General features: G+C 47.9%; 5 protein-coding genes and 2 pseudogenes across 22 annotated transcripts; 4 read left to right on the forward strand and 3 right to left on the reverse strand.

The window, feature by feature from the left end:
- Nucleotides 1–13578: 13578 nt before the first annotated feature.
- On the reverse strand, nucleotides 13579–16313 carry LOC129397339 (nucleolar complex protein 2 homolog). Its single transcript, XM_055109401.2, is given in 2 exon segments — nucleotides 13579–15941; nucleotides 15944–16313. Coding segments are annotated over 2 exon segments (2226 nt in total). The 3' UTR covers nucleotides 13579–14085.
- Nucleotides 16314–32309: 15996 nt separating this feature from the next.
- LOC117979362 (rho-related GTP-binding protein RhoQ-like) lies at nucleotides 32310–34663 on the forward strand (annotated as a pseudogene).
- Nucleotides 34664–41629: 6966 nt separating this feature from the next.
- Nucleotides 41630–64156, reverse strand: LOC129397341 (mitotic-spindle organizing protein 2B-like). Of its 7 annotated transcripts, none has more exons than XR_008624648.2 (7): nucleotides 63992–64144; nucleotides 63146–63242; nucleotides 61988–62145; nucleotides 55244–55498; nucleotides 44083–44294; nucleotides 43377–43491; nucleotides 41630–41663 (listed from the first exon to the last, which is right to left on the reverse strand). XR_008624648.2 is itself a non-coding variant. In XM_055109410.2 (4 exons), exons 1-4 carry the CDS (start codon nucleotides 63800–63802, stop codon nucleotides 55341–55343), a joined length of 810 nt encoding a protein of 269 aa, XP_054965385.1. In that variant the 5' UTR covers nucleotides 63803–63991; the 3' UTR covers nucleotides 55254–55340. The 7 variants fall into 7 exon arrangements, 2 of the variants coding, with proteins under 2 accessions (XP_054965385.1, XP_054965386.1); XR_008624647.1 differs by lacking the exon at nucleotides 63992–64144 and adding an exon at nucleotides 63480–63991; XR_008624650.2 differs by lacking the exon at nucleotides 55244–55498 and having other exon boundaries at nucleotides 63146–63991; nucleotides 64142–64156.
- On the forward strand, nucleotides 47364–55237 carry LOC100973193 (tubulin alpha-3 chain). 2 transcript variants are annotated; one of them, XM_034954137.3, is made up of 5 exons: nucleotides 47364–47503; nucleotides 49452–49674; nucleotides 50596–50744; nucleotides 51356–52036; nucleotides 53830–55237. In XM_034954137.3, the coding sequence occupies exons 1-5, from the start codon at nucleotides 47501–47503 to the stop codon at nucleotides 54124–54126; spliced, it is 1353 nt and encodes a 450-aa protein (XP_034810028.1). In that variant the 5' UTR covers nucleotides 47364–47500; the 3' UTR covers nucleotides 54127–55237. The 2 variants fall into 2 exon arrangements, with proteins under 2 accessions (XP_034810028.1, XP_054965383.1); XM_055109408.2 differs by lacking the exons at nucleotides 47364–47503; nucleotides 49452–49674 and adding an exon at nucleotides 50383–50480.
- Nucleotides 64157–64256: 100 nt separating the features above from the next.
- On the forward strand, nucleotides 64257–92824 carry LOC129392897 (sphingomyelin phosphodiesterase 4-like). 7 transcript variants are annotated; one of them, XM_055109406.2, is made up of 18 exons: nucleotides 68161–68262; nucleotides 69837–69923; nucleotides 71174–71316; nucleotides 71476–71551; nucleotides 71932–72040; nucleotides 72150–72202; nucleotides 72327–72478; nucleotides 77601–77731; nucleotides 79826–79914; nucleotides 86937–87082; nucleotides 87649–87739; nucleotides 88188–88288; nucleotides 89047–89210; nucleotides 89698–89903; nucleotides 90301–90534; nucleotides 90786–90917; nucleotides 91065–91193; nucleotides 91352–92824. In XM_055109406.2, exons 1-18 carry the CDS (start codon nucleotides 68224–68226, stop codon nucleotides 91679–91681), a joined length of 2412 nt encoding a protein of 803 aa, XP_054965381.1. In that variant the 5' UTR covers nucleotides 68161–68223; the 3' UTR covers nucleotides 91682–92824. The 7 variants fall into 7 exon arrangements, with proteins under 7 accessions (XP_063451441.1, XP_054965377.1, XP_063451442.1 ...); XM_063595371.1 differs by lacking the exons at nucleotides 72327–72478; nucleotides 77601–77731 and adding an exon at nucleotides 64257–64412 and having other exon boundaries at nucleotides 68179–68262; nucleotides 79843–79914; nucleotides 87511–87739; XM_055109402.2 differs by lacking the exons at nucleotides 72327–72478; nucleotides 77601–77731 and adding an exon at nucleotides 64258–64412 and having other exon boundaries at nucleotides 68179–68262; nucleotides 79843–79914.
- A 5034-nt stretch (nucleotides 92825–97858) lies between these two features.
- On the forward strand, nucleotides 97859–104891 carry LOC100977660 (coiled-coil domain-containing protein 74A). 5 transcript variants are annotated; one of them, XM_034954153.3, is made up of 8 exons: nucleotides 97870–99455; nucleotides 100880–100924; nucleotides 101946–102058; nucleotides 102957–103033; nucleotides 103815–104007; nucleotides 104090–104163; nucleotides 104238–104294; nucleotides 104494–104891. In XM_034954153.3, the coding sequence occupies exons 1-8, from the start codon at nucleotides 99206–99208 to the stop codon at nucleotides 104621–104623; spliced, it is 939 nt and encodes a 312-aa protein (XP_034810044.2). In that variant the 5' UTR covers nucleotides 97870–99205; the 3' UTR covers nucleotides 104624–104891. The 5 variants fall into 5 exon arrangements, with proteins under 5 accessions (XP_063451252.1, XP_063451251.1, XP_034810044.2 ...); XM_034954151.3 differs by having other exon boundaries at nucleotides 97886–99455; nucleotides 101810–102058; nucleotides 102895–103033; XM_034954152.3 differs by having other exon boundaries at nucleotides 97888–99455; nucleotides 102008–102058; nucleotides 102895–103033.
- A 1518-nt stretch (nucleotides 104892–106409) lies between these two features.
- LOC134728676 (mediator of RNA polymerase II transcription subunit 15-like) lies at nucleotides 106410–113422 on the reverse strand (annotated as a pseudogene).
- Nucleotides 113423–140553: the final 27131 nt, after the last annotated feature.

Below are 140553 nucleotides of genomic sequence, written 5' to 3' on the forward strand. Positions count from 1 at the left end.
CCATACAAAGTTAAACTGAAAGAGTCCTTTGAGGTTCAATTTCTACACACTTGAATATACCACAATGCAGAACTTCAGTTGTTATGAGTAGACAAAATAAAACTCATTTTAAATTTATTTAACTGAAAAGCAGAGAAATTATTCCCCAAACCAGCAGGCTTTCTCTTTAAGGCTATTTTTCTTTCTCACTGAACGGCAGCATCTACTGTGAGATGCACAGGCGGGGAACAGCTCTAAGTTTCTGATAGGAGGGGCCAATGGTTCATGGTTCAGGAAAGAACGGTTAGTCCGGAAATTCTCTAATTTAGAGAAACATAAAGGGGAGGCATCTGAACTGAAATTCTCTAAAGTGCTGCTTCCTTGTGGCTTACACCGTTCTCGTGTTTATTCATCAGTATGTATCAACAGCCCTTTGGACTGAGAGTTTATGCTGATAAATGCTTTCTCCTCCTCCCCTACATTCTTCCTTTTTTCTTCTTCCACTCCTCCTCCTTCTCTTTCTTCCTCTTGTTTTTCTCCTCCTCCTCCTTCTCTTTCTTCCTCTTGTTTTCATCCTCCTCCTCCCCTTCTTTCTCCGCCTCTTTTTGCTGCTTGGGATATAGTTAGACCATTTGAGCTAGATACGGTTATAGGATTGCTATCACCATGGTATGTGTTGGTATTAAAGATAAGACATATATGGATCTAAGTAATGTCTTCAGTGCCAAGATATTAGAAGCTTTGAAATCCATCTTAAACATCTTTGCAGCACTATTAGTTATTTTTTATGTGACAACAGTTATGGTGATAGGAACGTGTGCTTTCTGGGAGGAAATTATGAAAGGTGTTAAGTACAGGGAGGTTTAAGTTATAAGAAACAACATAAAAGCACACTTTTTTTTTTTTTTTTGAGAGGGAGTCTCAGTCTTTCACCCAGGCTGGAGTGCAGTGGCACTATCTTGGCTCACTGCAACCTCTGCCTCCTGGGTTCAAGCGCTTCTCCTGTCTCAGCCTCCCAAGTAGCTGGGACTACAGGCACACGCCACCACCCCCAGCTAATTTTTGTATTTTTAGTAGAGGTGGGGTTTTGCTATGTTGGTCAGGCCGGTCTTGAATTGCTGACCTCAGGTGATCCACCTGTCTTGGCCTCCCAAAGTGCTGGGATTACAGCATGAGCCACCGCGCCAGCCAAAAGCATACGCTTATGCTGGGCTTGAGATGTCACACTTTGCCTACTCCCATTATTCTAATGTCCACTTTAAGGTTATTAAAATGTCCTAAGATCATTCAAGACAGACCAGTCTACATCTTCACTTTATTATCCCCAAGCCCTCAGAGATGCCACAGCTACTGAGAAAAGGTCACCTAACACTTCAGAATCAGAAAGTTCTGCAAAAGCCAAGGGCTCTTCTAAAAAGAGACCACATTGCAACTGCTTCCCGTACATGCCCGTCAACTAATGTGATCACAGAAGTGTTTTAGAAACAGCTTTTATCTTACTTGGTTTTCTCCTCATCAAAGGTTTTCAATTTAGTTTTTAGACATTTTAATTTTTCTTGAAAAAGAATCCCCCATTTTATAATTGAATCCTGGCTCTGTCATTTGCCAGTTCTGTGGTCTTCTGCAAATAACCTGTGTGCTTGTTTCTTGCCCCTGCCAATGGTGCCTACAAGACTTTTGTTTCAATGAAATGAACGTATGTGAAAGCTTCATCACAGGGTTGCCGGGCGGGCGGGGAACCGGGTCTGCGCGCCAGCCGGGCGGTGGGCGCGGACAGGGCCGAGGGCGCCCGGGAGCCGTGTCAGGCGGCGGCGAGGAGCGGGCGCGGGGAGCCTTCGGCGGCCGCTCGCTGCGGGGACACCCCGGTGGATGAGCTCTCGCTGCCAGGGGCACGGCGTAGGGGGCCTCGGCAGGCAGTCACTGAGAGGTTCCAGGGCATGCAGGAGTAAGGTAGAAAAATGTTGCCACCCACTTCTGCCAAAAGTCTGGCCCATCAATCAGAAAGCCAGCAGTCATCTCCTTTACTGAGAGAGAGTTGTATTCGTGGCAGCTGAAGCCACCCCTTTATCCTCAATTTTCACCCCACTCCTCTTCAACAGCACCTCTTTCCCTGAATCAGTGTCAGATAATACAAATTGTAGCAGCATCCAAGAGTGGAATAGGATAGGTAATGGGGCCATTGTTAACATTTCATGAAGTCTGCAAAAGAGAGAAAAAGATCTGAGGATTGTAGTTTTCAGGCTAAAGAAGTATCACTGGCTCCAAATGATTAGGAACCGTTTGTTTTTTATAATACTATGGATCTATTTTTCTTCTTTAAAAACTAAAAGTAGCTTACATTTTACACAAATCTGATAATTAATGACATTAATGAGTAAAATATCTGATTGCTAATTAGATAACCCATTGTATTCATTCAGATTTGTTGAGCATTCATTTATTGAGCATTATTACTGAGGCCCTCCTACAGGCACTGGGGATACAGTCAAGGAGACAGTCGAAATCTTCCCTTCAGGGAGCCTGCATTCTGCTGAGGGGGAGACAGACAACACACAGACAATTTAAAAAACCAGAGAGTGAAAAGAACTACCCAGAGTGGATGGAATGGAGTGAATAAATAGTTCCTTATGATGAGAGTAGTCAGGGAAGGCCTTTTTGAGGAGGTGCCTTTTAATTTGAGGTTCCAATATCGGGAAGAAGCTGGTCAGGAGAAGTTCCAATGGGTCACATTTCTAGGTAGAGGGAATAGTTGAAGCAAAGGCTGTGGCTGCAAGGAGTTCATTTCGTTTGAGGAACTGTACAGGCCAAGTAGATGGAGCTTGGTGGCTGAGACCTTCAAAGAGAGCGGATCCAGATGAGGCAAAAGAGACCAGGGAGGGCCAGACCTCACATGCTGGAGTGGCCACAGCGAGTCTGATCTTTTTCTAAGGCCAATGGGAAGTCATTGGAAGGTTTTCAGTGATGACTCACAAGATCGGATTTATATTTTACAAGATCTTCCTGCCTGTTTTGTGGAAATGGATGGTAGGGGTGTGAGAGAGAAAGTGAGAGGTCAGGGTATGTTTGGAAGAAGAGTCGGTGGGACTTGTTGATGGATTAACTGTGGAAGGTGAGGGAGGAAGGAGTTGACGAAATCCAGCCTAGTGTTGGTCATGATGAAATTTACATAATATTCAGAAAACTAGATAACAGTGGCAGGAGGAAACCTCTCAATCTAGTATCTAGTGGACTAATGTGTGTGTGTGCTATTAGAACTATGGAGAAAATTTTATTAATTATGAAATAATGTGTATATGTTCATGCTTGTGTCTGTCTGTGATGCTATGTAATAGAATATCAAATAGATTTTTTTCCGTTTTCATGGCTCAAAGCCAAGGAGACCAGCCACATCTTGCTTTTACTGAAAGGCATTAATGAAGATTTGGCTCTACCACTAACTCCTGCATATATCTCCTCCCCCTTCCTATAAGCCAAGGTCCGTGAAGGGAGAAGTCTCACTGGGTGTGCACAGCTTCCAAACAGCAGATCTGCCATCCCTGGCCCACTTTACTCATGAAACTGAGTATGTTTGTCTGTCCTCTGGCGAGACTAGCATCTTGCTACTCACTTGAGCATCTGCTTAGACAGAAAAAAATTTGAAGATAAATATTTTAAAAATCAATAGTTTCCTAAATACGAGAAATAATTAGAAATAAAACCAAAAAATTCTATTTACACCATCATTAGGAAAACAGAATGTTAGGAATAATCCTTACAAGACATTTGTGAAACCTCTACTTAAAAAAATACATACACTTTATAAATGCACAGCAATATGTAATGATTTTTAACCAATTTTTAAATCTATCTACTAGTTTACAGAAATATGGTTTTTTCAATTGAGTATAAGGGTTAAAAGTATCTAATTCCAATCCCAAAAGGATTTTCTTTGCAATTTGACAAAATAATTTCAAAGTTCATCTGGAGAAAGGAACAGTTGAGATTAGTGGGAAAAAAGGAAGCAGAGCTGTGGATACTCCCTGTGAAATGCTATGTACGAAACAAAGTGTTCATAGAAAGCTGCACAGACTCTACAATTCACAGATAAACCACTGAGCACAATGATCTTAAAACAGAAACATGAATTTAACATTTCATAGCGAAGCATCCTAAAGCCATGTAAGGGATAGGCTTTCTTACCAAAGAGTATGTGGAAAGTCATCTATTTCATTCAGGAAAGAAGTCTAATTGGAGACTTAACTCATACCACACACTGGAATAAGTTGTCATACATTAAACAGATAGATGTGAAAACAATATGAAACCACTCCAGAATTTTTTTAAGGCTGCTAAAATAAAAAGTAGGCAAACATAACCTAATCTTGGTTTGAAAAAATTTAAGAAAAAAGAAAGCATTGAATGAAACCACACAGGAAAAAAGAGAACTGACAATATAAACCTGTCTATATGTACATATACATATAAAAATAAAGGAGATTAAAAACAACTGGAGAAAAATCTTATAATGTATTTCCTACATAACATGACATTTTACTAAGCAATTGAAATATAGCTTATTAAAAAAATAGGTAAAAGATACAAGGAGACATCCATAAAAGAAGACAAAAAGCTAATAAATGGCCAGATGCGGTGGCTCACACCTGTAATCCCAGCACTTTGGGAGGCCGAGGTGGGTGGATCACGACATCAGGAGATTGAGACCATCCTGGCTAACACAGTGAAACCCCGTCTCTACTAAAAATACAAAAAATTAGCCGAGTGTGGTGGCAGGAGCCTGTAGTCCCAGCTACTCGGGAGGCTGAGGCAGGAGAATGGCATGAACCTGGAAGGCGGAGCTTGCAGTGAGCTGGGATCATGCCACTGTACTCCAGCCTGGGCGACACAGTGAGACTCCGTCTCACAAAAAAAAAAAAGAATCTGATGGATGCTTTTAGATGAATCTGAATAAAGCACCTCGGTAAATGAGAGAGAAAGCAAGTAACTTTTTACAGGGTCATAATAGGATTTGAGTTGGGAAGGAGTTTGCTGGGCAGAGAACCAAGTTCATGATAATCTAGGAGGAAGAACCAGTGAGTAAATATTCAACCGTATGGAAAAGCTCTGCCCTGTTTGAAATGGCTAACATTTAAGTTCAAACACTGGCAGAGGCATAGGTTGAGGCTAAAATTTTGACTGCGACTGGGTTTTGAAGGGCAGTCCAGTTAATGCTGCTGAGTTTGGCCTTCCTCATGTATGCAACAACAGGATAATAAAGATTTCTAGAGAGGAATTTTTTTTTTTGATTTTTTGGAAGGTAATTGTTGCAAGCAATGTACAGAAAAGACTGGAGGGTGGAGAGAACAGTTTCAGGGAGATCAGTTAAGAGGTGGTTGCACTTTTCCAGTAAGAAAAGTTGCAGCCTGAGGAAAGTAGACTCTGCTAAAAATACTGATACTAATAGAACAGCTGTGGCTCTTTCCACTGTCCTGGCTCAAAGTGAAGTTTTGAACTGTTTTTGTTTTTGTTTTTTGTTTTTCTGAAACCACCCAAGTTGAGCTGCTGGTTCTCTCTGCACTACCCAGTCCCGTCGGGCATCCACGGTTCTACCCTTTCTTTTAGGGGCCTTAAAAAGTGCTGGGTTATTGAAAAATATTTATAGTAGAGTCGAGATGGGCTGACTGAAACATCAGGATGTATACGGGTCACATTTCTCCTGGGTGCTCATGGAGTGAGGTGCAAGCAGCGATCAGAGGAAGACCTTCACGGGGGGCAATGAAGGCAATGCTAGCAGTTCTCCTGGCGGGACGGGGAACAGCACTCCCCTGAACGGTGGTGGACAGACTTCAGCGTGGCTTGGTTCCATCACCTGCCCGACTGCCCTTGGTTTGGCTGTATTGGTCTTCTTTAGGGCAGAAACTGAGTTCTTTCCAAGTATGATCTCTACTCTTCTCTGTGTGATCCCTGGAAGCCATGCAGGTCACCCTGACCTCGTTCTTGTCAGGTTCTCTGTCATCCTATTGACTCCCTGGAAAACCGCAACCTTAATTGTTTATTTGTAGGCTAATGTTATACCTTTATCTTTGAAATCTTTGCCTTTTGATTTTCAAAAATTGTTCTTTCAAAAATCTTGGTTCTTATAAACTAACAGCTTTCCAAACTATCATCTTTTATGTGGACTTCAAAAAATTCACTCTCTTTGTTTTTCTTTACTTTTTTTTTTGAGACGGAGTTTTGCTCTCATTGCCCAGGCTGGAGTGCAATGGTACGATCTCTGCTCACTGCAACCTCTGCCTCCCAGGTTCAAGCGATTCTCCTGCCTCAGCCTCTCAAGTAGCTGGGATTATAGGCGTGAGCCACCATGCCGGCTAATTTTTGTATTTTTAGTAGAGACGGGGTTTCACTATGTTGGTCAGGCTGGTCTGGAACTTCTCACCTAGTTATCCACCCACCTCGCCTCCCAAAGTGCTGGGATTACAGGCGTGAGCCACTGCGCCCGGCCGACTCTCTTTTTCTTTGTGTTTGACTAAATAAGTTTTAAACCTCTGTTCTCACATTCCCCTTAAAAATCTCTCTTAACAGTTTGCATTCTCTTTGCGTTTGAGCTAAATAAATTTTAAACTTCTTTTCTTTCATTTCTCTTAAACTAAAGATATCACTAGCAGTTTGTATCCCTCTATAGGGACATACATGATCAGACAGATATGGAAAAGAAAAGCATACTAAATTATTTTCTAAATATAATTTATTACAATAATTCTTTTAAAAGCTAACTAAAATTATGATATCCTAGGAGGATAAAAATTACTGAAATGGACTCAAGAAGAAACAGAAAAAAGAAAAGGCTAATTCAAATGATAGAAAAAAAAGCTGAAAAGGATGTCAAAGTCCTCAACTATTTCATAATAGAGATGCCCAGTTTTATGCATGTAGCCTTTGAGGATTATATATAATGCCTATGATTATTTTTTAAATTGCTCTGAAGCATTGGTTTTCAAAATATTGGCTGGGCATGGTGGCTCACTCCTGTAATCCCAGCATTTTGGGGGAGGCCAAGGTAGGCAGATTACTTGAGGTCAGGAGTTCGAGACCAACCTGGCCAACGTGGTGAAAACCCATCTCTACTAAAAATACAAAATTCAGCTGGGTGTGTAGCTGGGTCTGTAGTCTCAGCTACTTGGGGCGCTGAGGCACAAGAATTGCTTGAATCTGGAAAGTGCACGTTGCAGTGAGCTGAGATTGCGCCACTGCACTCCAGCCTGGGCAACAGAGCAAGACTCTGTCTCAAATAAATAAATATATATCTGCACAATAATCACTTGGGGAGTTTATTAAACATGTGAATTCCTTTCTCCTCTCTCCCCATCTTCTCTTTGGGACTTTGATATAGTAGTTATGGGATGGGATCTGGGAATCTGAATTTTAAACAAACAGATGCTTAGAGAACCATACTGTCCTTAGAGAAACCTGTTCTAAAGCCATAGTCTTTTTAAATACGAAGTTTGCACAAACAATTCATTAGAATGGATTAAAGAAATAGAACTTTAGTTATTTTTCCTAATAAAATAATAAATTTCAGTTTCACTTTAATAGCATTTAACTGCTTGAGCTGGCCCCCTCTCTGAGTTCTTATGTCAAATGGCCAATTCACATGCATGGTCCAACAGATATTCTTTTTTTTTTTATACTTTAAGTTTTAGGGTACATGTGCACAATGTGCAGGTTAGTTACATATGTATATATGTGCCATGCTGGTGTGCTGCACCCATTAACTCATCATTTAACATTAGGTATATCTCCTAATGCTATCCCTCCCCCCTCCCCCCACCCCGCAACAGGCCCTAGTGTGTGATGTTCCCCTTCCTGTATCCATGGGTTCTTATTGTTCAGTTCCCATCTATGAGTGAGAACATGCAGTATTTGGTTTTTTGTCCTTGCGATAGTTTGCTGAGAATGATGGTTTCCAGCTTCATCCATGTCCCTACGAAGGACATGAACTCATCATTTTTTATGGCTGCATAGTATTCCATGGTGTATATGTGCCATATTTTCTTAATCCAGTCTATCATTGTTGGACATTTGGCTTGGTTCCAAGTCTTTGCTATTGTGAATAGTGCCACAATAAATATACTTGTGCATGTGTCTTTATAGCAGCATGATTTATAATCCTTTGGGTATATACCCAGTAATGGGATGGCTGGGTCAAATGGTATTTCTAGTTCAAGATCCCTGAGGAATCACCACACTGACTTCCACAATGGTTGAACTAGTTTACAGTCCCACCAAGAGTGTAAAAATGTTCCTGTTTCTCCACATCCTCTCCAGCACCTGTTGTTTCCAGACTTTTTAATGATCGCCGTTCTAACTGGTGTGAGATGGTATCTCATTGTGGTTTTGATTTGCATTTCTCTGATGGCCAGTGATGATGAGCATTTTTTCATGTGTTTTTTGCCTGCATAAATGTCTTCTTTTGAGAAGTGTCTGTTCATATCCTTCGTCCACTTTTTGATGGGGCTGTTTGTTTTTTTCTTGTAAATTTGTTTGAGTTCATTGTAGATTCTGGATATTAGCCCTTTATCAGATGAGTTGATTGCAAAAATTTTCTCCCATTCTGTAGGTTGCCTCCAACAGATATTCTTGAAAGAAAGCGTAGGTGCCACCTGGTCCCCTCACCAGTGTGTTTGCTCTTTAAACGCTGCATGGCAATTTCTAATTATGTGGGTTATACAATATAGTTGTCACTAAAGGAATCCTCACAAAATGAACAAGTGGCATGATTATATTCCTGAAGAGAAGCCACAGATTGAAGACAGAGCACTACTGGATGATGCTTTTCCTATTTGTAGTTCAAGGAAAAGATTTCATCAATCACATTATGAGTCAAACACAAGGATGATCTAATCAGATATGAAAAGCATTGGCTCAGTAATTTTAAGTGATCAGAAATGTTACCGGAAAATAGAGATCCATACACAGTATCAGCAATAGCAAACCTTATCTTAATTGGATATTGTACCTGCAAATTAACTAATAAAAGGATGAGGTTGGCTGGGCGCGGTGGCTCAGGCCTGTAATCCCAGCACTTTGGGATGCTGAAGCGGGCGGATCACGAGGTCAGGAGATCAAGACCATCCTGGCTAACACGGTGAAACTCCATCTCTGCTGAAAATACAAAAAATTAGCCGGGCGTGGTGGCAGGCACCTGTAGTCCCAGCTATTCAGGAGGCTGAGGCAGGAGAATGGCGTGAACCCGGGAGGCGGAGCTTGCAGTGAGCGGAGATCAGGCCACTGCACTCCAGCCTGGGCGACAGAGCGAGACGCAAGACTCCGTCACAAAAAAAAAAAAAAAAAAAAAAAGATGAGGTCTTTAATATGCTGAGTACTTAAAATCTAAGCATCCAGAATATTATTAAAATAAATTTAATTAGAGATATCATTTGTAAATAAATGAACATTCACATATTGTGGTAATATTTCAACAGCATTGTTTTTGCTGATAAATGTGCATCATTAAACATATTAAGCGTCTTCTTTCAAGCAGCACTATTCAAAGTGTGGTCCATGGGCTTCTGGTGGTCATGAACTATTTGTTACAAGTTCATGATAAATATGGCAATAAGAGTCAGCATTTAGAGACTTTTACAGCAATTTGGTAGAGTAATTTAGTGTCTATTGAAGGTAATCATAAAGAAATTAAACTTTTATTTCGATTGTTTGTGGCTTCTTATTTTACTTTTCTACTAATTTCTTTTTGTTTTGTTTTAACCAAAATAGCAGTACATGATGGATGGGAAACTGAAAAAAAGGATTTCACACAGATAATTTGAAAAACATTGTTTTAAAGCATAGAAAACAATCCTAATTTATGTATAACGTATAATATCCTAATTTATTTTATAAATTAGCTTAGTCCTGAAATAAAAACCTGACAAATACCCCACAATAAGAAACCTACAATTACATTATGAGTAAAATATTAGCAAATCCATCCAGTCTCAAATTAAAATACTAATACGCTATGACCAAATTGAATTTTGTTTTTTCTTCTTTAACTTTTAAACTGCAGTGATGGTTTAATTTTTAATAATGTGTTATTTATGTTATAGTATTGGCTTAAAAGAGACAACAATATAATTACACTGCTAAATATTCATGAAAAATTATTTCATCAACAAAACAGGATATTAAGCAGTAATGAGTACAACTTTTCATAATCATATATTTACTTAGTAGAAAAAATCTGAAATATTATAAACTAAAACATTTACAGTGGCTGTTTTTGTTTTGATTTATATTTTCTTCTTTTGTTTATTGCTAAGTTGCTATGTTCTAAACTTTTAATAACACTTTTTTTTTTTTTTTTTGAGATGGAGTCTCACTCTGTCGCCAGGCTGGAGTGCAACGGTGTGATCTCGGCTCACTGCAACCTCCACCTTCCAGGTTCAAGCGATTCTCCTGCCTCAGCCTCCCGAGTAGCTGGGACTACAGGCGTGTGTCACCACGCCCACCTAATTTTTGTATTTTTAATAGAGACGGGGTTTCACCATGTTGAAGAGGTCAAGAGATCATGAGGTCTCCCAAAGTGCTGGGATTACAGGCTTGAGCCATTGCGCCCAACCAGTACTTTTTTTTTTTTTTTTTTTAAGAGACAGGATCTTGCCCTGTCACCTAGGCTAGAGTACAATGGCATGATTATAGCTAACTGCAACGTTGATGTCCTGGGCTCAAGTGTTCCTCTTAGCCTCCCAAGTAGCTGGGACTACAGGTGTGTACCACCACTCCTGGCTAATTTATTTATTTATTTGTTGTAGAGATAGGGTCTTGCTATGTTGCCAAGGCTGATCTCAGACTCACAGCCTTAAGCGATCCTTCTGCCTTGACCTCCTAAAGTACTGGGACTAGAAGCGTGAGCCACTGTGCCTGGACTATAACATATATAATTTTATGTAATAAGTTAAAAAATGTATAGTCATTATCGGTATAAAACATTGTATGTGCCTGGAGTCTAAATTCCTATAAAACATGTAAGGATTTAATATTACTCACTTACAGGTTTACACGTTTTCCACCAGCTTCTTTTGGAAGTAATTTACTCAATGGCTCATTTTAGTTTCATCTTCAGGAATGAGCAATTTGTAATTGACAAAAGCAATAAAAAAACCCATTAGCCTCTCTCAAACTACTGTGCATTACATGCATTTGCATTAACAAAGACAGATTTTTTGTTCTCTGAAAAGTATCAAGCCTTTTTTTCTCCCCGCACTGTGGCCTTACTTATTTCCCAGGTAACAGGGTGGTAGGTCCAGTCTTCTTCCCTTGAAATTTCCCTCCACCTGATGGGTCTGCCTTCTAGATAGTTCCTTTCTTTGTTTATGTGATTACTCTGAACTTCCCACCCTTCTTTACTGCCTACCTGTCGAATGCTTTTTCTAATAGTTCTAGTCATCGATAATCATCCTTGGGTTTGACTCATAATGTGATTAATGAAATCTTTTTTTTGAACTACAAATGGGAAAATCATCATCTTTTTTCTTTGAACACTTAAATCACGATAGCATTATTTATTATAAAATCACTAATACTCTCTAAATGTCTTGCTGAAATAATTTAGTTCAGTAGTCCCTTTCCTTTCATGTGTATTTAGACTAGATTCCTTAAAGAAATCATAATTTCTTTTAGAAGAATACTTGTCACACACACCAAAAAACAACCCAAAGTGATTGTGTTGAGTGAAAAGAACAAGGTGAGAAATTGTGAATGTATTTAATAGTATTGCATCTTCATTCGTTCTCTCAAAAGAATATTTGCTGAATATTTACTATGTGACAGTTACTGCTGTAGGAGCTGGTGATATGACAAGGAACATACAAGATGGGGTCTTTGCCATCAAGTTGCACGCATGTATACGTACATGCATATGTGCATATGCATAGACATACAGTAAAACATCAGTCTGCAACAAAACAGATTAAGAGGACAGAGAGTGTATACTGGTTATTCTTCATCATCTATCTAGATCTATTCTCTGCCCTTTGCTGCTTGGCTCTTTGTGGCTCCTGTTTTCTATTGCTCATGAAGAGCGAATGCCCTGTTCTTTAGGAAAACATTGTTGGGCTTTTAGACGGTGGGCCAGGAGGGCAGATCCCATTCTCTGTTATGGGACATTTCATCAGAAGTGAGTGGAGACTTGGAACTAATGGGACTTTTGCAGATTACTGACAGTTCTGGGGACTCAACAAAGATGGCAGTGGTGTGGCATGGTCCACGTTCAGAAGAGGGGTGCCACCTTTTAAACAAAGGAAACAGTCAAGGGAAGCTGAGATTTATGTTCAGTATAGAAGGCTTTCTGAGGAGGTGCCATGCAAATTTCTGATTGAATTGAGAAAGTGAGTCATTCAAATATCTGAGTGAAGTGTTCCAGACAGAGAAAACCACAGTACAAAGGAAAGTGAGGAGCAGCAAGAAAGCCAATGTGGCTGATGAAGTGACTGAGGGGGTAGTGATAGGAGCTGAAGGTGGAGAGGTAGCCAGAAGCTGGCTACATAGAGTTTTTTAGGCCATATTTTGAAGACTTAACAAAAAATTATGAGTGAGGTTGGAAGGCATTCAAAGGTTTCAACTTCGCGATTTGAAAGTGACAAACTATGACTTACATTTTAAAAAGATAACTGATGACTGTGTGGCAAATAGACTGTCAAGGGCAGAAGTAAAAGCCAAGAGGCCTATGACACTAGAAGACTAGGTGACTCAGGACAGAAACTTGTACCGGGGTTGCAAGTAGTGAAGGTCGTGACTGGTCGGATTTAGGAAATATTTTGAAGGTAGAGCTTGCAGGACTTGGTGGATTGAATGTAGAATGTGAGAGAAAAGTGCGAAGTTCAGGATGGCTATAATGATTTTGGCCTGAATAACTGGAAAAATGGAGTTGATATTTATTGACATGGGGAAAACTATGGGAAGAATTTGGGTGGGAAATGAAAGTCCCATTTTGGACATATTAAGTTTGAGTGCATTTCATATATTCAGTGCACATGGAGAATAGAGGGTTGAATATTTGAATCTGAAGTAAAATGGAGAGATTGGTGTTGAAGGTAAGATGTGAAGCTTGTTGCTGAATGTGGCATCTAAAGCCAATTGGGTTGGACGAGATCATTTATAGATGAGCACTGAGCAGGTGCTTTGCTGCATTCTGAGGATGGGAACAGGGCTTCACGGACACAAGATCTTTGCAATCACGCAAGACCTCTTGTTCAGAAGGGCCCCATGCTTTGTTGAGTGCTCTGCTCTCACTATCTTGAAACTTTTAATAATTTTTGAATAAGAGCCCTGCATTTTCATTCTGCACTGCACCCTGCAAATTATGCAACGGGTTCTAGTTGGGAACATAAAGATCCAGCCAAAGAAAGAGCCAATGAAGTAGACCGAAAACCAAGCAAGTCTGAGGAGGTGTCATAAAAGCCAAGGGAGTAAATTGTGTGACATGGACAGCATGACCCACAGACTCAAAAAGATGCTGCAAGGTCAAATTACCTCAGGACTGAACATCAACCATTGGATTTAGCAACTTGGGTGTGCTTGTTGCCCATGCTGGAGTGGGTTGAAGAGAGAAGAAACGAAACAATGTTGAATGTGAACAACTTTTTTTTTTTATATATATACAATGGCCCTGCCTCCCACAGCTTTATTTCTTTCAGTTTTAGATGCAAAACAAAAAACTTTAAAGGAAAATGTGACTTCAAAGGAAAGGAACAAATTTCCAAAGACTTGGGGGAGTGAATGCAGAGCCTGGTGCGGACGGACAAGGTCTGCAGACGGAGGGCAGAGGTGGTGGAAGGGGCCAGGGACCTGCAGGCCTCCCCCTGGAACTGGGACTGGTCTCCGTCTGCTGACGTCAAGGTCAGCTCCCCCGCGGAGCTGACTTCAACAGCCCACAACTGTGGGGCTTCAGCAGCCACGCCAGCCCAGCCTAGCTCTCGGTAGGTTTGGCCGTTCATGCTGAAAAATAAATATTAAAGCCTGTCCCCTGTCTACTGCTTCCCCCAACTGCACAGACGCCAGCCTCTAGGCCTGAGAGGTGGAAACACTGGCCACCAGCCCGGCAGCCCCTATAGGCCCCCCAGATAGGCTGCCTCAGTCCTCCTCTGAGAGCTGCAGATCCTCCAGCTCATCCTCCGGCCCCTGGGCCAGCCGCTGCAGCTCCCCAGGGGCCAGCCCCGCCTCTGCGTCTGGGTCTCCATCCTCCAAGTTGCTGCTGTCCTCCTCGCCCTCCTCCTCGTCCTCTTTATCCTCTTCCACCCCATGCCGAGTGCTCAGGAGCCCCAGTATTCCTCTTTGCAAGAATCCCTCGGTGTCGTCCTCTTCAGAGCTGTTCAAGTCAAAGAGGTCTTTAAATTGCTTCCTGTCCTCATCCTTCCTGTCAGCCACCTTCCTTCGTTTGATCTCAGGGAAGTTCAGGTCTTCCAGCCGCTCTTTGCCACTGATCTCCAGCTGGATCTCCCAGTCACGCAGCTTGCGCCAGTGGCTGTAGTACAAGGTCAGGGGGGTCCCCTCTTCCAGGGTCAGCTTCTGCCAGGCTTCCACTGCCTGCTGGTCAGAGACGCCGAAGGAAACCCTCTGGCGGTGGCTGCAGATGTGTTCCGAGTTCTCCTGAACCTTCCCAAGCAGCTGCTGCACCTGCCGGCAGTAGTTGGCCACCTTGCACTCCCGGAGGAACGACTTCAGCTGCAGGACCACAGGCAGCGCCAGCTCCGGGAAGCCGATGCAGTGTGCCTGGCTGTGCAGGTACTCCAGGGTGAGGTTGTACAGCTGCTCCACCAGGCTGTCCTGGTACGCCTTCTCCTGCAGGTTGACATTGGACAGCTTCAGGATCATGGAGAAGTTGATGGGCTTGGAGCTCATGCGCCCCGGCTTCCTGCTGAAGTCGACCTGCTGGAACATCTCCAGGATGAAAGGCAGCACTGGGATGAAGGCCCTCGAGCTCCCCGAGAGCAGCGTCAGGGCACGGATGCAGTGCATTCGCAGTGGGTAGAAGCGGGCAGTGGGGATGAGCTTGATACAGCCAATGATGACCCGGGCATGGGAGTAGACCAAGGGCTGGAGGGCTTCGCTGGGGCCCACAGTGCTCAGGACCCGGCACCACAGGAAGAGGCAGTGCACGTACTGCCAGTTGTACACAGACGTTTCCTTCTTGCAGGTGGTCATGGCGTTGTGCAGGTGTATGGCGAGCTGGCGGATGTAGAGGAAGGCGTGCTGGTAGGCCACACCCGGCTCCAAGGCCAGCAGCTCCCTCAGGGTCCGCTGCATGAAACTGATGAAGGGGAGGGCACCAGGCGAGGTGAACTTGCAGTTCCTCACATACATGATGTACATTTGCTTGAGGACGGGGCCAAGGAAAGTGTCCTTCTTGTGCCGGCAGACCCTGCTGAGGACCAGGAAAGCCAGCACCCGCAGGGACTCCTCCCCTGTGCTCCATACGACCACCATTCTCTTAAGCAGCATGCGGCACTGCTTGGGGAAGGTCAAGAAGCAGGGCACCAGCACGCTGATGTGCCACAGCACGGCCGCCAACACCATCGTCTCCGACACACAGGACACCAGCTGTATGACCCAGCCCAGGTACGCCTTGATGTCCACACGGAGCTTCACCCAGAGCGGGCTGCTGGACGGCTGCAGCATCCTGCTGCTGTCCTTTGCCGCCTTTCCAAACAGCAGCTTCTGGAGACAGCCAATAAGGTCTCTGATGCAGACGGTGACCAGAGCATTGAACACAGCACTGTCCGTGACCTGGAATTTGTTGGCCTCAGCACTTTCCTGGTCCCCTTGGGTGGTGGCCACAGCTGCTCCGAATGCCTGTACCACTTCATGGAACAGCTTTGGAGTGAGGTGTTGCTTTGCTGCCTGCTTCCATCTCTCAACCATGGCGAGGGTCACAGGAACACAATTCTTCCCCTTCAGCCCTCTGGGGACTCTGTCCCCATCTTCCCCTCCTCCGCTCCATCCTCATCCTCACTGGCTTCCTCCAGCACATCTGGCAGGGAGTTGAACGGCTCCTCTTCCTCCTCAGAGCTGTCCGAGTCACTGAAGTTTAGCTGGCTCTGGTCATTCTCCTGCAGGAACTTGTAGAACTCGGGGTCTCTGTCCTTCAGCTGAGAGAGCTGATCTTTGTGCTCAGAGGCACAGCCTTTACGCCGGCTGGCCGAGGGGCTCCGGCCCGGCTCATCCGGACTCCGGGCAGCCTCGCGTGCCTCCCGCGTCTCCGCTTCTGGAGAGTATTCGGACTTAGAGTCAAAGCCCGAAGCTAGGAACTCGTCCACCGTCAGCTCCGCCAGGCGCCTCCTGCGCCGCCGCGCACCTGCCATGATACCAGCCCGCAGCTTGCGCCCCACTTCCGGCCCCAGAATGCCGCGCGGCTGCACACTTCCGTCGCCCAGGCCCCGCCCCGTTCCCCGCCCCGCCGCGCCACACCCAGCCGAGTGGCTCTACGGTTCTCCGACCGCAGCGCCCGCGGCCTCCGGGCGGGAGGGCGCGTTCGCGTGCTCGGTGCGGGCAGCCCCGGTGGGGCCCAGATGCGCCTCCCGCTCGGCACCCGGCTTCGTAGGACGCGGCGACGCCGGTGTCCGTCCTGGGGAAGAGAGACCAGGAGTCCCGCCGCGCCCGCAGCCCACCCGGCGTTCCGAGGGCACGCGCCTGCGAGAACGCAAGGCTGTGACGGCGGGGCCCCTATGCAAAGAGCTCCCACAAATCAACAATAAAAAGCAGAGGGTCCAGTAGAAAGCGCGAATGGCGGTGGGAACCGCACTGATGTTGCCAGCTCGACAGAAGACGGGCGACCCTAGAGCCAGGCTGGCTTCGCCTCCGATCCGCAGAGACCAGGCCAGCGCCACGAACACCACGCAGGGCGCTCCCTGTCCATGGCCCTCTGGGTGCGGACGGCGGCTCTTCCGCGACCCTTCCCGGGGACGCCGCATGGGGCGAAGGCGGTGGGGAGGCCAGCGCCTTCCTTCCTGCTACCAGCCTGACACCCGGGCCCCCGGGCCTGGACAGCCAGACCCCGCGACAGGGTCGCCCCGGGGCGCAGGCGTGGATCCCCCAGACCTGGCGCTGAAGGGGCGCGTGAGGCGGACGCAGGCAGAGTGGCCTCAGGGTCCCATTCGGCCTCTTGGTGCCACGGGGCCCCATGGCTCCCCAGAGGAGAGCAAGTTAGGGGGTCGGGGGAGCGGGGATGGCTTCCGGGGGAGGAGGAGGGCGAGGCCTAGGGGGCTTCTCGGAGGAGGAGGAGGGCGAGGCTTAGGGGGCTTCCCGGAGGAGGAGGAGGGCGAGGCCTGGGGGGCTTCTCGGAGGAGGAGGAGGGCGAGGCCTAGGTGGGGCTTCTCAGAGGAGAACGGCAAGGCCTGGGGGGTTCCCGGAGGAGAAGGCGAGGCCTAGGGGGGCTTCCCGGAGGAGGAGGAGGGCTAGGCCTGAGGGGGGAGCTTCCCGGAGGAGGAGGAGGGGTAGGCCTGGGGGCGGGGCTTCCCGGAGAAGGAGGATGGCGGGGCCTGGGGGGCTTCTCGGAGGAGGAGGCAGACCCGGGGCTCAGCGCTGGAAGGATCCGCGTCCAAGGTCTAGTCCCCGAAGCCTCTCGGGAGGCCGGGCGGGCGGCGCCGAGCGAATGTGAACAACTCTTGCAGTCACTTTTCTTGGAAATGGGAAGCTTAAAATTGGGTAGGAGCTGAGAAAGATACAGGTTCAAGAGAGGGCTTTTTTAAGATGGAGGTATGTGTTATAAATGAGGGATTAAGTACCCCTTGTGGAGTCCTTAAGGAACATTCCAATAGGCTGTGGAGATGACATTGGGAAGGCATATGAATAAAGGATTTACTGTACTCACAGGTTCCAAAGAGGGAGGCACGACATACCTTGTGGGGATCACCTGGGCAGAGCACCAACAAAGCGGGCTCAACCAAGCAGGTGGGGAGCCAAGGGCAAACAGGTTCCTGTGGACAGTTACCCTTATTGGGCATCAGGGTGGGGTTCACCAGCAAAGGCAGGAGGGGATATCATGGGTGTGCTTAAATGTCACTAGGCCATGGTCAGGGGAGAGCAAGAAGGGGAACTTGTGACAGGGACCAGCCTTGTCACATTGGTGTACCTGGTCATCTGGGAAAGGTGCCCACAGCTTGTTTGTGGAGATACTGAGGAATCAGGAAAATGGGAAGTTTTTAGAAGTTGCAATTCAAGATGTTACGGTACATCATTTTTCTTGGCAATGACTCATTAAAAAAGAAGAAAAAACTAATGAGGCAGGAATGGAAATAATTCCAGGAGCAAAGTCCTTTAGGAGGAGTGGGGAACAGGATCCAGTGCAAAGTGGGGGGTTGGCCCTAGGAGCCAGGGAAAGCCGAGTGCATGGAGACAGATGTCTGTGCCTGCTGCATGTTGTAGAATGATCCATTCTGATTTCTCCTGTATCAAAATTGAAGCCTTCAGCTGAGAGTGAGAAGCAGAGAGGAAATGTTGAGGTTTGAAGAAGAGAAGAATACAGAACGGTCATCTAGGAGGATGGGCAAGCAAGGAGACCAGAACTGGCAGGCAGTGCAAGGGCTGCTGAACAGCCCGAGCAGTGAAGTGGCTGAAATAAGAACATCAGGTGTCTCTGGTGATTATTTCTTTTTTGTAGTTTTCTGATTTTCCGGATGTTCCCTAATAGGCATATCTTACTTCCACAGTTATCCTTTTTTAGACTGTTACAGAGGGGTGAAAAATAGAACATATAATGTAGGAGAGAGGACTTAGGATTTGGGGAGGTGAGTGGGGAAACAGAAAGAGATAGAAGACCTCATTCTGTTTGCCTGTAAAAACAATGCCTGCAATAGATGAAAAGTCCAGTTTTCTGCAGAAATGTACAAAATGTTTTTGACCTTTTATTCAGGCCAACAGATTTACTCCATTTCTAGGTCTGAGCCACCAATTGGGTTTCTTCGTTGAGTCTGAGTGTTTGATAGGCCAAGTGGTGGAAACTGTTCCCAAGTTCTGAAACTAGGGGAGCCTCCATTCTGGGCTCTGCAGTGGTGAGGTGCACTCTCATCCCTGCCACATTTTAGTGGGAAGCCTGGTGAGGCTCATTCAGGGACTATGAAAACATCTCTTACACCAGAACCTCACTAATCTTGTAAAGTTTGCTTATTTGTTAAAATGATTAAAAGTAAACATTAGAAGTTGAGGTCCTTGATATCTGTTTTCAGAGTGTCTTAGCCACTCTCTATTTATTATGTCTTAATAGATTTGCCTGATTTTTTTAAAATTTCAAATCAAGGTCACTGTCGTGAATGGGAATTTCAGAGGTAATACATTGTTATGAAGGACCGGGCGTGGTGGCTTACACCTGTAATCCCAACACTTTGGGAGGCTGAGGTGGGTGGATCATGAGGTCAGGAGTTTGAGACCAGCCTGGCCAACATAATGAAACCCCGTCTCTACTAAAAATACAAAATTTAGCTGGGTGTGGTTGTGCACACCTATAATCCCAGCTACTCGGGAGGCTGAGGCAGGAGAATCGCTTGAACCCCGGAGGTGGAGGTTGCAGTGAGCCGGGATCATGCCACAGCACTTCAGCCTGGGCGACAAAGCCAGACTGTGTCTCAAAAATAAATAAATAAATAAATAAGTTCCTCTGAGTTATTTACCATCTTTCTGTTGAAATCTTTATTGAAATTATAAATCTCAGCTATCAGAACAAGATGTGGGAATTAAATGCTATGACTGTTAAAACACACGGAGCTCAGCTGTGTGGACGCAGAGTAACTCTGCGTGGGGTGTGAGGTAGGGTGTGTGTTTAGAACTCTGCAAGTTGAAGATTTCAGAGACAAGGGCAGCTGCAGAAGTCCTGAGTTTTACACTAGGACAAAAGAGAATAGATTTTTCTCTTATGGTGGAAAGAACATTTAACCCCGCAATATGTATTTAGATGATGTCATACTTTCTTCTTGAAATATACAAGCCCTTTGATGAATTTCTTTCATCTTTAAACTCTTTCATAAGGAATCTCTTAAATAATAAATCTTTCTAATACATTTTTCAGTCTTTGTATTCATACACCAATGTAAATTCTTTTTTTTTTTTTTTTTTTTGAGACAGAGTCTCGCCCTGTCGCCCAGGCTGGAGTGCAGTGGCACGATCTCAGCTCACTGCAAGCTCCGCCTCCCGGGTTCAAGCGATTCTCCTGCCTCAGCTTCCTGAGTAGCTGGGACTACAAGTGCCCACCACCATACCCGGATAATTTTTAGTAGAGTCGGGGTTTCACCATGTTGGCCAGGATCGTCTCCATCTTCTGACCTCGTGACCCACAGACCTTGGCCTCCCAAAGTGCTGGGAGTATAGGCTTGAGCCACCACACCCGACCGTAAATTCTTAAAAAGACAGCATATTTATTAAGTTCATGTGTTATTGCTATTGGAAACAAAGACACAGTAGATAAGGAGTATTGCATGAGCACTGGATCTGAGTTGAAAACTATGGAAGACACTAACAGAACTATCTTCAAGTCCGTTAAAGGGAATTATTTGCAGCCAGGCATTTTTTTCCCTGAAGTAATATCTATGACTTCTTAGTAGATGGTCTGAAGTGGCAAGGTAGGAACTTCAGTTATTGTAGGTGAAAACCTCAAGCTATGGCTGGGCATGGTGGCACATGCCTGTAGCCTGTACTCAGGAGGCTGAGGCGGGAGGATCTCTTGAGTTGAGGAGTTTGACACTATAATGCACTATGATCACTCCTGTGAATGGCCGTGGCACTCCAGCCAGGCCAACATAGTGAGACCCCATCTCTAAAAAAAATTGAAAATTAAAAAAGCTTTCAGATATGCTTAGAAGCAGATTTTTCAAATCCCATGGGGAAGGGCTTTAAGAAGAGTATGATCAGTAACCAGCTAAACAATGATTAAAGCATCATCTTTAGAAGATGGTGAACGAAAGGAATCTAAATCATTGCCTGAAACTCTTTGCAGTCAGGCAGCTTAATTGGGTGTCTTTGAGAAAATTATTGTCTCATTTATCATATTTGTGCAATGAAAATAATACCTACATTGTACGCTTGTGGAATTTAAATAACAAAATATTTTATGTATCTACATATCTCCTGGATATAGTACAAGTTTAAAACATTGTAGTTTATCATCAGTTTCCTGAGAGATGGCACCAATGGCAAAACGGTCACCAAAGCTATTCCTTTAGAATTAGAGGACAGTCCCCACTTCATGGACAACATGTGAGTCTATGCACCCACAGCATCCGTCAGCCTGTCCTCTCTCCTTTTTTAAAGAGCAAAACAGGAATTCTGTTGTGATTGAAGGACTTTCTGTCCGTCCCTGGAATCCTAGATGCTTTGAGATACCTGCATAGAAGTTGCAGACTTTTTTCAAACACTGATGGAATGAAATACTGTCATTGTCTCTCTTTTTTCATAGCTAGCATAGAAGACTGATCTTTTTGGGGGGGATTGGGTGGGTGGCAACCTCATCCAAGGAGGGGCTACATAAGTCATAGAAGACCTTGCCAATCCAGGTAGGTTGTAACTTTAGGTTCTGTATGGCTGGTCAGGGAGTCAGTCACTGGCTTGACTCTGACCTTCCAGGAGCCTGGCAGTTGAAGAGGATCTCAGGGTGATCAGATAGAGAACTGCAGAAGGTGAGAGTCAAGTTAGCCTCTTCCAGACTTATTACAGTCCCCTAAAGCATTAATGACCTTTTTGCCTAAAGCCGATACATGGACATTTTTAGTTCATTGACCTTCAAATAATTGCAGCTGTTTGGAAAGCTATTGGTCATAGAAACTGGTAGTACTTCCAAACTTTTCAGTGATGTTTATCATTTTTTTTTTTTTTTTGAGATGGGGTTTTGCTTTTGTTGCCCAGGCTGGAGTGCAATGGCGCGATCTTGGCTCACCACAACCTCTGCCTCCTGGGTTCAAGCAATTCTCCTGCCTCAGCCTCTGGAGTAGCTGGGATTACAGGCATGTGCCACCATGCCCGGCTAATATTGTATTTTTAGTAGAGACGGGGTTTCTCCATGTTGGTCAGATTGGTCTTGAACTCCCAACATCAGGTGATCCCTCCGCCTTGGCCTCCCAAAGTGCTGGGATTACAGGCGTGAGCCACCGCACCTGGCTGATGTTTATCATCTTAATAGCATCTGTCCTTTAACCCTGCACACACACTCCAAAAAAGTTAACTAAAAGAGACAATGATTAATTTTATATTCTGATGTTTTCTTATGAACACATTTGTGGCCACTTTAGTGTCCAGCAAAGCATTTCTTTGGCGAGTGATTTAAGGAGGGGTGGAAAGTGGAATAGAAGAAGTCTCTGGAAAGTCTTTAACAATGCGGCTTATTTTCTCCCTGTTTGACTCCAAGGAATTACCACTCATGGAATATGGCCTATTATAAAGAACTTTTTCCTTTTGTACTTGATTCAACTTAATAAATTATGTTAACCAGCTATGGTGAATGATGAGCATTCCTCAAACCACAGAACAATAGGCTTCATCGTTGAAGCTCTAAAAGAGCAGGAATCTATCTGCTCCAATTCTCTTCTGCTGGGCACCATCTTCTAGCTCTGCTGCAGTCTCTCATTCATAATTCTTCCCCTAGACCAAGTTCTTCTTTTTTACTGACCTCTAGGACACCTGACATGCATTCCTCTTCTGACTGCCTTTGTTGGCCTGAATGCTGAAATAACATCACTGAACTAACATCTCCTAAAGAAGACATTTGTCATCAGAGGCAAATCCTCAATGAAGATTAACCTGTCTTTAAAAGATCATGAGTGACTGGCATATGAGATGGCATGAGACTAAGAAGTGTTCCTTTGAGGCAGACCCACAATGGTCTGTGTGCTTGCCTCTCCAATCATATCACCAATTATCAAATCTTGGTGCACCGTCGCATCCCATTTGTCACACATCTGATTTTTCTTAAATAATTATACTGTTCCTTTGTGAGGATTAACCTGTCTTTGAAAGATCATGCGTAAATCAGCACAATCTGAAAGATTCAGAGCTTTTTTACCTTTCTCTCTGCTAGGCACAATGATTACCATCTCCAGCCTTATTCTTCACAGCCACTCAATCGTGGTCCTTGCAGTTTTGCTTCACTCCACATACACCATTTCATTTCCCTTCCCACAGTCACTTCCTAGAACAGATATAGAGGGAGGCCCTGCTTTGCATGCTAATGAGGGACCACAGAAATGACTGCAAACAGAAAATGGAACGCGATCTTGTGCATCAAAGGGGAATGTTCTGACTGTTCTGTGACTTTTAAAAATATTTTGTCAAAACATTAAAAACTATTGTAGGTTATAAATGCACAGGAACATTTTCAAAAATAGTAACACTAATATTTAGTGTAGTGTAATTTAAAACATCAGAAACACGAATCAATATTTTATTTCTTTGTAAAAATCTTAATGGAGTATAGTTTGAATGAAGCTGGCCCTCCTCTTCTTGTAGTACTTACAGTGCAGAGTGAGCTATACCTTGACAAACTGTCATTCTCCTAAGTTTGAATCAGCTTCCAACTATTTATTCTTTGTGCTTTCAATGTCATGAAATACCTCTGATAATTCCGTTAATGTGAGTTTTGTTTGTTTTGTTTTGTTTCGCCAGTGTCACTTTCTTGGGACATCTTTATCCTAAAATGAATGAACACATCTATTTTCATTTATGTTGTTAAGTCTGCCTTCCCTAAGTTCCTCCGGAATGCCTCAAACAGTGGCAAATTACCTCCAATAGCTATTTCTTCCATAACTCCATTTACACTCAATTTGAATTTCACTTTCAGAGTATATTAGTCAGCGTTCTCCAGAAAACAGTATACACACACACAGAGGCATAAATATTTATTTCATCTTATATATATGAAGATTTATAAGATATATAAAGATTTATATAGGTATACATGAAGATTTATTTTATTATGGAAATTGGCTTACACAATTAGAGAGGCTGAGAAGTTCCACCATCTGCATTCTGGAGAACCAAGAAAACCAGTGGAATAATTCAGTCCAAAGTCCAAGTCCAAGGCTGGACAACCACAGTGCCAGTGTCCAAGTGCTGGAGAAGATGGATGTCCCAGCTCAAACAGGGGGAGTACATTTGCCCTTCCTCCACCTTCTTGTTCTATCAGATGATGCCCACATTGGTGAGGGTGATCTGATCTTTACTCAGTCTACTCATTTACATGGTAATGTCTTCTGCAAACACCCTCACAGACACACCAGAACTAATGTTTTACCAGCTGTCTGGACATCCCTTAGCTTAGCCAAGTTAATGCATAAAATTAACTAGCATTCAGAGTTCTCTATTTTTGTTTATTTGCTGTGCTTTTATCTTTCTGACACTTCACTGTTGGCCAGTTTTCTCTTTTGATTAGCCATTATTGAAAATGTTATGCAGGTTTATCATTGGAAGAAAAGGAAAAAACACAGCTGCATGGTTTGCTGCCAGTGTGTGAATTGAATAAAAGATGTGGGGCCGGGCGCGGTGGCTCACACCTGTAATGCCAGCACTTTTGGAGGCTGATGCGGGCGGATCACGATGTCAAGAGATCGAGACCATCCTGGCCAACATGGTGAAACTCTGTCTCTACTAAAAATACAAAAATTAGCTGGGCATGGTGGCACCTGCCTGCAGTCCCAGCTACTTGGGAGGCTGAGGCAGGAGAATCACTTGAACCCAGGAGGCAGAGGTTGCAGTGAGCCGAGATTGCGCCACTGCACTCCAGCCTGGTGACAGAGCGAGACACAAGACTCCGTGTCAAAAAAAAAAAAAAAAAAAAAAAGATGTGTGGTGACCAATCACCAATAGATATTGAAAGAAGTGACATGATTGGTCACTGATCATAATGCGCCTCTGGTATACATGCAGCAATTTATGGGTTGAAGGTCTAGCAGTGAAGTTTCTCCTTTATGCAATTATTCATAGTTAATAGACCATAGCAACTGATATCAGAACTGTGTTGTTGGGGGACTGGTGTCATTGGACTAAACTGTGGTAACTGAAATCTGCGTAATATTGGAGCTGTGCTAAGCAAGGATGGACTGATTATTACTAGGACAACTTTCTGGCTTCTCTTTTTATTTTTAGTGCATCTAATTCATCTGACATTTAATCGATCCAGATTTTCTTCCAGGATGACTAATACCTTAGTCAAGGTATACCACTCAAGGACCTCACAATATCTTACATATAGTTTTCACCTAAACTAGGGTATAACAATTATAACCATCTTCCTGGTCATCCTCAGCATGTATACTGCAGTTATATCCTAAGATTTCATCTCTATTAAGCTCCAGGGAGTAATAGGTGTTCTTTAGCCCTCTGCAGGATTAGAGAATTGAGGCTGCTTTGTTACTGTTGTTGTTCACAATAAACTTCCACAGGAAGTGAGTTACAAGACTCTAGACCTTTGTTAATCCTGAACTTTCTGGGCATCTTGTCTGAGTGATAGATCTTCAGTAAAGTGTATCCTAAGAGCTGTCCTTTCTGTTTCCTTGGCCTTCTTCACAAGCCTGCTCTCCAAATACCCCCACTCTGGGAGACTGACTAGCTCCCAAGTTGGAACACAGAGTTCTCAAGCTTGTTGCTCTGTAGGTGACACCAACAGAGGAACTTCTGCCTGATGTTCTATCTGCTAACTCCCAAATCAGAGTCTGGAAAGAGTAATCTTGCCTTGCTTATTTAGTCAAGGATACCTCTCTTCTTAGTACTGCTATAGAGGGATGTAAATGCCTCTTCTTCACAGTTGACTTCGGTAGCTGGGAAATACAACAATATCTCTAAATTTTTATTTGTATGTAACACAAAACTCCTGCAAAAGAATAAGAGATAAACAGGCAGAGGCTGTTCTGCCTTTTTATTCTGAGCCCCCAAAGAAAAACCTGTAGTGTCATGCTGGGCAGAATTTTGTAACTATTTTGACCAATAGAGTATAATGGAAGTAATGCCATGGTGCCCTCCAAGCTAGATGGTAAGAACACCTTGCACTTCTGCCTTGCCTACTTAGGACATTTGTTCTTAGAACCCATCTGCTATACATGCTGTGAGGAGGACAGAATAACCCGTGTGCAGAGGCTGTGCAGAGGCAGTTTGGCCTGTAGTCCATCTGAGGTCCCAGCCAATAATCAGCATCAACTACCAGGTATGTGAATGAAGATACACACAGGTGATTCCTGTTCCCAGCTGCTGTCACACCTAAACTTTGAGTCTTCCAAGCAAATGCCCCAGATGTGACATAGCAGACATATAAGCAGTCTGCCCTGTGTCCAGACTAAACTCCTGACCCATAAAATCTGGGAATACAAATGTTGTTATTTTAATACAATTGTATGGCACTGAGATTGGGGTGGTTTGTTATGCAGCAATTATAACTGGAACAAGAACACTTGACCCTGTAAGACACTTGAAATTATATGAGTTATGACATCAGTAAAGTATCTTTTCTTATCTACACTTTCTGTTGTAACCACAATGCATATGGATAATTTGTGAAGTGAATAAGGACATGGTGAAGGACTGATTCCAAGTGGCTGGGAGAGGGAAGGGTGTGCTGCATAGATTTCATGTTCTTAGATACTAGTGAGAAGAGCTGTAACACATTAATCACTCCCCTTCTCTCACTCGTACAATGGTAGCACTAGGAGCACATTATCTTTTCTTGTGGAAGTGTTGCATTAAGAAATTTCTTTTGGAGTAGCCCCCAAACTGTAACAGAATGTGACGTGATAATTTCCCACCATCATCAAGTACTGCTAAGATGTAGAAGTCTCCTTACTCCTTGTAGACAAATGGTTGATCCTTGGAGGGGCCTATTTGAATTTTTTTTGTTTTGTTGGTTTTTTTTTTTTTTTTGAGACAGGGTCTCACTCTGTTGCCCAGGCTGTAGTGCAGTGATGCAACCACAGCTCACTGATGCCTCGACCTTCCAGGCTCAGATCCTCCCACCTCAGCCTCCTGGGTAGCTGAGAATACAGGCATGCACCACAAAGTCTGGCTAATTTTTTGTAGTTTTTCATAGAGATGAGGTTTCCCCATGTTGCCCAGGCTGGTCTCGAACTCCTGGGCTCAAGCTGTCCACCCACTTCAGCCTCCCAAAGTGAGCCACCTTTCATCTCCCCATCTCATCTTATGACTCTGTGCTTGAACTGGTGTATTTAAAGATTAAGGACCTTTCTGACCAATGTCAAATGAGCCATCCAGATGGTTCTGGTTCTCAGAAAGATCAGAGGCAGTCTGAATAGCAAGTAAGGATCAAGTCAACCACCAATTCACCAAACAAAGCCAAAACATTGGCGTCAAGGAATAAGCCAATGGCTGACATAAGTACCTGCTGCCCCAGAAGTTACTTGTTTCAACTATTTGAGTTCAGCACATCATCGCAATTCTAAATACTTAAGTTATCTTCAGCAAGTGAATGCAACTTATAACCTATTCTTCCATCCTTGGGTAGGTGGGGGAACCATTTGCCATTTTCAGAGTAAATTCAACTGAGTTAGAAGGAAGCCCCTATAACATCAACAGAAAGCAAATTCTATAGTCAAGTCTCTCAACCATTAAATTTTAGGATTATATTCTAGTGGTACTTCTTAGAAAAAAGAAAGAAAGTTTCACCTATGAGATAAATTAGAGGACAAAGTGTTACTTCCTGTCTTCTTGCAATCTTGGCCGGGCACCGTGGCTCACGCCTGTAATCCCAGCACTTTGGGAGGCCGAGGCGGGCGGATCACGAGGTCAGAAGATCGACACCGTCCTGGCTCACACGGTGAAACCCCGTTTCTACTAAAAATACAAAAAAATTAGCTGGGCACGGTGGCGGGCACCTGTAGTCCCAGCTACTCCGGAGGTTGAGGCAGGAGAACGGCGTGAACTCAGGAGGCGGAGCTTGCAGTGAGCCGAGATCGCGCCTCTGCACTCCAGCCTCGGCGACAGCGAGACTCCGTCTCAAAAATAATAATAATAAAATATAAAAATAAAAAAGTTGTCTTGACCATCTTGGGGTGAAACAGCTGGAGATTAAAGGAAGAAATGGCCGCCGAGCACAGTGGCTCACGCCTGTAATCCCAGCACTTTGCGAGGCCGAGGCAGACAGATCCCGAGGTCAGGAGATTGAGACCATCCTGGCCAACATGGTGAAACCCCATCTCTACTAAAAATACAAAGATTAGCTGGGCATGGTGGCGTGTGCCTGTAATCCCAGCTACTCAGGAGGCTGAGGCAGGAGAATCGCTTGAACTAGAGAGTCAGAGGTTGCCCTGAGCCGAGATCGCACCACTGCACTCCAGCCTGGTGACAGAGCGACACTCCATCTTAAAAAAAAAAAAAGCGGGGGACGGGGACGGGGGTGGGGGAAGAAATGGCAAGGCTCTGGGAGGAATAAAAAGAAAAAAAAACAAACAAAACGAAAGAAAATAACCAGAATTATATCTTTGTTAAACGAGGGGCCAAAACCAGAAAGCTTTGTACAAGGTTTTGTGTCTTGGCAGCAAGCATTGCCCTTACAACATAGAATGTCATTGCAATCATATGGTATCAGTAACCAATGAATTACGGCCAGAACACCTAGGACCTGTTCTTCTAGACTTTAGATGTGAGTTCTCCTTCTCACAAATCTCAAATGCATGTTCATTCTGAACACTGGCTGGTTTTTTGACCCTTTTTGCTGACCTGAAAGGGTTATATAGGTAGAGTAAGACTGAAACTATTGCCTGGAACATCCCTCAGAGTGGCCAAAATATTTCCTTTATGACCATAAAGCAATTCCAATTCACATTGCTTTCTGTAATAGAGCTTTCCTTTCCTTTCCTTCCTTCCTTTCTTCCTTTCTTTCTTTGTTGACAGAGTCTCACTCTGTCGACTAGGCTTGAGTACAGTGATGCTACCTCGGCTCACTGCAACCTCCGTCTCCCGGGTTCAAGTGATTCTCCTGCCTCAGCCTCCAGAGTAACTGGGATTACAGGTGCACGCTACCATGCCTGGCTTGATTTTGGGGTTTTTAGTAGAGACGGGGTTTCACCATGTTGGCAGGCTGGTCTCGAACTCCTGACCTCAGATGATCCACCTGCCTCAGCCACCCAAAGTGCTGGGGTTACAGGCATGAGCCAGGCATAAGCCAGTGCCCAGCCTGTAATAGAGCTTTCTGGACTACTGAGTTCTACAGTATTTTCCTGTATGATTATTTTCAATTTCTGTCTCAAGACTTGAGTTAGGCTCTTTCAATAAGGCCCAAACACACTACCAATTAATAGCATTATGCTGCGCTTTTGATTTCAACTTTGGTCCCAGAACCCAGAAATGGGAGCCTGTGTCTATTATCTATCTCATTTTTAGTGGTCTTTGTGGTCTGCATGGTGAAGATGTAAAAGCTTTAACTAAGATGTAGGAATGGAGAAAAGAAAACCAGGAGAGGACTTGCTTACATTCTAAAAGTGGGTTGTAGGGGAAGAGGAAGCAAAGCTGAGACTTCTGAGTAACTGGACTTACACTAAGATGCCTAACTGAGGTGGGGGATTATTTAGTTTTGGATGGTTACATGCTAAACTAAAGAAAAAAAAGTATTGAAGTAAGACAAACATCTAAAAACTTTATAATATCTTAATTTGATTTTTTAAAAATTATACTTTAAGTTCTGGGATAAATGTGCAGAATGTGCAGGTTTGTTACATAGGTATATATGTGCCATGGTGGTTTGCTGCATCCATCAACCCATCATCTACATTAGGTATTTCTCCTAATGCTATCCCTCCCCTAGCCCCCCACCCCCGACAGGCCCCAGTGTGTGATGTTCCCCTCCCTGTGTCCATGTGTTCTCATTGTTAACCTCCCACTTATGAGTGAGAACATACAGTATTTGGTTTTCTGTTCCTGTGTTAGTTTGCTGAGAATGATGGTTTCCGGCTTCATCCATGTCCCTGTAAAGGACATGAACTCATCCTTTTTAATGGCTGTGTAGTATTCCATGGTGTATATGTGCCACATTTTCTTTATCCAGTCTATCATTGATGAGCATTTGGGTTGGTTCCAAGTCTTTGCTACTGTGAATAGTGCTGCAATGAACAAACATGTGCATGTGTCTTCACAGTAAAATGATTTATAATCCTTTGGAAATTTAAATCCTTATAATCCCAGTAATGGGATTGCTGGGTCAAATGGTATTTCTTGATCTAGATCCTTGAGGAATCACCACACTGTGTTATACAATGGTTGAACTAATTTACAGCCTCACCAACAGTGTAAAAGTGTTCCTATTTCTCCACATCCTCTCCATGTGATCGCCATTCTAACTGACGTGACGTGGTATCTCATTGTGGTTTTGGTTTTTTAAAGAATTCTACATCAAACATCTTGATGAATTACTAAAGGAATTTCTGTTGGTAAGAGAAAAAGCATGACTACTTTCACTGAGAGTATTCAGTACTGTTCAGGTTTTATTCCCAGTGCAATATGACAGGAAAAATGAAATATACATATTAGAATTAAACATCAATTACACAGCCACTGATATAATTTTCAGAAAATGAAATTAAAAATTAATAAAAACAATGAGTTAAGAGGACAGATAAAAGATAAAGTGAAACTCAAAAGAATTCTCATGAATCAAACTGAATAAAATTGAATTTGTACAAGCAAAAAGTTTCTATTCACATTGAAAACTCTAAAATATCTTGATATACACTTAGAAAAAGTGAGTATTCCCTATGCGGATAAATCTACAGAATGTTACTTGGACTACAAGAGTTAATTAATGGAGAGACATCATCTGACTAGATGAGAATATCCAGCATTATTTATATCTTGATTATCTCAGCCTCCTCCAAACTAAATATGTTTTATAAAATTTTAATCAAATTATTGTTTTTTTTTTGGAACGTCAGTGCTTGACTTCAGATTTCTTTTGAAAGAAAAATGTATATGAATACCTTATATTCGATAAGAATGTGAAAAGATTTGCTCTACTATGTATCAAAAAATGTAAAGCTAATCAAAACAAAATTAAGGGAAAAGCTATATTATAAATATTGATTAAAATCATTATAAAAACCTTCTGCAATGGAATAGTAGGCAAAGCATTTCAACAGACAAGTCACAAAAAAAGAGAGAAAAGTAGGCTCTTCAAATGAAAAGCTGCTCAACTTTCTTCCCACAACAAAGATGTGAAACAGATAATTAGGGTTTGATCATTGGTTCTTTTGTTTTGTTTTGTTGGTTTCTCTTTTACATATAAGAGGTTTAACAATTTGACACCCAGTGTCTTTAAGACAGAAATGTCACTTATGTCAGTGTTAATGTAATTTTGGAGGAACAAACATTGGGCTGTATCTATAAAGTGTTCTTAGTTTTTTTGTTTGTTTGAGATGGAGTTTCACTCTTGTTGTCCAGGCTGGAGTGCAATGGCACGATCTCGGCTCACTACAACCTCCGCCTCCCGGGTTCAAGCGATTCTCCTGCCTCAGCCTCCCCAGTAGCTGGGATTATAGGCGCACACCCTGACGCCTGGCTAATTTTTGTATTTTTAGTAGAGACGGTTTCACCATGTTGGCCAGGCTGGTCTCGAACTCCTGACCTCAAGGTGATCTGCCTGCCTCAGCCTCCCAAAGTGCTGGGATTACAGGCGTGAGCCACCGTGCCTGGCCAAAAGTGTTCTTAGTTTTTGACCTAGCAATTCCACCTGTAGAATTTTTTTTTATATAAAATAGACATATAAAAAGATAAAAGATAGGCTGGGCACAGTGGCTTATGCCTGTAATCCCAGCACTTTGGGAGGCTGAGGTGGGCGGATCACCTGAGGTCAGGAGTTTGAGACCAGCCTGACCAACATGGAGAAACCCCATCTCTACTAAAAATACCAAATTAACTGGACGTGGTGGCGCATGCCTGCAATCCCAGCTACTTGGGAGGCTGAGGCAGGAGAATCGCTTGAATCCAGAAGGCGGAGGCTGCGGTGAGCCGAGATTGTGCCATTGCATTCCAGCCTGGACAACAAGAGCGAAACGCCACAAAAAAAAAAAAAAAAAAAAAAAGATGCTTATGATCCGGCGGATCCTCCTGGGTTGGCCAGGCCGGGGAGAGGGCGCGGGCGCCGAGTGGCGGGGGCAGCGGGCGGGGGCAGCGGGCGGGCGCGGCGACCGGAGCCGGGGCGGGGATCCTGGCGGCGACCGCGGAGGCGGCAGCGCCCCGGGCCCGCCGCCCCCTCCCCTCCGGCGAGGGGAGCCGCTGCATGGGGCCGGTCGGGGGGGCGGCCCTGCGGCGCAGAGCGGCGGCGACGGCGGCGGACCCCCCAGGCGGGCCGGGGCTGAGCCCGGGGCCGGGGCGGGGGCTCCGGGGGGACCATGCCCGGAGGCCGGCGGGCAGCAGCATGGCTCACGGGCCCGGCGCGCTGATGCTCAAGTGCGTGGTGGTCGGCGACGGGGCGGTGGGCAAGACGTGCCCACTCATGAGCTATGCCAACGAAGCCTTCCCGGAGGAGTACGTGCCCACCGTCTTCGACCACTAAGCAGTCAGCGTCACCGTGGGGGGCAAGCAGTACCTCCTAGGACTCTATGACACGGCCGGCCGGACAGGAAGAATATGACTGTCTGAGGCCTTCATCTTACCCAGTGACCGACGTCTTCCTTATATGCTTCTCGGTGGTAAATCCAGCCTCATTTCAAAATGTGAAAGAGGAGTGGGTACCGGAACTTAAGGAATACGCACCAAATGTACCCTTTTTATTAATAGGAACTCAGATTGATCTCCGAGATGACCCCAAAAGTTTAGCAAGACTGAAGGATATGAAAGAAAAACCTATATGTGTGGAACAAGGACAGAAACTAGCAAAAGAGACAGGAGCATGCTGCTATGTGGAATGTTCAGCTTTAACCCAGAAGGGATTGAAGACTGTTTTTGATGAGGCTGTCATAGCCATTTTAACTCCAAAGAAACACACTGTAAAAAAAAGAATAGGATCAAGATGTATAAACTGTTGTTTAATTACGTGAGAAACATCTTCAGTGGCCAAGGAAACTGGCCATTTCTCTGAGAAAGCAAATGAAATGCTACAGCTATACCCAGACCATTTATAGGTAATGAAGCAGTTCAAAACTTGAAAGAAAACAAAACCTGTCCTCAGAATTCTATAAAGTTTATTAAGAATGTTCCTTAAAGGTTTAAGAAGCAGTAAGCAGTATCTGAAGCCACAATCTATTATAAATACTTTATTTCAACTAGAAGGTACAATCTCTCAGAAGTTTCATAGTTTAAAAAGCTACAATCACATCATGTTGTAACTACATAAAAAACAGAGCTGTAAATGGAACTGCTTGGCTTTGACCATATACATTTCTGCACAGCCCTTACAGAATCTGCACAAAGAAATATCTCCCTTTGTTCCGGTTAATTGTTCTTGTATGTAAGTTGCTTTCTATTCCAGTATATCCAGAGTGGTGAAATAACAAGGCCAGCCACATAGCCAAAGGTCGCTCCAAGCGTACAGGAGATGGGCCATACCTGAGGAGAGAATGTATGAGATCAAAAAAGAACAAATGTTTTATTATTACTTGAGCACAAGTGTAACCTAAATATTTCTATATTAAAGCTTAATGTGCTTTCTTAAAGAATGCTGAAGTGTAATAAGGTCATAACTGCATTTATCATGAACACTAAAAATGTACACATTTTAGTTCATGTGCATTAAACTGTAACAAGGCTTCGGGCAATTGTAGATTTAGTTTGACGCTCCCCAAAGTGCATGAGACACATGCTAAAATTACAAATTAAAATTTTGGGTCAGACTTTGCCATAATGCTGGACTCAATTTAGCTCTCTGAACTAGATGGTAATTTTTTTTTAATTCCCACTTTGGCTGTGTACATCAAATGAAATGAGAAGTGTGTATGCTGACTAAACCACGAGAAACTTTCTTTAAGTTGTGTTAAAGAGGAAAGACCTAGAATCCAAGCATGTTACATGAAAATTGTAACAGAGCAGCTGCTTCCACCTTTCAGATATAGATGTTGGAACCACAGCAGAAGTTATAGTTACATACACACCTAGAATGTAAGTTAAACAAAATACCGGCTTCGGGAGACCCATTTTCTCCAGCCATATTACATTAGGCTAGAAGTAATTAATGTTGATTTATTTCATCTACAAGCAGTTGGTCCCTAAGTGACAGGCTCTGCTTCAAAAAAAAAAGTTGGAGAAAAATTTTCATGTTCTTCTGTGAAGCTTATTTGGTACACTGGAACCTTTTCTAATCTTTCTCTGGGGGGAACAGGCCGCAGAACTGTGTTAGAGGTGAACCATCTTAATTACTAGTTCTGTTACCTAATTCAGCTTCCTTGTTTGGTCTGCTGTGGATCTGCCTTATTGCATATGCCATGCATCAGATAATGGTGTTAGACAAAGCTTCATTGTGAACAACCTAATGCATTTTAGAGAAACAATCTCATCTACACATTTTTTTCTAGCCTTTCCTACATTTAAACTTGCTGTTGCCTAAATCATAATTTTTAAAATGTCTTTGGTGGGCTTCTGTTAATTCACATGACTTGAGTTTATAGCTGTGTCTACTGCACAGATTGGGTAATGGAACACTAAACTTTTATACTTGAAAATGACAGGCTTAAATGCTAATATCAGTCACAAATCCAGGATGTACTGTCTTGTTGTATGTGAGCTTTGCAGAGATTTTTAAAAATATAAGCATCACCTTCGCACTGAAGAGTGGAGAGAGTCTACTGGATGACTGGCCAGGAACTTTCTCTCTGAATCAGACATTTGGATGTCTTCTTTCTTCCAAGAAATGGTGGTTCACATTAAAGTATCATGGCCTTATGTATGCTCAAATGGAATCTTATGTAACTTTCTTATTTAATTTTGGTCTGCTACTTTTAGATAAAATTGAAAGGAATTGTATAAATCAATTAACATATTAGCTAAGTTGTCCAACACATGTTATAAATGAATTACAACAGTAAACTATTATACATTTCCAAAAAAAAGATATATTGCACAATGTTCACTGCTATATAGTGTACAATATCAAAAATTGGAAACTAACTTGTATGTTATAATTTATTTCAGTTATGAGTGGTAGAAAAACCATTGTAGCTCTTGTCAAAACCTGCATAGGCAGTCTAAGGTAAATATAACGCTTGATTTTATCAGGGCCCAGGTTCCTTCTGTCTTGTGGCCACTGTATGAGCCGCAACCCCAAGGTGGAAGATGGCAGTATGTGTTTATACACAGCAATGAGGAAGGGAGATAGGAAAGCAAAGTGTGTCCCTTTAGGAAAGATCTTGGAATCTGCCATGCCGTATTTCTACTACATCCTGTTACTAAGAACTTAGGAACATGATTGCACCTTTATTGGTAGTCTTTATTCTGGGCAGCCATCTGCCTAGCTTAAAATGTGGAGGGTCCTTACCATAGAGGAAACAGAGAATGAATTTTAGCAAACAACTAGTGGTTTCTGCCACATGACTAAATGACCAACAGGGAAACATATTACAAGACATCATACAATTAACCTCTATTCAGTTGTTACAGACTCAAGCAACTCTACATGAATTGGCATGTGAACTTCTTGCAAAACAGGGTGTTTATTAAACAGTTTTTTAAAAGTGTGTGAAAAGCCTGCATATGTCCACCAAAAGACATGTAAAAATGCTTATTCCTTTATTATTTGTAATATCCCAAATTTTGAAATGCCACAAATATTCACCAGAAGTACAATGGATAAGTAAAGTGTAGCATATTTATCTAGTAAAATACCATAGGTTACGGGAATGAACAAAGTGTTGCCAGATACAATAATGTGGATGACTCCTAATGTTGCAGCAAAAGAAGACAGGCACAGAACATACAATTTACAACCCCACTTACATAAAGTTTAAAAACAAGTAAAATTAACCTACAGTGCTAGAAAGCAGAATAAAGTCAAGGAATGCTAGTGTCAGGAAAGGAGAAAGCAGCCTTCTGAGGGGCTTCTGAGGGGCTGCTAATGTTCTATTTCTAGAACTGGGTGTTGGTTTTTGGGGCATATTCACTGTGTAAAAATTCACCAAGTTACATGCTGTGATTTGTGCAATTTGTTGTATGGATGTTACACTTCAGTATGATTGCAGAAGCCTAGCTTATCTAACTGAGTTACTGACAGTAATTCTCAAAATGGAAGGTGGGCTCTCGTGCCTGGACAGATGTCCTCACTGCAAGCTGGCATGCAGGGAACAGGTGAGTGGCTTCTGGTCACCAAGGGCAGCTGTGTCACCTGGACATGAGGGCAGATCCCAGGTGAGAGCATCAGTAGGACAACGCTGTCTTACTTCCTGCGGTTCTGTGCTGGCAGCCACAGAAATGGATGGGGACGCTTCCAGCTTCAGTGCTTGTGTTTCTTGCTCACTAGCTCAGCTGGTCTGTAATAACAAAGAAATGAATAGTGGGGTGAAGACATATTCCACAGGATTCAGACTCTACTTACAAGTTCTTTACTTAAAAAGCGCACTCTGGGCCGGGCGCGGTGGCTCACGCCTGTAATCCCAGCACTTTCGGAGGCTGAGGCAGGAGGATCACGAGGTCAGGAGATCGAGACCATCCTGGCTAACATGGTGAAACCCCGTCTCTATTAAAAATACAAAAAATTAGCCGAGCATGGTGGCACGTGCCTGTGGTCCTAGCTACTCGGGAAGCTGAGGAAGGAAAATCACTTGAACCTGGGAGGTAGAGTGAGCCAAGACAGCGCCTCTGCACTCCAGCCTGGGCAACAGAGTGAGTCTCTGTCTCAAAAAAAAAGAAAAAGAAAAAAAAATGCACTCTGTCTGGTCTAGAGGTTCCCGTGGTTCTTACTCCTGGATCCTATCACCCCTCCTGTCTCTACACAGACCCCTACTCCACTCCCAGCTGGCCGCCTACCCAAGCACCTTGGCTAAAGTGGTGACTGCATGGGCAGGTGGAGTCTGACAAGTCACAGTGACCACTAGCAGTGGGAGGTCACTTGGCCTCACCTGTAATTCACAGCCCTGACCACACCCTCTGGCATGTGAGTTTATCCACAAGGAACAAAGCTGAGATGAGACAATTTCACTACATAATTTGCTCACGCGGCATCCTGTGGTATGCTAGCATTATTAACACTGGAAGTTCTTTTGAAGATTTTGAAAGTTTAATTGTCATGAGATTTTTCCAAACTAAGTTCATGATATGGATTTTTAAATTGTATCTAATTTAAGCGACATTTCAATTCAAATCTAAATCTAAAACTGATAGACCTAATGATTTCAGGTGATTAATTCTTTTTTGTTTTTGTTTTTGTTTTGTTCAAGATGGACTCTCGCTCTGTCACCCAGGCTGGAGTACAGTGGCACAATCTTGGCTCACTGCAACCTCTGCCTCCCAGGTTCAAGTGATTCTCCTGCCTCAGCCTCCCAAGTAGCTGGGACTACAGACACCCACCACCAAGCCCGGCTAATTTTTGTATTTTTAGTAGAGACAAGGTTTCACCATGTTGGCCAGGCTGGTCTCAAACTCCTGACCTCAGGTGATCCACCTGCCTTGGCCTCCCAGAGTGCTGGGATTACAGGGGTGAGCCACCGGGCTGGCCTATTTAGCATCTTTTAACTGAATAAAAACATCCTATATAAAATACCAAATACATTACTTCATTTGAAAATTAAAATATAGGGTTGGGCATGGTGGCTCACGCCTGTAATCCCAGCACTATGGGAGGCCGAGCCAGGTGGATCACCCGAGGTCAGGAGTTCTCATGAGATCTGGTTGTTTAAAGGTGTGTAGCATCTCCCCGCTCTCTCTCTTCCTCCTGCTCTGGCCATGTAAGATGTGCCTGCTTCCCCTTCCGCTATGATTGTTAAGTTTCCTGAGGCCTCCCCAGAAACAGAAGCCGGTACAGCCTGCAGAACTGTGAGCCAATTAAACCTGTTGGTTTTTTTTTTTTTTTTAATAAATTACCCAGTCTCATGTAGTTCTTTTTTTTTTTTTTTTGAAATGGAGTCTTGCTCTGTCACCCAGGCTGGAGTGCAGTAGCGCAATCTCGGCTCGCTGCAACCTCCATCTCCCGGGTTCAAGCAATTCTTCTGCTTCAGCCTCCCGAGTAGCTGGGATTACAGGCGCCCACCACCACGCCTGGTTAATTTTTATATTTTTAATAGAGACGAGGTTTCACCATGTTGGCCAGGCTGGTGTCAAACTCCTGACCTCAGGTGCTCCACCCGCCTCGGTCTCCCAAACTGCTGAGATTACAGGCGTCGGCCACCGCGCCCGGCCTCAGGTAGTTGTTTATAGCAGTGTGAGAATGGACTAATACACTTGGCTATGAAAATAAAACAATCACGAAGGCAGGGTCCCTCCCTACCTCCCCACATCCCTGTTTTGTCTGGAGCTGCCTTGGGTAACGCTCAGCCGGGACCAGCACATTACACAAGGTAATGTCCACGTGCCGGGATCAGCAAGGATGAGCTTTCTGTCTGGGGTAAGAGTAAAGACTCTAACCCAGCACCACCTCGAGGGCTTCAGGCTCACTTTCTGTTGCTTGAAGTCTGCTATGTGCTCAGGAAGTCTGCACTCCTTTGAGGCCTCAGCAACAGTGTCCTTGAGCTGAGCTTCCAGCTACAAAACGAACACACACTTGTCATTAACACAAAGGAAGCACAGCCTTACCAGTTACATCTTCCCCAAAGGACTTGTAAGAGAGCAAGACCTTAAAGAACCTTTGTATTTTTTCACCCTTTATCAAATCTTATCACAAATTAAAGTTTCAGAAATACACCGCAGGGCTCAGCTGAAGTGGTTGGTTAGTAATAAAACAAGTTTAAATTCGAATTTAAGTTGATATTTTGAGATGAGATTTCAAGAAAGGGTACTGATTTGTGAAAACAAGTACTTCTGATTTCTGTAAAACACTGATTCATTTTTTAAATGGACAATTTCAGACACACACACAGAATAACAGGAGAGAGTAATGAATCTCCTGTGCCTGGCACCCAGCTTTGACAGTGAGGAGAGGACCTTTTTTTTTTTTTTTTTTTTTTTAGACAAGAGTCTTACTCTGTCGCCCAGGCTGGAATGCAGTGGTGTGATCTCAGCTCACTGCAACATCCACCTCCTGGGTTCAAGCGATTCTTATGCCTCAGCCTCCAGTTTAGCTGGGATTACAGGCACACACCACCTCGCCCGGCTAGTTTTTGTATTTTTTTTAGTAGAGATGGGGTTTCACTGTGTTGGCCAGGCTAATCTCAAACTCCACCTCAGGTGATCCGCCCACCTCAGCCTCACCAAAGTGCTGGGATTACAGGCAAGCCACCGTAGTCGGCTGACAGTGAGCAGCTTGAGCTGAGCTTGCTTCATCTCTGCCTACGCACAAACCGCTTGAGAACAAATCCCAGGCAACGTATCACTGCATCCGATGTGGAATGGTAATCCTTAGTTAGGGGTTTCATTAACTTGAGTTGTAACTGGCTGCAACTACAAATATATTTAGGTTGCAAAATAAACTAAGAAGAAAACAAACAGATATCCTGTGGCTAAACAGCAAAGAGCCCTGAACTTGAGCATGTGCTTTCAGACCTTCTCATTTGTGGGATTCGTTAAGTAAATTTTAATAGAATTTTTTTGAGACAGATTCTCACTCTGTCACCCAGGCTGAAGTACAGTGGCACAATCTCGGCTCACTGCAACCTCCACCTCCCAGGCTCAAGTGATCCTCCCACTAAGCCTCCTGAGTACTTCATGCTAGATGTGCATGCCACCACACCCAGCTAACTTTTTGTATTTTTGGTAGAGATGGGGTTTCACTATGTTGCCCAGACTGGTCTTGAACTCCTCAGCTCAATCGATCGGCCCACCTCGGCCTCCCAAAGACCTAGGATTAGAGGTGTGGGCCACAGCCCCTGGCCTTTAATCGAATTTTAAAGTAAGCATTGCTTAAAACATGTCACTCATCAACAGCAGAACATTCAGAATACCTAGGGCAGCAGTTCTCAAATTGTGGGCTGAGAACCTTGGGATCCTGAGACTTTGTCAGAGAATAAATACCCTCTACTTACTGAAAAGGGAATTTGTAAAACCTAGCACCACAGGAATCTCTTTTAATAATTAATTAGCTATCTGTGGGAACCAGGAGTTCTTCATGTACTTCATCCGGAACAGTGTATCCAAACAGATTGAGTGCAGAAACAGACATGAGAACCCGAGCACGTTCTATTAAGCCAGATATTAAAGAAACATTAAAAAATGTAAAAATGCGGCTGGGTGTGGTGGCTCACGCCTGTAATCCCAGGACTTTGGGAGGCTGAGGAGGGCAGATCACCTGAGGTCGGGAGTTCGAGACCAGCCTGGCCAACATGGTGAAACCCCATCTCTACTAAAAATACAAAAATTAGCCGAGAATGGTGGTGCATGTCTGTAATCCCAGCTACTCAAGAGGCTGAGGCACGAGAATCGCTTGAACCCGGGAGGTAGAGGCTGCAGTGAGCGGAGATTGTGCCACTGCACTCCAGCCTGGGTGACAGAGCAAGACTCCATCTTAAAATAAAATTAAAAAAATGTAAAAATGCCATTCTTCTCACTAGATTTTTAAAGAAATAGTTACTTTTCATTACAAACTTTACGTTAACATGTAATGGGTTTTTGTTGTATTGAAAGAATTCTCAGTTTTAATTTCTGCTGTGGTGCATATTGAGAGCTGTAATCTACCTAAGTAGAAGCTCTTTGGGATCCCCAGTAATTTGCAAGAGTGTAAAGGAGTGCTTAGGCCAAGACGCTTCAGAAGCACTGGTCTAAAGCAAGTGGCTTGAAGCGTCCTAGACTATGATTTGTCTTTCTACTGCCATTGGCCCTTTATGGACTGCAGGTGCTCTTATTCAATTAAGCCGGGCCATATCACAGCTCAGCATAAATACCCTCTACTTACTTAAAAGGGAATTTTAAAAACTTAGGACTAGGAACCTCTTTTAATAATTTCACAAATAGATATTGAGGGATGAGCACAAAATAAATGCTTGGCAGATCAACTTACTTGGGTTCACATAAAACTTAAGATGATTTTAAAGTAATTTACATAACACAGCCCAAGTTTTCAAAGATGTTTTATTAAGGTCATACAAAAGTCCAGTCAATACCATCACTGAAATATCTAAATAGCTTCCTCCCCCCCCCACCTTTTTTTTTTGAGACAGAGTTTTGCTCTTGTTGCCCAGGCTGGAGTGCAGTGGCATGATCTTGGCTCACTGCAACCTCCGCCTCCCAGGTTCAAGCAATTCTCCTGCTTCAGCCTCCCAAGTAGCTAGGATTACAGGCACCCAATACCATGCCTGGTTAATTTTTGCATTTTTAATAGAGACGGGGTTTCACCATGTTGGCCAGGCTGGTCTCAAACTCTTGACCTCAGGCCATCCGCCCGCCTCGACCTCCCAAAGTGCTGGGATTACAGGCGTGAGCCACCGCATCTGGCTAAACAGCATCCTCTTTCTGAGCTTCTTGGATCTTCAGATCTCCTGCCACATCATGTCAGCTTTCTGCATGGCTACTTCCATCTCCTCCTCCTTGTCCCACACCTTCTGCTTCTGGGAGTAGAGCTCTGCCATGAGCTCATTGAGCTCCAAGAACTCCTGCAGGGCCAGCTTTTGCTGCTGATGGGCATCTTTCAGTTCTTTGGCTTGGGATTTCAATGTCTCTGAAGCTTCAACCAATTGCTGAAAAAAAAATTACAGATGTTTTATGTTTGCTTAACAAAGGTCTGGAAGGCTGTACATTTAGTCTTACACTATATTAAAGAGTTACAAGTGACAGCCAATGCTGGTTACAGATTAAAGCCACAGATGGGAGAAATCCCCTGCTTGGAAAAAGCCCTGTGCTCACCTCACCCCAGCCAAACATTCAATGGGAAGACCACCTGGGCTCAGGTGCTGAGCAACAACCCCACACCAAGAAAGACCCTGCAACTGCATGGAGTAACTTACAGCAGGACAGCTGGCTCTGTAATGCCAACCTCTGCCCGAGGTCTTCTACACAATTGCAAAGGTGAATAAAGCATTTGGGCACTCAATCTAGTTACTTAAACACAAGAAGAAGCAGAAGCAGAAAAAAATACATAGGCAAAGTGCTGAAGATTTAAATCAGGCCAGGCACTCATGCCTGTCATCCCAGCACTTTGGGAGGCTAAGGTGGGAGGATCACTTGAGCCGAGGAGTTCAAGACCAGCGCCTGGGCAAAATAGTGAGACCTCATCTCTTAAAAAAACTAAAAAAGAAAGAAAAGAAAATTAAGAAGAAAGAGATTTAAATCAAAGACTCCCTGGGTGGAGGGCCACAAGTAGGACTTACCACAAGTTCAGCTGCACTGACAACCCAACCTTACCACTTGCTGCACTGGTGACCCTGACCTCCCTGCAGCTGATCTGGCCAACAGTCTGGCTGTTTAGTCACTGTCACACTTGCTGGACTAAGACTGGAAGTGATGAGACCTGGAGCAAGCTGGCAGGGTGGCTCCCACATGGGGAGGAAAGGCCTCCCCAGGCCTCTCTGGGTCCAGCTCAGAGTCACTGTGACTGTGTCAAGCAATGAGATGCCACCCAGCCCACACTGCAATCCCAGACAAGTCATGCAGGGGGATGATACCACAGATGATCTTAAGAAGCAATTTGGGTTTAAAATCTGCCCCATTTTAGAGGACAGATCACAAACTACAGGTCCAAGGACTTCAGTGTATAAATGAATGTATTTTAGAAAACAGAGCCTATGCAGTGAGCTGAGATCGCATGACTGCAGCCTGGTGACAGAGAGAGACTCTGTCTCAAAAAAAAAAAAAGAGAAAAAAGAACCTAATTGTGTTATTACTATACTTAATGGCATTTGAATATAAAGTTCACATATCTTACTAAAAACCAAATTTATAAAGGAGTTACGGGGGAATCAGCCACATTTTAACATATGTCCTCTTTTGCAATTCCCTGTCCTTACTAAGATGCCCCTTCTAAGAGCAGGGGGCATGGTGTAGACAGAAGGACGAGGTCACTGGTGTCAGGCGCAGCGTGTCACTGCAGATAACACAGTGCCCTCTGGACATCGTTCCTCATTCAGAATGGGCGGGGCTGGGGGAGTTGCTGCTTACTCTGCGGGGTTGAACTGGAGATGGCAGATGATGACTGTGAAGTGGGTGCCTGCTGCAGGCAGCATGCTGAAAGGCACCCATGGCAGGGAGCCAAGCCCAGCTAGCTGACATGGGCTGTGTAGCAACTGGGCACAGCAGGGGCCCTGGAACCAGGCTTGGCCCTGGTGTCCTGCGTGCAGCAGGGACAGTCCATGAGCGGGAGTCCCAAGGAGGTCTTTAAACATCTGTATGAACTGAACCTTACAAAACTCTGCAAAGCCTCTTAAGCCTTTCTCACCCAGAACCGAACTGCCTACCTTGTGCATGTCCTCCTTCTCCTGCCACACCATGTGGTGCTGCTTCTCTGGCCCGCGTAGCTGCTGTGTGAAATCTTGTCGAGGCACCGCCTTGTCCTCAAGTTGTCACTCAAGCCTGTTTGAATATGAGCAAAAGAGGAAATAATTTGTGTTCCTTTCTGTGTAGCAACTATATGTAAACGTTGTTAGCTGACTTATTGAAATGATTTAATAATTCACAGGACTCTTTTTAGTGCTGTATACTAAATAAAATACACAAGGCAGCAATACTTAGGGGCCAGAAACACTGTTTACTACAAGTCAGTTATGGAATCATAACTTACAGTAAAAATGGGCATGTCCAAGGCTCAATTTTTCTTTTGTCATTTACAGTAGAATAAATAGTTTGTTGCTAATTTTCTACACTGTCTACTGGGAATATGTGTTACTTTTATAATCAGAAAAATAAATATTGCAGCCATGTAGCATATAATGATGTTTCGGTCAACAACAGACAGCATATATATAACAGTGGTCCCATAAAGTTATAATACCATATTTTTCCTGTTTAGATACATTTTTCTGTGTTTAGATACATAAATCCTTGCTGTACAGGTCTGTTGCCAAGGGGCAATATGCTATACCATGTGGCCTAGGTGTGCAGTAGGCTGCACCACCTTGGTTGGTCTAAGAACACTCTGTGATGTTCTCACGTCAACGAAATTACCTGATGATGCATTGTCGAGAACGTATCCCAGCCGCTGAAGGACGCGTGGCTGGACTGAAGAGCACCGTGTGATGCGGGCTACAGCTGAGTTCTATGCATGATGTGGTTGGAGCCCTGAGGAAGGGGGGGCTATGGACTGAATGGTGTCCCCCCCAGCCAATATTAGACGCTGAAGCTCTAATCCCCAATGTGACTGTAGTTGGGGACAGGGCCTATAAGGAGATGATGAAGGTTAAGTGAGGTCATAAGGGTGGGCCCTGATCCAACAGGATTCGTGTCCTTATAAGAGACCAGAGAGCTTGGGTGCTACCTCCCTGTGGGAGGACATGGTGAGAGGTGGCTGTGTGCAAACCAGGAAGAGAGGCCTCTGGGGCTTTTAGCCTCCAGAACTGTGAGAAAATAAAACCCTGCTGTTTAAGCCACTCAGTCAGTGGTATTTTTTAGGGTGCCTGGGGCTAATACAGAAGGATTCACCCTCCTGGGGAGAAGGGGCCAGTGGCCTCCTCTGATTTTCTCGGCTGTCCGCAGAACTCCGTCCCTGCCCCTCCTCCTTTTGCCAAAGCATCTTTCTAAGGGAAGACCTGATTGCACTGTTCAGAGGTCCCCAAAGGCCACAGAAAAGTCTCAACTCCTGGACCTCACGAGTCCCATCCCTCTGGGGGAGCTCCCTCTCTCTTCTCTGCTCTCCTCTCAGGAGGGAAAGTTAAGGGCCTGCTTGGCCACCCTCCAGGGAGATGCCATGGTGGGATGCTGCATCCTGGTGATGAGCTGGGGGTAAGCCAGCACGTCTCCTCCAGGGCTTTTCCCAGAACTGAATACACACTAAGATGATCTTTAGGGATGGAAGAATCAAACTGGGAAGAATCACACACCTGTAGTCCCACCCTACAAGGAAGTCTGAGGCTGGGGGATCACTTGAGCCCAGGAATTTGAGTCCAGCCTGGTCAACATAGTGAGAACCATGCCAAAAAAATAAATAAATAAAAAGGAAGAATCAGGTGACTGTTCCAAACTCCTCCAAAATGGGTATTGGGTCCCCACTCTGCTCTTCCCGGGACAGGGGTGTGCCTTTCCCTTTCTTGTTGGCCATAAACCCACTCCCTCTCACCAAAGAAATAAGAAAAGAAAAAGTGTTCACAGCACTTTGAGTTATGCGAGGTGTGCAGAATTTATCAGGCCCAGAGAGACAGGAATATGGACTTCAGTCACACGCCTTGTACTCATGCCCTGGGGTGACTGTTTAAAGGCATTTTGTTCCTGACTAGCTCAACCCATTATCTTCCTGTTCCTGGAATTTGTGATACCAAAGACAATGTAGACAATGTAGAGACAATAAATAGCTTTTTTTTTTTTTGAGACAGAGTCTCGCTGTGTTGCCCAGGCTGGAGTGCAGTGGTGCTATCTCGGCTCACTGCAAGCTCCACCTCCCGGGTTCATGCCATCCTCCTGCCTCAGCATCCAGAGTAGCTGGGACTAAAGGCACCCGCCGCCATGCCCGGCTAATTTTTTGTATTTTTAGTAGAGACGGGGTTTTACCGTGTTAGCCAGGATGGTCTCGATCTCCTGACCTTGTGATCCGCCTGCCTTGGCCTCCCTAAGTGCTGGGATTACAGGCATGAGCCACCGCGCCCAGTCTTCTTCTTTTTTTTTTTTTGAGATGGAGTTTCACTCTATTGCCCAGGCTGGAGTGCAATGGTGTGATCTCGGCTCACTGCAAACTCCGCCTCCCAGGTTCAAGTGATTATCCTACCTCAGCCTCCCAAATAGCTGGGACTATAGGTGCTCACCACCATGCCTGGCTAATTTTTGTATTTTTAGTAGAGGAAGGGTTTCATCATGTTGGCCAGGCTGGTCTTGAACTCCTGACCTCAAGTGATCCTCCCACCTTGGCCTCCCAAAGTGCTGGGATTACAGGTGTGAGCCACCACGCCTGACCCAATAAATAGCTTACGTTATTTTCATATAAATTCCTCAGGCTAGGCCAGCCAAGGTGGGAGGATCCCTTCAGGTCAGGAGTTCAAGACTAGCCTGGACAACACAGCAAGACTTCCTCTCTAATTTCAAAATTCTTGGTAAACAACTTAGGAACTGCCTCTTCTTTTCCTTTATAAAACCCACGTATAACTGCTGCCAATATATTAAGACAACTTGCATCTCCAGGGTTGCACTTCTCAAACTTGGCCCAAATAAACTCTATTTTTTTTCAAGATGGAGTTTCGCTCTGTTGCCCAGGCTTGAGTGCAGTGGCGTGATCTCAGCTCACTGCAACCTCTGCCTCCCAGGTTCAAGGGATTCTCCTGCCTCAGCCTCCTGAGTAGCTGGGATTACAGGCATGAGCCACCATGCCTTGCTAATTTTATTTTATTTTTTGTATTTTTTGTAAAAACGGGCAAGGTGGGTCTCACCACGTTGCCCAGGCTGGTCTTGAACTCCTAACCTGAAGCAATCCTCCTGCTGTGGCCTCCCAAAGCACTGGAATTACAGGCATGAGCTGGTGTGCCTGACCCAACCTCTCCACTTACGTTAATTTTGCCTCCTTTCTTCCTTTTTTTTTTTTTTTTTTTTGAGACGGAGTATGGCTCTGTTGCCCAGGCTGGAGTGTGCAGTGGCCCAATCTCGGCTCACTGCAACAACTGCCTCCCAGGTTCAAGCGATTCTCCTACCTCAGCCTCCTGTGTAGCTGGCATTACAGGTGCCTACCACCAGCCCGGGGAATTTTTGTATTTTTAGTAGAGACGGGTTTTCACCATATTGGCCAGGCTGGTCTCGGGAACTCTTGACCTCAGGTGATCCACCCGCCTCGGCCTCCCAAAGTGCTGGGATTGCGGGCGTTAGCCATCACGCCCGGCCCGTTTTCTCCTTTTGGGTCACAAAAGTGATTGAATCCTGCCACTTCCCGGGTGCTGGGTGGGAACAGGGAAGAGGGGGATAATTGCGGTGCTGCTGTGACTTGGGTAGATGGCGGCAAGGCCTCTCAGAGGTGGCCTTGTTTGCAAAGATCTGAATTAGGCAGGGAGAGGAGCAGGCCTGGGGCAATCAGGGAGGGGCAGTGGCACACTGGGAGCAAGGCAATGTTCCGCGACCCACAGAGGCAGCGCAGTAGCTGTTCCAACCCTGGTCAGAAGACACCCCGGAAATGCCTCAGCAACCGCGCAGCCTTTGATGACCCCGCTGCCTTCCCGCCAATCCTACATCCAATCAGAGAGCGTCCCCAGTACACATGTTGAGCAATGGCCAATCAGAACTGGGATCCAGCCCTCAGCCCGCCTCCCAGGATCTCCAAGCCAATGGCGGCCTGGCACCAGCGGGCCAATCCCGTGCAGCGCGCACGGGCAGGAGGTTGCAGTTGGGCGCTCAGCAGCTGTGGCAGCCGGTTGAGGTCTGGAAGTAGCGTTGGGCTGAAGCAGCGGAGTTCGCCATGGTAAGACCCGGGTCACTCCCGCCCCGCAGATGCCCAGGCAGACGAAGTTGGCCTCGGGTGGACAGAGGGACGTTGTTGCGGGCCTGGGCGCTGACAGGAGGCCAGAGAAGGACGCAGGGTCTAGTGCGGGACAGGAGGACACGGGATCGTTTCCTGGATCTTTGGGTCCCAGAGCAGGGACGGCGGCTTTTGTTTTAGATGAAGCTGCCGGCCTTTAGTGAACGGGAGCATTGACGGTGTCCCGTCCCCCAGAGAGCAAATAGTGGCGTCGCCTCCTGAAGACGGGAGGGCGCTGCTCCCACTTCACACGTCTTTGTGCTACTGGAAACAACTGAGGAGCCCCAGGAGCCTTCGCTGACGGGGGTTGGGGCTGTGGACATTGGTCAGATGAGGAATTAAAGCTCAGACGCTGCTGCAACATTGCCTCGTTCACCTAAAGGCAACCGTTAGGCCAGGCGCGGCGGCTCATGCCTGGAATCCCAGCCCTTGGGGAGGTGGAGGCGGGCGGATCCCCTGATGTCTGGAGTTCAAGATCAGCCTGACCAGCATGGCGGAACCCAGTCTCTACAAAAAAATACAAAAATTACCCGGGCATGGTGATGCGAGTCTGTGGTTCCAGCTACTCGGGAGGCTGAGGTGGGAGGATCAACCGAGCCTGGAACTTTGAGGCTGCAGTGAGTCGTGATGGCGCCACTGCACTCCAGCCTGGGCCACAGAGACCCTGCCTCAAAAAACCAAACAAAAAAAGCAGCCTATTAACATAGCAGATTCCCAAGTCCCAAGTCTGAATAGCTGTGGTTTGTCAGTTATCCTTTTTTTCCTTTCTTTTTCTTTCTGAGACAGCACTCAACAAATGCTGTGTTGCCCAGGCTGGAACACAGTTGCAAGATCACGGCTCCCTGCAGCCTTGAACCCCTGGCTTCCAGCAGCCCTCCCACCTCAGCCTTCCGAGTAGCTGGTACTACAGGTGTGTGCCACCACACCTGGCTAATTTGTAAATTTTTCATAGGGACAGGGACTCACTATGTTACCCAGGCTGGTCTCAAACTGGTCCCAAGTGATCCTCTCACCTCAGCCTTCTAAAGTGCTGGGATTATAGGAATGAGCCACCACACCCAGCTTGGCAGGGTTTAAAGAAACCACCAAAGGACAGTGCAGTGTCCCAGCACTGATGACGTCTGGGAGCCATTACAGGCTTCAAGGGGTAGAGAGAGGGAGTGGTTACAAGAAATTGGGAGGGTAGTTTTATGAAGAGGGCAGCCTGCCAAAAGTGTGGCCTTGAGAGGGATTCAGGTCACCCACAGCAGTTGAGCAGGAAGGGGCCAAGGAGGGAGTACCCTGGCACTGCTTTCCTCCAGCCCCCCAGTATCCCACTGCTGCCTGCCATTGACCAAACCAGCAAGAAGCCAGAGGGCGAGGAAGGCCTCTGATGCTGTTCTCAAGGGTCAGCCTTCGAGAGCACAGAGCAGGTGGTGAATGATGGACGGGGTAGATCTGGGGGGCAGAGAGACACACACTGAGCACCTGGGCTTGGACCATGGTGACCTGGGACCTACTCTCTATTTCCTTACCCAACCCGACTACCTTATCCTTTGATCAGGACATAATCAAAAACTGCTACATATTCTTCAGAGAATTACTGTGACGGGCTATAATGTGGGGTTGATTATTGACATTACATGGCTTCCAAGTTTTAAAATAACCTAAGTTTTGTGTAGGGGCAAACAGGTTCTAGGGCTACCTCTAGAACTTACTAGCTAGTATGGTTTACAGCAATTAGTTTTCACAGCGACAAAGGGATCAGTCACTAACCCTCCTAGGAAATATCGATTGTGAAAGCGCCAGATACTGAAGCACTATATAAATATTAAATTAGAATATTTTGCATGCCATATAGTTTCAAGTTGCCTTGAAATGAATGGGTTCACTTTTATGTTCCTGTTCACAGCGCGAGTGTATCTCTATCCACGTGGGGCAGGCGGGTGTCCAGATCGGCAATGCCTGCTGGGAACTGTACTGCCTTGAACATGGAATTCAGCCCGATGGCCAAATGCCAAGTGATAAAACCATTGGTGGCGGGGACGACTCCTTCAACACGTTCTTCAGTGAGACTGGAGCTGGCAAGCACGTGCCCAGAGCAGTGTTTGTGGACCTGGAGCCCACTGTGGTCGGTAGGTGCCTGGGCACTGGATGGCAGCTTTCCTGAGAGGGTGGGAGAGCATTGGTAAAGCCCCGTGTGGGCTCCTTTGAATCCTCCTGCTGAAAGGATGGGATAGACAGGCATATGCCCATGGCATTGTTAGGAGAGAAACTGAAAGGTTCGTAATGAAAGTGTCTGTGAGACTCGGCTCCTAATTTAGGAAAACCTGACCTACAGGGAAAAGCTGCTTTGCCAGCAGTAAGATGGGCTGTGAAGAGATTCCCTTGTGCGTGCCTCAGCCCTGCTCAGGTGGCCCTGCCTGCAGGGTGCAGTGGCATTGGTTCCCTCCCGAATGCTGTGCATTCTCTTATGCTGGTGCATGAGAGTCTTGACCTGCATCTTAGGCATAGAAGGTAAGTACAGAACAGTCATTTGCTTCCTTCAGATTCGCAGCCTGAGGTAGTTTCCAAGGAGAGCTACAAAGAGGCAGCACCTTTCAGTGGCCCCCCAGGAGATGACAGCATCACCTGAAAGCCTGTGGGACCCAGGTCATCCAGGGTGCCCTGATGGGACTGCCCTGCAGAAGTCACACTGACCTGGTGACTGCCCAGGTTGTAAGAGTTTCTAACTTACAGCCTTTGATGTAGCTACACGTAGGAAAGAATTATGTACCTGCGTAGGAGTGCAAGAGCTTATTTCCTTTCACTGGGAACTGGTTGTGCTGACATTTATACAACAAGCTGAGTTTAACTTTGTAGAGTCATAAATTGCATATGCAGTTTGGTTATCACACAGAGACATTTTCTACCAGACACTGCCACTGTTGACCTATGACATGTAGGTCATGTACTTTGAACAGCATGTGCTCTGTAGAAGTGAACACTCCTGGAATGTGTCCATCTTGGTGAGTACAGGCCTTAAAAATTCACAGCACACACTGTCTCTTTTGCAGATGAAGTGCGCACAGGGACCTACAGGCAGCTCTTCCACCCGGAGCAGCTGATCACTGGGAAGGAAGATGCAGCCAATAATTACGCCAGGGGCCATTACACCATCGGCAAGGAGATTGTTGACCTAGTCCTGGACCGGATCCGCAAACTGGTAAGAAGAGAAGGTTTCATGTGGCCATTGTCTTGCATGGGAGAGGTAGTTCTTGGAATGTGAAAGGAAGTCATTTTATCAACACTTAGACCAGCATCTTGGCCGGGCGCGGTGGCTCACACATGTAATCCCAGCACTTTGGGAGGCTAAAGCGGGTGGATTACCTGAGGTCAGGAGTTTGAGACCAGCCTGGCCTACATGGTGAAACTCTATGTCTACTAAAAATATAAAAATTAGCTGGGTGTGGTGGCACACACCTGTCCTCCCAGCTACTTGAGAGGCTGAGGCAGGAGAATTGCTTGAACCCGGAAGGCGGAGGTTGCAATGAGCTGAGATTGCACCACTGCACTCTAGCCTGGGAAACAGAGCAAGATTCCGTCTCAAACAAACAAACAAAAACTTAGACCAGCATCTTGAGTCCTACTGAGTCTGCAATGGTGATTTGTCCGTAGATCTTTGCTTTTCTTTGCTTCAAAGTGTACTGCGTGTTTATTATGGATGATTTGAATCCATATCAACTCTTTAGAAGCAAAGAGAAGCGGCCCTGGCTTGTTGGAGGTTGGTGGTGTGGCTTCCACGGGCATTGGCTCACGTTGTCTGGTTTCTCTCAGGCGGATCTGTGCACAGGACTGCAGGGCTTCCTCATCTTCCACAGCTTTGGGGGCGGCACTGGCTCTGGGTTCGCATCTCTGCTCATGGAGCGGCTCTCAGTGGATTACGGCAAGAAGTCCAAGCTAGAGTTTGCCATTTACCCAGCCCCCCAGGTCTCCACAGCCGTGGTGGAGCCCTACAACTCCATCCTGACCACCCACACGACCCTGGAACATTCTGACTGTGCCTTCATGGTCGACAATGAAGCCATCTATGACATATGTCGGCGCAACCTGGACATTGAACGTCCCACGTACACCAACCTCAATCGCCTGATTGGGCAGATCGTGTCCTCCATCACGGCCTCCCTGCGATTCGATGGGGCCCTGAATGTGGACTTGACGGAATTCCAGACCAACCTCGTGCCGTACCCCCGCATCCACTTCCCCCTGGCCACCTACGCCCCAGTCATCTCAGCCGAGAAGGCCTACCATGAGCAGCTGTCTGTGGCCGAGATCACCAATGCCTGCTTCGAGCCAGCCAATCAGATGGTCAAGTGTGACCCCCGCCATGGCAAGTACATGGCCTGCTGCATGTTGTACAGGGGGGACGTGGTCCCCAAAGACGTCAACGCGGCCATCGCCACCATTAAGACCAAGCGCACTATCCAGTTTGTGGATTGGTGCCCGACTGGATTTAAGGTATGACTGGGTGATGTGGAGGCCTTTCAGCAAGCAGCAGATGCACAAAATAACACTGGCCCTGAAGGCCCACGTCCTTTGGGGAGATTATCCCTGTTCCATGGGCTAGGCATGTGGGCATAAATTAGTGAACCAGAGTTGATAATTGATTCAGTGATTTTTTTTTTTTTTTGAGACAGTCTTGCTCTGTCAACCAGGCTGGAATGCAGTGGTGCGATCTCAGCTAACTGCAATCTCTGCCTCCCGGGTTCAATCAATTCTCTGGCCTCACCCTCCCAAGTAGCTGGGATTACAGGTACCCGCTACCACGCCCGGCTAATTTTTGTATTTTTAGTAGAGATGGGGTTTCACCATGTTGGCCAGGTTGGTCTTGAACTCCTGACCTCAGGTGATCTGCCTGCCTCAGCCTCCCAAAGTGCTGGGATTACAGTCGTGAGCCACTGCACCCAGCTCAGTGATGTCTTTTGAACTCTCTTTCTGAGACATCACACTATATATTTGTGGTGAGCTTTATTTATTTATTTATTTTTTGAGACAGGGTCTCGCTTTGTCCCCCAGGCTGGAGTATAGTAGTGTGATCTTGGCTCACTGCAACCTCTGCCTCCCAGGCTCCAGCGATTCTCTCACCTCAGCCTCCCAAGCAGCTGGGACCACAGACATGCACCACCATGCCCGGGTAATTTTTTTTTTTTTTTGAGACAGAGTCTTGCTCTGTCACCCAGGTTGGAATGCAGTGGCGTGATCTCGACTCAATGCAACCTCCACCTCCCGGGCTCAAGCAGTTCTCTGCCTCAGCCTCCCAAGTAGCTGGGATTACAGGCACCTGCCACCACGCCTGGCTAATTTTTGTATTTTTAGTAGAGATGGGATTTTGCCATGTTGGCCAGGCTGGTCTGGAACTCCTGGCCTCAGGTGATCCACCCGCCTTAGCCGCCCAAGTGCTGGATTACAGGCACAAGCCACTGCACCCAGCTAATATTTGTATTTTTAGTAGAGATGGGATTTTGCCATGTTAGCCAGGCTGGTCTCAAACCCCTGGCCTCACGTGATCTGCCCGCCTGTCTCCCAAAGTGCTGGGGTCACAGGCTTGAGCCACCACACCTGGCCTGATGTTGTCATTTATAGAACAAGTTTGCTGATCCCTGCTCTAGTTGACCCTGTGCACTGCTGCCAGGACCTCAGGTCATGCTATTCCCGAGTTCTGAAACTTGGAATGCTTCCCCTTTGGTTACCACCTTGGAATGTCACCCCCTACTTAGGCAGGCACATGGACCACTTTGACCACTTCCTGCTGCTGTGGTAGCAGCATTCATATGACTCTTGACCCAGGATCTGCTACCTTTGCATATCCACAGTGGCTTGTTTTGTGGGTCAGAAGTGGGTATGATGTTCCTTGTGATAGCATGGGCAAGAGTTGTGTACTCTGAATCTATCTGGGTGGAAGAAGTTTAGCTACAGAATTTAATTGTAATCTACAAAGAAGACAAGCAGCATACATTTTCAGAGGGAAGACTGTCTTCACCTGGGCACCTATCACATGTCACAGGTACTAGGACACAGCCCTTTAGGTAGCTTGGGATCCCACCAGGGTGGCTACCTCCAAGGTTCCTTTCTCTATTCCTCGTCTGGAACTATCACCCTGCCTGGTGCAGAGAAGGGCTTAGTGATGTTTGTGAGGTGAACTGAGCATTCTCCGTGTCACCTACAGGGTGTCTTCTGTTTGAGGAAAAGTAGCTACCATTTCTAGGTTTGATATAAGCTTCACGGACTGCTTTCTTTCCCTTCTCTGGCAGGTGGGCATTAACTACCAGCCCCCCACAGTGGTCCCCGGGGGAGACCTGGCCAAGGTGCAGCGGGCTGTGTGCATGCTGAGCAACACCACGGCCATTGCGGAGGCCTGGGCCCGCCTGGACCATAAGTTCGATCTCATGTATGCCAAGCGAGCCTTTGTGCACTGGTACGTGGGCGAAGGCATGGAAGAGGGAGAGTTCTCTGAGGCCCGCGAGGACCTGGCAGCTCTAGAGAAGGATTATGAAGAGGTGGGTGTGGATTCCGTGGAAGCTGAGGCTGAAGAAGGCGAAGAATACTGATGGGAGGGTGTGGTGGGTTCTCCCCTGCCACCCCCGGGATGGCTGCTTCCAAGTTGTTTGCAATTAAAGGTTCTGTATAAAAACCAAGACCTCTGTGTGTCGTGCAGCTTAGCTCTGCCTACAGGAGCTAGTGGGACCCCAGAGCCTGCATGGACAGCGGTGGGGTGCCAGCCTGCCCTGCTGGCGTGGGGTTGGGTGCAGCAGGTCTGTACATAAGCAGCTGCCACAGAAGTAACCTGACCAGGGGAAAACAGTGTTTCTTCAAAGCCAGGCGTTCAATGTATAGATTTCCTAAATTCTAGGAAAGCAGAGTCAGGGTTTTCAACTGAATCTGTGATTTTTCGGGCTTCTTTATTGATGGGTCATGCTGGCTAAAAGGGAGACTAGAAGTGTTGGAGGTCTGTGGATGGGGCTTGTCCATGAAGTCTCTAAAGCTGTGGGTCAAATGTGTAAGGTCAGGACATTTTAGAGGGGGAAAGAATATTAACCGAGTTCCGCACAGCATTCGTGACCCACAGAAGGTTACAACACACCCATGCTGACCCCAGTGCTCCACGGTAACCTGGAAGGCAGCGTTCGCCCTTTGTGCACACACACAGCCACCCTGTCCCTCAGCACTGTCAACAGTCTTGGTAGAAAACCTCCCATGAGGTGGGAGATCGAGACCATCCTAGCTAACATGGTGAAACCCCGTCTCTACTAAAAATACAACAAAACTAGCCGGGCGTGGTGGTGGGCACCTGTAGGCCCAGCTACTTGGGAGGCTGAGGCAGGAGAATGGCATGAACCCGGAGGCGGAGCTTGTAGTGAGCCAAGATCGCACTACTGCACTCCAGCTTGGGTGACAGAGCAAGACTTCGTTTCAGAAAAAAACAAAACAAAACAAAACAAAAAAACCTCCCACATTTCACTCCAAGTGAAGCTTGTTGATGTCTATTTATAAAAGACCTGGCAATCCAGACACCTTTTCTCAGAACCCAAATCAGGTTCAGGAAGTTGACCGATGGTGAAGGGACCTGGTTAGTTCACTGTGGCACAACCAGGACCAGCACAGAAACTTCATTCTAAGTGTGCCTTAATATGAAAAAAAAAAAAAAAACGGTAGAGAGCATCTGACCTGGACCCTCTGCATCTCAGAAAGGTTTATTATCAACTGAAGGAGGTAACACGTAGCCTTTGCTGGGGACAAAGATGTGACAAGTCTCTGCGCCATCCTAGGTGCTGCCCTGCATAGGGCTCTTCCCAGGCCCGCCCCCCTTGGGCAGCCTGGTAGCGCTGGGCTGCCGTGGCATCCTCTGGCTGGATCCCTCGCGGCTGCTGCGTTCCGCCAGGGCCAATGCTCCCCCGAGGGCAGCGCTGCCTTTATTTCTCCCTAAGGAGACACAGAGCACAATGATTAGGAATGGACGTGCCCTGTAAATGCAGCACCTGCTGTACTCGTGCTCCTTGGCCAACATTTGTGTCTACACATTTCCATCAAAGTCGCTTCAGCTAGAGGCCCTGCATCAGCCTCAAGTCCTGAGACTCAGAACCACTAAAGACAGGTCACATCCCAGAAGCCCTTTGCAGTGTGCAGGGGACCCTTTTGGATGTGTCCTAGGAGCGAAGCCACGCAAGGAGCACACTGCCACGGGAACATTTTGAAAGGACACATGCCACGGGCCCATTTAGGGAAAGGTAGGTGTGCTGGTCCACACCTAGCCTGGTCAGCAAACCTAGTCTGCCCTGATGGTGCCATCAGCGGCGGCAGCAGCAGGGACGCGCTGCCTCATCCTCAAGGTGTGTTCACGCTGGACTGCACATCTGAGCTGCCCCAGATGGTGACAGGCAGGAAGTACTGCAGTCACCAAGTCCTGGAATTGGGTTTCTGATTTTGATTTTGGAAGCTCTTTCATTGTTTCCTACCTACCTGAGTGTTCTGCAGTGGTCAAGCCTCTTGCTTTTGGGTTTAGCTGCCAGATTCCATGACAGGGTTCCTGCCACAGTCTGAATGCTTGAGACTTTCCTTCTCACCACCAGAGGCTCTCTTGGATGAAGACCACTGGTTCAGAGTTTCTTTGATTTGCAATTTGCTTACTTTACTCTTTAAGATAGCCAAGAAAAATCTGCAACCACACTTGGGCCAGAGCTTTATTTTAATGGGATGGATTTCCCTGGACTCAGGGTGTTGACAGCATCGGCAAGACTGAGAGGACCCTCCAAGGTACAAACATGCCCGGGTAGCAGGCTTGCCCGTGGGGTCACAGCCCCCCATGCGGAGTGCCTTGGCCAGGGCTCTCCCCTGCTCTGGCCTGGTGGGGTCTGGCCCGTGGGCTCTAAACAGGGCATGTGTCCCCTGCCTGACTCAGTGTTGGGTCCCCCATTTCATCCCCCCAGCGTTTCCTTTGTCCTGACTGAGGAAGTGCCTTGACCACTCCAACCTAATCAGCTACATGTTGCCCCTGCAGGCTCAAACCCTGGCTGGGGCTTGCATGTTCCCAGACACTGATACACGTTTAGGTTGTTGCCTGGAACACTGAAAGATCTGACATGTTGCTAAGCACGTGGAAACTGGTCCCACCCCAGCCAAATTCCTTGCACCCTCATAGAAACTCCACACCCCACCCCCTCAGTGCGGTGTGCCTAGGCACAACCTCTTTCCTGGCTGTCCCTCGTGAGGGCACGCTGCAGCCCCCTCTGTATGTAAGCTCCCTAACAAATGCTTTGGACTGACCTCCCTGGCATTAAGTGTTTCTTCCTTTGGAATCCCAACTGGCTCTCATCTTGGAAAGGTTTGGGGCAGTCTCTTGCGGGAACTCCCCTGCCATCACTTTTAGGGTGACTCCAGACAAGGGTTCAGCCAACAGAACACCCAGCCTCAATCCTGGTCCTTCCCTGGCCTCTTATCAAGTGTAGTCAAATACCCTGCAAAGGGAAACTGGATTCCTGGAGAAAAGATGCAACCGGGTGTCTAGGGATCCATTAGGTCATTTGTTTCACCATCTGTCACCCTGAACAAGCAGAGACTCCTGTGTCTGAGATGCCGTGGACCCCCGCTCTTCCAGAGGTACCTCCAGCTCCCTTTCTATGCTAATACCACAAAATTCTCCCCATACCCTGCAGGGATAGGACGGCCCTCCTTATGAGTTTCCGGGGAGTTCTTCCTCAGAGAATGAGATCTTTGCTCATTCTTGCCTGGTGGTGGTGAGGGTTACAGCGGTGTCATGCTGGGAACTCTGTCAGCTTGTCACACTTGACTCAACAAAGATCGAGTCAGGGTTGCCCTGAGCCAAGGAGGAGCGCAGTCAGGAACACTTGGTGGGTGATGATTGGCCACCTCAGCCCAGCAGTGACTCGTGAAAAAGGCACAAAGCAGACAATGGCCACCACGCATCTCTTGTGGTACAAACTGCCATAATTCTAGTCCCCACTGACTGGTCAAGGGGCAAGGATTCTGTCTTCCATGAGCAGACGGGCCCCGCCACCCTGCAGCAGCTCCCACACTGAGCCAGCATCCTCCTCTGAGGCCACAGTCCCTCCGCAGGCCAGGCCAGACAGAGTCAGATCTTCTGTAGCCGCAGCCTAATCTGGGTGCTTAGGTGCCCATGCGCTCTCAGCTCCCCACAGCACACGGCATGGCAGGCCGCAGACCTAGGCCTGATTCAGAGTCGGCTTCCCTTCAGCTTGCTGCCATCTGAGCTTCCTCTCCTCCCCTCAGTAGTGACCCAGTCCCTTCTGGAAACAAGGATGAGAGCGAAGCAGAAAAGAGCAAATAATGCTTTTTTTTTTTTTTAGAGTGGTGGGGGAGGGGGATTTAGAGACTGAGTCTTGCTCTGTCACCTGGGCTAGAGCACAGTGATGCAATTACAGTTCATTGCTGCCCGGAGCCCATGGCCTCGAGGGATCTTCCTGCCTCAGCCTCGATGTAGCTGGGACTACAAGCATGGGGCCACACCTGGCTAATAATGCTTATCTTTAAATCTGACAGGGTTGACAAACCCTGGAAATGTGAAACCAACATAACTGTAAGCCATAACTGATATTAAGAAAATCCTGGAAATCTTCAGGAATTGCGTGCTCTCGGGGCTAGTGGGGAGCCCTGTTCAGGCCTCCTCACTTTATGAAGGATGAGAAGGCCCAGAATAGAATGGCCTGCAGTGCCTTGCAGTGGCAAAACCAGCTTTGCTTAGCCCTGCTCCCTCAGGAGGGGCTACTGAGTCAGACGGGCTAGACAGTGGGATTGAACCAAGTGTGGCTGCAGGTTGGGGTGTGAGGGCGGCGTGACTGATGCCCCTATGCCTGGTCCCTGGAGGGCCCTCCTAAACGCCAAAGATAGTCAATGACCATTGAATGTTAAAAACAGCCTGGCTCAGCAGGGGTCAGTGGCTCATGCCTGTAATTCCAGTGCTTTGGGAGGCCAAGGTGGGAGGATCCTTTGAGGCCAGGAGCTAGAGACCAGCTGGGACAACATAGTGAGACCTCCATCTCCACAAAAAATTTAAAAATTAGCCAGGTGTGGTAGTGTGCACCTGTAGTCCCAGCTACTCAAGAGGAGGTGGGAGGATTGCCTGAGCCCACGAGGTTGAGACTGCAATGAGCTATGAGTGTGCCACTGCACTCCAGCCTGGGTGACAGAGCAAGACTGTCTAAAAAATAAATAAATAAAAAGTAAAAGAAAATGCAGAATTAGCTCAAATACTTTAATCTAAAATATCCAACATATTATTTCAATATGTAGTCAGTACATAAGTTATTCATAAGATGTTGCATTCACCTTTGTTCTTTTTCTTGTTTCTTTGTAGAAATGGGTGGGGTCTTGCTATTTTGCCCAGGCTGGTCTCAAACTCTGAGCTTCAAGTGATGCTCCTGCCTCAGCCTCCCAAAATGTTGGGATTACAGGTGTGAACTCCCCAGCCTCATTCACTTTGGGGTTTTTTGTTTATTTTTGAGACAGGGTCTCACTCTCTCACCCAGGCTGGAGTGCAGTGGTGCAGTCACAGCTCACTGCAACCTCAACCTCCCAGGCTCAAGCAATCCTCCAACCTCAGCCTCACAAGTAGTTGGAACTACAGATGTGTGCCACCATGCCCTGCTAATTTTTGTATGTTTTGTAGAGATTGGGTCTCCCTGTGTTGCCCTGGCTAGTCCTGAACTGCTGAGCTCAAGAGATCCAGCAGCCTCGGCCTCCCAAGGTGTGGTGGGTTTTTTGCATTCCCTTTTGTACCGGTCCTTTGGCATCTGCTGTGCATACCACACGCAGTGCAATGACCACGCCAGCCATGTGGCTCGAGGTTCCTGTAATCAGGCAGCACAGCTCAGGTGAGACTCACGGCTTCCACACTCCAAACGTCATCTTACACGCATGCTCTGGACAACTTTAAAAACGTATAGTTTCCCTAAACTTAAGTATAATGCTTGACTGAATTTATTTTTCCCTCAATGACTCCAGACTCTTACCAAGACAAGCATCGCCCCTCTGTGCTTCTAGGGTTTTCTATTTCCCCTTCCCTGTGGGTATGAGTGAATCTGGTGGTGGTTGTCCCCACAGGCCGTCTGGATGGCTGGGGGACAGGCATCCAGAGGACCCAGGGTGCCTGCTGCGGCTCACAGAGGCAAGCTCAAGAGGGCCTGGCCCACAGCCTGGAGAACTCCACACCCGAGTCCTGTGGGAAACCTATGGCCTCCATGCCCCCCAGCCAGATCACTCCGACAACCCCCCCTGCCATCTGGGGTGGCAGAATCCTCCACCCCAGATTCTGCCATTACCAGGGCAGCTGGAGCTCTGTGTGGTCAGATGCTGTAATATGTGGGCCTCAGAGAGCTCTCAGCATTCCATCTGTGGCCTCTGCCTCTCACTCAGCAACACAAGTCTGCCCCATTTCCCTCCACCTCCTCCTCAGGTTCCACTCTGTCCCCACGGGGCCTCGGTGCCCTCATGTCATGGCTTTCTGCCACCCAGCCTACAGGACCTGGGCTATGCTTCCAGGACACAGCCCTCGAGAAACAAATGACCCTGAGGGGCCCAGCACTCCAGGCCACTCCTGTCCTCCGGTAAATTCTCTTGGAGCCCCCATTCGCTCACACGGCACCCCCTAATCCTCCCGGCCCCTCTATGCCTGCATTTCCAGTGCCACAACCCCCATATACATCTTGACTGTGCCCCCCACCTGCTTCCTCCTGCCCTGGGCCTACCAGCACCTGGACAGCACTCTGCCTCTCCCACGCCCTCCCACTGCCCCAGCTCACACCTGTGGGGCTCTGCCGACCCTTCCTGCTCCACCCTGTGTAACCCTTGCTGCTCTCTGGGCTCTGAAGCCTCCTCCCAACTACATTGCTAGCGGTTTTTCTTTTCTTTTCTTTTTTTTTTTTGAGACAGGGTCTTGCTCTGTTGCCCAGGCTGAAGTCCAGTCACAAGCTCTTGGCTCACTGCAACATCCCCCTCAGGCTCAGGCAATCCTCCACCTCAGCCTCCCAAGTAGCTGGGACTACAGATGGGTGCCACCACCACGCCCGCCTGGCTAGTTTTTTTTTTTTTTTTTTGAGACGGAGTCTCGCTCTGTCGCCCAGGCTGGAGTGCAGTGGCGCGATCTCGGCTCACTGTAAGCTCCACCTCCCAGGTTCACGCCATTCTCCTGCCTCAGCCTCCCAAGTAGCTGGGACTAAAGGCACCTGCCACCATGCCTGGCTAATTTTTTTTGTATTTTTAGTAGAGACGGGGTTTCACCATGATAGCCAGGATGGTCTCGATCTCCTGACCTCGAGATCCGCCCACCTCAGCCTCCCAAAGTGCTGGGATTACAGGCGTGAGCCACCACGCTGGGCCCTGCCTGGCTAGTTTTTGTATTTTTTGTAGAGATGGGGTCTTGCTATGTTGCCCAGGCTGATCTTGAACTCCTGAGCTCAAGGGATCCACCTGCCTTGACTTCCCAAAGTGCTGGGATTACAGGTGTGAGCCACCACACTGGTCTTGCTGGTGGTTTTCCTCACTGCCTCTCACTGGACTGAGTGTGATCATCTCACTTCCCTGCCATGCCCTCTGCCCTGAGAGCTAGGCCTGGCACCCAGAGCCCTGAGTGAGTGCTGAGTGAGCAGCAACGTCTCCTGGAGTGACAAGGACTCTGTTCCCAGTTTCTCCCTCCTGCTGGACACTTGCCCCTCAATTGCTCATCTCAGCCTACAGTCCATACACCCCTACTCCAGGCCTGTCCTTCAGGCCCTCTCCACCCTCTCTTGGGCCTGAGCTCTGGGTGGCAGGGAGGTGGCCGCTGTCAGGAGGCGCATGCAGGAGGCGCGACCAAAGACCCCTGGGCTCTCATAGGCCCCTGGCTCTGGGCCCCTGATCACACCTGGTGACACCTGGAAAGTGTCCCAACTCAGGAGTGAGGCGGGCAAGGGGGCTGAGTGCTGGAGTGTGGCCATGGGACCAGCACATGGCATCCGTGTGGCACTGCCCAGGAGACTCTGGGAAGGTGGGAGTCTCTGTTTCAGCCTCCAGACTTCCTGTCCAGGTAGGGGACAACTTCTAAGAGGCCAAGGTGTTTGTCACGCCTGGGGCTGTGCTCTCCAGCAGAGCACACTGCACCCGGCCGGCTGTCTTACCCTGGAGAGGGGCTCTTTACACTCACCACTAGTTCGCCTCTGGGGTGTGGGGGTGTCGGTCCTGTCCCCGGATGCCAGCCCGACTGTGGGGTCTAGAGACTGCCACACCATGTCTCTAAGAAACCGAGTCAGAAATAGTGCCCTGTGGCTAAGCGGCGGGGCAGTGGTGGCCTGCATGATCCTGCCCTTGCAGCTCAAAGCTGCTTGGGCCTCTTGGGGCCATGCAGTTTCCACGAAAACAAGGGAGAGCACCAACCCCCAGAGATAAGCCAATAAACGCAACCTGCAAAAGGAGAGAACAGGCAGCAAGAGAGGCGGAGGGAACCCGGGGGGCCTGGAGAGAGAGGCGAGTGTGTGGCAGCTGGGCTGCGGAGCAGAACCGGAGAGGCCGCAGGCTGCGGGCTGGAGGAAAACGAGGGCCTTGCAGGGGGGCTACTGTTCCTGGCAGAGAGAAAGGAGGCCTCTGGAGGTCAGAGAGAGACACAAAGAGAGCAGACAGAGCGAGGGTCAGTGAAGAGGCCAGCATGCAGGTGCCCGGGCCCTCTTGGGTCAGCGGGCGTGGGTGCCCAGGCCCTGGCACTCCCCCCATGAAGGCAGCCTGCTCTCTACGCCTTCTCAGGATGCCTGTGCGGGTCTCCTCGTGCTTCCAGGCAGGGAGCCAGCTCTGGGCCTCCTTCCATTGGCCTGGGAGGTTGTGCTGCATTTCAGGGAGAGCCATCGGGAGCAGAAGCAACATGCGGAGAGGATGAGCAGGGACAGAGGCTCCACCATGAGACTCTCAGTCCCAGCATCTCCTCAGCCCAGTCACCACACTGGAGAGGGAGGAGGCCCTTCAGACCCCGCAGGCCTCTGCACCCTGGGAGTTCCGCGTCTGACTCTCTTCCTGCAATCATCAGAGGCAGGAACTGGGCCCAGGTGGGGTAAAGGCAGGAAGACCTCTGCCTGCCCTGCTCCCTGGGCACTTCCCTGGATGCTGTATACCACAGGACAGAGATCGAGACTGTCTTTTGAAAAACATTTAGAGACAAGATCTCACCCTGTCACCCAGACTGGTCTCAAACTCGTGGCCTCAAAGGATCCTCCCGCCGTGGGGTCCCAAAGATTATAGGCGTGAGCCACGGCGCCCAGCCCCAAACCGTCTTGATTCCCGACTTTTAGGATGAAGGCCTGAGTGAAGAGGTGGGGAGGAGCTAAGCGGAGGAGCCCTACCCAGCCTGGACCACCCTGGGGCACGCACTCTGCGTCCACCTGACCTGGACGTGCCTCCTAAGGCTGGCAGCGAAGCCCAGGAGCAGAGCCCACGGATGGGCCCTGCAGGTGCTGGGCCTAGACCGACAGACAGGCCTGGCCACTCAGGGCCACGCCGCCGCTGTGCCGCGCCTGCCCCCTCCCCGCCCGCCACCCCCGCCACTGGGGCAGGGACAGCGGGCCCAGCTCTGACCTCGGGTCTCGGGCACGCTCGACGTGGGCAGAGACACGGCCGCAGGGTCCTGGGGCTCGCTCGCTAGCCTCTGCCCGGCACACATGGACTTGAGCATCTGGAAGACGGCGAGGGGGGCCACGTTCAGCTTCAGCAGGTCCACCAGGATCCCAGCGGGGACAGACGCGGGGCCGGTGAGCCCTCTCCGCCCGGCGCGGCCACCTCCCTGAAGACCGGACAAGGACGGGGGCGGGGGCGGGGGCGGGGGCTTCTCCTGACCAGCGGGCCGGGCGTACCCGGAGAGCAGAGGTCGGGGGTGTCTGGCGAGCATGCGGCCCCCACCCGCCCCGCTCACTTGAACACGTCGGGGTCGATACCGCCGCCCGCCGCCTGAGCCAGCTCGTACAGCTCCAACTCCTCGGTGCTCAGCACCTTCTTCCGCCGCAGCGCCAGCTTCTGCCGGGCCGCCTCCAGCCCCGGGGGCGCCGCCGACCCCGGCCCAGGCCCTAAGCCCTGCGCCGCCATCCCCGCGGCCCGCCGAAAGGTGCGCCCCGCCCCGCCGCGCCCCCTAGCGGATGCGCCCACCACCCTCTCCGTGCAGCGCCAGCGTCTGGCCTCCCGGGCTGCCCTGGCGGGAGGGGCGGGAGCGCGGGGACGGGGCCGCCTCCGCGGCGTCATTGGAGCCCAACAGTTAGTGGGCGCTCACGGTGGCTGAGCGGCGCGCTAGGCGTCGGGAGTGGCATGGCGGACTGCAGGGGCCAGCTGCTTGGCGGTCAGGGCGTCCCTGATAGACTTGCATTGGTCGTGCTCGCTTAGGTGGCAGCACCCAGCCCAGTACCAGGCATACATTGGGCGCTCAGTCAATACCTGTTTCAAGAAAGCGTGCCATTTTCTGGTCCGCACCGGTGCACCACTAGGGGTCGCTTTTCGGGGGTCGGGGGGGTGGGGGGCACTAATCAACAACCCTGCTTACGCGCACGCACATTCCTTGCTAGGGAGAAAGTGCGTGAGCCCTACCCTGGGGCGCCAGAGGCAGCCACAACGCAGGCGCATTCAGCTAAGGACCACTCCCTCCCCCCGCACTCCTGCCTAGCCATTTCCCCTCCACGGCCGGCCGGCCTTCTTCGCTTTGCGCACTTGCCTTTTGAGGTAACGGCCCAAAGAGGTAGAAGCGCTTTTCCCGCCCGGCCGCGGGGCGTGGCTCTGCGCGCAGCTTGATGACGACATTTTGGCGCGGTGGCGGAATGGCGGCTTCCACCTCTGAGGCGGGCGACGCTATGGGTCACAGGTGAGTGGCGCGGGACGCGCGCGTGAGACGGTCCGGCGCCCTGGGGGCTTCCCCGAGCCCCTGCCGAGGCCATCTCCGTTCCTCCGCGAGCCCCAGGACTCGGGCGGCCCGGCGGCTCTGCCCAGGCAGGGCAGGCTGGGGAGTGGAGGGCCCCGGCTGAGTCTTCCTGCCACCCCTCTGGGCCATGCCTTTGTGCCACCTTCCCGCGCGGCTCGTACACTCTGTTCCGGTCCGGTAGGTGTTCGTTGAAGGTTACCCGTCGTTGAAGGAATTGAGGGAAGGAGAGCTTTGTGTTGAAGTTGAGCCTTGGGCTCAACAGGCGGTGTGGGAGGAAGAGCCGGGTGTGGGTCCCAGCTCGACCCTTCCCCTGTGTGCTCCGCTTCTCCGAGCCTTGGTTTCGGAGGCTCCCGAAGCCCAATTCGCAGGAGAGTTGGAAACAAGTGGGCGCGTGCTGTTAAGGGAGGTTTTGGCATGACAGAATTTGCTTGGAATGATTAGCGTTGCCCAAGGGCTGTCGCTGTCAGAAAAACAAAACAAAACGAAACAAAAAAACAAACGGGTCCGAAGCAGCTCCTGGAGAAAATAGGTGTTGGAGAGTCGCGACGAAGTGGACTCTAGGTGCATGGCACGCAGAGACCTGTGACGGGGGAGGGTGGCCATGGCAGGGTCAGAGAACAGGGGTGTGGGAGACACCTTTTGGGAGTTCTCGGGTTTGAATTTCCTCTCTTTGAAAGTTCCTAGAAATTCCTCTGGGCCTCATTCTTTCAGTCGCTGCCCATGAAAGCTTTTACTGAGCAGAGATGCTCTCCCCTTCATCATCTCTAGAGCTCCGCACTTACCCAGCAGTCCACAGTTTAATGCTGCTTTGATCGTTTTGCAGTAGTGCAGTGTTTTCTTGACCAAGTGCCTTAGGACTGAGGCGTTTTTCTTTAACACTGCAATTGATAGCTAGGTTAAGAATTGAGGCCGGGAGCGGTGGCTCACGCCTGTAATCCCAGCACTTTGGGAGGCTGAGGCGGGCGGATCACGAGGTCAGGATATCTAGACCATCCTGGCTAACATGTGAAACCCACTCTACTAAAAATACAAAAGACAATTAGCCAGGCGTGGTGGCCGGCGCCTGTAGTCCCAGCTACTCGGGAGGCTGAGGCAGGAGAATGGCGTGAACCCAAGCGGAGCTTGCAGTGAGCCAAGATAGCACCACTGGACTCCAGCCTGGGCGACAGAGTGAGACTCCGTCTCAAAAAAAAAAAAAAAAAAAAATTGAAAAAACTTGGGAGATGTTCCTATTGCCAAGTGGCAGAGAGGCAGAGATTCCTGTCTCCTCTCACTCTACAACTGCCTACATGGCGTCTTTACACCCAGCCTCTCTTCCTCCACAGACTGCCAGGTGCCACCCCAGTGCTGTTACTTGTGCAGTGGGCAGAGCTGGGCCAGGAAAACTGTAACTAGGCCACCAGTGGGACTTGGCAGACTTCCTGTCTGTGAAGTCTAGGTCTGAGCATTTTTTATTTTTGACCTGGGTGAGCTGAGAGGTAGGAATCTGGAAAGCTGATCTTAGTTTTCTTTCCTTTTTTTCTTTTATTTTTCTTCCATTTTTTGAGACAGAGTTTCCCTCTGTCACCCCGGCTAGAGTGCAATGGTGTGATCTTGGCTCACTGCAACCTCCGCCTCCTGGGCTCAAGCATTTCTCATGCCTCAGCCTCCCGAGTCGCTGGGACTACAGGTGCCCGCCACCACACCCAGCTAATTTTTGTATTTTTAGTAGAGATGGGGTTTTGCCTTGTTGGCCACACTGGTCTCGAACTCCTGGCCTCAAGTGATCTGCCCACCGTGGCCTCCCAAAGTGCTGGGATTACAGGTGTGAGCCATGGCGCCCGGCCTTTGATCCTAGTTTTCTGATGGCTTATTCAAAGGCTCCCTTGGCAGAGCTTGCTCTTCCCCTCTGTTCATTGCATAGTGCACGGGTAATATGGAGGGGATTTGCCCCTGTCTCAGTTTTGTGAGGCGGTCTTTGTATTGGAATCTTGGTTCTGCCACTTACTAGCTGGGTGGGGGTAAGTGAGTTATCCCATTTCTGCCTCTCCTTCATCATCTGTACTGACCTGCAGTCATAGTACATCTGTACCCATCGGGTTGTTGTGAGGTTGGTTTTTCTATTCTTGTATGACAAACTTAGCAGTTTAAACCAGCACCCTTTTATTATCTCATAGTTATGTGTGCAGAAGTCCAGGCAAGCTCAGCTGTGCATTACAAGATTAAAATCAAGGTGTTGGCAGCTTTGCTCTTATCTGAAAACTCCAGGGAAGAAGCTGCTTCCAGGTTTATTTAGGTTGCTGGCAGAATCCAGTTCCTTGGAGTTGTAGAACTAAGGTCTTTGTTTCCTTGCTGGCTGTCAGCTGGGGACTACTCTGTAACTTAAGGTCCACTAACTTAGGACTCTAATTGGATGTGCAAAATGCCGTCACAGCAGTACCTAGATGAGTATTTGATTGAACAAACAGGGGTCGGGAATCTTGGGCTGCTATCTTTAGAATTCTGCCTACCACTGAGGATTAAATGAGGAGATATATAGAGAGCATTTAGAGCGAGTCCTGGTATATAACAAATGCTGTACAAGCATTACCAGGGATTCAGTACCACAAACTTGGCTCTGAAGCTGGCCACTATGGGCTGCAGGAGAACAGTGTTTCTTTTTTTTTTTTTTGAGACAGAGTCTTGCTCAGCCTTCTAGGCTGGAGTGTAGTAGCGTGATCTCAGCTCACTGCAACCACCTTCTCCTGGGTTCAAGGGATTCTCGGGTCTCAGCCTCCTGAGTAGCTGGGATTATAGGCACCCACCCTCATGTCTGGCTAATTTTTGTATTTTGGTAGAGACGGGGTTTTACCATGTTGGCCAGGCTGGTCTTGAACTCCTGACCTCAGGTGATCCTCCTGCCTCAGCCTCCCAAAGTACTAGGATTACAGGCAGGAGCCACCGTGCCCGGTTGAGAACAGCATTTGTATAAAAGATGGGAATTGCTGGCCGGGCGTGGTGGCTCACGCCTGTAATCCCACATTTTGGGAGGCTGAGGCGGATAAATCACTTGAGTCTGGGAGTTCAAGAGCAGTCTGAGCAACATGATGAAACCCCCATCTTTACAAAAAGTACAAAAATTAGCTGGGCTTGGTGATGTTTGCCTGTAGTTCCCGCTACTTGAGAGGCTGACGCAGGAGAATCACTTGAGCTCAGGAGTTTGAGGTTGCAATGAGCTATGATCGCACCACTGTACTGCAGCCTGAGTGAGCAAGCAAGACCCTGTCTCTAATCAATAAGTAAGACATGAGAATTGGCAATGTAATGTGTGTTGCGAATTGGTAATGTAATGTGTGATATTCTCCTGGGCATTGTGAAACTATGTAATATTTTGTTAGGGCCAGGTGCAGTGGCTCACACCTGTAACCCCAACACTTAGGAGGCCAAGGCAGGAGGATCAGTGGAGGCCAGGATCCTGGGCATCACAGCCTGACAAACTAGCCTGGGCAACATAGTAAGACCCTGTCTCTAAAAAAAAAGGAAAATTAGCCAGGCATAGTGGCATGTGCCTGTACTCAGGAGACTGAGGTGGGAGGATTGCTTGAACCCAGGAGTTTGAGGTTGCAGTGAGCTATGATCGTGCTGCCGCATGCCAGCCTGGGCAACAGAACGAGACCCTGTCTCTAAAGAAAAATATAAAAAGATTCTGCTGTGTTGCAGATGTTGAGATTTTGTCTTTGTTTTTCCACAGTGGTTTGGTAAGAAGGCCATTTTCAACTCTCCACTGGAGGCTGCTATGGCGTTCCCTCACCTGCAGCAGCCCAGCTTTCTACTGGTAAATATCAACTGCTTGCATGAGTGTCAGTGTGGCCATAGTTCTGTAGCTGTGGGACTTGAGTGTTCTTCCCATTGACTTGAAGAACTCTGTAGTGGTTGTTTTTTAGGGGCATGTGATGGAAACAATGGCAGACTCCTTAACTTGACTGTGCCTCCTTATTACTACAGGACCTTGGGGTTACTCAACCTCTGGGCTCTGGGTTTTCTCATACAAGACAAGTTCATTCAAATTCTATTTTCTCTACTTCCCAAGGGTACGAGGGGGAGGAGCAAGTGAGAAGGATGTATATCAGAATGTTCATAACTTGTAAATTCTTAAATAGATACGAAGCATTCTAATAATCAGTCATAACTGTCATCAGTGAAAAATGGAGACACTGTTGTGCGGGGGGCTGCTAGGTTGCACTTTAAGTATTAAACATGATGCTGAGAACTGGGTGCAGTGGCTCATGCCTGGAGTTCCAGCTACTGAGGAGACTGAGGCAGGAGGATTACTTGAGCCCAAGAGTTTGAGACCAGCCTGGGCAACATAGTAAAGACTCAAAAAGGAAAAAAAAAATGATACTGAGAGGTGAGAAGTTAGATATAAGGCAAGTATTGGTGATGAAAGTTCCTAATTTTAGTTCTTAGGAGGTGTTTTTGTAAACATTTATGTGGAAGGACATTCTTCCTCAGTGCACCCCACTAGAGTCAACAGGTCTGGCCCATGGCCAGACAGCTCAGGTCTCCATCTCTGTCTCAATCACTGTGAAATCCACCCTCGTTTGGAGGTAGACAAGGCCTTAGATATCCTTTGGCAAAGCTCTCTAGGTTGAAATTCTAGCTGTTTCTCCTGATCTTAATCCATTCGCACAGATGCCCTTTTTCTCCTTGTAGTCAGGGTGCTTTCCTCACATCCCACGACTAGGTAGATTTCATTAGTCCTTGTCCTGAGTCTTTTCTGGCCTCTCCCTTGCCTTCATGATTAGTGTCTACTTGGCTGAAGCGGTCTATAATTTTTGTCTGCCCTGTGTTTTAAGATCATTGGTTTAGTAGGTTCAGTGTCTATTGAATAAAGGACAGCTCGTTTAAGAGAGCTTCTGCCATAGCCGTGATGTTGTTGGGCGTTCTTACTGATGATCACAACGGTGTAATCACGGTGGTCCATCAGGCTGGAAATTTCCAGTTGATGCGTACAAACTCAGTGGTACTCTGTGGTTTGTGAGGGGTGCCCTTACACAATCAAGATCCTCTTCTGGCTCTGGGGCTGACTCTGGGACCAGCCCCTACTTATGGATTGGTAGAAGTCAATCCTGTTCTGATCATGTGCAGCACTCTGAGGGGGTACTGGGAAACAAGGCTGATAGTTCCTGGTCCAGAGAGCATAGAACTACGGCCTCTCCTAGGAGTACTCTTTGGGCCACTGACACACATGAGGGGCTGGGGAACCAGGCCAGTGGTTATGGGTCTGACTCATAACCTATTGCTTGGATTTCTGTTTGACTCAAGCCACAGTTTGACTCAAGCCAGAGTATCACTAAAAGCTGCAGAGTGAATGTCCTCATGATTTTTTTGCTTTGTTCTGTTTTCTAGGCTAGCCTGAAAGCTGACTCTATAAATAAGCCCTTTGCACAGCAGTGCCAAGACTTGATTAAAGTCATTGAGGACTTTCCAGCAAAGGTATAGCTCTGCTAATGTCTCTCTTTGGAGCATGTCTTATACATTCGTTAAAGAACTTTATTATAATTCCTAATTTCCCTCCCCACCCCAACCCTGAGCACTGCCTGGCACAGAGGCCTGGCCATTATCATGACCATTATGTTTACGGACACATTTAAACATGTGAACTTGTAGATCAGGGGTTCTTAGCCACAGGTGCTCTGTCCCTCAAGGGACACTTGGCAATGTCAGAGACATTTTTGGTTGTCACATCTGGAGGTAGATGGGGAGTGTGTGCTACTGACATCTAGGAAGTAGAGGCCAGGGTTGCTGGAAACATTCTGCAAAGCACAGGACAGCTCCCTGCAACAAAGAAGTATCTAGCCCAAAACGTCAATAGCACCAAGGTTCAGAAACCCTAACGTAAATACTAAAAATATGTATTTAAATCACACCTGGAATTGTCAAGCCCAGGAAGCTGGCCTAGAAAAGGAGTTAATACCAAATGGCAATAGGTCAGTTAGGTTTCAGGGGCTTCACTCTGGAAAGGATGTTGCTTTCCTTTCTGATAGAGCATCCTTCAAGTCAGAAGTTTCCATCACTTTTTAAAGAATCTTTTTTTGTGGTGGCTCATGCCTGTAATCTCAACACTTTGGGAGGCCGAGGTGGGAGGATCACTTAAGCCCAGGAGCTCAAAACCAGTCTAGGCAACATACTGAGAACCTATCTCTACAAGAAATTTAAAAATTAGCTGAGTGTAGTGGTGTGTGCCTATAGTCCCAGCTACTCAGGAAGCTGAGGTGGGAGGATTGCTCGAGCCCAGGAAGTCAAGGCTGCAGTGAGCCATAATTGCATCACTGCACTCCAGCCAGGGCAACAGAGTGAGACCCTGTCTCAAAAAATATGTATTTCATGTATTTTTTTATTTTATATTTTTTAATTTTCTTCATTGTTTATGTTTATTTATTTCTCTTAATTTAGTCTTCTATCACACACAAAAAATGTATTTTGATTGGAGGCTGACTTACTTAGCTGGCCCAAGCCTAAAGCAACACTGCTTGGTATGCCATGTACCCCATTGGAAGAACCCAAAGCTGCTCTTGTCGTTGGCACCATGGCACCAGGGTTCCTTTGGGTGCAGGGCTGATCTCGTAGGTCTCAGCCAGGGAGTGGCCTCCTCAGAAGGAGCTGGGCAGCAGGTGGTGCAGGACTAGAGCCGGGGCAGTAGTGGGTGCTGGTCCTGCCCGCGGCCTCACCACACATTGTTTCAGGAGCTGCACACCATCTTCCCATGGCTGGTAGAGAGCATTTTCGGCAGCCTAGATGGTGTCCTCGTTGGCTGGAACCTCAGCTGCTTACAGGGGCGTGTGAATCCTGTGGAGTACAGCATCGTGATGGAATTTCTTGACCCTGGGTAGGTAGGTTGGTCACCGGAGAGAGGCTGGGTGATTCCTCATGGTGATTCCACCTTTAAACCACTCTCTGAATTTCTTAAGATTAAGAAACAATCAAAGCAAGATAATTCGCAGTTCATTTGCCCTGTTTTTGTTTGTTTGTTCAATTTCATGTTCAGTGGCCCAATGATGAAGTTGGTTTATAAGCTTCAAGCTGAAGACTGTAAATTTGACTTTCCTGTCTCCTACCTGCCTGTAAGTAAACCACAGTGACAGGAGTGGTGCTCGGGGCAGTGGGCCTTGCACAGCCCTGTGGTGATGGGCAATCTCCTTTAGTCCTCTGAGGGCAAATTGAGGAGCGATTTGTTCTGGGGATATGAGAGGCAAAGGAAATGGGTATTGCATGGCTGCTACCCTTGCTGTCTGCAGCTCTTTATGAGATGGTAGGAGAAGTTCTAAGCAAAGACTCTTGTTCAGGCACTGCTCAGAGGCAGGGCACTGTCCCCACAGGTGGGTTCTGTGTGTGGGTCTCTTCCCCAGCAGCCTTCCCAAAGTGCTGCTGTGCATGTGGGGTACTGCGTATCGGGCACTACGCGCCAGCACCTGCCCACAAGCCTCACTGCCTTTCTCTGCAGGGTCCTGTGAAGGCGTCCATCCAGGAGTGCATCCTCCCTGACAGTCCTCTGTACCACAACAAGGTCCAGTTCACCCCTACTGGGGGCCTTGGTCTGAACCTGGCCCTGAGTATCCTTTGGTGGCCCTGAGGTAGGGAGGCTGTGGGTGGCCCAGCACTTGACACTGAGCAGGGGGTGGCTCATCAACCCTGCGTGTTTGCCCCTGACGCTGCTCTCAGATCCGTTCGAGTATTACATATTCTTCTTTGCCTTGAGCCTCATCACTCAGAAGGTAGGGAAGGGATGCCTTTTGCTGGGAGAGGTGGGGCCACGGCCCAGGGCTTCCCTGCACTTGTTGGTGCTTGGTGGCCTGGCAGTGTCCAGAGCCCACGCTAACAACTAGCTTGGTTTTCCAGCCACTCCCTGTGTCCCTCCACGTCCGTACTTCAGACTGTGCCTATTTCATCCTGGTGGACAGGTACCTGTCATGGTTCCTGCCCACCGAAGGCAGTGTGCCCCCACCACTCTCCTCCAGCCCAGGGGGGACCAGCCCCTCACCACCTCCTAGGTAAGGCTGCCCTTTGTTAAGACCTGGCCCTTCCATAAGGGAGTGGCCTGGTCACTTGCATCGCCCACGGGGACAATGTTGCCACCCTTTGTCCAGGGTTCCCCAATTTTTCTTATGCCTCATTCCCCATCCCCAGCTGTCTTAGCACAGACTGGAGGGTGGGGTGTGGAGGGCAATCTGTCCTTAGTGTTCAGTGTCTTTGGCCATCACTGAAGCTATCAGGTCCCTGGAGGCCTCCACGGCCTGCATGGCAATGGGCTGTGTTGTGTGTGGAGCAGCCCTCCCCACAGGCGGTGTCTGAGGCAGTGAGCAGGGTGGAAAGGTTGTCCTATGAGCAAAAAAAATGGAAATCTCTATGGGCCCCTGGAGCAGGTCTTGAAGGGGAGGCCCTGGGCCAAAGAGCCTGTTTTGCCAGTCCAAACAGGCTGAGCCTGATGCGTGCCTGCACAGGTCGGGAGTGTAAACCAGGGGCTCTCATGCCTGGCTGTCCTGGGTCCTCAGTGGGCACTAATGCAGGGCCTCTTGGCCGACTTCCCAGGAGACCCTCTTGCCCCAGCATCAGCTGCCTGTGCACCTCTGACCCTCCTTAATCTCACTGGCCTATCGCCTTCCCCAGGAACCTGCATGCAGGCCCCTTCCTGCAGATGCTGGCCCACCCCAGATCTGCTGGCATGTGTAAGGCAGGCCAGGCCTTTACCTAAAATTCACGTGTGGACAGATTCCCCAGAGGGTGGAGTGGAGAAAGGGAGCGGCAGGGAGGAGATGCTGCCCAGGTGGCGGCAGTGATCAGTGACCCTGAAATGTCGCTGATCCTGTGGAGGACTTGGAGGTGAGGCAGATTCACACCTTCTTAGATGCAGAATTCAGCTGCCAAGCAGTTTTTGATGCCTGGTTTTTTTGCTTGTTTTAACTTTTTGCATTTTTTATTTTAATTTTTTCTTTTAGAAATTGTATATGTGGGCTGGGAGTGGTGGCTGACGCCTGTAATCCCAGCACTTTGGGAGGCCGAGGTGGAGGGATCGCCTGAGGTCAGGAATTCGAGACCAGCCTGGCCAACATGGTGAAACCTCATCTCTACTAAAAATAGAAAAGTTAGCTGGGCATAGTGGTGCACCCATGCCCGAGTAGTAATCCCAGCTACTCGGGAGGCTGAGGCGGGAGAATCGCTGGAACCCAGGAGGCGGAGGTCGTGGTGAGCTGAGATCACACCATTGCACACGCACGTGCGCGCGCACGCACACACACACACACACACAAGAGAAATCACATACGTATGGTTTGGGTTTATTTATTTTATTTTATTTATTTATTTTTTGGAGATGGAGTCTCGCTCTGTCGCCCATGCTGGAGTGGTGCAGTGGCACGATCTTGGCTCACCACAACCTCCGCCTCCTGGGTTCAAGCGATTCTCCCACCTCAGCCTTGCAAGTAGCTGGGATTAGAGGCACAGGTCAGCGTGCCCGGGTAATTTTTGTATTTTTAGTAGAAACGCGGTTTCACCATGTTGGCCAGGCTGGCCTCAAACTCCTGACCTCAGGCAATCAATCCACCTCGGCCTCAGCGAAAGTGCTGGGATTACAAGTGTGAGCTACTGCGCCCAGCATTTTTTTTTTTTTTTTTTTTTTTTTTTTGAAACAGGGCCTGGCTGGGTTGCTCAGCCTGGAGTGCAGTGTTGTGATCACAACTCACAGCAACGTTAACCTCCTGAGCTCAAGTGATCCTCCCACTTCAACCTGCCAAGTAGCTAGTACTATAAGCATGCACCCCTACACCTAGCTTTTATTTTATTTTTTTGTAAGATGGGTCTTGCTGTGTTGCCCAGGCTGCTCTAGAACTCCTGGGCTCCAGCGATCCTCCTGCCTTAGCCTCCCAAAGTTCAGAGATTACAGGCATGAACCACCGTACTGGTCCATTGTGGGCTTTTTTTTGTTTTTTTTTTGACAGGGTGTTTCTCTGTTGCCCAGGCTGGAGTGCAGTGGCGCTGTCTCTGCTTCAAGTGATTCTCCTGGCTCAGCCTCCCAAGTAGCTGGGACTACAGGTGCCTGTCACCACGCCCAACTAATTTTTGTATCTTTAATAGAGACAGGGTTTCACCATGTTGGGCAGGCTGGTCTTGAACTCCTGACCACAAGTGATCTGCCCACCTCGACCCCCTAAAGTGCTGGGATTACAGGTGTGAGCCACCGCTCCTGGCCTAGCCATTATGTATTTTTAAAGACAGTCTTACTCTGTCACACAGGCTGGAGTGCAGTGTCATAATCATCACTTGGTGGCACAATCATCACTCAAGCCAGCCTGTCACCTCAGTGACTATAGGCATGCATCACCACAGCCAGCTAATTTAACTTTTTTTTTTTTTTTTTTTTTTTTTGCAGAGATATGGGGATGCCTCGCTGTGTTGCCCAGGCTGGTCTTGAACTCCTGGCCTCAGCAATCTTCCTGCCTCAGCTTCCCAAGTAGCTGGAATTACAGGTGCAAGCCACCACACCTAACTTTTTATTTTGAAATAACTTCAGACGTACAGATAAGTTTCCACACATAATAAAAATAACTTGCAGGCCGAACACAGTGGCTCACGCCTGTAATCCCAGCACTTTGGGAGGCCAAGGCGGGAGGATCGCTTGGGGCCAGGAATTCGAGACCAGCGTGGGCAACGTTGGGAGACCTCGTTTCTACAAAAAAAAAAAAAAAGGCCAAGTGTGATGATGTGCAACTATGGTCCCAGCTACTCAGGAGACTGAGGTGGGAGGATCTCTTGTGCCCAGGAGCAATAAGCTCTGAGCTGTGAGTGTGCCACTGCACTCTAGCCTGGGGTAACAGAACAAGATCCTGTCTCAGGGAAAAAAAAAAACGAAAAACTTTCATAGACCCTTCACCCAGATTTCCAAATGGTTAACACTTTGCTGCATCTGTTGTTTTCCACCTCTATTGTATGTGTTTTTTTTCTCTAAGCCAATATGAGTAAGCTACAGGATATGACACCCCTTGACCTCTTAATATTTCAGTGTATTTCCTAGAAGCGAATGCATTATCCTATATAGTCACAGTGCCTGTAACCACACCAGGAAGTTAGTATTGCCACCAGGCCTCACACTGTGTGCAGTGATGTTTCACAGGCTCACCCACTGTATATAGTGATATTTCTAGTCCCCTTCAGTCAGGAATGGTCCCTTGCCTTTCTGTCTTTCCTGACCTTGACCCCTCCAGAGCATGTGGCCGCCCCTTAGGCTGTCTGGTATTTGCTGGTGACTAGGCCCAGCATGGGCTTTGTTGGGAGGAGCACTGTAGTGGGACACCTGGTTCTTGCCAGGTGCCCTTTTATCACTGGGTTAAAAAGGTGCCAGTCAGGTTTTTCCATTGTAAAATAATTACTTTGTGCCCAGATTAAATAGTAATGAGGCTGGGCGTGGTGGCTCATGCCTGTAATCCCAGCACTTTGAGAGGCTGAGGTGGGCGGATCACGAGCTCAGGAGTGTGAGACCAGCTCAGGCAACATAGCAAAATCCCATCTCTACCAAAAATTTAAAAATAACCAGGTGTGGTGGTGTGCGCCTGTAATCCCAGCTACTTGAGAGGCTGAGGTGGGAGGACTGCTTGCACCCAGGAGGCGGAGGTGGCAGTGAGCCGAGATCATGCCCCTGTACTCCAGCCTAGGCTACAGAGAGAGACCGTATCTCAACCAAAAAAAAAAAAAAAAAAATTGGCCAGGCGCAGTGGCTCACGCCTGTAATCCCAGCACTTTGGGAGGCCGAGGTGGGCGGATCACGAGGTCAGGAGATCGAGACCATCCTGGCTAACACGGTGAAACCCCATCTCTACTAAAAATACAGAAAAAAATTAGCCGGGCAAGGTGGCGGGCGCCTGTAGTCCCAGCTACTTGGGAGGCTGAGGCAGGAGAATGGCGAGAATCCTGGGGGGCGGAGCCTGCAGTGAGCCGAGATCGTGCCACTGCACTCCAGCCTGGGTAACAGTGAGACTCCGTCTCAAAAAACAAAACAAAACAAAACAAAAAATTAATAGTGAATGCCTGGGCAACATAGCATGACCTTGTTTCTACTAAAAAGAAAAACATCAGCCAGGCATGGTGGTGTTGGTCCCAGCTACTTGGGAGGCCTAAGTCTAGGAGGTTGAGGTTGCAGTGAGCTGTGATTGCATCATTGCACTCCAGCCTAGGCAACAGGATACGATCCTGTCTCAAAAAAAAAAAAAATTGATAATGAGAATTTACCAGGAAGATGTATGGAGACCATGTAATTATCAGTAGTATTAACATCCACTTTTGATTCTCCCCTTTTTTCAAATTGATTTTATTTGCAGACAGGGTCTTGTTCTCTTACCCCAGGCTGGAGTGCAGTGGTACGATCTCTGCTCACAGCAACCTCAACCTCCTGGGCCCAAGAGATCCTCCCGTCTCAACCCCCCAAGTATCTGGGACTACAGGCAGGCATCACCACACCTGGCTAATTTTTATATATTTTTTTGTGGAGACAGGGTTTTGTCCTATTGCCCAGGCTGGAAATTTCTTAATTTTTTAGAAACAGGGTCTTGCTCTGTCACCCCAGGATGGAGTGAAGTTGGTATGATCATTTGTCACTATAGCCTCAACTCGTGGGCCCAGGCCATTCTCCCTCCTCAGCCTTCTAAGTAGCTAGGACTACAGGCACATGCCACCAGGCCCAGCTGTTTTATGTTTCAATGTTTTTGTGGAGATGGGTTCTCACTTTGTTGCCCAGGCTGATCTCAAATGCCTGGCCTCAAGAAATCCTCCTGCCTTGGTCTCCCAAGGTGCTGGGATTACAGGTGTGAGCCCCCATGCCCAACCTCACTATTGATTCTTGACCAAATCAGCTATTAATAGGGCGGTTACCAAATGGTGGTTCTCTAACTTATCCCTTCTTCATTGATTAGTGGGTCAGTGGTCACTCTGCGGTAAGGAAGACTTCTCTCTTTGCTCTTTATTCAGGTATATCAGTGTGGATCAGGGGGCTGGTGGGGAGGTATGCATTGTGCTATTGAACAAGTTGTAATCTGTCCCTGCTCTCGTTGATTTTGATATCCAGATTGCCCCTGGCTAGGCCAGCGGGAGCCTGTAAACTCGGGCCTGTTTCTGTGTCTCCCTCAGGACACCAACCATGCCCTTTGCTTCCTATGGCCTCCACCACACTAGCCTCCTGAAGCGACACATCTCTCATCAGAGGTCTGTGAATGCAGACCCCGCCTCCCACGAGATCTGGAGGTCAGAAACTGCTCCAGGTGAGAGTTGAGCTGGTCAAAAGAAACTGTTCAGCCAGCTGGGCACGGTGGCTCATGCCTATAATCCCCAGCACTTTGTGAGGCCGAGGTGGGCAGATCACCTGAGGTCAGGAGTTTGGGACCAACCTGGCCAACATGGTGAAACCATGTGTCTACTAAAAATACAAAAATTAGCCGGGCACGGAGGCAGGCGCCTGTAATTTCAGCTACTTGGGAGGCTGAGGCAGGAGAATCACTTGAACCCAGGAGGTGGAGACAGCAGTAAGCTGAGATAGTGCCATTGCACTCCAGCCTGGGTGACAGAACTGGACTCCATCTCAAAAAAAAAAAAAAAAAAGGAAAAGAAAAAAGAAACTGTTTAGCCACCTTCCACTATGTGGGGCAGAGTCCCAGAGGCGCCCCCTCAGCCTGGGGCTGATTCTAAATTGTTGGTATTTTCCTGCTGTGACATTTAGAAAACATGAAAATAAATCTGCCCACCCTTTTAACTTGAATGTCATTGATGGTGTTTTTCACCCCAGGATCCCCTGTCCATGGAAATTGTTTCGTTTTGCCTGTGGTGATATAATTGTTGCAGAGTCTTTTGGTTTCCATGACACTGAATGGTGAGGGGTCTGTGCAGCCTCCACAGGCCTTCCATTGATTCAAGGGATCCAAGTAGTAGGTGACAGATTTCCTTGTCTGCCCAGAGGGGCTCCAGCCTGTCAGGATGGTATGGGCTGGCTCACTTCCTGAGTGCTGGCCAACTCCCAGGTCCTGGCTGTATCTTCTAGGCACACATCAGAGAGATTCAGCAGGTGCTGCTTCTGACGCTGGATCCTGGGGCTGACTTGGTAGCCACAGCCTTGCTTTACAGCCTGACATGTAGATAAGATAGCATTCTATCTCCCATCTTGTATATAACTCCTAGTATTTGGGGTGCTACACTTTTTGAAGCCTCCATACCATTTCACAGCATCCTCGCAGGGTGGAATGGTAAGAACCGTTGCCCCTGTTCACAGAGGGGACCATGATGCCCAGATGGCTCTTGGCTGTGTAGACCGTGGGCTGTGCTGGCCATGAAGAGGGCAGAAGATCATGACACAGGGCTTATAGGGCAGAACTGGAAAGTTCTGCTGTTCCCTGGACCAAAGCATTTTTTTTTTTTTGAGATGGAGTCTCCCTCTGTTGTCTAGGCTGGAGTGCAGTGGCTTAATCTTGGCTCCGTGCAACCTTCACCTCTCAGGTTCAAGTGATTCTCCCACCTCAGCCTCCCGAGTAGCTAGGATTACAGGTGCCCACTGCCATGCTCAGCTAATTTTTGCATTTTTAGTAGAGATGGGGTTTCACCATGTCTCGAACTCCTGACCTCAAGTGATCCACCTGCCTTGGCCTCCCAAAGTGTTGGGATTACAGGCGTGAGCCACTGTGCCCAGCCCTTTTTTTTTTTTTTTTTTTTTTTTTTTTTTTTTTAATCAGAGTCTAACTTTGTTGCCAGGCTAGAGTGCAGTGGTACAGTCTTGGCTCACTGCAGCCTCAAACTCCTGGGCACAAGCAATCCTGCCACCTCAGACTCCCAAGTAGCTGGGATTATAGGTGTGATGCCTCACCACACCCAGCTAATTTTTGTATTTTTTGTAGAGACAGATTTTCACTATGTTGGCCAGGCTGGTCTTGAACTCCTGGCCTCAGGTAATCCACCCACCTCGGCCTCCCAAAGTGCTGGGATGACAGGGTTGAGCCACCATGCCTGTTGGTTGCCTTTTTACTCTATCAATAGTATTTTTTCATGCTCAAGAGTGTTGATTTTAATGTAGTCTAGTTGTCTATTTTTTTTTCCTTTTTGTTGCCTGTGCTTTGGGTGTCATATCTAATTAATCATTGCCAAATCTAGTGTTATGAAGTTTTCTCACATGTTTTCTTCTGAGAGTGTATGGTTTTAGTGCTTATCCTCAGGTTGCTTACCCATTTTGAGTTATTTTTTGGCGATGGTGTGAAGGAAGGGCCCAGCTTCGCTGCTCTGCACATGGAATGAGTTCCCAGCTCTGCTTGTTGGAGACACTGTCCTTTCCCCACTGGATGGTCTGGCACCATCGTCAAGAATGGTTTGACTAGCTAATGCTTTTTTGCAGGTTTTTGTTGAAATGTCGCTTCATCACTATTCCTTGGAGATGTATCAAAAAATGCAGTCCCCTCACACCAAGGTATGTTTCCACAGTTTTTCTTCCCACCTCCTGCTTCTGACCCTGCTCAGCCTGCTGCTTCTTATCCTGCCTCGGAGCGAGTTTTCACAGGCTGGATGGTGGGAAGCAGAAACCCACCACCCACCTGTCACTCAGAAGCCGAGTAAGAAGTGGGCATCATTCTCTAGTTTCCGGTGGCGGGCAGGGGGCGTTGCACACTGACGTGTAGACACTTGAGGCCTGGAAGTCTGGCCTCTCTGGGGCCCTCCCTGTGCAGCTTCCTGAGCCCCCTCCCTGGCAGCAGGAACAGATGAGGTTGTGGTGCTCTTGCTCGGGGGGTGGGGGAGCTGCGATGCCTCTGGGAGCCACTTTCTTGTCTGTCTCCTCGACCATCAGCGGTGCCTTTGTGCTTTCCCATGAAGGGGTGGCCTGGAGCCTTCTTTGCCTGCTCCCCCTACTCCCCCACCTCCTCCAGAGAGCATGAGCAAGCAGCCCTTCTCGTGGCGAGTGGCACCTGGTGCCCTCCTGCATGCAGCCTGGCTTGCCTCCTCTCCCTCCTCCTCGCCTCTCCCCACTCTCTCTCTGGGCAGCATGCTGCCTTCAGATGCATGGAGGTGGCGGAGGCCCTGGGTCGTTCCTGCTGTTGCCGTTCCTGGAGCTAGCACCACCCCTGGACCGGTCAGAGTGAGAAAGCAGCTAGGTGAACCTTAGATCTCCAGTCAGTCATCTCCATGGAGCAGCTTGACTCATGCCCATCCGTGCCCTTGCCTGAAGTGGCATCAGCCACGTAGTCTGGTGCCCATGGCGTCTGTGCATCAGTATACTTGGGAAACTTTGGCTTTGTCACTGACAGAATTATTGAGGGCTTCCTCCAGAATGTGGGTGATGGAGTTAAACTTCAGAAGAGCATCCTGTCACTTTTCCTCTGGTTCTGGCAAAGAGCTGTGGGTCTGCTTCTGCCACAGTCTGCAGCCAGTTCCATGGCCCCATGCTTTGCCATGTGGAGGCTCTCTCAGAGCATAGGGTCCCCCAAATCCTCACCCTCAGAATCACATGGGTGGAGAGTGGGGAAAAGCTGAGGACCCCATCTTGGGCCTCCTGAGTCACGAAGAGCCTGTAGTGCCCTTCCTGCTTCCAGAGCAGACTTGCTGCATGTCCCTGGCTGGTGCCTGGGGGCCTGGTTATTCCCCGGGCCCGCTCCTCCCACAGGGCTCTGGGACACTCACTCAGCACTCGTGCATGTGGCGTGGCGTGGCCTGGCAGGGGCAGGGGCCACTGCACTGCATTGTGTTCCTGTTGCTTCTTCTGCCTTCTGAGGGAGTGTAGTAAGCACACCTACTTTCAAGAGTCAGCCAGAAAGGCTCTTTTGGGCTGTCACCTGTGAGGATTCTGTGTCCTCACGGGCCAGAGGAAGGGCAGGGGGCTGTCCCTGTGGAGGGCAGGAGGTGCAGTTCCCTTCTTCCCCACATTTGCTTCCTCTTGGCCAGACCTTGGGGTAGGTGGGCCCTGCCCAGAATACCTTGCAGTAGCTGGACCAAGTACCCAGAGACGCTCCACTCTTCGCCTCTTCCAGTTCAGGCAAAACACAAAACGCAAGAAAACTTGGTGGGTGGGAGTCAGAGAAAGGCAGCTGTGGAGGTCTGTGTCTCCTAAGGCTTCTTGTCGCTTGCCCAGGCCTGTGCTACACGTACTGCCATACAGAAATCCCTGTCCGTCCCCACTAGCCCTTATTTTCAGATGCAGGAAGTGAGGCTCTTGGGGTCATCCTCCTCACCCTGCTTGAGTCCAGGATGCGTGCTTGCTCCCCAGTGGCCCTGTGGGCAGTAAGGATGGCTATGGCACTGTAGGCCACTGTGTTCCTGCAAGCAAGGGCAGAGCCACACTCTATGTGTCTGATTCCTCCCTGAGCCCCAGGTCTGGCACAGAGGAAGGCTGTGGAGGGCAACACCTCCCTGCCCTGCTCCTTCACTCCCTGCTCTGCGTGTCATGGCGACTGGCGTGTGTTCTGATTTCTCCTGTGTGGAGCCCAGTGGGTGTGCTGCTTGGGCAGGAGGCATGCTGCTGGCGGGGCAGGATGTGCACCAGGCCGGCTGTGGCTGCACTGGGCTGAAGGGGTGCTTCGGCAGGCCGTGGTGCTGCAGGGCAGCAGGTCGGAGGGTCCTGGCTAGGAGCCAGCTCAGCCTCAGGTTCTTGCTGCCTCTGGGTGTGTGTGGCTGTGGCCAGATCCTCAGGGGCTCCCGCCCTTGGGAACCCGCTGTATCTGGAGGGTGGGAGTTTCTGGTGCGGTAGGAGAGGCTGCCTCCAGGAGTCAGAGCTGATGTGCACACCACCTTAGCTGACGTCCGCACTGTGAGGGTGGAGGGCAGGGCCTGGTGGCCTGAGCCTGTGCTCCTCGTCTCTGTGCTACCCTTGGGGACCTGTCCTCGCCCTCAGTTCTCAGAGAGCCAGTCATGGAGGGGACATTGATTGAGTTTTAGACACAGAGGAATTGATCATGTCTTATACCAATTTGGTAAATTTCTTAAGACAACCCAGGGAAATCCAGTCAATTCCACATGTGTTTTCTGGGCAGAGTCCTCCTCCTGGAACATGCTCTGCTGGTTTCTTTTCTGAGCCTCAGGATCTTGAGGTCTTGGTGGCTGGCAGCATGTCCCAGCGAGGGCCCTGGGCTCTTGGAGGGCTCTGGTTTGCATGTGCCACACGTAGTGTGACCTCAGAGTCACTGGGGAGAGTGGGTCCCATCTTGAAGGGCAGTGAGCTGGGCCCTTCCAAGGAGCTAGAGAGGCCTTTAGGCCCCAGCAATACTGAGGGGCCACCCAGGTGACCTGGAGGCCCCTCTGCCCGGGCCTCCAAAGCGAGGAGAGTGTGGCCACAGCCCTGGCCTGGCTGCGGAGGCGGGTGCTGCGCTGGCCCGCGGCTGCTGGGACTGCAATTGTTTGGATTTTCACTGACCGTGCTTTGTTTTTGTTTTTTTCTCCTCACTCCTGGGCTCGTTCTCATTGCTTTCTTTCTCTCTCCGCTTCCCCCTCCCGTGTCTGGTCCTATCTCTCCCCTTCCCCACCCCGCCCTCTTGTCCTCTGCTCTTCTGCCTCTTCTGACATCTCTCTGTTCCTTGTCTCAACTACCGACTCAGTGTCTCCAGCGCCCTCTACAGCCCTGCCCAACCCAGCCTCCAGGCCCTCCACGCCTACTAAGTACTGGCTCATTCGTTCCCTTCCCCCTGCCCAGAGTGCATGTCCATGCCTGGCAAAGCAAGGGGCCGCCGGGGCCGGCTGCTGGTGACTCAGAGGCTAGTTCCAAGCAGAGCGTAGCCCCTGTGTCGGGGGGAGGCAGGGGTCAGCCTCCAGCCTGGCTTGGCCCCTGGCTTTGTAGACTAGTTTGGTTGGGGGTGGGGGTGGTGACTGTGTGGCAGAACGAGGCATGTGGGCATGTGGCCCTGGCTGTCCAGGTTCCTGGCCAGTGGAGGTGTCACAAGCTCTCCAGTGTTGGAGGCCCCGTGCTTGGCCCTGGTTTGAAGAGCTGGAGTCCTCAGGCCTCAGCAGTGGCTGGGTTCACTGCACTCTGCAGGGTCTGGCGCATAGGAAGGAGCTGAAGACGCAGAGGCCTGGGACTTAACGGGTGGTGTGGGTTCTGCCTTGTTCAGAACTGTCACCCAGCCTGGAGGTGCTGTGACCCAGAGCCTGCATGTGAGGCAGGGGGGTGGGAAGGACCTGGGGCTTGACCCTATAGCCCACAGAAGCTGTCAGTCCTTGACAGCCCAGCCAGGACCCGGCCTTCACCTGGGGAGCCCTGGCCGCTCATACAAACCTCCAGAGGCAGATTAGAGTGGGTGGTGACCTCATAGAGGTTGCAGCTGCCTAGGCAGAAATGACAAGTGTGTGGATGGATTTGAGGTCAGTGAAGCAGAGTTCAGACCTCTAGGGAACTTCAGGGATGACAGAGGAATCTGTGAGAGCCGGGGGAGATGGGCTGTGCTCACAGCCAGTGATCTGTCCCGTTCACCTGGGAAGGAGCACACATGATTGAACAGGAATTTGAGCACAAGATGAGAAAATGTGTTGGCCCCTTAGCGCTGGTGGGCTGGATGGCGGCCACAGCACACGGGGGCACCTCATTCCGCAGGAGCCACTGCAGAGGAGAGGAGGGACCCGAGGGCTTGTGCCAGGGAGGGAGGACAGTGTCCAGAAAGCATCTGGCAAACCCCATGGTGGGAGGGTGACCAGCGAGACCCAGGTGGGGTGAGCTGAGGTGCTGTGAGTCTCAGCCCAGTGGGAAATGTGCGGCTTTGGGGACACATCCTTAAGAAGCAAGCAGGTGACTGTGGCCAGGGACTCCATGTGGGAACATGGCCCAGGAGGGGTGCAGAGCTGAGGGAGAAGTTTGGCTCAGCAAACCTGTGGGAAAATAGCCTGAGAGGGTTCCATGTGACTGCCGGCGGCAGGGGTGGACAGTGGGCCCTCCAGACCCTTCAGAAGGACCAGGTGAGGTGGGTCAAGTGCACCAGCAGGGGAAGGCAGTTTTCCAGTTCCCATGTGGAGGTCTTCCCCTCCCCTGAGCTGCAGGGAGGATGTTACGGCTGAGGATCCCAGGCCAGGATTGGAGGGAGGGCCTGGGCTGAGACTGGAGGAGGAGAAAGATCCTGGTCTAACTTCCCACCCCACTGGTGCCCTACTAGTTGGGCAGTATAGGTACAGGTATTATGTCTCATACTTTTCTCCTTCCATCTTTTTTTTTTTTTTTTGAGACAGAGTCTCACTCCGTTGCCTAGGCTGGAATGCATTGACATAGTCTCGGCTCACTGCAATCTCCACCTCCCAGATTGAAGTGATTCTCCTGCCTCAGCCTCTTGAGTAGCTGGGATTACAGGCATGTGCCACCCACCCGGCTAATTTTTGTATTTTTAGTAGAGACGTAGTTTCACCATGTTGGCCACGCTGGTCTCAAACTCCTGACCTCAAGTGATCCGCCTGCCTTGGCCTCCCAAAGTGTTGGGATTACAGGTGTGAGCCACTGCACCCGGCCCTTTCTTCCAAAACAATGCAAATTCATTGCCCAAAGACTTAACGATACAGATAGAGAAAAATAGCCAGCCACGATGGCTCATGCTTGTAATCCCAGCACTTTGGGAGGTTGAGGCAGGTGGACTGCTTGAGCTCAGGAGTTTGAGACCAGCCTGGGCAACATGGCGAGACCCCTGTCTCTACAAAGAAATACAAAAATTAGCCTGGTGTGGTGGTGTGTGTGCCTGTGTTCCCAGCTACCCGGGAGGCTGAGGTGGGAGGATCCCTTAAGCCCTGGAGGCAGAGGCTGCAGTGAGCCCAGACCACGACACTACACTCCAGCGTGGGTGACAGAGTGAGACCCTGTCTCAAAAAACAGAATGCCTCCCACCCCATAGCTCCATCTTCAGACTCAGCCACTGATCTCTGGGGTGTGTCACTTGGACCTGTGGGGACAGTTTCCTGACGGGGAGACTTGAGTGGGTAGCAATATGGGCAGTGGCCCGTGTGGGGTCTACAGCATCCCAGGATATACCCAGAGGCTGGGCCCTGCATCAGCCTCAGCAGCACAGATGTGTTAAGGCCCAAAGGGCTAGCGGACAAGTGTGGAGAGGCGAGCGTGTCCACTCAGACTCAGGGTCCTGCCCTCAGCACCCCCACTTCCCTGCCCTTGTCTACTCTCGATGCTCCCACCTGCCCTCCCAGCGCTAAGCAACCAGAGGAAGCCCATGGCCACCAAAAAGGCTTTCCTCTCCGGCTAGATCTCCAGGATCCTGCTTGTATGTTACAAATCAAAAAGTTTGGCCTAGGCTGGACACAGTGGCTCACGCCTGTATTTCCAGCACTTTGGGAGACCTGAGGTCAGGCCAACATGGTGAAACCCCATCTCTATGAAAAATAAAAATTAGCTGGGCATGCCAACATGGTGAAACCCCATCTCTATGAAAAATAAAAATTAGCTGGGCATGGTGGCACACACTTGTCGTCCCAGCTACTCAGGAGGCTGAGTCAGGAGAGTCGCTTGAACCTGGATGCGGAGGTTGCAGTGAGCTGAGATCGCGCCACTGTGCTCCAGCCTGGGCGACAGAAGAAGACCTTGTCTCAAGAAAAAAAAAAGTTTGGCCTAATATGCTTGACTGTGCTTTTGTCTTGGGGTTTTCCTGACCACAGGTCCCTGGGCAACAGAGGAAGTGAAGCCCGGGGCTTCTACTGGGCCGAGTTCTCATCTGGCTGTGTCCAGGATGAGGAGCAGGTGGAAGGAATTGGGGAGGAAAGTGAAGCCGTGGGGTTCTTATTTTTGAACAAGATCTTAACTCTCACCAAGGCTGGAGTGCAGTGGCACGATCCTAGCTCACTGCAGCCTCAAACTCCTGGGCTGAACTGATCCTCCCACCCTAGCCTCCTGAGTCATTAGGACTATAGGTGTGCATCACGACACCCAGCTAACTTTTAAAAATTTTTTGTAGAGACAGGGTGTCCCTATGTTGTCTAGGCTAATCTCGAACTTCTTAGCGATCTTTCCACCTCGGCCTCCCACAGTGCTGGAATTACAGGTCTGAGGCACCACACCTGGGTTCCATGTGCTTTCTGCATACACTTGGGAGGCAGGTGGGAGACCCTGGATCCAGAGCTTGTGGGTGATGCTGGCTTTCTCCTGCCCTGGGGATCAAGACAGGCACCAGTGCCCAAGGGCACAGCCTGTGCCACCCGCTGCAGATTTGCAGCGGTGCAGAAGCAGGGCTGGGAGGCCCTCTGCAGATGTGACTGTCTTAGTGAGGCCTCCCCAGGGTGGGCTGTGTGGGCGCTGGGCCAAGCACTTCCATACCACAAGCTGGTCACAGTTCAGACCAAGCAGTGCAAGGCATGTCTGCTGGGTGCCAGGCACAGTGGTGCCCCATGGGGTGGCCCCACTCCCGGCCTGGCTCGTGCCTCCCGTGGGGAAGCAGAGCAACTGGCTCGGGGCGGGATGTGGTCAGACCTGGAGGCCGAGTGCTATGGGTGCCGCGCTCCTTCCCAGGCCCTCACCCCTCCTTCTCCACCCAGGAGTCGTTCACGCCTACTGAGGAGCATGTGTTGGTGGTGCGCCTGCTGCTGAAGCACCTGCACGCCTTTGCCAACAGCCTGAAGCCAGAGCAGGCGTCACCCTCCGCCCACTCCCACGCCACCAGCCCCCTGGAGGAGTTCAAACGGTGGGTGGCCCTTGCGGCTTCCCACCGCTGCCGTCTCCCCCACTTTCCCCTCCTAAGGTGTCGCCCACAGCGACCTCTCCCCCGGGCATGGAGGGCAGGGTGAGGGGAGTCCCTTTCTGTTCACAGAGCACGTGAGGCCTCTCCAGGCCTAGGCAGGTGTCCTCTCGCCCCGCCCAGTTGGCTCCCAGAGCCTCTCTCTCTAGACTGGCCAGAGAGGCCCCATTGTGCTGCCATCTCTTGCATCTCATATTCTTCAACCCTGTCAGAAGAGCTGGGGTGGCCCTGACTACCAGGGCCAGCAGAGTGGGCTGTCTGTATGGGACTGAGGGTGAGGTGTGTGCAGGAGCTGCACTGACTCGGCTGCCTGCGTGCTGTGTGTCCTTGGGATGTTCCCTAGCCTCTCTGAACCTTGGTTTCTTCCTCTAAAGAATGGGGCTGAACCTCCCGGAGGTGCCCAGTGCTCTCCACCGGCGGAGCCAACCCTCACTGGTGGGAGCCCTGGGGTTATCTGTGAGCAGGGCCTCCTTACTGGGCAAGCAGCAGGTGACCCTCCCCATCCCCTGCAGGGCCGCTGTCCCGAGGTTCGTCCAGCAGAAACTCTGCCTCTTCTTGGAGCATTGCTTTGGCCACTGGCCCCTGGACGCATCATTCAGAGCTGTGAGTGTTGGCTCCGTCACACATGTGCCTGTGTCCTCTGTGTGCCTTGAGGTGGGAGGTCCTCTGGGGCAGATAAAGGAGGAGAGCAAGTGTTATCACAGAGGCCTTGGCAAGGACGGGGTCTTGGAGGGCCACATTGTTCTGTTTGAGTTTCCAAATCCAACTCTCAGGAAAGGCTTGCCCTGTCCCACCTGTCTGGTGCAGGGCAGGTTCCTACGCTTACCTGACCAGGGAGTACTCTGACCCCTGGGCTGGGAAAAGCCCACCCTGGCTTCTGGAGGGCCAGCAAGAGAGCCAAACCTCACAGGGCTGTGCATGTCTCTCCTGCGCCCTCTGGAGGAAGTGGGAAGAGTCAGTCCCACCCAGCTGCCGCCTGGTATCTGGGCTCCAGGCCACCGGAGGATTTGGCCCCCAGCCACTGAGCCCTCAGCACACACCTTCCCCACAGGTCCTGGAGATGTGGCTGAGCTACCTGCAGCCGTGGCGGTACGCACCTGACAAGCAGGCTCCGGGCAGCGACTCCCAGCCCTGGTGTGTGTTGGAGAAATGGTGAGCCTCAGCTCCTCTCACAGACATGCCACCGGCTCCCTCAGGTGGATATTGTTCCAGTGGGTGGAGGCCAAGCCAGCGGCCTGTGCTGGGGTCAGCCTGGCCCTGGCCCCCGTGGCCTCCTGAAGTCCTCTCCCAGCCCCTGCTGAATGGAACACAGACCAGCCCTTTCTAGGCTCAACTTTGCCAGGCCCTAGAATTGGTTTCTCATGGAAGCTGTGGGTGACCCATCCTGCCCTGTCCCCTCTCCCTTCTGTCCCAGATGAGTGTTCAGCCACCCCGAAACTATCCCTTGATTTTCATCAGCACAGAGCAGAGCAGCAGTGATCAAGCAGGGGATGAGGGAAGCCGTCTTCCCCCATCCCCTGCTTGATTCTCACAGCAGACCCCAGGCTTCCGTGGCACCTGGCATGGCCATTGACCCCTCCCCTCCTTGCCCAAGGCATTCCCCTTTGGACCCTCTAGGGGATCCTCCCTCAGCCCCCTCAGGCTCTGGGCTGGCCTCTGCCATGGTGGCCTCCATCCACTTGGAAAGGGGCCTCAGCCTTGCTAAGGATGTGGCGTCCTCAGAGGGCCTGGGTCTTACCTGCCCTCCCTGCCTGCCCGTGGCCCCCTGAGCTGTCATCTGTGACAGCTTGTCACCTTGGCCAGGGAGAGTCTGAAAGCCCAAGGGTGAGCAAGGGCATTAGGGGCATGGACTGGCGCAGACCCCGCCTCCAGTTGGAAGGCTGGCGCCAACCTGCCACCTTGGTCCCCAGGGCGCCCTTTGTCCAGGAGAACCTGCTGATGTACACCAAGTTGTTTGTGGGCTTCCTGAACCGCGCGCTCCGCACAGACCTGGTCAGCCCCAAGCACGCGCTCATGGTGTTCCGAGTGGCCAAAGTCTTTGCCCAGCCCAACCTGGCTGAGATGATTCAGAAAGGTAAGTCCACAGCCTGGGCCAGCCGGGTAGACGTCAGCCCAGCCAGACCAGGGCCAGGCCCTTAGCTGGGGGTGGCTGGTCTTTAAGAGGGACCCACATGCCCAGAGTGGGCCCCGGCAAAGGGTGCTGTGGAGACTCCTGGGACACATCTGTGCGGTGAAGTCTGAAACTGGCTGGATCCTGCCTGCCCTGCAGCCACCAGGCACTGGGTGGGGGATCGCAGGTGTGCCCACAGAGCGGGGCTGCGTGGTCCAAGCTGCGGCCCCGTGACCCCGCCATTTCTCCCTGGCAACTCGTGGTGGCCGATTCAGGAGGTGAGCCTGGTCTCTGCCTTGCATTCATCCTGGCTGGGTTGGGCGTTGGTTTCTGTCGATCCTCCTGTTGTTTATCTCCTGCAGACACTGCTAGACACCCCAGAATCCTAAGGGCAGCAGTCGGGTACTCTGCCCCCGGGAAGTGGGTGCCAGGTTCGTCTCCTGCCTTCTAGGTGAGCAGCTATTCCTGGAGCCAGAGCTGGTCATCCCCCACCGCCAGCACCGACTCTTCACGGCCCCCACATTCACTGGGAGCTTCCTGTCACCCTGGCCACCAGCGGTCACTGATGCCTCCTTCAAGGTGAAGAGCCACGTCTACAGCCTGGAGGGCCAGGACTGCAAGTACACCCCGATGTTTGGGCCCGAGGCCCGCACCCTGGTGAGTGGGTCGGCGGTGCCTGTCCTCAGGGCCCCTGGAGCCATGGGGCTGAGCAGAACCCGGGAAGTGCTATGATCCGGCAGGAAGGAGGGAGGCTGGGTGTAGATTTGATGCCACATCTCCTTCCCCCTTTTTAGTAAAGTCTAATTTTTTCCTGATAACGAAGGCAGTGTTTGTTGGGAAATTTCAAATGTAGAAGATCATCCTTTAGTCTTTAAAAGTCCTCTGGCAGAAGCCACTCCTCGTGACGCTCAGCAGTCTGGCTGTGCATTGCTCTTGGGGCTGCCTGGGTGGCAGCACAGGCCTATCCTGCTGGTGACCTGCCTGTGCCTCCCTTGCAGGTCCTGTGGCAGCACAGGCCTGTCCTGCTGGTGACCTGCCCCCGCCTCCCTTGCAGGTCCTGCGCCTGGCTCAGCTCATCACACAGGCCAAACACACAGCCAAGTCCATCTCCGACCAGTGTGCGGAGACCCCGGCTGGCCACTCCTTCCTCTCATGGCTGGGCTTTAGCTCCATGGACACCAACGGCTCCTACACAGCCAACGACCTGGACGAGATGGGGCAAGACAGCGTCCGGAAGACAGATGAATACCTGGAGAAGGCCCTGGAGTACCTGCGCCAGATATTCCGGGTACGAGCTATGGGGCCTGCCCCACCGCCATCAGGGTCCCCTTCCCTGAAGGATCCACTCCACCCAGCCTGTGGTCAGCCACGTACCAGTCCCAGGCCCCACACATACGGACCCAGTGTTGTGGGAGGCAGGCCCACACCCCGAGCGGCATATCTGGGTCCCCTTGTTGCCACTGTTGTAGGCTGGTGAGGTGAAGACTGGTCCCCTCTCTTCATCTTGATGCTGAGGGCAGTGGCATTTCTCTCTGGCAGCTCAGCGAAGCGCAGCTTAGGCAGTTCACACTCGCCTTGGGCACCACCCAGGATGAGAATGGAAAAAAGCAGCTGCCTGACTGCATCGTGGGTGAGAACGGACTCATCCTTACGCCCCTGGGGCGGTACCAGGTGAGAGGCCCGTGTCTCAGAGGCGCATGGGCTGGGCCCTGACCCATCCCCAGCTCCCTCCTCCCTCGTGAGCAGAGGCCATCAGGCTTCTCTGAGTTGTGTGCGGGGCTGTGTTTTCTGACCCGTCCCCATGGCCTGGCTTTCTAGATCATCAGTGGGCTGCGAAGGTTTGAAATTGAGTACCAGGGGGATGCGGAACTGCAGCCCATCCAGAGCTATGAGATCGCCAGCTTGGTCCGCACGCTCTTCAGGCTGTCGTCTGCCATCAACCACAGAGTGAGTGGGCAGGAGGGCTGGCCTGGCGTCTTCAGAGAGGGTTCTCGATGCTCCTGCCTGGGGTGCAGTCCTGGGGTGGCCTGTGAGGGTGGGGTACTGCTGTCCTGAGGCCTGTGGTGCCACCACCCCACACCCCCGTGCCTCTGTCTGTGCTTCAGTTTGCAGGACAGATGGCGGCTCTGTGTTCCCGGGATGACTTCCTCGGCAGCTTCTGTCGCTACCACCTCACAGAACCTGGGCTGGCCAGCAGGCACCTGCTGAGCCCTGTGGGGCGGAGGCAGGTGGCCGGCCACACCCGCGGCCCCAGGCTCAGCCTGCGCTTCCTGGGCAGTTACCGGACGCTGGTCTCGCTGCTGCTGGCCTTCTTCGTGGCCTCTCTGTTCTGCGTCGGGCCCCTCCCATGCACGCTGCTGCTCACCCTGGGCTACGTCCTCTACACCTCTGCCATGCCACTGCTGACCGAGCAGGGGAAACTGCACCAGCCCTGAAGGTGTCAGCTGCCTTCAGAGCAGGCTGGAGGGATTTGCCACACAGCCCCACCCTTGGGCTGAGAGGACCTGGGAAGCCCCTCCAGGAGGGAACACGGTCATCCTCGGGCTTCTGGAGCGGGGTTCCTGCAGCCACAGAGGCATCTGGAGGAAACGCAACCAAGAAGGGAAGGCAGGTGGGCCCCAGCAAAGGAGTGGCTACCAGGGCTCAACAGCCACGCTCTGTGACAGTGCAGAGCTCAGCGCCGGCCTTTCCCTCCCTCCGCCAAGGACTCATGCCCAAGCCAGCTCTCAGGGCCTTTTTTCCAGTGCCCATTTGGCTACTCTGCTGCACCAAGCTTGGGAGCCAGCCTGCCAACACCCGCCTGGGCCTGGCCTCCCCACTGGCTGGCCTTGAGGTGGGCAGAGTGGGTTGTGGCGCCTCCTCTGTGTGGGACCAGGACGGTGGCTCAAGTCTCCACTCCAGGAAAGAATCAAAGTTTCTAGAGTTGTGAGAAAACTAGAGAGTGGCTGTCCTGATTCTTCACTGTGAGGGGCGTTCTTCATGTTCTCCCAGCTGTTCCAAGACTGGGCCGTAGAATTCCATGTTTCAGGAGCCTAAGACCCTCCCAGAGCCCAGGTGCTTCACCACAGACCCCAAGCCATTGAGCACACCACCCAAAGCAGTGGCCAACATCGCGGACCCCTGTGCCTTGTCACAGATGGGTGCTGGTCCTCAGGCGTTGGGGACACTGCTGGGTCGATGGGGTCGGATTCTGCCAGTTTCTGCTCTGCAGCCAAAGATGGTCAGAAGCATTGTCACTTCAGTAACATCAAGTGCTCAAAGACATGGCAACCGTTCAATGGTACTTAAGTATTCAAAATATACAACTACAGATTCTCTGACAGAAACCAGCACGGGGTCTTCACCTTCATTCACCCCACAGACGACCTGCGAGGGAGAACAGCATCTCAGTGGTGATTTCCAAACCAAGCCTTTGTTTTCGGTGTGGGGTTTTGGGGGTTTGCTTTAATGTTTTTAAAATTGTAAATGTTGGGCTTTGTATTTTGATGTAAACTGAGAATAATGGCATTTTAGGGCCTGTGACCAAAAATCAAGCTTGTAACGACCATGGATCTGAATAAACCTGTCCTTGCTTCTGAGTCTTCTGGCACCTGGGCTTAGTCTCTAGGAGGTTCACCTGTACAGAGTCCCTGAGCACATGGGGGCTGCAGAAACAACTGTTGGGCACCCTGTCGGCCCCTCCCCCACAGTGTCCACAGGCCTGGGCCTCTGGCTTCCTATGCTTTCCTCTCTCAGAGGCACAGTAGACTTTGCCCTGCCTTTACAAAAGATTCAAAAAGTTAGGCATGGTGGTTCACATGTGTGGTCCCAGCTACTTGGGATGCTGAGTTTGGAGGATCATCAGGGTCCAGGAGGTCAAGGCTGTAGTGAGCCTTCATCACGCCACTATACTCCAGCCTGGGTGACAGAGTGAGACCCTGTTCTCAAAGAAAAGCTGACCACCGGGAACATGTGCCGCCAAGTCTATGGCTTCCAGAAGCTCCGAGGATTGCGGGAGTTGCTGGCGGCTGAACTGTCTGGCCAGGAGCGGGGGGCAGACAAAAACGCACTGAGAACCAAGAACAGCAAAGTTGAGTGAGGGGTCAGGGTCTTGGTGGCTGGGACCTGGACAGCGATGGCCATAAGGCCAGCTGGTGCTCAGTGGCTTCTGCCTGGGGAGTGAGGGCAGCAGCGGGCAGCTGGGTTCCAGCCACTTCCAGGTGGGGGGTAGGGACCTCGCCAATAAAATGGGATTTAAATTTTGCCAAGAACTCTCACTGTAGAGAAAATGGGACTGCTGGGACGACAGCAAAATGCAGTTGGGGGGGCCCGGCCAGGAGGCACTTGTGAGGGACTTCCGGGGAAGGACGAGTTGGAGCAACTGAGGGGAAGCAGTTCTGTCTGGGGCACAAGGAGGAGGGAGGCCAGGCTGGAGGCAGGAGCTCCTGCACATTCTCGTCTCCACCCCTGGATGCTTCCAGAGTGGTTTGCCCTAACTGCCACTGCCACCGCCTCCTCAGCTCCTAGGATGCCCTTGACTTTTTGCCATTGGGCCACACTCCCCTGCTAACAGGCCAAATCCGATGCTTTTCTGACCACGTGGCCCAGAGCCCCTGGCAGCGCAGCTTCAGGCTGTCCTGACACCACCCCTGCCCCCTGCACCTCCGCATCGGCCTCCTTGCCCCGAGGCAATCCCGTTCCCTGGATCCCATTCGTGGCCCACTCCCTTCCATGATCTACCGCTAGGATATACCAGCGCCCCTGTGATCCGAGGTAAGTCAGATTCTGATCATCTTGTGCAAGCAACTCACAAGCAGAGGCCCTGTGCAGTCAGGAGAAATCTATACCTTTCCCCTTGGACATCCAAGAGCAAGTTAGATCCCCTAAAGGCCAGCTCTCACCAATAACCCTGACATTTCCAATATAAATGAGAGAGAACACTCTGTTTTGAGACAAGGTCTTGCTATATTGCCCAGGCTGGAGTGCACTGCACCATCACGGCTCACTGCAGCCTCTTAACTCCTGGGCTTAAGCAATCCTTCCGCCTCAGCATCCCAAGTAGCCAGGACTACAGGCATGCGCCATCGCACCCTGCTAATTTTTAAATTTTTTTGTAGAGACGGGGTCTCACTGTGTTACCAGGCTGATCTTGAACTCCTGGGCTCAAGTGATGGGACCGCCTCCGCATCCTGAAGTGCTAGGGTTACAGGTGTGAGCCACCACGCTGGAGAGAGGCCTCTTATGTAGCCTTCACTGTAAAAATTAAGCTAGCTTCCCTTGACTCCCAAAACCAGAATTCCTAGCATAATTTTCTCAAGTCACAAGGTGCCGAAATATATCAAATTATTTCCCAGTCAAGAATTCCTACTTTTGGCCAGGCGCGGTGGCTCACGCCTGTAATCCCAGCCCTTTAGGAGGCTGAGGCAGGAAGATCACCTGACATCAGGAGTTTGAGACCAGCCTGGCCAACATGCTGAAATCCCATCTCTACTGAAAATACAAAAATTAGCTAGTGTGGTGGCGCATGCCTCTAATCTCAGCTACTTGGGAGGCTGAGGCAGGAAAATCGCTTGAACCTGGGATGTAGAGGTTGCAGTAAGCCGAGATCGCACCACTGTACTCCAGCCTGGGTGACAGAGACTCCCTCTCAAAAAATAAATAAAAAATAAAAGTGATAAATTGGCAGCTGGCGCCAGGGACAGGCCATTTCTTGATGGGCCACACCTATTTCACTAAAGTGTTAATTGAATGCAGATTCCAGGGAGAAGCAACTTCCCAGGCATGTGTATTAAGAGACAAAGTGGTGGAGTATGACCTTCCGGGGGCACCCCACCTGAAAACCTCAGATGGGCATGCATACAGTTTCCTAAACACACTGCATGTCTTTAGGAACTCCCAAGGGTAAGGAGGGTACTGTACATGTGGGCAGCCCACCCTAAGGGAAGGATCATGGGAAAGGGGCCAGTCTAGAAAGTCCTAGGATCAAGGTTAAACACCACACTTGACTTTCATGTGCCCACTTAGGTCTCTTCCAAGCGTACTTTCCTTTCTTTCCTGTTCTAAAGCCTTTTAAAATACACTTCCACTCCTGCTCTGAAACTTGCTTCGGTCTTTTTCTGCCTTATGCCCCTCAGTCGAATTCCGTCTTCTGAGGAGCCAAGAATTGTGGTTGCTGAAGACCCATCCAGATTCACTGCCAGTGACTTGGACACCTTCCACTGCTAACACTATTAACTCGGACACCTTCCACTGCTAACACAATAACACTGGGTTATTGTGTTTATTTGGAGAGTAAGTATGGTTTAAGGAGATGTGTATGGGTGCCAGGTTGACAAGGGGTGGACTGGTGATGGTTAATTCTATATGTCAACTCGTCTGGGCCACTGGATGCACTCATATCTGGTTACACATTGTTTCCTGGCAGGTCTGTAAGGGTGTTTTCAGAAGAAAGTGGCATTTAAATTGGTGGTGCAAGCAGCCATGCATGCATTTCTGGAGTAGCTTCCCTATAGTTTGCAGGAACCAGAGCGGGCAATAAGAGCCCCATCCTCCAAATACTGGGGATCTGTGCTCTGATTGATGATGGCTGCTGTTGATTGTGAAAATGCAGACAAAGAGGCAGGCAGCCACTGCTGCAATCTGCACTGCTATGTTTGCAACCTCCCTCCTCAACCCTCACTGCCTCCCCAGGGACACACCTTCCAGGAGGTTTTTATGGATCAGCACCTCCTCCTGCCTTCATTTTTCTTTTCTCCTTCTTGGGAACCAGATGTTTAGGACTAGGACATTCAAAAGCAACCATATACCAGGCACAGTGGCTCATATCTGTAATTTCAACACTTCTGGAGGCTGAGGGAGGAAGAGAGCCTCAGCCCAGGAGTTTGAGACCAGTCTGGGCAACATAGTAAGACAAAAAAAAAAAAAAAATTAGCCAGGCGTGGTGTGTGCCTGTAATCCCAGTTACTAGGGAAGCTGAGGCAGGCGGATGACTTGAGCCCAGGAGTTCCAGGCTGCAAGTGACCTATAATCGCGCCACTGCACTCCTGCCTGGATGAATTTCTCTCCACTCAGGATATCCTCCCTCCCAGCAATAATATTGCTGCCATTCATTCCAGCTGTCCATAAACCATAATTACTGAATACATGTTGCCATAATTTTTTTGAACAACCTGTCATCTGTTAAAAATAATAATAAAGATTATATTTTATCTTAATTTATTCCTTCTCTAATGCACTTCCCTTTTTTTAGATCCAAATTTCCTATATCATTTTCCTTCTTTTTTTGAAACAAGGTCTGTCTGTGTTGCCCAAGCTGGAGTGCAGTGGTGCAATCACGGCTTGCTGCATCTCAGCCTTCTCAGTAACTGGGACTGCAGGTGTGCACCACCATGCAGGCAAATTTTTTAGTTCTTTGTGGAGACAGGGTCTGGCTATATTGCCCAGGCTGGTCTCCAACTCTTGGGCTCAAGAGATGCTCCTGCTTTGGCCTCTCAAAGTGCTGGGATTACAGGCATCAGCCATGCACCTGACTTTTCATTTCCGTTGTGTTTTTGACTTCTTACATTTTCTTTTAGTTTTTTGAGACAGAATCTCACTCTGTTGCTCGGGATGGAGTGCAGTGGCAGGATCCCAGCTTGCTGGAAACTCCACCTCCTGAGTTCAAGCAATTCTTCGGCCTCGGCCTCCTGAGTAGTTGGGATTACAGACATAAACCACTATGCCTGCCTTTTTTTTTTTTTTTTTTGAGATGGAGTCTTGTTCTGTCGCCCAGGCTGGAGTGCAGTGGTACGATCTTGGCTCACTGCAAGCTCCGCCTCCCGGGTTCACGCCATTCTCCTACCTCAGCTTCCCGAGTAGCTGGGACCACAGGCGCCCACCACCATGCCCGGCTAATTTTTTGTATTTTTAGTAGAGATGGGGTTTCAGTGTGTTAGCCAGGATGGTCTCGATCTCCTGACCTCGTGATCCGCCCGCCTCAGCCTCCCAATAATTTTTGTATTTTTAGTAGACATGGGTTTTCACCATGTTGCCCAGGCTGGTCTTGAACTCCTGACCTCAAGTGATTCGCCCACCTCAGCCTCCCAAAGTGTTGGGATTAGAGGTGTGAGCCACTGTGCCTGGCCAACTTCTCGCATTTTCTTTTCTTTTCCTTTTTTTTTTTTTTTTTTTGAGATGGAGTCTTACTCTGTTGCCCAGGCTTGAAGGCAGTGGCATGATCTCGGCTCACTGCAACCTCTGCCTCCTGGATTCAAGCAATCCTCCCACCTTAGCCTCCCAAGTAGCTGGAATTACAGGTGCATGCCACCACGCTAGCTAATTTTTGAATTTTTTAGTAGAGATGGGGTATCACCATGTTGGCCAGGCTGGTCTTGAGCTCCTGACCTCAAATGATCTGCCCAACTCAGCCTCCCAAAGTGCTGGGATTACAGACATGAGCCACCCTGCCTGGCCTTCACATTTTCTTTAGATTATTTCTTAGAATGTCTACCTCTCTGTTCCCATTATCAGTCTGTAATCTCATGTTGTCCACTTTTTCCGTTAGAGCCCTTAGCATATTAATCATAGTCGTATTCCATTTCTTGGTCTGATAATTCCAACATCTCTGCCATATTTAAGTCTGGCTCTGATGCTTGCTGTGTCTTCGAACTGTGTTGTTTTTTATTATGCCTTGCAAGTTTTTGTTGAGGGCTGGTCATGCTCAACCAGTAAATGGACTTTCTGTGTGAAGTTTTATGTTGGTCTGGTTAGGGGTTGTGCCATGTGTGCTGTTTGTTAACTGGAGGTGTCAGAGGCTTAAACCTCCTCTAGTGTCTTAGTTTTTGTCTCCCTGTTGTCTTTACGGTTTCCTAGAGATTTCTCGAATAAGCTCTGAGATGAGCAGTTCTTTCACTTGTATCCCCTGTTATTATACAGGAGCCCCGCTGATGTGGCAGTAAGATGTGGGGAAGGAGAGCCAGAGCAGGCTGGGGTTAGCTATGTTCCCTTCCTCCAGGTTTGCTGGTATCTGGCAAAATTATGATTGGCCTGGCTGTGATTTTTTTTTTTTTTGAGGGCAGGCCTTGTAAAAAAAAATGACTTACTTTTTATTTCTATTATTTTTAAATTTATTTATTTATTATTATTATTATTATTTTTTGAGACAGAGTCTCACCCTGTCGCCCAGGCTGGAGTGCAATGGCGCGATCTTGGCTCACTGCAACCTTCACCTCCTGGGTTCAAGTGATTCTCCTGCCTCAGCCTCTGGAGTAGCTGGGATTACAGGTGTGAGCCACCGCGCCCGGCCTCTTATTTTTAGGCAGCATCTCACTCTGTCACTTAGGCTGGAGTTCAGTGGTGCCATCATAGCTCACTGCAGCCTCGACCTCCGGGGTTCCAGCAATCCTCCCGCCTCAGCCTCCCGAGCAGTTGGGACTACAGGCGCAAGACACCATGCCCGGGTTTTTTTTCTTTTAATTTTTATAGAGACGGGGTCTCACTTTCCATTCAGGCTGGAAAGGATGCCTGGATGCCTTTTATTATTATTTTTTTAGACAGAGTCTCTGTCGTCCAGATTGGAGTGCAGCGGTGCGATCTCGGCTCACTGCAACCTCTGCCTCCCGGTTCAAGCTATTCTCCTGCCTCAGCCTCCAGAGTAGCTGGGATTACTGGCTCCCGCCACTACGCCCGGCTAAATTTTGTATTTTTAGTAGAGTCGGGGTTTCGCCATGTTGGTCAGGCTGGTCACGAACTCCTGACCTCAAGTGATCCGTCCGCCTCGGCCTCCCAAAGTTCGGGGATTACAGGCGTGAGCCCGGGCGCCCAGCCCTGGATGCCTTGTAAATCACTACTCACCCAGGAAGAGCCAGCGACAGGCCCCGCCCTCGCCAACCGCCTCGCGCCCTCCGTCGCCCGGTTTCCATGGTGACGGGGCGCCAGGCTAGGGCGGCCTGGCCACTGAGCCGGGGTGCAGTGGCAGCGGGAGGGTACCTGGCGATGGCGATATGAGCGGTGCGGGGGTGGCGGCTGGGACGCGGCCCCCCAGCTCGCCGACCCCGGGCTCTCGGCGCCGGCGCCAGCGCCCCTCTGTGGGCGTCCAGTCCTTGAGGCCGCAGAGCCCGCAGCTCAGGCAGAGCGACCCGCAGAAACGGAACCTGGACCTGGAGAAGAGCCTGCAGTTCCTGCAGCAGCAGCACTCGGAGATGCTGGCCAAGCTCCATGAGGAGATCGAGCATCTGAAGCGGGAGAACAAGGGTGAGCCGGCGCGGGGCCCTAGGCCGGCCCTGCCTCCCCTGGCACACTCAACACTGCCGCTCCCGCAGCACAGAAACACAGCCATCAACTCCAGCACACGCCTGGGCTCAGGGGGAACACAGGACAGTAAGCCCGCCCTGCCACGCTGAGCTGTCCCCTCCTCCCAGAGGGAGACCCGCGTGGCCCCCGGGCAGTGCCGACCCTGTCTGCCTGTCTCGTAGGGCAGCAGCATTTCAGATGCTGACTCCGCCAGTCCTCTCCTCTCCAGGCAGGGTCAGACACACCTCTGTTAAAAATTTTATAGAGGGGCCCGGGCGCGGCGGCTCACGCCTGTAATTCCAGCACTTTGGGAGGCCGAGGCGGGCGGATCACGAGGTCAGGAGATCGAGACCATCCTGGCTAACACGGTGAAATCCCGTCTCTACTAAAAATACAAAACAATTAGCTAGGCGTGGTGGTGGGCGCCTGTAGTCCCAGCTACTGGGGAGGCTGAAGGAGAATGGCGTGAACCCGGGAGGCGGAGCTTGCAGTGAGCCGAGATCTTGCCACTGCACTCCAGCCTCGGTGACAGAGCGAGACTCCGTCTCAAAAAAACAAAAACAAAAACTTTATACAGGGAAACGTGCCCAAGTGCGAGTGCGCAGCTCAATGAATTTCTTCCAGCTAAACACATCGGATCAGGAGCAGGCATTCTCCCGCCCCCCACCCCGTCCCCGCTTCGCCTGTGCCCATGCTGTCCTCCGGCGGGGCCTTCCCAACTGCACCCTTAGCGGCTCCTCACCCCCATGCCCCCCTTTCTCCCTCCCTCCTCCCCCACCCCTCCTGCCCCGAGCAGAAGGAGGGCCCGCCAGGATGTGGGATGTGGCTCCGCTCCTCGCTCTTGCTTCAGGAGGGCTCCAGCAAGGGCACCAGTGCCCGTGGCCTCTTCTCCCGCCCCGTTCCCTGGTGCTGCCTTACCTGAGTGCCGAGTATCCCATCACCAGGCGTCTGTTTTGTCAGGACCCCCCTTCCCCATGTCTTCTTGAGCCTCAGGACGCCCAGTTCCTCATGTCTTCTTGAGCCTCCCCCGCAGTCCCTGATCCCCAGGGGATCATGACACTGCCATAGCCAGGGGTTCCGGAGTTCACCTCTGTACCCCTAAAGCCCAGGCCCTGCCTGGGCAGTGTGGATGTCCTCCAGTCATCTCAGATGGATGAGGCCCATACGCCAGGTGGGCTCTGCCTAGGGAACAGGCAGGGCCATTCCTGGCCTGACACCCACGACGAAGGCGTGGTGGAGAGCGGGATCCATGGGGGCAGGGCCCCATCAGCCAGTGGGGAGCCAGGACTCTCGGGCTCAGCAGCCGGGAGAGGACAGGCCAGGCTTCTTCTCTCAGAATGGCTGTGGTTTCAAAAGTGCTGAGGAGAGCGTGTGCTTGCTTTCAGATCTCCATTACAAGCTCATAATGAATCAGACATCACAGAAGAAAGGTGAGAACTGGGCCCTTCAGTGACTGATGGGATGCTCTTGCCACCCAGGGGAGCCCCTCCAGACTGTCCTTGCCCACCTGGCTGCACTGGCCCCTGTATGCCAACCCCGTGGGGACAGGTTCTGGGGGACCTGGACAGATGCCGCTACCTCTAGCCGTGGCTGGATGATGTTACGCAGCCAAGCACAGCACGTGCTGCTCTTGGGAAACCCAGGGCCTGAGGTGATTGCAGTGGGGAGGTGGGCACAGGGTGCTCCCCAGACCTCCCTCCTCCAAGTAGAGCTGAAATGGGAAGGAACCCCTGGGACAGCCCCTGCCCTGCTAGATCTTTGCCTCAGATTGCTGCTGTGGCCAGGCCCAGGATTTCCAGCCCTATGGCTGAGTCCTGACATGCTGGGGGCCCAGGGGCTCTGGACACACTCCATCCAGGGATCCCTTCCTGCCATCTGGGCAGCAACCATGGGGACAAAGGGAGGAAGCAGAGTCCTGTTTCCTTGCCACTTGTCCAAGACACTTCCCCATCCTGACAGCGGCCCCCACCCAGCCCAGGATTCTGGGTTGTGGTCTCGAGCTCACTTCCCGTTATCTTTGGGGCTGGGGCTGACATCAGGAGGACATCTGACTGGTGGATGGAGCCAGCCTGGGAACATCGCAGCTGGGGCAGTGCCTAGGGCTCTCCCTTCCCAGGGAGACATGGAGAAGGGGGTTGAGGGAGGGCCCTTCCCTAGCCGCTGTGGCAACTCCAGTGAGCTGTTCTGGGCAAAGTGTGGCCCAAGTCGGCAGCCCCAGCCCTGCAGTGCCGGGGACGCTGACAGGACACGGGAAGAGGCCATGCTCTCCCTCGGGACCTGCTGTTCCATGTGTCCCAAGCCCTCCTGCTTTCCAGATGGCCCTTCAGGAAACCACCTTTCCGGGGCCTCTGCTCCCTTGGGCACTCGGTGGGTCTGCGTCAACGCAGTGTGGGTAGAGCCGGGAGGACGCAGCCCTGCCAGGCTGAAGGAGGGCTCCTCACGGACACACAGGCCAGGAGGCAAGCGTGGGCGTCTTGCGGCCGGTAGCGCCGACACTGTGCGCTCTCCTGCAGACAGCCTCTCCACGTCAAGCTTCCAGTCTGTCAAGTCCATCTCTAATTCAGGTGAGCAGGCTGGCGTCCATGTGCTCACAGGGCTGAGTGCCCCACGGGGACCCCAGCCTGGGTAGCCTCTAGGGGTACTGACCAGGCGCCCTCTGCTGGGCCAAGCTCCAGGATTTGGGGATGAAGGTGCAGCTGAAAAGAGCCCTGCAAGCTGAAGCCACCGGGAGGGGATTAAGGGGGGGTGGGCAGGACCAGGGACCAGTCACAGGGCAGTAAGGCCTCACAGCAGGCACCCCAGGGTGGGGCAGCAAGCAGGCAGGAGGGGTCTCCCCGGGTGGCCCTCTAGGGAGGACGTACCCTGGCTGCCCAGCAGCAGCCCTGCTTGGCCGTGTCCCTGCCACAAGTAGGCAGGACACAGGAGGGATGGCACTGCCCACGGAGCCCTGGGCTCATGGCACCTTCTGCAGAGTGAACTGGGAGCAGAGAGCCTCTTTTCCCCACTCTGTGAGGCCGGGCATTTTCCTCAGCCCAGCCCTAACCCCCACCATTCCTGTGATGGGCCCAGGTGCTAGATGGGCCTTGTCCTTGCCGAGGAAACCCATGCAGGCTGGGTCCCAAGCCTCTCATGCAGTTTCATTTTACCCAAGATGGGGCCAGCTTCCACTATGTTGATTGTTCTAGAGTGTTCACAGTCACCACCCATGGGCTTCACCCTCAGAACCACATTGATTCCCCCTAGAACCCTCCAAGGCAGGCTTCCCTTTACAGAGGAGGAAACTGAGGCAGGGACAGGGGCTTCTTGGGTACACACAGCTGTTCCTGGAAAACTTGGGCGGTGACTGTTGGTGCCTGCAGTGACCGGCCTTGTAGGGTCTGACTTGCAGCCAACTTTCAAGGCAAGGCCAGGCCCCAACCAGGCTCCTTCAACAAGCAAGATTCAAAAGCTGACATCCCCCAGAAGGCGGACCTGGAAGAGGAGCCCCTACTTCACAACAGCAAGCTGGACAAGGTTCCTGGGGTACAAGGGCAGGCCAGGTAAGGCTTGGGTGCTCCTGGGGTGCAAGGGCAGGCCAGGTAAGTCTTGCCTGCACCCTAAGGGCCCCATGACTACATTTACTAGGCTCACGCCCTGCAGTCAGCCAACTGCTCTGCCCCTAGCTCCAGGGGCCTGTCTCCAGGGCTCATGATAGCAGATGACGGCCACGCTCTACCCATCGGTGGGCGCTGTCTTCCTCCCCTCCCCTGGGGGTCCTGCAGAGTACCTGTGCTGACCTGAGCACACAAGGGGGGCCAGTAGCAGCCCCTAAACCACTTCCTCAGAGAAAAGTAATATTCTTACCAAGAGAAGGCTTGCTGCCCCTGGCCACAGCCTGCCTTTGGAGGGCACTAGGCCAGCAGGTCAGAGTAGGAACAGGTTCTGGTGATCCCTGAGTTTCTGGGACTGCCCTGAGATGCTACAGAGTGCACACTTTCAGCAGCGCAACCAGCAGGACAGGCTCCTGCGTCTGCACATCCCGAGACCAGGCCTGGAGCAAGATGCCCCACTGCGTGTGGGGTCATGACCAAGAGCAGCCTGGCAGCTAGCCGGTCACCCACTGAAGCCCATCTGACCCTTAGGGCACCTTCAGAGGGGAGAAAGGGACAGGCCCCAGTCCCAGAGACCCCCACCTGGTGCCCAGAGCACCCTGCTCAGTGGGAGAGGGGAACCAGGCCCTCTTCCCCACATTGGCCTGGGCGCTGCCTGGGGAGGTATGCTGGGTGGGTGGTTAGACGCACCTGGGCAGGTCACCTCTGGCTGCTGCAATGACTGTTTCAGAAAGGAGAAAGCAGAGGCCTCTAACGCAGGAACTGCCTGTATGGGGAACAGCCAGCACCAGGGCAGGCAGATGGGGGCGGGGGCACACCCCCCAATGATCCTGCCCCTTCCCCTGCGAAAGCCCACCACACTTAGGCAGTGCGAAGTGCTCATCCGCGAGCTGTGGAATACCAACCTCCTGCAGACCCAAGAGGTGAGGCCCTGGGTGGTGGGGGTGGCCCTGGGCAGTCTGGCACCGCCACAGGCCCCACCATGCCCCTGCCCCTGCCTTTCAGCTGCAGCACCTCAAGTCCCTCCTGGAAGGGAGCCAGAGGCCCCAGGCAGCCCCAGAGGAAGCTAGCTTTCCCAGGTGAGTGCCTGGTGCACCCTGCCCCATCCCTGGGGGCCTATCCACAGCTCACTGCTGACTCTTCCTTCACCCAGGGACCAAGAAGCCATGCATTTCCCCAAGGTCTCCACCAAGAGCCTCTCCAGGAAATGGTAAGTCCCACAGGCATGGGGACAGTGGGGCAGCCCTGCAGCCTGGGCCCCAGGGAGGGAGCGGGGAAGGGAGGGTGGCGGCGTAGAAGCAGAGCTCGCGGAGGCCTCTCTGTGCCCCCGTGAGGGCCATGCAGGCCACACTCCCCACACACTCCACTCCCGGGGATGCTCATGGTGACAGTCCCTCTACCCGCCCCAGCCTGAGCCCACCTGTGGCGGAGCGTGCCATCCTGCCCGCACTGAAGCAGACCCCGAAGAACAACTTTGCTGAGAGGCAGAAGAGGCTGCAGGCAATGCAGAAACGGCGCCTGCATCACTCAGTGCTTTGAGCCACCCGCATCTGCTCAGTGCCAGGCCCACCAACCTGCAGCTGGAGACTGGCTCCCTATAGCATTTCCTGATATTTCCGCTACTTTTAGGCCTGGCTAAATTCCAAGATAGATAACATTCAAGATAGATAAAGTACTTGATCTCCAAACTGACAAACTGTTTATTTTCTAGCTGTTATTTTGCTATTTGCCATTTACATAAAAGCACATGATGAAGCAGGTATCGCCTTACCTGTTGAAACTGAAAATAAAGCTTGTTTATTTCCAAGTTGTGTGCCTGGTTCCTCACTGGCTATCAGGCTTCGCGTCCCTTCCCAGTCCCAGCCCTTGGCCTCTAGCCCAGGCCCCGCTGTCTGCAGGGACCTGCCTGGGCAGCCCAGTCTTGCGCATCCTGGGACCTGCCAGCGGCCCTGGGAGACAGGCATTGGCAGAGCCATGCACATCCTCCCTGGAAGCGGGAGGGCTTTTCTGGTCCCCTGGCTGGGCTGGAGCTGCGTTCAAAACACATGATCACTCTGTCTCTTGCCCACACTGCACACTCCTGGGGGCAAGAGGCTGTCCTCTCCTGCCCTGACACAGCACCGCAGACAGGGGTTCCAGCCAGGCTCGCCCTCCTCCTCGGAGGGCTGTCTCCAGTGCCGTGGCCATGCCCGCACCACCCCTTCTGCCACAGCACAGACATGTCCATATCGGGGGTGGGGTGGCCAGCTTAGGGCCCACCCTCAGCCAGCCACACAGTCTTCCCAGGCCCACGGCCCCACTTCGTTGGCATTAATCTCAGCCTCTTTCTGCTTCAGGGAGCAGAACTTTGCCAGGAAACTGGGGGATGAACCAGGCCAAGGAATGGGACAGTGTGTCAGAAAGGACAGCCCAGGCCCGGGGGCTTACAGTATCCTAACAGGACAGCAGGCCCAGTTTCATGGAGCGGGGGACACAGTGACGAGTCCTGACAAACACAGGAATAACAAGATTATAACAATCACAGATGATGGGGTGGTATGCATTAAAAGGGGCGACTCTTGTCACCAAAGGGCTGCTGGCCGGTGCCCAGGGCAGTGGGCAACATAGGGAGGTGCTCACTGCATGGACCCACCCACCGCCAGGCCTGCTCTCTCTGGGTGGCAGCGCGTAGTGTTCTGAGGACGCGGGTCCAGAGGGCCTCGCTCTTCATCCTTCACAATGGGGACACGGCCCACACACGAGTGACACAGGGGTGCCGGCAGCAGGATCCCCCGTGCCCCTGCTCCCTGGGGGCCCCACAGTGCTCAGCAGGAATGCCGTGAGGGCTGAGGCCCAGCTGGTGGTGGGGAGCTGGCAGCAGCCATGGGCCAGCCTTCCCTCCGATAGGCAGCCTGTGCCCTGGACTTAGGGGCTTCTCTCGGGGGTGCCCCACCTGCCCAAAGCAGCACAACCTGAACCCAAAACTGTGAGCAGAGAATCCGATGTGTGTTTGAAGGGTTTCCTATGTCCTCTGTGTTCTCCTATAGAAAGGAGCAGGGGTGTGTCGAGCACACACAAGATGCTCTAACAACACCCTGAGCGCACCCTCATGCTGCTGAGATGGACCTGGACCCTGGACAGGCCACGGCAAGCAGCCCACTCCACCGCGCCCATCTCAATCTGTACAAGTGTGGGATTTCATTTGGCAGATCCCCAAGGCAGGAGAGAAAAGGAGGAAAGCTAACCTAACTCCAGGCTCTCCATGGACGCCAACACCTAGAAGTGTCTGACAGGAGGCATGCGTCCTTGGCCCCGATGAGGCTGCGGGCCATCCCTGCAGTCCTGGCTAAGCAGCCAAGAGGCAGGCCTTGTGGATGCTCTGGGCACAGGTGTTGAGCAAGGTGGTAACCAAGTGCTTTTCCAGGCTGTGGCTGCCTGGAGGTCACGCAGTGGTGCACCGACCTGAGGAAGGGGTTGGTGCCTGCAACAGAACAATGGGCATGAGCCTGAGGCAGCCGGCGCTGCACCCATGGCCTGCATACCCGGCAGTGGTCTGGGAAGTTGCAGCCCCAGGACTGGCTGAAGCACCAGGAGGAGCCCTGCACGCTGCCTGCCTGGCCATCGGGCTCTCCTCCCAGAGCCTCATTGTCAGTGAAGAACTGAATCTGAATGGGGTTTGGAGCCCAGGGCTTTGCCTCTGACAACCTTGGGGACCCAGCCCTGGCTCTGCTGTGTGCCAGCTCTGGGCTCAGGGACACTGACTCCTATCAACATGACTCTCTGGAGCCACATCGCCCAGATGGGGTCTTGTGTGCCCAAGCTACTGGTAGGATCTGTCAGTCCCGCTGAGCTCCCTGGTGGCCTCTGGGAAAAGCAGGGTCTGTCCTTGAGCCGTAGGCTTTCTCACCCCTCAGCCACTGAACACAGCCACCCTGGACAACTGACCTGACACAAGATGAAGGGGCAAAGGGACACAGAAGAAGAGCAGAGACCCCTATCTCTCAGGTGACCACTGGAAAACCCACTGCTGCCCGTGCAGGGGGAGTCAGAAGACAGGAGGGAGGGGCCTGAGCTGGGAGGGGCTGGAGTGCACAGAGGCTGTCCCTGCAGCACTGGAAGCCTGGTGTTCCAGAATGACCCCTGCCTGCCCTGGGCCCCCAGACAGCTCCCTCTGGGTCTGCCCACTGTATAGCCACTGCCGGTCCATCCACAGTGGACTCTGGGTAGGGTAGTGGGTGGGCACATGGTGGCACACTTGGGAGGTCCTTGTCGTCTGCAACACACAAGGCTGTACCTATGACCTGGACAAGCCCTGGCCTGCCCTGGCTCACAGCCCTGCTCCCGAACAGGACTCTTCACACCCCAGGAGGTTCTGATGAGGCATGAGGCAAAGCCTGGATGTCTCTCTGACTCTCGGATTTCCAAACCTGAAGCCAGAGTGACCTGCATAGATGGGTGCCCAGAGGTCCTGCCTGCCACATCCCTAAGGCCCCAGGCAAGCAGAGCCGCATCTGTGTTGGGTAGGTGAGGGTGCGTGGGCTCCGGGGGTGGGGGCAGAGGCAATGGCCAGTCTGTCCTGGGCCCAGTGTATGTGAAGACAGAGCAGACAGCCTGCCGGCACGTGAACACAGGATGGGGTCTGGGCACTGTGCCCTCCAGCTTGGACAGCAGAGGCCTGGGGCTGTGGTCGGGGGTTGCTTTCCTGCGCCAGCCTGGCCCTCCTGGACACTCGCCCAGCTTGCAGATCAGGCGGACGGTGCCATTGTTGCTGCAGTGAGAAGAGTCCAGGTTTATCATGCACTTGGGCTCCAGCCTGGCCACCAGGCCCTGGAGCACGCTGGGGATGCTCTGCTGCTCATCGTCCTCAAGCCTGTGCTTCCGGGTGCATACCACTGGGGCCTTGGGGAGGCACCATGGTGACCACACTGGGCACACATGGCCCAGGGCCAGGCAGCCACCCTCCGCGAAGCCCAGCCCAGCTGGATGTATGTGATGGGTGGGCTGTGGATGGCAATCACGGTTGGAATGATTGTGCGCTACAGGGAATGGTTGAAGAGCGTGAGCGCATGTTGGCCAGGATGGCATCCAGGAGCAGCTGGCATAGGTACCGCTGTTTGGTCGGTGGCACCGGGGGCAGTGGGGCAGTGGGCTGGAGCAGGATGGGCACGGTCAGCAGCCCAGAACCCGAGGGTTCCCCATGTAGGGGGCTTTCCCACCCCAGGCCCGTCCTCACTCACAGCCAGATTCCCGAGGCCTCTCTCTCAGCCTCCACCCTTGTGCAGACAATGTTGGCCGATGCTGGGTATATTCCCTACCCCCCACAGCTTTGTCCTCCCCAGAGTCCCTGCCCCCTCTGGGCCGGGTGGCAGAGGCACCGATGGGGGCCGCAAACAGAGAGTGACTTCTCCCACGTTCCCACCCAGCACAGCAAACCTGGCCTGGAAGAGGCCTGGTGGGCAGGGTCTCAGGTCAGGCCCAGCCCCTACCCGGCCACCCTAACCTTGAAGGCCCCTCCCAGCGGTGCTCCCAGGAGCTCTTGGGGGAGCCCCAATTCTCCCAGGGATGCCCAGGATCCCACTCAACACTGCCATGTCATTCTTGAGTTCTTTTTTTTTTTTTTTTTTTGAGACGGAGTCTCATTCTGTTGCCCAGGCTGGAGTCCAGTGGTGCCATCTCGGCTCACTGCAAGCTCCACCTCCCGGGTTCACGCCATTCTCCTACCTCAGCCTCCCAAGTAGCTGGGACTACAGGCGCCCGCCACCACGCCTGGCTCATTTATTTTTTTGTATTTTTAGTAGAGACGGGGTTTCACCATGTTAGCCAGGATGGTCTCAACCTCCTGACCTCATGATCTGCCCGCCTCAGCCTCCCATAGTGCTAGGATTACAGGCATGAGCCACCGTGCCAGGCCAATATTTTTAAATAAAAAATTACAAAGCTGTTTTTCTTAAAATGTTACAATAAAATTGTATCTGTGTATAAAATGTATCTATTTTATGTGTACATGTGTGTGAGTGTGTGTGTGAGAGAGAGAGACAGAGAGAGACAGAGAGAGAGAGAGAGTTATGAATTAGGAAGCATATGTACCAAAACATTAGGAGTAATTATATTTGAGTAATGAGATTATGAATGATTTTCACTTTCTTCTTTATACCTTATCAATCATCATCTCAAAATTTACAATCAGAATTCATTATAAGCTATTGTTTGCTTATTTATTTATATTCGCAGTGGCGCGATCTCAACTCACTGTAACCTCAGCCTCCCAGGGTCAAGCAATCCTCCCACCTGAGTCTCCAGAGTAGCTGGGACAAATCAAAGTTAAGTTTTCTTCAGTTTAAAATAACTTGTTATAATTATGTTGTTTAGCCTCATGGTAACCAGAAAACAAAAATCAATAATAGACACCCTAAAAATGAAAAGCAAGCAATTGAAACACACTACCAGAAAAAATTCACTCACTACAAATAAAGACAGGAAGGAAGGGAAGGAGGAAAGAAAAGAAAGAAAGAGAGAGATCAGAGAGAAGAGAAAGAGGAAGGAAGAGAGAAAGAACAAAAGAAAAAAGAGAGAATAGCAAAACAACCAGAAAACAAGTAAAAAATGGCAGTAGTATGTTTTTAACCGTTAATAATAACCTTGAATATAAATGAATTAAATTCTCCAATTAAGACAGAGTGGCTGAATGGATTAAAAGACAAGACCCAATTATACACTGCCTACAAGAAACTCAGTTCACCTATAAACATACATAGACTGAAAGTGAAGACATGAGAAATAATATCCCACACCTGTGGAAACAAAAAAAGCAGGAGTAGCTCTACTTAGATTATATAGACTTTCAGTCAAAAAAAGAAAAAAATGAAGATAATTATATAATGAGAAAAAGTAAACAGCAGCATAACAATTGTAAGTGTATATGCAACCAGCACTCAAGCAACTAAACACAGAAGCAAATATTAACAGACCTTAAAGGATAGACTGCAATACAATAACAGAATACCTCAATGCTCCGCTATAATCAACACCCCACTATCGTCAATGGACAGATCATCCAGACAACAAAACATCACCAGTTAAACTGTACTCTATGCCGAATAGACCTAACATTTGCATAGCTTTCCACTCCGCAACTGCATAATGCACATTCCACTGAATAGAATATGGATTATTATCCACAACAGACTATGCATTAGGCCAAAAACAAGTCACAACACATTTTTAAAAACTGAAATCATGGCCGGGCGCGGTGGCTCATGCCTGTAATCCCAGGACTTTGGGAGGCCGAGGGGGGCGGATCACAAGGTCAGGAGACAGAGACCATCCTGGCTAACACAGTGAAACCCCGTCTCTACTAAAAATACAAAAATTAGCTGGGCGTGGCGGCGTGCGCCTGTAGTCCTAGCTGCTGGGGGTGCTGAGGCAGTAGAATGCCATGAACCCAGGAGGTGGAGCTTGCGTGAGCCAAGATCACGCCACTGCACTCCAGCCTAGGCGACAGAGCGAGACTCCGTCTCAAAACAAAACAAAACAAAACAAAACAAAACTGAAATCATATCAAGTATCTTTTCTGACCACAGTGGAATAGTACTAGAAATCAGTAACAGGAGGAAAAACTGTACAAATACATGGAAATTAAAATACATGCTCATGAACAACCAATAAATAAATGAAAAAATAAGAAAATTAAAAATTTATTCAAAAAAGAAACACAACATAACAAATCCTGTGGGATGCAGAAAAAGCAGTTGTAAGAGGAAAAGGGTATAGCTATAAACACCTACATCAGAGAAGTAGAAAGATCTCAAATAGCCAACCTGACAGTACACCTGAAGTAATGAGAAAAACGAGAAAAATAAAATGCTAAAATTAGCACAAAAATATCATAAAGATTAGAGAAGAAATTTTAAAAATAGAAACAAAAAATACAAAAAGTCAATGGAACAAAGAGCTGGATTTTTTAGAAAAAAATCAAAACTGACAAGCTTTAACTAGACTAAGGAAAAGAAAAAGAAAACAAAATCATAGATGAAAAATGAGACATTACAATGGATAACACAGAAATATGAAGGATTGTAAGAGATTACTAAAAACACCTATATAAAAACAAGTTGGAAAATCTAGGAGAAGTGATAAATTTCTGGACACATAACAAATTCCCAAGATAGAATGATAAACAAAAAACCGGAACAGATCCATAATGAGTAATGTAATTAAAGCAGTAATAAAAAGTCTTCCATCAAACAAAAACACAAGAATCATGGCTTTATTGCTGAATTCTACCAAACGTTTTTAAAAGAGCTAATACCAATTTTACTCAAAATATTCCCCAAAAAATGAAGAGAAAGGAAGTCTTCGAAACTTGTTCTATGAGGACAGCATGACCCTGGTACAAAAACCAGACCAGGAAACGACACAAAAAGAAAACCACAGGCATTTTAAATATCCCTGATGAACACAGATGCAAAAAAATTTTCAGCAAAATACTTGAAAATTGCACTTGACAACACAATAAAAAGATGATCTGCCATGATCAAGTGGGATTCATCCCAGGAATATGAGGATGATTCAATAAAACACAAATAAATAAATGTGCGACATCACATTCAGCAAATCAAGAACAAAAACCATATAATCATTTCAGTAGATGCTGAAAAAATAAAAATCAACATTCGTTCATGGCAAAAACTGAACAACATGAGTACAGAAGGAACATAGCGCAATAAAGGCCATATATGATAAACCCACAGCTAACATCATAATCAATGGGGAAATGTTTAAACTCTTCCTCTAAGGCCTGGAACAAGTGTGGCTACTTTTACGCCACTTTTATTCATCATAGTACTGGAAGTCCTAAGTAGGGCAATTAGACAACAGAATGCAATAAAAGGCATCCAAATTGGAAAAAAGGAAGTCAAACTGTTTGTTTGCCGGTGACATGATCATATATATATATACACAGAGAAAGAGAGAACCCTAAAGATTCCACAAAATCACCTACTAGAAATAATTTAGTCAAGTTGCAAGATACAATATCAACATATAAAAATGAGTAGCACACCCATGCACCAATAGTGAAATACCTAAGAAAGAAATCAAGAAAGCTATCTCATTACCAAAAAAATTATATCTAGGGATAAACTTAACCGAAAAGACAAAAGATCCCACAATGAAAACTATAAAACACAGATGAAAGCTATTAAAGCAGACACAAGTAAATGGAAAGATATCCCATGGCCATGCACTAGAAGAATATTGTTAAAATGTCTATATCACCCAATGTGATCTACAGAGTCAATGCAATCCATGTGAAATTACAAAAGACATTCTTCAGAGAAATAGAAAAAAAATCCTAAAATTCACATGGAAACGCAAAATACCTCAGATAGACAAAAGAATCTGGAATAAAAAGAAAAGCTGGAGGCATCACACCTGACTTCAAAACATACTACAAATCTGTAGTAAGCATGGTAATACCAAGACAGCATAATACTATCAAAAAAAGGGGCGGGGGAGAAACAGAGAAACGAAGGAATGACAGACATAGACAAGTGAAACAGAATAGAGAACTCAGAAATAAATTCACACATTTATGGTGTACTCATTTTTAACAAAGGCACCAAGAACACACATTCGGGAAGGACAATCTCTTCAATAAACTGCTAGGATAACTCAACACCCACATGTACAGGAATACATCTAGGCCGTTATCTTACCATATACAAAAATCTACTCAAAATAAAGATTTAAATGTAGGACCTGAAACTATAAAACTACTAGAGAAGAAAACATAGGATAAATCCTTCATGAAACTGGTTAGGACAAGGAATTTTCAAATAGACATCAAAAGCACAAGCAACAAAAGCAAAGATGTAATTACATTAAACTTGTCAAAAGCACAAGCAACAAAAGCAAAGATGTAATTACATAAAACTTAAAAGCTTCTGCAAAGCACAGGAAGAAATCAGTAGAACGAAGAAACAACCCAGAGAATGGAAGAAAGTATTTGCAAACTATGCATCAGCCAAGGGGTTAATACACAAAATATATAAATAACTACTCAAAAGCAAAAATACAAATAATTTGATTAAAAAATCTACCCCAAATCTTTGTCTCCCACCATTATTTTCCCACCTTCTTTTCCCGACCGCCTTTTTGCAACGCGCTCTCCTGCTCACTATCCTCTTTTCCCTTTGGCACTAACCACCCTCTTTACCCCCTCCATCTATCCCAAAACTCTTTTCCTCCTCTTACCGCTTCCGCCGCACTGCCGTCTCGGTCGCGGTTACCACCAGTCGCAGCGAGGCGAGCCACGGTGTAGCGGCTCCAGCCTCCAGCGTACGGCTGGTGATTACCCATTCCTGGTCCTCTAAGCCGGGCACTGAGCAGCTCCACAGGAAAATACGGGAACGTGGAAGAGCCTGACTTCCCTTCAGCAGCAGTCGTATACCGCGGTTATATACAGGAGGATTCCTGACTGCATGTTCTGATTGGATGAGAAAAACCCTCCAGGGTAACTTGGATTGGACTTTATTATCATGTTCTGATTGGATGAGAGCCAGTCTTAAGACAACCAATCACAGCATGAAAATAAAGTCCAATCAGAGTAGGCCTAGAGGTTTTTCTCTCATCCAATCAGAACATGTAGTCTGGGAACCACATGTGCCTAACCTCAGTACGTAAAGCATGCGGAGGTGGCGTCAGGTCATTTCAGGCTCTTCAGTGTGGGCGTTTGGTATCCGGCATGGCTGCTACCTGTTTCTGGCTGGAGCCTTGGACACTGGCTCACTGCAGTTGGTGGTGTCGACAGAGCAGTAGGAGGGCAGCCAGTAGCGGGAGCTTCTCCTGCCGGGCAGGAAGACGAGTAGAAGGGAGCGGCACCGAGGCATGCTGGAGGCTGGAGCCTGAGCCCCTGGGGCTCGCCTTGCTGTGGTTGGTGGTGACGTGGGACACTGCAGCTTGGCCAGAGTGGTAGAAATGTCCTGGTGTAGGTGAGTTATCCGGGGATGTACTGCCCGCCTGTGGGGGCAGGGGTTGGGTGTCCTATTGGGGCTCACTGCCCGAGGCTGCTGCCTGTGTCAGGGGGCTGGTTGGGGGCACTCTCCGAGGTTGCATTCCTGGCGGTGTGGGGGGGGTTCGCTGGCTATCGGGGGCTACACTGCCCGCGGTGGTGAGGGTGGTGGAGGGGAGGCAGGTTGTGTGCACTAACGTGTAGTGCCAGTGGCGGGGGATGGGTTAGGGGCACTATTTTCTGCTGCACTGCCCGGGGCAGGGAGTGGTTTGGGTGGTTATTTGGAGCTACAATGCTGGCAGTGGGGGGTGGTTTAGGAGTGTTGTCGGGTGCTGCACTGCCCTTAATCAGGGTGCGCTATCAGGAGCTGCGCTACCTGTGGTGGGGTGGGGGCGGCGATTTTGAGGCACTGTCTTGTGCAGCAACATCTGTGGCTGGGTCAGGTTGTGGGCACTATCGGGTGCTACACTGCCTGTGGAGGGGGTGGTTGGGGGGGTATTGGGGTTACACTGCCTGCAACTGGCACAGGGTGTGTTGGGTGTGCTGTCCTGGGGCTACACTGCCGGCAGCAGGGGTCAAGTTAGGGTTGCTATGGGGGCTATACTGCCAGTGGTGTTGGTCGGCTGCAGAGGTGGTGGGGACAGCAACAGCCATGGTCTCCTTGCTCCTTCGGGTGACTCTTTCTCTTTTCCAGACTCCAGAGTTCCTGCTCGTGCAATCTTGAGCAGGGCAGGGCCCCCACACCCACTGCGGTTCTCCGGCCTGCACCTCCCGCCCACACCCCATGCTCTGTGTTGGGGAGACCACCTGGGACTACCGGGTGGGGATTAGTGGGCATCGCAGGGCACTGTGGGAACAGGGCACTGTGGGTGGAGGTGTCAGGAACAGGAACCAGCAGTTGAGTGGGGAGGGCTGGCTGGGTCTGAGTTTCTCCTACTCCTGCTCCCTGAGGAGTGCAGCCCTGGTGGGCCCAGCAATTTCTGGCCAGTTGCACCTGGATGGGGGCGGTTTCAGCGAAGGCACTCACACCCGCCCCAGTTCCTGGCCAGCTTTTGCCAGAAAGAGAGGCTGGACTTTGGCGGGTGGGTGTGAGTGCCTTAGCTGAAACTGGTCCCTGCCACCCAGTGGCCAGCGTGACAAGGTGAGGCTCTAACGTTACCACTCCCTGCATCCCATTCTAGGCTTTTCTGGCTTTCCCCGTCTAGCTGCTCCAAGCCAGGCTGGAGGAGGAGGAGAAGGAATCACCTGTGGTACGCTGGAGCCTGCATATGGCGTGACTGTGCAGCTCGCCTCGTGTGATTGATGGCAGCCACCGAGACTGCAGCTCGACAGGAGTGGTAGGAGGGTGCCCGCGGGGGCAAGGTGGTAGGAACCTTGTAGGGTGGGCTGCTGCATTGACGGCGACAGCAATTGTATTGGCATTGGTGCTACTGGTGGTAGTGGCAGCAAGTCTGGGGACCGGGAAGGGGGAGTAGGAGCGCTGCAGGGCCCAGCCCGACCCGGGGTGGGGAGGAACCTGCCGGTGCTGTACCATGGGCCTCGGTGGCAGTGGTGGAGGTGCACTTAGGGAAAGGAGTCCTCTCCCTTCTCTTGCAATCTCTGGAGGGTGCCCTCCTTCTGACCCAGGCATGAGTGGCAGCATTGTCTCATTCTTAAGAAAATTTAGGGGGTGATTGTGTGTGTGTGTGTGTTTGTGTGGCTTTTTTTTTTTTTTTTTTTTTGAGACAGAGTCTCGCTCTTTTGCCCAGGCTGGAGTGCAGTGGCGCGATCTCGGCTCACTGCAGCTCTGCTTCCTGGGTTGACACCATCCTCCTGCCTCAGCCTCCCTAGTAGCTGGGACTACAGGCGCCTGCCACCACGCCCAGCCAATTTTATTTTTGTATTTTTAGTAGAGACGGGGTTTCACAGTGTTAGCCAGGATGGTCTAGATCTCCTGACCTCATGATCCGCCCACCTTGGCCTCCCAAAGTGGTAGGATTATAGGCGTGAGCCACCGCACCCGGCCATTTTTTTCCTTCTTTTTTGTTGTGATAGTCTTAGACTTTTTCAAATTTCGTGAATTGTGGAGGGGCTTAAAGGTGTCATAATAGGCCTTCTAATTCCTGTACCTGTTCTTTTTGCTTTTTCTAGTCTGTATATTCTTCTCATCTTCTTGTTCCTCTTCATTTTCTTTTGCTGCTGCTTCTATTTCATGTTTCTATTCTTGTTTCTCCTTCTCTTTTTGTTTTCTTTATGCCAAGCAATGGCCTTAACAAACAACAAGCCAAAATTGTCACTGTGTTGTATTTTTAAAATAACTGGTCCTTTGCTATGTTTTAGGGATGAGGAAAAAAATCAGTTGTATAATTAGTTACTTGAATAGCTATGCTTTCATGATTGTGTTAACCCACTTATGCCTAGTGTTCCATTATTGGAATGGTAAGCCTGAGGGAGTTAATTACATCCTACTGCTCAAGGTCATTGAGAAGGTCTGATTTTTCACTCATGCAAAAATTTAAAAAATTGCAGCCTCTGGCATAAATGGGCTAATGCGTTATAAGTAGTTATTCAGAGAATCAAAAAATGAAGCATCACATAAAAATATTGGTGGCAAACAGCCATTTCATCTCTCACATATTTGGAGCTATGCAAGAGTCACGGGCTAAGTTCTAATTTATGGGATTATTAAGTGAACTGTATTGCCTTCATTTTCTTTCTCTGCCACCATTTCCTTTCTTTTCTTTTCTTTTTTTTTTTTTTTGAGATAGAGTTCCGCTCTTGTTGCCCGGGCTGGAGTGCAATGGGGCGATCTCGGCTCACTGCAACCTCTGCCTCCCGGGTTCAAGCAAGTCTCCTGCCTCAGCCTCCCAAGTAACTGGGATTGCAGGTATGTGCCACCATGCCCAGCTAACTTTGTGTTTTTAGTAGAGACGGGTTTTCTCTATGTTGGTCAGGCTGGTCTTGAACTCCCAACTTCAAGCAATCCACCCGCCTCAGCTTCCCAAAGTGCTGGGATTGGAGGTGTGAGCCACCGCGCCTGGCTCTCTGCCACCATTTTCAAGAGTATTGTCATCTGCCTGAGCAAACCTGGTTCATCACCACCTCTTTGCAAGAGAAAAAGGAAGTGGGGAGAATTGTGTGTAAATTTTTTTTTTTTTTTGAGATGAAGTCTCGCCCTTGTTCCCCAGGCTGGAGTACAATGGCCTGATCTCGGCTCACTGCAACCCCCGCCTCCTGGGTGAAAGCAGTTCTCCTGCCTTGGCCCCCTGAGTAGCTGGGATTATAGGTGCCTACCACCACGCCCGGCTAATTTTTGTATTTTTAGTAGAGATGGGGTTTCACCATGTTGGACAGGCTGGCCTAGAACACCTGACCTCAGGTGATCCACCCACCTCGGCCGGCCGTGTGTATTTTAAGGTAAAGATTCACAACCAAAAACAAGGCTTTATTAACTTTTGTATCTAAGAACCTGCAGTGTGGAGCCCTCTTTTATTCCTAGTATTACTACTTTCGGTATGAACTTTTTATTTTTATTTTACTGATTCCTCTAGAAGTTTATGCATTTTCTTGACTGCTTTAAAGACAATCTATATTGTATCATTTTTCAAGCCCGTAGAAATGTGTAAGGCCTATAATTTGGACACTTGTTGTTTTTAAGGTTATGAGCATGTAGTATACTGTTGATACATGGAAGAATATGTATAAATACCACTAGATAGCTTATATTGAAGAGATAATATCTCAATTTTTGTCCAGAGTTGATTGGGTGCAGTTTCGTTAGGTGTGTTTGTCAATACATTGTGTCCATGTTTTAAAACATATAGAAATTTGAATACTGTTTAACCTCATATAGTCCTTGATTATAGGTTTAATATTTCTAAAGACTAAAGACGTCACAGCTCCCTTTAAGATTCAGTAATACTAATAAAACTTGACATATACAGGGTTAGAATCCAACAAATTGAAAGGAAAATTGTTAAATTATATAGCTGTAGAGCAGGAATGAAACCCAGGTTCTATGTTCCAAGGGGGCCATGAGCTATCATCATACGGGTGCATCAGTGACTGGGCATAGAGTTGGCAGAATTATGTAAGAGCGTGAGCTGTGGATCTTAATTATGTGAACATGAATTTTTCAACTGCATGGTGCCTCAGTTTATCCATCATTACAGTGGGGACAGTAGTAAGTTTTTCTTTTTCTGCTCAGTTGTCTGAATTATTACCCCAGTCTCTCTTGTTGCCACTCTTGATGCCCACATGAGAGGATCTAAGGTAATTTCTGACAACCTGGGACTCCTTAAGGAAAAACAGAAGGTTCCACAAACCCCATTTTAGGAAGCAACCTCTGTTTTCCTCATGGAACCCCAAGAACTTTAAGCAGACAGGTCCCTCTCAAAAATCTAAGGCTCTCCTCTGTTTTGCCTTGCGTTGTCTGACCTTTTTGGTTTGGGTGGGCATCGGAAATTAGTAGGGGAGAGAAATCTAAAGAAAATTGTGGATATGAAGATGTATTTATTGTAAGAAATGTTATGAAGGAAAGAAATGTTATATGAGAGAGGATCTTATATGGCAAATGGTTGTCCTACAGTAGAGTGACTAATTACAAAAGAGGGAAATACAGGTCTGGTCAGATAAATTTAATCATGTCGTAGATGGTCTGTGGAAGTTGTGTTATGGTTCATAAAATGGGAAAGAAAAACAACAACTGCTAGATCTTTTCTTGTCTAGAAGTGTTGTGTATGTGGTGTATATATAATGGCTCAGCTTAAAAGAAAATGAAAGCTCTTAAATATTTTGTCAGAAAAATAGAAGCTGTAATGCCTTTTATTTCATGTGACCTAAGTAATCTTTGGGAAATAAAGATGGTGTTAAAAATCAGTGGTAAAATAAAAATATCTTCAAAATTTATCTATTTGGTCTAATTTAAGTCAGAGGTTAAGTTTTAGAAGTGCTTTAATGTCATAAATTGATTCTTTGACTTTGGAAAATAGTTTTGTTTACCTGGTTTGGAGCTGTTAGATTTCTGGGTAAGGTCTCCAGACAGGTTGGGTTAGCCATGTCTCCTAGCTATGCTGGAAAGAGTCAGATTTTATCTACAGTTCCGTCTTGTATCCTAGACTCTGCGCCTGGTATGCAATTAAAACTTACGCTGCTGCTAATCTCTGGGTTCCATTTAAAATCCTTCCATCACATGAATACTATCCCCTATACTAAATTTTTCCACAATTAAATACTTAGAATCATTTTTGCTGACTTGGCCCAACCATTAGTGATATATTTTAAAAATGCTTATAATGTGTCACAATATATTTAGCAAATGTAGGGGATGATGTTTTTACTTCTGTCAGCATTTACATAGCATTTATGTCGCAATGCTATCTCAAGTATTTTTAATCATTTAAATGTTAGATAATCGATATCCTTTTGATTCCTTTGTTTCTATGTAAATATAATTATGAGATATTTCATAAATATTATCAATTGCATGTTTCACTTACAGAATATACAATAAAATTAGGATTATTTTTATACACTACATCATATTTACTTGTTGGCTTTACAATAACTTACAAATAATATTCTGGATTACCTGTGTGACTCATGAGAGAGGGAGTTTGTGCAATTATAGTCTTCACAAATTTTTACTAGATTTTTCAAGACTTATGCTAGAACTTTGAGAACAAGGTAATAAATAAGCATATCTGTTAATATCACCTTTGGTCAACTCTTGGCTAGACCCAATGATAATGTAGGAATTAACATAATTTTTCCTACTAAAGGTGTTGGATTTGTTCTGAGAGACCACAGTTTAAAGTCATTGACAAAGAAAGTTTAAAAATTGTTAGATTAAAACCTTTTAGTGTGTTTGAAATTGTTTTGTAGAAAAATATCCTGGTTTGCATTGATAGGTTTTTTTTTTATAAGAACTAGACCAAGAGAAAGGGAGAGTAGTGATAAATGTCCGTGTTTTCGAGTTGAAAAGTAACAATCAGTGTATTACAACAGATGGATTTGATGTCAAATTACAAATGCTGAGAATATTATATGTAACTGATTTGCCAGAGTAATTATACAAAGCAAAGAAAGGAAAGGCATCTAAATAGGAAAGGAAGGGGTGAGATTGTCTGTGTTTTAGACTCCACAAAAAACCCATTACAGCTGATAAACACTATATTCAATAAAGTTGAGAGTTACAAAATTAACATTGGTTTCTATACACCAATGACAAACTATTATCTGAAAAATAAGGTAATTCCATTTATAATAGCAACAAAACAAATCTATAAATCAAAGAGCAAGGAGTAATTTTAATGTAGGATGTGAATGATTTGTATACTGAAAATTATAGCACATTGATAAAGAAATTGAAAGTGACAAATAGAAAAAATCCTATATTAATTGAAAAAATTAATATTGTCAAAATTTCAGTGCTACTCAAAGCATTCTATAGATTAAATACAACCACTATCAAATTCCAATGTCGTTCTTCACAGAAATAGAAAAATTAGTCCTAAAATCTGAATGGAACCACAAAAGACGCTGAAAAACCAAAGCAATCTTTAGCAAAAAGAACAAACCTGGAGGCATCAGACTACCTAATCTTTGACAAAGCAAACAAGAAAATGGGAAAGGACACCCTATTCAACATATGGTGCTGGCATATTGGCAAGCCACATGCAGAAAAATGAAGCCATTCTTCAAAAGGTTAAATACAGAATTACCACATGACTCAGTAAATTCACTCCTATGTATACACCAAAAATAAATTAAAACAAATGCCTTACACATACAAGTATTTATAGCAACAAAAAGTAGGAAACAACAGAAATGTCCATGAATTTTGGAGTGGATTAATAAAATATGGTCTGTCCATAAAATAAAATATTACTTGGCAATGAAAAAGAAAAACATATTAATACATGCTCCAAAAAGGATGAACATTGAAAACATGATAAATGAAAGTAGTAAGTCACACGTAACTATATTATTATGATTCCACTTACGTGAAATGTCCAGAATAGGCAAATCCTTCCAGAATAGGTAAATTCTTAGTTAGGAAGTAGATGGATGATTGCCTAGGGCTGGGAGGGGTTTAAAGGAAGAATGGGGAAAATGGGGAAAGATTGCTAATGGGTACAAAGTTTCTTTTAAGGAGCATAAAAATGTTCTAAAATCGTGGTGATTGTTTAACCAGTTAATATACTTAAAAAAACTGAATTTTATACTTTAAATGAGTGAATTAAATAATATATAAATTATATCTCAATGAACCTGTGAAAAAAGTTAAAAAATATGTGGTATGCATAAACAAAAAGTTCTTCATTTTATTTCCTAGGGTTTTGGGGAAAAGGTGGTGTTTGATTATATGAGTAAGTTCTTTAGGGTGATTCACAAGATTTTGGTGCACCCAACACCTGTGCAGTATACACTGTATACAATTTGTAGCCTTATATTCCTCACCCCCTCCCACCCTTTCTCCCAAGTCCCCAAAGTCCGTTGTAGTATTCTAATGCCTTTGCATCTTCATAGCTTAGCGCCCTCTTACTAGCGAGAGCATACGATGTTTGCTTTTCCATTCTTACGTTACTTCACTTAGAATAATAGTCTCTGATCCCATCCAGGTTGCTGTGAATGCCATTATTTTTTTCCTTTTTATGACTAAATAGTATTCCATAAGATGTATATATGTATGTATGTATATGTGTATATATATATATCACAATTTCTTAATCTACTCATTGATGGGCATTTGGGCTGGTTACATACTTTTGCTATTGTGAATTGTGCTGTTACAAACTTGCATATGCAAGCATCTTTTTTATATAATGATTTCTTTTCCCTTCTGGGTTGATACCCAGTAATGGAATTGCTGGATTAAATGGTAGTTCTCCTTTTAGTTCTTTAAGAAGTATGTTTACCATAGTGGTTGTACTAGTTTACCACTAGCAGTATAAAAGTGTTCCCTTTTCACCAAATGCCCACCAATATTTTTTATTTTTTGATATTTTGATTATGGCTGTTCTTGTAGGAGTAAGGTGGCATGGCATTGGGTGTTTTTTTTTTTTTTTTTTTTGAGATGGTGTCCGCTCTGTTGCCAGGCTGGAGTGCAGTGGTGCAACCTTGGTTTACTGCAACTTCCACCTCCCAGGTTCAAGTGATTCTCCTGCTTCAGCCTCCCAAGTAGCTGGGACTACAGGTGCCTGCCACCATGCCCGGCTAATTTTTGTGTGGTTTTCACCATGTTGGCCAGGGTGGTCTCAATCTCTTGACCTCCTGATCCACCTGCCTCAGTCTCCAAAAGTGCTGGGATTTCAGGCGTGAGCCACCGCTCCCGGCCCGACATTGTGGTTTTGATTTACATTTGCCTGATCATTAGTGATGATGAGCATTTTTTCATGTCTGTTGGCCATTTTTTGTATCTCCTTTTGAGAATTGTCTATTCAAGTCCTTAGGCCATTTTTTGAAGGGATTGGTTTTTTTTCCTGCTAATTTGAGTACCTTGTAGATTCTGGATGTTAGTCCTTTCTCAGATGTATAGATTGTGAAGATTTTCTCCCTTTCTGTGGGTTGTCTGTTTACTCTGCTAATTGTTCTTTTGCTGTGCAGAAACTTTTTGGCTTAATTGTCTCACCTGTTTATCTTCATTTTGTTGTTGCACTTGGTTTTGGGTTCTTGGTCATGAAGTCTCTGCCTAAGCCAACGTGTAGAAGGGGTTTTCCAATGTTATATTCTAGAATTTTTATGGTTTCAGGTCTCAGATTTAAGTTGACTTTTGAATAAGGTAAGAGATGGGGATCCAGTTTCATTTCTTGGGATGTAGCTTGCCAATTATCCAAGCACCATATGTTGAGTAGGGTGTCCTTTCCCCACTTTATATCGTTGTTTGCTTTGTCAAAGACCAGTTGGCTGTAAGTATTTGGGTTTGTTTCTGGGTTCTCTATTCTATTCCATTGATCTATGTGCTTATTTTTATACCAGTATTATGCTGTTTTGCTGACTATGGCCTTGTAGTATAGATTGAAGCCAGGTAATGTAATGCCTCCAGATTTGTTCTTTTTGCTTAGTCTTGCTTTGGCTATGTGGGCTCTGTTTTGATTCCATATGAATTTTAGAATTATCAGGAGTCGGCGCCGTGGCAGCTTCGGGATAACTTGAGGGCGCATCCTGGGGAAGAAACACCTCCTGTCCGTGGTGCTGGCTGCTGAGGACAGCGCTTCGGCGTGGCTTCTCCGTGGCCCAGCTTCTTTGGTGCATTTTTCTTTCATGGTGAGTACAGAAGCTTTCGTTTTCTGGAATGTTTTGTGTATTTCTGCTAGATTTTCACTTCTTTTTCTTTTCTGTCTTGATATCTTACCATTAATTTTACAGTAGTACTCATTCCCTGAGGGCTTTTGAGGTTGGAATGTGTAGGAGGCTTTAGGGCTGTTTCTGAGGGAGACTCCCCATGTAGGTGGAGAGAGAGGAAGGCTCTGGCTGTGGGAGGAAGGGGAAGCCCGGCCCAGGTGGGGTGTAGGGGCCAGGCCCCAGTTTGGCTGCCTTGCTTTCAAGCCTCAGGTGGAAGGAAAGGATCCAACTTAGCCTCCAGGGTTTGCTAATTTTGGAGATACGGTCTCGCCCTGTTTTTGGAGATACGGTCTCGCCCTGTTGCCCAGGCTGGCGTGCAGTGGTGGATCTCAGTTCACTGCAACCTCCATTTTCTGGGCTCAAGAGATTCTCCAGCCTTAGCCTTTCCAGTATCTGGGCCTATGCCCCATGCCCAGCTATTTTTTTTTTTTTTTTGGTAGCGACGGGGTTTCGCCATGTTGTCTAGGCTTGTCTCAAACTTCTGAGCTCAAAGGAATCCTCAAGCCTCAACTTACCAAAGTGCTGGGATTACAGGCGTGAACTACTGTGCCTGGTCTGGTGAATTTTTAAATCTGTGTCCCTGACTTCGGGACATAGGGGTCACTTTTCTCCACTCCCTGCAGTGCCTGCCTAACTCTGTCCCTCTAGTCATGGCCACCTGACTGGGGGAAGGGACCTTACATGTGGTTTACTGTCCTCTTGGCAGAAATGTCTATTCAGGGTCCCTGCTCAGTTTTGGGTGGATCATTGGTTTTTTTGTTGCAACTTAGTACTGTTAATGTGTTGTGTATTTTCCGTAACAACCCCTTAGCCAATAGGTGATTCCTCAAAACGTTCTCCCAGCCTTTCTTTTTGGGTTCATTTTTTCCTTTTCCTTGCAAAAACTTTTCACTTTGATGTAGCCATGCATGTTTTCTTATGGCCAGGCACGATGGCTCATGCCTGTAATCCAAACACTTTGCAAGGCCAAGGTGGGCAGATCACTTGAGCCAAAGAATTTGAGACCAGCCTAGGCAACATGGCAAAACTTCTTCTCTACAAAAAATACAAAAAAATTAGCCAGACGTGGTGGTGTGTGCCTGTAGTTCCTTCCAGCTATTTAGGAGGCAGAGGTAGGAGGATCTCTTGTGCCGGAGAGGTCAAGGCCGCAGTGAGCCATGATCATGCCACTGCACTCCAGCCTGAGTGACAGAGTCCCTGTAGTTATCACTTCTATGATTCCCTCAAATTTTCTAACAATTTTTTTGAGACAGAGTCTCATTCTCTTACCCAGGCTGGAGCACAGCGGCATATCAGGGATTGTGAGTCCTCCAACTTAGTTTCTATTTCTCAGGGTTCCTTAGACATTCAGGGCCATTTGTGGTTCCATGTGATCATCAGCACTGTGTATTCACATTTCTTAAATTTCTGTGCATAATAAAGTATATAATTAGAGAGTATGCTGGGACTGTTGTTCCTCTGGGACATTTTGATTCATATATGTTTTTAATAAGGATCAGATCAGGGTATGTGGCATATCTGTTCTCTCATACAGGTATTCTTCTTTTGTGAGAACATTGGAATTGCTCCCTTCTAGCTTTTCTGAAAAATATAGTATTTTGTTAACCAGAATCACCGAGCTATGGTATAGAACACAAGAATGTATTTGTCTTAACTAACTGCAACTTTGTTTCCATAACCAATCCTCCCATTCCCTCCTTCCCTCTCCTCAGAAAACCGCTACTGTGCCTTCTACTTATCGAAGGCAAAGTTTTCTAGATTCCATATAAGTGAGATGAATCTGCTTGTTTTTCTATGCCTGGCTTATTTTATTTAACGTATTTTCCAGGTTCATCCATATGGCTCGAAATGAAAATTACGTTAGTTTGTTATGGATGAAGAGTATTGCGTTGTGCAGCTATACTGCAGTTTCCTCATCCCTTCATCTGTGGATGGACAGGTAGGTTGATTCCATATCTTCTATATTGTGAATACTGTCATGAAACATGGGAAGGCAGGTCACTCCTTAAGGTACTGGTTTCCTTTGCTTTAAATGCATATGCAGTGTGAGGAACATCCCAACTTTTTCACAGTATATTCACTAATTCACATTGGCATCAACAGCATATAAGAGTTTCCCTTTCTGTAAATCTACATTGGCTGCTACTTTCCAAAAATGTTATTGCTGTTTCTGGTAATATTCATTCTCAGTGGAGTTTGATGGTATCTGATGTTGGAATGTGATTCTGACTCACATGTTTGGAGTGATTAGTGATGTGGAGAAACTTTTTTTTTCACCTGTGAATCAGTTTCATGGCCTTTGTAGAAGTGGTTGTGCAGGTCCTTTGCATATTTTTAGCTTGTGTATTTTTTTAAATCTTTTCTCCACTTAGTGGCTTTAGTGCTTGAATATGTTAGATAACAACCCCTTCCAAAATTACGATTTTCCACAATTTTAACCCAATCGTCCTTTCCGCCAAGGTAAGATGCTTTCTCTTTGGGTTCATTGTTTTCTCCCCAGTGCAGGAGCTCTGAAGTGTTGCTCTCAGAGGTTTATATTTGCTTTTGTCAGCAGGGATTTCTGTGTCCAATCAGAGAGGGGAAAAAAGAGATCACAAAGTCATTGTATTGTGTATAGGTATTTTTGCCTGTAAGTGAGAGCATGTGGTATTTGGTTTTCTGTTATTGTGTTAGTTTGCTTAGCATAGTGACCTGCAGGTCCATCCTTATTGCTGCCAAAGCCATTAATTTTTTTTTAAGCTGTGTAGGATGTTGCGATATCTATGTACAGCACTTTTAAAACATGTAATCAACTGTTAAGGAGGGACATAGGTCGATGTTATTTTATATTTCCATGTGAATAGCACTTTCAAGAACATACCCATGCCTGTGTCATTTTGAAAGGAGAATTTATGATTTATTTTCCTTTGTGTAGATACCCAGTTATGCGATTGCTCATTTGGATGTAGTTCTAAGTTCTGTGAGGAACCTCCAAACCACTTCTCATAGTGTGAGAACTAGTTTTTATTCCCACCAAGCGTGTAGCGGGGTTTGGTTTCCTCCGCTGCCTTGCCACCATGTTAATGCTTGGACTTAGGACAAATGGCCATTCTGACCGATTTGAGATGGTATCTCAGTGTGCGTGAGAGTTGCATTTCTCTGATGATGGTGATGTTGAGGTGTTTGTTCATATTCTCTACCCATTGTTTGAATGGTTTGTTTTTCTGCCTCTTGATTTTTTTAAGGTCATATTAGAGTCTGGCTATCAGACCTTGGTGAGAAGCATAGTTTGGGAACATTTTCTCCCATCCTGTAGCCTGTATGTTTACTGTGCCGGTGATTTATTTTGCTATCTGGCAGTGTTATAGTTTCTTAGGCCCAGCTTGTCCTTTTGGTTTTTCTTGCTGTTGCTTTTTGTCTAAATGCTTTCCAAAGCCTGTATTGAGAAAGATATGTCCTAGGTTTCTTTGTAGGACTTTTATAGTTTGAGGTCTTCTGCTGAAATCTTTCATTGACCTTGGGTTAGTTTTGCATCTGATGAGTTAAGACTCCAGTGTTGTTTATCTGCATGTGTCTAGCCACCTAGCCCAGTGCCCTTCACTGCATAGTGAGCCTTTTGTCCTGACCTTTGGTGTTTCAGCATGGCTTTGGAGTTTCAGGGCATTTTGTGGTCCCATGGGAATTTTAGCATTGTTTCTCTATGTTGCTTTCAAGAAACAAAATTAGCCCTGTCCTAAAGATGGACAACTAGAGGGTCGAGTGGGACATTTGGGTCCATGCATGCATCGTATAGGGATGAAATCAGGGTATTTAGCATCCTTTTTTGCCTTGTAGAGTTTTCGTGTTTTTGAGTGAGGAGAGCAAGAACCCTCCTTTCTGGCTGTCTTGAAGACTACCCTTTGGTAAATTTTCCCTAATCATCCTGCTGAGGAATAAAACAGCAGGTTTCATTCCTCTTACTCAACGTGTCACTTTGTACCTGTTTCCTATGCCCACCCATGCCCAGCCTTCTGTTCCAACCCTGGCAAGCACGATGGTGCTTTGTAGGTCTGTGTGAGATAAAGTTTCCTAGATTCCTCATGAGTGAGGTGATGCTAGGTTTGTCTTTCCTTGCCTAGTGTGTTTCATTTACCATAATGTCCTCCAGGTTCCACAGTGTTGCCACGGATGACCTGATTTCAGTACCCGTGTCTGGCTGAAGAGTATCTGGTTGTGACTGGATACTGCAGTTTCTGGATCCCATCCTCTGCGGGTGGACAGGTAGGTTGATTCCTTATCTTCGCTATTGCGACTGGTTCCACGGTCAGCGTGGGAAGGCAGATGTGTCTTCCGTGTACTGATTCATGTGATTCCAGTAGCAGCACAGCTCAGTGAAATGGTCGTCATATTTTTAGTTTTCTGAGGAACCTCCTGCCTCTGTAGTGTGCGTACTAATATACCTGTTAACAGTTGTGGATAAGAGAGCTCTCCTCTTTGGAAATTCACAGCAGTATTTGTGGTTTCCCTTTTAAGATACATGAAGATCTTTGTTACACTCATTCCACCGAGAGAGACACAGTGTCTGAGTCTTGTTCTGATTTTCATTTTTGCCATGATTAGTGATTATTTTATTTTATTATACTTTAAGTTTTAGGGTACATGTGCGCAACGTGCAGGTTTGTTACATATGTATATATGTGCCATGTTGGTGTGCTGCACCCATTAACTTGTCATTTAGCATTAAGTATATCTCCTAATGCTATCCCTCCCCCCTCCCCCAACCCCACAACACTCCCTGGTGTGTGATGTTCCCCTTCCTGTGCCCATGTGTTCTCATTGTTCAGTTCCCTTAGTGATGTTAACCAGGTGTTAACAAGCATACTTGTTTTCAGTTTTATGTGTTATTTGCAGAAAAGCCTCTTTGGTTTCTTTATCCAGTTTTGGTTTGGTAATTAATTTCTGTTTTCTGGTGTTTTTTTGCTAGTTAGCAATGTTAGTTACTTACACCTTTTCCAAAAAATGCCTCATCAGCTGTGTTTTTCTCCAAATGCTTCTTATGATCCTTTGTATGTTTGTTTCTTTTCATTCATGTTTTTCATTCTTTCTTGCCCACAAGCCATGTAGTCTGATGCGGTTTCAGGTGTGTGCAGTGTTCTGGTTTTCCGTTTTGTTGGTGACTGATGAAGTTAGAGAAATTCACTAGCATATATATCAGTCTGTTGCCAGTGAGTTTTGGTTGTTGCTTGTTTGTGTTCTTTTTTGTCTTCTTTATTTTTTCTGTTTTCCTTTTTGCAAACTGTGGGCATAGATCCAGGTTGACCCTGGTATCTGCACACTATATGCTTTCTTCTTAGAGAGTGACTTTTATCAATTTTGGATTTAGGTCTTTCATTCATATTGAATGAATTATTGTGAATTTTGCACAATAAGTATCCTATGTTATTTTGCCTAGGGATATCCAGTTCCCCGAACACTGTATTGGACAGTCTCTCCCTTCTCAGGGTGACTTTTGTGGTTCTTTTCAAACATGTGCCTTCTGTTATGTTGTGAAAGGAAAATATTGTTGTCCCCCAAAATCACTAAGGAAAACTCAGGCTGGAAACTGCTTAGGGCCAACCTGTCTCCCATTCTATTCAAAGTCACCCCTCTGCTCACTGAGGTAGATGCATATCTGTTTGCCTGCTTTGGAGAAGCTAACCAAAAACTCTAAATAATGTAATTATTTGTGTATCACTTATCCGTGACCTTGAAGCTCCCTCCCTGCTCCCAGTCTTCCTGCCTTTGCTTAAAGTTGTTCCACCTTTCCAGAACGAACCTATATACTCTTAACATATATTGATTGATGTCTCATGTCTCCCTAAAATGTATAAAACCAAGCTGTGCCCTGACCACCTTGGGCACATGTTGTCATGACTTTCTGAGGCATTGTCACGAGTGTGTCCTCAACCTTGGCAAAATAAACTTTCTAAATTAACTGATACCTGTTTCTGATTTTCAGGGTTCACCTTTTGGTAACCACGGGGGAATTCTGAGTGGAGATGCCCCTGACCTTTGGCAAATCTCCTGTCAGTGCTTGGGACCAGCGTGAGCTCACTTTATGACCCAAACCAATAGGACAATTTGCGGAGTTCTGAGAGCACCCCCTCCAGAGAATCCCTCATCTCCAAAAATTTGGTCAAAATCTAAAGTTTATTTTGCTGTACAACTCCTCTTTTTTTTTTTGGAGTTTTACTTCCATCCAACAAGACAAGTTTTTGTACCTCCGTGATGTTGGAAGGCAGGTAACTCCTTTATGGAGTTTGAGCTCACTTCTAATAGGCACATTTTTGTTTTTTGTTTTTTGTTTTTTTTTCCCCTGCTTCTAGGATGGTAGAGAGCAGTTTACAGCCTGAGACCCATCACTAGGTAAGAAACTAGTTTTGGATTCTGTCTTGCAAATTCCTTTTAAAGAATAAAGTTAACACTTAACAACCAGCCGGTGTTAATTTCTGCTTACACTTGGAGTGCTCAGAAATCATATAATTTGTGTGACCATGGTTAATTTAGCAGTATTTTATCCTAGCTGAAATATGGTAATAAGATTAAAAGAGTTTTGTTTAAAGGAGCATAATTGTGTAAAAGTCAGCTTTATTAAAAGGGTAACATCCAGATGTGTGTGCATGTGTGCATGTTTGTGTTTGAAAGGCCTTCATGTTTTTGGTTTTTTTGTTTGTTTTACTATCCTAAGACCTTGTCTTTTTGTTGTTGAGCAAACATGTTTTTTTTTTTTGTCTTTTTTTCCTCAGTTGACTGAATTGTTTTCACTTGATTTTTCTTGACTAAAATAGTTATTGCAACAGAGGCTACTCTTGGGTTTTTAAGGAAGAGTGTAGTTTAATTTTATGCTTAATTTGGCTAGAAGAAAAATATTAGTGTCTCCCTGTAGCACCACCAGACTTTTTCTTTCTGTGCTTCATGAAGTAAATTTTGCTATTTGATTTTCACCTCAGTTGTTTCCTTTAATGTTCAAATTTAAGGCTGTTTAGTTGACAACTGCCTAGGGTTGTGAAACAAGTTATCAAGAATCTGAAAGTCTAAGATAGAAAAAAAGGGGGGAGGTCTTTAAATCTATAAAATGTACTGTGACAGCCCAATGCGTTCACCTTTCCCGCTGCCTAGAAAGAACCAATTTATCAAGACAGAGGAATTGCAGTGGAGAAGGAGTAACTCACACAGAGCCGGCTGTGTGGCAGACCAAAGTTTATTACTCAAATCGGTCTCCCCGAGCATTCGGGGATCAGAGTTTTTAAAGATATTTGGTGGGTAGGGGCTTTGGAAGTGGGGAGTGCTGATTAATCAGGTTGGAGATGGAATCATAGGGGGTCAAAATGAGGTTTTGTTGCTGTCTTCTATTCATGGGTATGATGGCACAACTGGTTGGGCCAGATTACCGGCCTGGGCAGGGTCTGCAACACATAACAAGCCCTGATCGTAGGTTTTACAGTAGTGATGTGATGTTACCTGCAGGAGCAGTTTGGGGAGGTTCAGACTTTTGGAGCCAGAGACTGCATGACCCCTAAACTGTACATTCTAATCTTGTAGCTGATATGTTAGTCCTGCAAAGGCCGACTGCTCCCCAGGCAAGAAGGGGTTCTTTTCAAGAAAGGGCTATTACCAGTTTGCTTTCAGAGTCAAACTGTGAACCAAATTCCTTCCCAAAGTTAGTTGAGCTTACACCCAGGAAGGAACAAGAACAGCTTAAGGGTTGGAAGCAAGATAGAGTAGGTTAGGTCTGATTTCTTTCACTGTCATAATTTCCTTAGTTACAGTTTCGCAAAGGCGGTTTCAGTACTTCTGTAGATATGCCTGATAGATTTTTAGATGTATTTATGTGTTGTGTACAGAATGTTGAACTACTAAAAATATATAAAAGCTTTAATTAATTGGCTTAAAGAAAAATAAAGGCGCTTAAGTTAGATGCTAAGAAAGACTTGTCAAATGCTTTTTCAACTTTATGTAACTGAAGCAAAATCTTTAATAAATAAGCTAGCTTTAAAATTATTGGTAAAATAATATTAGACATATCTTAAGAATTGGCAGCATACATTTTTGTTTACATTTAGTAATCAACCAATTTCATACATATTCCTGCCAAATACTATAAGGTGTCAAAATTTGGCATTGGGGTTTCAAAAGTATAAACCCAGCCCAAAACAGAATGATCTTTACTTGTGTAATTTTTAATAATTAAGACATTGATAATGGGTTTAATAAAAACAGCTGCATGTTGAATTTAGTAAGATTACTAAATTCAACTTCTAATCCTGTGGCGTTTGGCAGTCTAGTCCACAGACAGTAAGGAAAGGACTGTTACTGCCTTTGTTTCAAATCTAAACTATAAACCAGGTTCCTCTCAGTGTTAGTTCGGCCTATGCACAGGAATTAACAAGGACGGTTTGGAGGTTATGAGCAAGATGGAGCCAGTTAGGTCAAATCTTTTTTTCACTGTCTCAGTTATAATTTTGCAATAGTGGTTTCATAACTTTAAATCATGACTATCACAGGTTTCATAAATAATCTAGGTAAACAATTAAAATAATTAGGTAAATGTAATGGGATAAATACTTGTAGACAAACTGGTCACAATTTAGAATAAAGTTAAGTTAAATAATAGATATTTCATTATTTGGGTATTTTCCAATACACATATATTGTAGGAAAACATTCTTGCCAATAAAGTGTGTCCTTTTTTCTTAAAAAAAAAGATGAACACGTTTTGTCTAATTCAAAGCTTATTTAAAGTCATGCATAAAACAAGGTAAAAGGAACCAGGACATAAAAAAAAGATGTAAAGAAAGTTGTAAAGAGGTAGTTTTTGAGGTAAAAAGAGCTTAAAGAGAAATATTAACTATGTAAGAAAGAATCCTGTATAGTAAGTTTAGTCCTAAAATAAAATAACTGGTTGTTTAAAAAGAAGCAATGTTCAGAACAAATCAGAAAGTCTGACCATGTCATGAACAGTCAGTGTAAGTCACAATAAGGATTTATATATTTAAAAAATCCAAAAACTTTTATATAATAAAGTTGTCATACTAAGTTTTGGTTTGCTTAGGAAAAAAATTGAGATTTTTAAAAATTGAGGTTATTACATCCATGTATCTTCCTGTATATGCTTTCAAAATCCTTGCAACATTGAGTTACAGGGGTTTTAACTCCTAGGTCTAAAAACGAAAACCAAGTCCTGCTAAATCTTAAACACCCACTGCAATTAAAGCCTCATCTTCAGGCCCCATAGAAGATGCCAATTTAAATAAACTGCTGCATTCCTGAGACACAGGGCAAGAAATGAAAGCTATTCAACTCCTCAAGACCCAGGGACTATTGTGAAAGAGGTGGGAGCATAAGATTGTAAGGGCCGATTTTGAAAGATAAAGTAGGTTCAGTTTCTCTGTACATTAATTATTAATGTCAAAGGCACACTGATGCAAAACCAGTATATGGACCCCTGTGTCAGATTAACAAGGTTTTTTTGAAGCATTAACCAACTCCTTAGTACAGGTTATAAAAGGCTTATGGAAATTATATTTTATAATCAAGATGACATTTTATAGATTGTTTAAATAATTTTTAAAAACAAATGTAATTGGCTTCATGCTGTTTTTATTAGGGCTTCTTGTTTAGAAAATTAAGTCTCCTGTCTCAAATAATGAAGGTTTTCACTTTTTAAAAAATCCTTGAATTATCACTTTGGTGAAATAAATGACTTTACAATGACCTGTAATCCTATTTTTAATATCAAGTGTTTTAAACATTTTATGTTTGACAAACTTTCCAAATTAAATTATATATTATGTCTTTTTCTATCCTAAATAGAACATTAGGTTCTCTAAAGTCTAAAAATGACTTAATTTGGCTTATTTGGCATAAAATTTATACCAGAAGCATTGTCAAATAAGAAACGGTGTTTGGCTTTCTTTCATATCCATTTGTATGAATATGTTATTGATATGTGTTCCAAAATGATGGGAAACTCCTGTAATTCTGATATAACTTAGTGTACATTATTTGTAATAGTCATAATTGTTATGTTAAAATTATCGCATGCCACGGAGGTAACAAATTCCCTTGTCAATTGTGTCTTTTAACTATGGCTGCCTTAACTTTTTTTTCATCCACAGACAGTTGTCTTGTTTTGTCTTGTTTTAAACCCTCTTTATAAGGTGGGTTTATAATCAGCTGTAGGACTCTAACAGGTGCACTTAAATTCAGGTTTTCTGATAATTTTGGAAATTGTTAAATTGGAATAAAGCAAAAAATTTCAGAACTCTCATGGAGAGCTGAAATGTTCATGACTATCAAACAGAACAGGATTTAACTGAAATAACTGAACCAATAGAAAACTGAAGTAATCTTTTTGACTTTTTGCTTGAAACATTGCTGATACTTTTAGTTTTTCAGAGTCAAGAAAACTTTTCTTTTAAGCTAGTAACAGCTTTTAACAATAAAGTATATTCCTGTGAACAAAATTTGGAGCATCTTTGTTTTTCTCTACCTAATTTCTCCAGAATTTGGAAACTGCGGGTATTCTTAATTTATGGCAATATAGTTATTTACATAAGTGCAATAAGAATCTGTTTTATTTTGCAATAGGACACAGTTGGAGAATTTGGTTGTTTTATCAAGGGTTTGACGGAAATGGTGTGCTTTCCTTTAGGAATCAAACCTGACTTATAGAAGCCAATAAAGCCCTTGGAAAAACTGGCCTCATATTTTGTGCACACAGTGCCTGTACAGGGTTTTGACCTGTGGTAAATAAAGAATGTCACTTTCCAACAGGTTTATCTTGGAACCTGAAGAGGAGAGGAAATTCATGGAAATCATAGGTATTTGATGGCACAAATCCATGGCTGGGCTTGGCTTTAAAAAAGTCTTAGATATCTAAGATTCCTCCTATGAAACAAAGTTCCATCAAAGCCAATTTAAAAGCCTGTGTAAAAAATAATTATTGTTGTTGCACTGTATGCAAATAATTAGGTCAAGAATAATAAAGCAAATCAGTTCTAACATGATTTATCTTTAGTAAAAATGGAAAACTGGAGAGAGAAAAAATTATGTTTCAAAACTACAGTGGACCTGTTTTTAGATTCTAGTCTTGCCTAATGTTTTTTCAATTTTTATTATTTTCTACAGTTTGGACCGAATTCTAATTTTTCTTGGCTACAAGTCTTCAAAGTAATGTTTTCAATTTTTTTCAATTATTCCTAAATGAAGCTGTGCTTTCTTAAAACCCTGTGAACTGAAGCCAGACTACTTAAAGTTCAGAAGAAAATAACAGCAACCTGTTTACATACAAAAGCCACTTTCATACCTTCCTACTGAGGTATGGACTACAGAGTAATGTGGCTTATATTGATTTTTCCATGATTGTTCTTTTGTTTGTTGTTGTTTTTTCTCCCTTCCTCCCCACTATTTTAACTTCACAGGATGTGAGACTTCATAACCTGCTAAAAATGAGCTTTTCGGACCTACCTATCTAGGAATAAACCCTCCTAGCCATGAGAGATCAGATGAAACCCGAGACCAGAGACTCATTTTCCTGTAAAATGCTTTTTCCAAACGATTTTTTAAAAAGAAAAGGGGGGAGATGTGAAAGGAAAATATCTTGGGCCCCTAAAATCACTAAGGAAAACTCAGGCTGGAAACTGCTTAGGGCTAACCTGCCTCCCGTTCTATTCAAAGTCGCCACTGTGCTCCCTGAGATAGATGCATATCTGGTTGCCTCCTTTGGAGATGAATCAGAAACTCAAAAGAATGTAACCATTTGTGTATCACTGATCTGTGACCTGGAAGCTCCCTCCCTGCTTCCAGTCTTCCTGCATTTGCTTCAAGTTGTCACATCTTTCTAGACCAAAGCAACGTACTTCTTACATATATTGATTGTTGTCTCATGTCTCCCTAAAATGTATAAAACCAAGCTGTGCCCTGACCACCTTGGGCACATGTCGTCATGACCCTGAAGCTGTGTCACGAGTGTGTTCTCAACCTTGGCAAAATAAACTTTCTAAATTAACTGAGACCTTCATTTGAGTTTGCTGCTGGACACCCTCATTGTGTTCATTGGGCTGTGTTTCCCTTTTAATGCTTATCACGAATGGCTTGGGTAACTAAAGCTTTGGGAAGTAATGTAAAGTGGAAGAGTGTGATGGCACTCCACCGACTTTGAGTGTGTAGGAACTGCTTTGGGAATGCGGGGCATTTCATTGTCCCATGGGATTTTTAGTAGTGTGTTGTGATCCTGTTTGGAAAACAAAAATATCAATGGTCTATGTTTTTATTTAAAGGGTGCAATGGACTTTTTTACATGAATCAATGAAACTGGAGGACCTAGCATCTGTTTCATGCTACAGTGAGGATTTCTTGATGGAGAGAGCATTCCAAATCCTTTCCAGCAATATTGAATATTATGCTATGATATTGTTAAGCCTAGTCACCCTGCTGTGCCACAGAACACCAGAGTACCTGCATCTCACCTGAGCATCCCTTTGAAGCCATTTCCAATCCTCCCCCCAGCCTCTGGTACCCACTGTTGACATTGCTACTCTATGAGATTCGCTTTATTAGATTCCACGTGCATGAGATTGTGCAGTATTTGTGTTTGTCTTCCTCTGCCTAGTTCATGTTTTTTAACTTAATGTCCTCCAGGTTTCTCCATCTTTCTGGTAGTGAACTGATGTCCGGAAGTTTGATGGCTGAAGAGTACACCATTGTGCATATATCCTTCAATTCCTGCATTTTTTCATCTGTGGAAAGACAAGTAGGTTGATTCCACACCTTAGTTATTGTCCAGAGTACTTCATGAAACATAGGAAGGGAGATACCTCCTTAAGGTAGGTTTCCTTGGCTTTGCAGGTATACCCAGTGTTGGGATGGCTAGAGGGAACTGGTACTTGTGTTGTTAATTGTTTCAGAAACCTCCAGCTGTCTCTCCCAGTGGGTATACGAATTTGCATTCTCACCAGTAGTATGTAGGAATTCCTCTGTCTGCAAATCTACACTGCCCTTATCTTCACAAAGTTTTATTGCTGTTCCTGGTCATACTAGTTCTCTGGGGAGTTTGGCAGTATCTGAGTGTGGTTGGGATTTACATTTGGGGGATGATTACTGATGTAGAGAAACTTTTCTATTACCTGAGAGTCTGTTTCAGGTTTTTTCAGAAATGCCTGTGCCAGTCTTTTGGGCATTTTTAGTGTGTGTATTGGTTTTTGTCCACTTAGGACCATTAGTTTCTTGAATATGTTAGATAAGAAGCCCTTCCAGATCCACAGTTTTCCATAATTTTCTTCTAGTCTGCAAGATGCCTTTTATTTGGGTTCACTATTTTCACTCCAGTGTTGAAGCTGTGTGAAGCTCTGAAGTTGTCCTTAGTCTCACATGGTCACATTAGGTTTTCTTAGCGGTGATTTCTGTGTCTCTTTGAGAAGAAAAGCGAGATGGTGAAGCCATTGTATGGTCTATGGGTATTTGATTCCTATGTGTTTTCTGTTTGTGGCTTAGGTTCAGAGGTTCAAGTTTCCCCACAGTAGACATACACCCTATGCGTTTTCCTTGGAGATTTTGGTTTCAGGATTGAACTTAAGATGTTCAGTAGATTTTGTGTCGCTTTTTGTGTCTTGGGTAAAGGAAGGGCTCGATCCTTTGCACGTGACCCCCCCAGTTCCCTCAACCATTGTGCCTTTGGTGTGCTTTTGGGAGAAAAGCAAGAATCCCATGGGTTCAGCATTTGTCATTGTGGGTTGATTATTTGGCTCCTTCATTGTGTCCATTCGGTTATCTTTCTGTGTTCATGCCATAATGGATGGATTGGGCCACTGTAGGCTCTTTGTTTTGTGTGTTTTCTTTTATTTTCTTCCTTTTTTTCTATTTCTGTTTCCAAAGCTGGGTTTTCTAAAATGATAGCTACTTTTATTGTGATCGAGTGGTATGCCTGCCGGTTCATTTCACTACATGGCTATACAGTAGAATTTTGATGCTTGGGGTCCTAACGTACCTGTCACCCAGGTGGTGAACACAGCACCAGTTGGGTCTTTCTTCCTCCAAGGCTCCCTGTCTCCCTCCTTTTTCTGTCTGGAAGTACCCAACGTCTGTTGATTTCATCGTTATGTTGTTGTGTATTGGGTATTGGGCTCCCACTTATAAATGAGAACCTGCAGTGTTTGGTCTTCTGTTCTTGCCTCAGTTGCTTAGCAGAGTGGCCTCCAGTTCCACCCATGTTCCTACCGAGGGCATGATTTTGTTTCTGTGTTTGATTTTCCTTAGTGGCTTTTTAGCATTCTGTAATGTATAGGAACCACGTTTTTAAAAATCCAGTTTTCTGTTGGTGGGCATCTAGGTAAGTTCCACATCTTTATTCCTGTCAGTAACACTCCCGTGGACATGTGAGTGTCTGTGTGTTTTTGAGAGACGCATGTATTTTTCCCGTGGGTAGATGCTCGGGGTGGGATTGCTGTGTCAAAGCGTAGCTCTGCTTTCTATCCCTTTTTTTTTTTCCCAGAAATCTTCAGACTGGTTTCCACAGTTTGAGATCAGTTTGCATTATCTCCAAGAGAATAGCCATGTTTGCTTTTCTCTGCTGCCACACCAGCATGTTATGTTTTGACTTAGGACAAATGGCCACTCTGACCAGCGTGTGATGGCACTGGTACCTCATCTCTGATGATTAGTGATGTTGAGCGTTTCCCATGCCTGTTGGAATGGCAATCCCTTGGAAATGTCTTCTCAGTTACTACCCATATGTATGTTGCTCAGGCCACTGTGTGGCCCCAGCACTGTTGGTTTCCATTGGGACTTGGGGATTGTTTGTTATTGTTAGCCAGGACAAATGTTACACTGCTGTTCCTACAGTGAGTAGTGGGAGTGGGGTATGGGGACATATGCTTATGCCCACAGTTGCATCAGAAATCCCACTGCCTTAAGACAGTGTCACGGGAACCCAGTCCCAGCCTTGCAGCACTGGGTAGCCCTGTGGTATTTTGACTTTGGGTGTGTCTGCATTGTTGAAGTCACTCAGCACGTTGCCATGCGTTTATCCACTTAGGTCAATGTTAAGGGAAGTTCATCACCTCTGCTTCATCAGTAACTGATGTCTGGTGCATCAGCTGAATGCATTTCAGGCTTTTAAGCAGTTCCCCCGGATCTATGGGTAAAAAAGCTTTTCACCATGCCCACCTCCTCAGTGAGTGACCAATGTCTCATTGTTAGTGCATCTGATGCACAGAGTTTAGTGGTCTGAGGGAGGTCAGTCGCCAAGCAGAGATTGAAATCACATTTGTATTTACATTATTACTTTTCTACATCTTGGTTTCTTGCAGGGTTTCACACTATTTAGTCTGGACTGAATCCTTGAATTACTTTACTTTGTCTACCAAGGCTTTCAAAGAACTTGATAAACTTGTTCTAATTAGCCAACATATTCATCCATGATGTCCGTATACCAGGTCTAAAAATAAAACATTTCTTAATGCACACAAGGCATGGAAGACAATCTACACATTTTCAAGTGTAGACTTTGCTTGTGACTCTTTTGTGAAGAATAGTCATTGTTACTTTAGGAAAACCCTGAGTCTATCCAACTCTTGTTAGAATTGGATAAGTGTAAAAACCTACAATAGAATGCAAGTGTGAGAGCCAAATCCTCTGGTAAAATAAACTCATATTATTCTTTATATATGTCTGGTCATTGTATTAATAAAATCAGTTGTTTTGGCTGAAACACATGGTTGGCCTTTACAATAGATGTGAAAATGGGCTTATAGATCATTGCTCTTTATTGTGAATATTAGGTTGTATTTATTGCCAAACTCTTTCAACAGCTTCTAAGGAGTGAATTTTCAGTGCATTGTTGTTGTTCAAGTACAAGCAGCCACTTCAGTTTTACCACATTCATCTTCCACACACTGATGAACCATATGGAGACAGCAGGAACTGCAGTAGAACCAGAGGGAGTAGTTAGGACAGACATTCTAATTCATTCATTCTGATTCTCACTATTGTCAGTGAGTAAAGTTCATTGAATTTTTCTTCTGATGAATAAAATGGACAATTTTCTCAGTGCATTGGCTTACTTTTGGAAGAGCAGCCCTAAAGACTTTACTACTGATTAGTAAAGTCTAAACTGCTTTCTGTGTATTTTTTTAATTCAACTTTTATTTTATATTGAATAAAAATGTGCAGGTTTATTGTGTGATACTGAGTTTTGGGGTATGATTGAAGCCATCACTAAGGTAGTGAGCATCTCACTTTCTCCTTCTCTTCACTCTGTTACAGAGAACAGACCCTCCCAGTCTTCAGTGCATTCTAAATACTGGCTAATTCTGGCCAATGGAAGGCATCTGTGGAAGAAAAAAGCCTCAGGTCATGTGCTATCTGTCTTTATTCACTGTGACATATTAGGTAATGGTCACAGCCACTCACCATGGCCCCAGTTTTTAATAACATGACCCTGCTTTTGTGTTCCAGTGACTTCTGTTGTTTTCCCAGTCCTAAGTATGATAGAAACTTCCCGCTGCTGCTAATCTCTGGGATCCATTTAAAATCCTTCCATCACATGAATACTATGCTGTGTACTAAATTTTTCCATAATTAAATACTTAGAATTATTTTTGCCTACTTATTTTGCCCCTTAGTGATATGTTTTAAAAACACTTATAATGTGTCACAGTATATTTAGGAAATGTAGGGAATGACATTTTTACTTTTTTTAGCATTTACACTAGCATTTATGGAACAATGCTATCTAAAGTATTTTTAGTAATTTAAACGTTATATAACATATGCTTTTGATTCCTTTGTTTCTATGTAAATAAATATACTTGAGATATTCAGTAAATAATATTGAGTACGTTTCATTTATATAAGATTATGATTATTCTTTTTAAACAATACATATTTGCTTGTTGGCTTTATGATAACTTAGAAATAATATTCTGGATTAACTGACTCATGAGAGAGTTCGTGCAACTATAATGTTTCCAAATTTACTTGATTTTCAAGACTTACACTAGAACTGTGAGAACAAGGTACTAAATAAGCATATGTATTAATATCACCTTTGGTGTACTCTTGGGTAGCCCCAATGGTAGTGTAGGAATTAACATATTTTTTCCTACTAAAAGTATTGGATTTGTTTTGAGATACTACGGTTTAAAATCATTGACATACA

This window comes from Pan paniscus, chromosome 13 (genome assembly GCF_029289425.2).
Source record: "Pan paniscus chromosome 13, NHGRI_mPanPan1-v2.0_pri, whole genome shotgun sequence".
Taxonomy (NCBI): domain Eukaryota; kingdom Metazoa; phylum Chordata; class Mammalia; order Primates; family Hominidae; genus Pan; species Pan paniscus.

Coding starts and splice junctions, on each gene's coding strand:
- LOC129392897 (XM_055109406.2), top strand. CDS start 68,224: ATGGCGTTCCCTCACCTGCAGCAGCCCAGCTTTCTACTG. Junction 87,083..87,648: donor CCCCTGGAGGAGTTCAAACG/GTGGGTGGCCCT, acceptor CATCCCCTGCAG/GGCCGCTGTCCCGAGGTTCG. Junction 91,194..91,351: donor CGTCTGCCATCAACCACAGA/GTGAGTGGGCAG, acceptor TCTGTGCTTCAG/TTTGCAGGACAGATGGCGGC.
- LOC100977660 (XM_034954151.3), top strand. CDS start 99,206: ATGAGCGGTGCGGGGGTGGCGGCTGGGACGCGGCCCCCCAGCTCGCCG. Junction 99,456..100,879: donor TCTGAAGCGGGAGAACAAGG/GTGAGCCGGCGC, acceptor GCTTGCTTTCAG/ATCTCCATTACAAGCTCATA. Junction 102,059..102,894: donor CAAGTCCATCTCTAATTCAG/GTGAGCAGGCTG, acceptor CCAACTTTCAAG/GCAAGGCCAGGCCCCAACCA.
- LOC100973193 (XM_034954137.3), top strand. Junction 49,675..50,595: donor CCTGGAGCCCACTGTGGTCG/GTAGGTGCCTGG, acceptor TCTCTTTTGCAG/ATGAAGTGCGCACAGGGACC. Junction 50,745..51,355: donor TGGACCGGATCCGCAAACTG/GTAAGAAGAGAA, acceptor GGTTTCTCTCAG/GCGGATCTGTGCACAGGACT.
- LOC129397341 (XM_055109410.2), bottom strand. CDS start 63,802: ATGACGCCGCGGAGGCGGCCCCGTCCCCGCGCTCCCGCCCCTCCCGCC. Junction 63,295..63,479: donor ATCGACCCCGACGTGTTCAA/GTGAGCGGGGCG, acceptor TGTCCCCGCTGG/GATCCTGGTGGACCTGCTGA. Junction 62,168..63,145: donor GAGCGTGCCCGAGACCCGAG/GTCAGAGCTGGG, acceptor TCTGACCTCCAG/AGGCCTCCTTTCTCTCTGCC.